Consider the following 108,345-nt stretch of genomic DNA (forward strand, 5'->3'; position numbering starts at 1 on the left):
CTTCAGAGCTCTTATAATACATAGTAACAAATGATCTGGGTCAAAGGATAATCTGGAGATTTTTAATCTGCAAGGACCCAAACATCAGGTCCACTACAGCCAGAGTCTGAGTCTTGGCAACAGACTCTGGTACAAAGTCAAGTGTTACTAGAACTCCATCCCCTCACTGGGATATGTCTTACAAGAGACTACGTCCTTCGCAAGCATTTATCATGGAGGCCAAATCTAGAAGAAAAGAATCTTCTAAGGAATCAAGTCATGGTCTGAGAACTGACCAGCAGCAAGCACTCCTTTCCAAGAACATGGTACAAGAACTACTCTCAAAAGAGGTGGTCTAACTTCTGATTGGGGACCAGTAAGCTCGACCCCCCGAATGAGGAGAGTTCCATCAAGGAAAAAAATAGACTTCCTTCATAATGAAAGACAAGGCTCAAAGCCAAGCGGAATTCTGTCGCAATCAATACTGAGCAGGTCTTACCTCCCTGAGGTAAAGGAACCTTTGCTGTCCCAGGGAGAGATACCAAGCAGCACGAGGACTCTTTCCACAACCTCAATCTTATTGGATAGACCACTCCGCCAGATGGAAGGCGAATGCCAGCCTACGGTGGTATCCAGCTATCTATTTCGTTATTGCTTGCAAAAAGATTCTTTGAAGGAGGTGATACTGAATACGTGAGGCTGTATGAGCATCTCAGGAAAGGAAAGAACAGTTTTCTCAATATCTCTGTGAGCAGGAATAGAGGATCTAGGTGCTATTCTACTTGCGGCCACTGCGGAGCTATTAGGGTAATCAACCAATTTGTCGACATCCTTCTAGAATGAATCTCCTAATCAGAAAGAAGAGGGGAGAAATGTATGGACATTCTCCACATGTCGGAGACCATCTACAGAAAGAGGTCCATGCTTATCCCGTACTGATTAACAGTACTGTACTTCAGAAACTTCCAGACGGACATCTTGGTTTCATCCACAACTCCCGCCAGGGTCAAGACTTACATGGCTAACTGAGAAAGGTCCCTCAAAGCCAACTATTTGAGTCTTCCTGGTCAGAATGACTGCTAGGAAGTTTCCTTGCCCACACCGAATCGGGTTGAAAAGTGCTATTAAGTAGTCTAACGTCCCACTCCATCTTCTATATTCTAACAGATAGACAGACAATAGTCGTGCAAAAAATATCTTTGTCTGGATGTTCTATGCCAAGCCAAGAATATCCTTGTCTGCATGTACTACCATCATACTTTGATAAATAAAACATTATGGTGTAACAATAAGGGAGTTGTTGGAAGAGATTAAGAGCCAGCAACACTGTGGCACTGCTGATAGATGTTGGAACATAGCTCAGAGACCATGTGTTGCGACAAGTGAGCCCCCTTTCTTTTGATACATCCACTAAGAATTACAAGGATTTTGGATGTCTCAAAGTCTTTCTAGTCCATCTGTGGAGACTCCATTTTTTCTTGGATAGTGCAATTTAGTTTAAACATTTAAGTTTTTATGGTCTTGTCTAACTTAATCTTGAAGCTGCTTACAAATGTTACTGTTCATTACAGCCGCTGGAAATTTGTTTCAAGTATCTACTATTTTGTAGGTATAGAAATCCCCACATCGAGTGGTGTATATTTCTAATTCCAGTTTGTATCCGTTACCTTTGGACTGATTTGAGCTAAGTTTGAAGAGGTTATTGTAGTCTACATTTGTTTCTCCTTTGATAATTTTGAATATCTATATTAGTTGTCCCCTTAGTCATTGATTTTCTAGATCAAATAAATTCAAACGTTTCATTCTCAGTTTATATCCAAATTGTCATAGTGTTGGAACTAGTTTGTTGGCCCTAGCTTGTAATGCTTCCAGTATATCTATATAATTTTTAATAATTGGAGCCAAAAATTGGACTCTGCATTCTAGATAAGGTCTTACTAATAATATGAACAACTGTAGTACAATGTCTGTTTCTGTATTTGAACTGTCTCTTTGTGTAACCCATTAGTTTGGGTGCTTTCTTTTCAATTTGAATAGTTTCCTTATGGAACCTATTAGTTTCTGTGTTTCTTTTTCAACTTTTTTGGAGAGAGAGAGAGAGAGAGAGAGAGAGAGAGAGAGAGAGAGAGGGGGGGTCTCCTTATGGAAGCCATTAGTTTCTGTGTTTTCATTTCAACTTTTACGGAGAGAGAGAGAGAGAGAGAGAGAGAGAGAGAGAGAGAGGTCTCCTTATGGAAGCCATTAGTTTCTGTGTTTTCATTTCAACTTTTATGGAGAGAGAGAGAGAGAGAGAGAGAGAGAGAGAGAGAGGGGTCTCCTTATGGAAGCCATTAGTTTCTGCGTTTTCTTTTCAACTTTTATGGAGAGAGAGAGAGAGAGAGAGAGAGAGAGAGAGAGAAGTCTCCTTATGGAAACTTAGTTTCTGTGTTTTCAACATTTTGGGGAGAGAGAGAGAGAGAGAGAGAGAGAGAGAGAGTGTGTGTGTGTGTATGTATGTGTGTTAGTTACAAGGATTTTTTAAGTCACAAACTTTTTAGTCCATCCGCAAACTCTATTTGATCTCAGATGGAACAAATTAGTTTTAACGTTCCATTCTCAGTCTATATCCAATTTGGCTTAGTGTTGGAAGTAGCTAGGTAGCCCTAGTTTGTACTGAATGTACTACTGCATCTGGGGACTGAAGGAGAGCTACTCTTCTTGGAGGTTCAACAGAAGGTATTTGGGTCGGTCCAGAAACGGCCTGCTAAACTGCCTTCACCCACTGCTAACCAGTGTGTGTCCTTTGTAAAAGAAGGGGGCGCACAGAGAGCTTACGTGTGGGCTTCCTTCCCTTCTCAGGTGTAACAAGGAAGGGGAGAGCACGACCACATGACACGTCATGTTGGTCAAGGATGATCGCTTTCATAGGAAGGCAAGTACGGTCTACATGAGCATAACAAAATCCCCAGTGAGTGCAATTGCTCAACTACAGAATGGCAAGTCCTCAGCCATGTAGGCCTGGGCCTTCCAACTCTTCTAGTCCCTTGTGGGGCCCAGCTGAAGATTTGAACTAATCTCTCTTGGAGAGAGCAAAGAGCATGCCCAAAGCATATCCATCTACCCCTCATCAGGATCTCATCCACATATGGCACTCCAGTAATATCTCTTATAGTTTCATTTCTAATCCTGTCCTGTCATTTAACTCCCTATATCCTTCTGAGGGCTTTGTTCTCAAATCTACTAAATCTATTGGAGATTGTTTCACTTTCATACCATGACTCATGTCCATACAGTATCACCAATCTCACTAACCTGATATATATTCTGATTTTTATATGTAATTTCAAGTGATATGATTTCCAAATTTTACTTAACCTAGCCATTGTCTGATTTGATGATTTCAACCTTTTACTAAACTCTAATTCTAAAGACCATGTATTGGAGATCATAGTTCTTAAATACTTGAATGATTCTACATCATTAATCCTTTCTACTTCCAATGATATTTCATCTTCCACTGCATACTCCGTTCTCATCATCTCTGTCTTTCTTCTATCTATATTCAGCCCAACCTTGTGTGATATTTTATGCATTCTGGTAGGCAAGCATTGCAAATCCTGTGGTCTTCTGCTAACAAGGCCAGCATCATCAGCATACTCTAGGTCTGATAGATTCCTATCACCAATCCATTTCAAACCTTCTCCACCATCTCTGATTACTCTACGCATTATAAAATCCTTGAGGAGGATAAACAAAATAGGTGACAACAAATTCCCTTGGAGTATTCTGTTGTTCACTGAAAATTCATTTGATAAGACTTCATTAACATTAACTTTGCACTTGCTATGCCCATGAACAGACTTAATCAAATATAACAAATTTGTAAATAATTTGTATTTTTCCTAACTATACAAAGCTTAGCTATTTAATAAGGTACTACTTTCGGCGTAACTGAAATGACGAGCCATTAATTTCTAATGAAGGTTTACTACCCACACCGCTAGTTAGCGGGGGTACGGGAGGGTAGCTTGCTAACCCTCCCCCCACTGTCACTTTGCTTGGAGGTAAGACTTCAAGGGGGGATAGGGCTGGTGGGCAAGTTTGGTTAAATAGCTAAGGTTTGTATAGTTAGGAAAAATACAAATTATCTACGAATTTAAAATTTGTTCCGTAACTGGAATACAAACCACGCTATTTATTAGGGGCGACTCACCGACTAGGAAGGGTGGAGGTCCCAGCCAGTCTAGCTTTTGGCTTTTCCCAGGGACTCCTTATTTGAGTGTATAAGCACCCAAGAAATAAGGAGTACCTGCACCTTGCTAAAACCTTGCTACGCAAGGTCTGCGGCCTACGCAAGCTGTATGTGAAGGTATGAAGAAGTGTGACTCATCCTAAAAAGTTGTTCTGAGGTTCTTTATGGAAACTTGTAGACTAGGACTTTCCCAATACCACCTCGTCAGGGTATGGTGACGTAACAGTATTAATCTTAATACTAGGAACACAAGGTAGCATGATTTACCTGCAGTGGTTTGAGGTCAGCTAAGCAGAGAACCCAGGATGCTGATTTCCCCAAGAGATGGGATGATGAAGAAAAGAATAAGGGCCAGTCAAACTTTTTCATTCATGCAGACTAAAACCGGGTAACAATGCCCTTAACCTTCTGCTACATGTCCAATAAGGAGCTTGAGGTTTTAAACCAGCTGTTGTGCTACCACAGGACCGATAAGAGAACTTATAGTCTCTCCTGTGAGTCACGTGTTGAAGGTAGTGGGATGTGAACGTTGTTTGACGTTTCCACACCCCAGCTTGAAGAACCTGCGCCACTGAAAAATTTCTTTTAAAGGCCAGGAACGTAGCTATGCCCCTGACATCATGTGCTCTGGGGCGACGTGACGGAGGAGGGTCTGGATTCAGTGCCAGGTCAACAACCCTGCGAATCCATGCAGAGATGGTGTTCTTGGTGACCCTCCTCTTAGTCCTTCCTGTGCTGACGAATAGTGCTGGCACACGAGGACGGGCTCTGCGGCTCTTGTCTTGAGGTACAGCCTCAAACTCCTTACAGGACATAGTAAGAGATGGTCTGGGTCATCTGTTACAGTACAGACACTAGAAATCCGGAAGGAGTTAAATCGAAGATCCGCTACTCGCGGGTTCCGAGTCTTAGCAATAAACTCAGGGACGAAGCTGAACGTTACCTCCCCCCCATCCCTTTGAATGGCCAATGTCATATGAGAGACCATGAAGTTCGCTGACTTGCTTGGCCGAGGCCAAAGCTAGCAGGAACACCATCTTCCAGGTTAGGTGGCGATCTGATGCCTGGCTTAATGGTTCATAGGGAGGTCTCTTAAGAGACCTGAGAATTTGAACCACGTTCCATGGGGGAGGTATCACTTCCGACTAAGGGCAGGTAAGTTCATAACTACGTATGAGTAGAGAAAGTTCTGGCGATGAGGAAATATCCATTCTTTTCAGCCTAAAGGCGAGATTTAAGGCTGAGCAATAGCCTTTCACTGCCGAGACAAAGACGCATTTCTTCACACAAATACACGATGGACTCCGCTATTGTTGGAATAGTGGCATCCAATAGAGAGATACCCCTTCCATGAAACCAACCATAGAAGACTTTCCACTTTGCCTGGTAGACTGCTGCTGAAGACTTTCGCAGGTGTCCAGACATCCTAATCGCAACTTGTTGCGAAAATCCTCTCTCAGACAGGAGATGCTGGATAGTCTCTAGGCGTGAAGCCGTAGTGACCCTATGGCTTTGTGGAAGATGGTGGCATGTGGTTGATTGAGTAGATTGTGTCATAGAGGGAGTTCTCTTAGTGGCTCCATTAGGAGTTGCAGAAGGTCCAGGAACCATTCTGCGTGATGCCATAGCAAAGCTATGAGGGTCATTAAAAGATTGATCGATATTCTGTCTTGTTGAGTACCCTCCTCATCAGACAGAACAGGGGAAAGGCGTAAACGTCAATGTTGTCCCACCTTTGTTGGAAAGCATCTTGCCAGAGAGCCTTGCGGTCTGGACTGGGGAGCAGTGCAGCAGGAGTCTGAAGTTCACGGCCGTTGCGAAGAGGTCCACAGTCTGAGAACCCGACAAAGTCAGGACTTTGTTGGCTACTAGATGATCCATAGACCACTTGGTACTCACTACCTGAGATGCTCTTCTCAGGTTGTTGGCGAGCACATTCCTCTTGCCCGGAATGAAGCGTGCCGATAGTATCGAGTGGATTTCGCCCATCTCAGTATCGCTACTGCTAGATGGGATAGTTGCTGCAAAAAAGTACCTCCTTGTTTGTTGATGTAGGCAACTACGGTGGTGTTGTCACTCATCACCACCACTGAGTGACTTGCCAGATACTGTTGGAACTACTGAAGGGCTAAAAAGACAGCCTTCATCTCTAGGAGATTTATGTGGATGTACTTTTTGGACTCTGACCAGAGGCCTGAGGTCGTGTGGTGCAGCACGTGGGGCCCCCACCTTTTTTTTTGAAGCGTCCGAAAACAGCATGAAATCCAGGGGGAGGACGAGAAGATCCACTCCTTTTCATAGGGTCTCGTCTGCCACCCACCACTGGAGATCCGTCAGTTCCGCAGGTCCCATGGGGATCTGGAAGTCCGGATCCGTCAGTTCCGCAGGTCCCATGGGGATCTGGAAGTCCGGGGAGTCGTACGCTTGATTCCACTGGGACCTGAGTCGCCACTGGAGGGATCTCATCCTGAGGCGACCATTGGGAACTACTGTAGACGGGCCAGCGATGAAAGGTAACCGAGGAGACGTAACCACATTTGGGCTGGAAGTTGTTCTTGTCTGAGAAAAGGTCTTGCAACCTTCCCCAGCCTTGCTATCCTGTCGTCTGATGGGAAGGCTTTGTGGAGAGTGGTGTCTATAATCATGCCTAGGTATACCAGTCTTTGAGTGGGAAGCAGTGAAGACTTCTCGAGATTTACCATGATCCCCAGATCTTGGCAAAGTCTCAGAAGTTTGTCTCGATGTTGAAGAAGGGTTGACATGGAGTCTGCTAGGATTAACCAGTCGTCCAGATAACGGAGGAGACGGATGCCAATCCTGTGTACCCATGATGATACTAAGGTGAACACTCTGGTGAAGACTTGTGGTGCTGTGGAGAGACCGAAGCACAGCACCTTGAACTGGTACTTTCTGTTGTCAGGGCTGAATCTTAAGTACTTCCTTGAAGATGGATGGACTGGGATCTGGAAGTACGCATCCTTTAGGTCCAGTGTGCACATGAAGTCTAGCGGTCTTACAGCTAGTCTGACCTTGTCCGCCGTCTCCATGCTGAACGGAGTTTGTTTGACAAACTTGTTCAGAGCTGAGAGGTCGAAGACTGGTCTCCAGCCTCCAGACGCCTTCTTTACAAGAAAGAGTCGACTGAAGAAGCCTGGGGAGAGCGCCCTTCTTCAACATGGTCTGGACTTCTGCCCGAAGGGCTTGCCCCCTTGCCGCTTCCATGGCAAGGGAGTTCAATGACACTGGACTCGTCGTCAGGGGAGGTAGAGATGTTATGAACGGGACCCGATATCCTAGACTGATCACGGAGGTTGTCCAGGAATCAGCCTCGAGTTACTTCCACCTGTTTGAGCAACTTTGTAGGCATCCCCCCACTGGTGGAAATGCAGGGGGACTGCCTATCCTAGCGTTTGCAGCCTCGGCTGTCCTCCCTCTAGGATTTTTGCCTCCCCTGGAGGACTTTCTGCTTTTCCTTTCTTTGACAGGAAAGGGCTTAGACACCACGGTCTTCGCTGCTGTTGTCGTAGTAGTGGTCTTGACTGGACGGGACTGCTGTGGTGCTGGAGGCTTATAGGGCTTGGATGTTGAAGCCCTATGAAGGAGGGAGTCTTGATGAGACTTCCTCCACTTCTCAGCGGCATGTTCCACATCCTTAGGCTCGAACAAGACGGATCCCTCTGGGGAGGAATGTCTGAGCCTATTGATCTCGGCACTAGGGACCTTCTGATGGTATCTCTCAGCTACTGCATCCCGACGTTTCAGGATGGTATTTGCCCACAGGTTCGAGACTTGGTGGGCCAGAAACTCGATCGTTCGAGTACCTGAGAGAAGGAAGGTTTCCATAGCTTTCCAGGTACGCTCTTTGGAGAAGTCCTCAGAATGTACCAGGATACCTAAGGCCTCCAACCAGATATAGAGCCACGAAGTGGCTTGCGTAGCACACTTCGCAACTTTCTCCTGGTTGAGGATCTTGGCTGCCGAGAATGAGACCTGCCGGTTGGAGAGTCTCTCAAGAGGGACTTCCCTGGTTAGCTCTTCCAGCGAGTGGTGAAGAGGAAGAGCTAAACAAGGTTCCTCAAGGATCTCGAAGTACCTCCTCTGCTGTACACAAGGAGCAGCTTGTTAGTGGCACTGGAACGGTTGGAGGAGGACATCTAGGAGATCTGTTGTGAGATCTTGTCCCTGGTGCTCTTAACCCCCTGAGACCAGGGCAGGGCTGCACTGGTCTTAGAGGGTTTCTGAGTACCAAAGACACGGTCCAAGACCGTGTCCTTGCCCTCTCGTGGAGGGATCTCTGGGTCGGAAAACCCGTTGAAAGCCCTCATTAGAGTCAGAACTTGACAAAACGCATGTTCTGACTCTTGTTGGTCTCCTCCTGCTGTAGGACTTGCAGCGAAGTCTCCTTCTATCCTCAAAGGCTCTTCTTGGGGAGAGTAGCAGACATTCCCACTAGCTGGCTCCATCTTAGTCCTAGTGGAGGACTTCGGCAATATTTTGGTGCGATGGGGGAAAGTCTCTCTTCGCGTGATTCTATTGGGAACGGGAAATCTTTGTCCGAAAGGGAAGGAGAGGCAGTCTAAGGAAATGAAGTAACCTGCCTCGAAGGTCTGCATGGAGTCGGTTTCGCCCTTGGGGAAGTGACCGCGTCTGGAACTCCTCTCTTCCTCTTCATAGGGGTAGAAGAAGCCATGGTTCTGTGTCCCAATTCAGAGAGGACGGGCTTGAAAGCCTGAGCAATGGCTCTGATCAGGGCACCGAACCAGGGCTGTTGGCGGACAGACGCGCTGTCAGACATACCCTTTTGAAGGGAAAGGGATTGAAGGATGCCTGGGAGGAGTTACTACCATTGGTGGGTTTGCCTCTGGTAGCTTTGGTATCCTAGACCCCTCTGGAAGTTTCCCTTCCCCCACAATGTGCAGTGGCATGCGCTTGCGGGGAGGGGAATGAGTCGATGGCGACCTTGCCGTACGTTGTTCAGTAGTCTCACACGTGGGAAACTGTTGGCGCGCGCAGGATTATCACGTTGAGTTCGCAGGCGAGCGGGAGAGAGTTTGCGCGCACCTGTACCGGCCATAGGGCGCGTGCACACCGGAGAAAGTTCTCTTGTTGGCGCGCATCCCTAGGAGGGGATGGGCGCGAGCGCGTATCCTAGCGGATGCGCGCGGGAGGGCTGGCGTGCAGGTGAGCGCTAGCGCGTTGGTACTGGTTGGCGCGTGGGAGAAGGCAGCATTGCTAGCTTCCCAGAAGTCCTGCTATCCATTGACAGTTGGCGCGCAGGTTTTACCTGGCGCATAAGGTGGTGCGAAGCATGACGCGCAGGAGAGTACTGGCGCGTAGGGGAGCGCTGGTGAGCAAGAGAGCGCCATTGCGCAAGGGTGGTTTGCATGCAGGTGAGTGTTGGCGCGCAGATGGGCATGGGCGCGGGCACATAGGACACTGTGCATGTATGTTGTATGGGGACGGCAGGGCGGGTGGCAAACCCGTAAGCCCCAAGGAGGACCAAAGCTGAAAAAGGGAGGTTAGTGACATATCCTCGCCCGGGGGGATAGCCTATGTGGAGCTGCTTCGCTAGGGGAAGCAACGTCATCTCTCGAGTCCTGAGGTTGGTAAACAATACATCGGTCTACGCTACCACTCGACGGTCTCTCTAAAGAGACCGACCATCTGGGAGCTTCGGAGGAGGTTTGGGCAACGGAAGAAGAGGCCTTGGGTTTTTCTCCTTTCGAAGCAACCTTCGAAGGAGAAATATCCCGTTTGGGCTTCTTCTTCCGTCGTTGCGAAAACCTCTCCCACTGCAAGGTAGACCACTCTCTACACTTGTTGTTGCTATCACACCATTGGCCCCTACAAGAAGGACAAAGGGCGTGAGGATCAGTCTCGACCGCTGACATGAATGTTCCACAGGGACGGTCGAGAAACCCAGAGCAGGTGCGCATGATCACAGAGTCCAACTTCACATACAGTGAACCCTCGTTTATCGCGGTAGATAGGTTCCAGTCGCGGCCGCGATAGGTGAAAATCCGCGAAGTAGTGACACCATATTTACCTATTTATTCAACATGTATATTCAGACTTTTAAAACCTTCCCTTGTACGTAGTTCTGTTAACAAACTACCCTTTAATGTACAGAACACTTAATGCATGCACTACAGTACCCTAAACTAAAACAGGCACAAATATTAAAGGTGATTTTATATCATGCATTTCCTAAACACGCTAAAAAGCACGATAAAAAATGGCAACCAATGTTTTGTTTACATTTATCTCTGATCATAATGAAGAAACAAACTGGAGGTAGAGCTTTGCTTATTACCCAGACATATTTCCCATACTTTTCCCTTAGAACTACATCACATCTTCCTACTTTAGATATATATATATATATATATATATATATATATATATATATATATATATATATATATATATATATATATGTGTGTGTGTGTGTATATATATATATATTTATATGTATACACATATACATACCTACATATATACATAAATACATGCATACATATATATATATATATATATATATATATATATATATATATATATAAATATATATATATATATATATATATATATATATATATATATATATATGGGTTATGGAAAAAATCCGCGAAGTGGTGAATCCGCGATGGTCGAACCGCGAAGTAGCGAGGGTTCACTGTATACAGAACTAGAAAAATAAAAGACAAAAGCAATTAAATGGCTGCCAAATGACAGCGAGGATGAGAGCAGACACGTCCGACCACCATCCGAGCCGAGAGCAAAGTGAGCTCAAGCACAGGTGTGTGAAAGGGGGGGGGGGGTTAGCAAGCTACACTCCCCTACCCCCACTAACTAGCGGTGTGGGTAGTAAACCCTCGTTAAAAATTAATGGCTCGTCATTTCAGCTACTACGAAATTAATACCCTATTAAAAAGCGTGGTTTGTCTTCCAGTTACGGAACAACTATATATTTAAGAGTAATTCCATAATGACACATGACTCTCCACAAAATTGGCCCGTGCACATTATCAAAGGCTTTTTCATAGTCCACAAATACCATCAAAAGTGCATTTCTATACAGGCTATGCATTGCTGTACAACATGTCTCAAAATGAATATTTGGTCAGTGCAGCTTCTACCTCTTCTAAATCCTGCTTGTTCAACTCTCAGCTTTTCATCAATCTTTCCCTCCAGTCTCTTTAGAATAAGCATACTACTGTATATATTTTCATAACTGACGTAAGTGTTATGCCTCTGTAATTATTGCAATCAGTCAGGTCACCTTTTTTTGCTATTTTCACCAACACTCCTAACTCCCATTCATCAGGTTTTCCCTCTTCCTACCACATTCTACAAAATAATCTTGTTAAGTAGTCTAGTCACTTCATTTTTGGCTAGTATTATCTCGGTAGTTATTCCATTGTATATCGGGATGCAATACAATATATATGTGTGTGTATATATATATATATATATATATATATATATATATATATAAATATATATGTGTGTATATATATATATATATATATATATATATATATATATATATATATATATATATGTATATATATAAATATATATATATATATATATATATATAAATATATATATAAATATATATATATATATATATATATATATATATATATATATATATATATAAATATATATATATATATATATATATATATATATATATATATATACATATATATATTATCATCACTTGCAAAGCTACAACCCTAGTATAAGCCCAGGGGCCCCATCACAGAAAATAGACCAGTGAGGAAAAGAAACAAGGAAAAATTAAATATTCTAAGAACAGTACAAACATTAAAATAAATTTTTCCTATATAGAAACTATAAAAACGTAAAAAAACAAGTAGAAGAGAAATTAGATGGAATTGTGTGCCCGAGTGTACCCTCAAGCAAGAGAACTCTAACCCAAGACAGTGGAAGACCATGGTACAGAGGCTATGGCACTACCCAAGACCAAAGAACAATGGTTTGATTTTGGGGTGTCCTTCTCCTAGAAGAGCTGCTTACTATAGCTAAAGAGTCTCTTCTACCCTTACCAAGAGGAAAGTAGCCACTGAACAATTACAGTGCAGTAGTTATCCCTTTGGGTGAAGAAGAATTGTTTGGTAATTTCAATGCTGTGAAGTGAATGATAACAGAGGAGAATCTATGAAGAATATGCCAGACTATTCAATGTATGTGTAGGCAAATGGAAAGTGAACCTTAACCAGACAGAAGAGTCCAATAATTCACTAACAAACAAATGCCAAACCAACCTCAACTATGGAAGGCAAGTAGCATTAAAAATATGCTTTATAATATCTAAAATCAAGAACAGTAATGGAAGTGTTGAAAACAGCGCTGTATAATTAGCATATTGTAAGAAAGGCTATATAAGAATACAAGAAGTAGTCTTGATGTTCAAACTATTTTTAATCAAACTATTTTTAATATGATATTTTGATTATAAAATAAATTTTTTAATATACTTACCCGGTGAATATATAATAGCTGACGTCTCGGACGGCTCGACAGAAACCAAAAACTCGCGAGCGATCGCCATGAAGGTTGCAGGTGTGACCACCAGCGCCGACTATCAGCCAGATACCACATAACTTGTAAACATCTCCAGTTCTTCTCATTCCGCTGGGTCTCTATCGGGGAGGAAGGGAGGGCCTTTAATTTATATATTCACCGGGTAAGTATATTCAAAATTTTATTTTATAATCAAAATATCATTTTTAAATATTAAACTTAGCCGGTGAATATATAATAGCTGATTCACACCCATGGTGGTGGGTAGAGACCAGTATTAATACAATAAAGGCGTATATGCTCATGAGTTTTTGACAATTATATCATAACAAAACCCACTTAAATATAGGTACCTGGTAAGGAAGCTGACTCTGACGATTACTCTGCCTTATTAGTCCGCTTTCCTCACGAAGCCCAGCCATCCTCTCAGGATGCTGAAAGACTCCCAGGAGCTGTTATATCCAGGGCGACCACCCATACAACAGGACCTCATCAAAACCCTTAATCTGGGCGCTCTCAAGAAACGACATTTGACCACCCGCCAAATAAAAAAGGATGCGAAAGACTTCTCAGTCTTCCGTACAACCCAAGACAAGATTAAAAACATTTCAAGAGAAGATTAAAAGGATATTGGGATTAAGGGAATGTAGTGGTAGAACCCTCACCCACTACTCCACTCGCTGCAACGAATGGACCCAGGGTGTAGCAGTCCTCATAAAGAGTCTGGACGTCTTTTAAGTAAAATGAAGCGAACACCGACTTGCTCCTCCAAAAGGTCGCGTCCATAATACTTCGCAGAGACCTGTTTTGCTTAAAAGCCACCGAAGTTGCTATCGCTCTTACTTCGTGCGTCTTGACCTTAAGTAAACAACGATCTTTTTCACTTAAGTGAGAATGTGCCTCTCGGATTAAAAATCTAATAAAATACGATAAAGCATTTTTAGACATAGGCAATGAGGGCTTCTTGACGGAGCACCATAAGGCCTCAGACCCACCTCGTAAAGATCTGGTACGAGCTAAATAAAACTTAAGAGCTCTAACTGGGCACAGTACTCTTTCAACCTCGTTGCCCACGATCTCTGATAGGCAAGGTATATCAAAAGATTTAGGCCAAGGACGAGAAGGCAGTTCATTTTTGGCCAAGAAACCAAGCTGAAGCGAACATGTGGCTTTATCTGTAGAGAAGCCGATGTTTTTACTAAAGGCATGGATCTCACTGACCCTTTTAGCCCAAGCCAAGCACACCAAAAAAAGTGTCTTGAGGGTGAGATCCTTCAGGGAGGCTGAATGCAATGGCTCAAACCTGTCGGACATTAGGAACCTTAGGACCACGTCTAAGTTCCAACCAGAAGTTGACATACGGCGCTCCTTAGAGGTCTCGAAGGAGATCTTGGAGATCTTTATTATTGGACAGATCCAAGCCTCTATGTCTGAACACAGAAGCCAACATGCTCCTGTAGCCCTTAATAGTGGGAGCAGAGAGGGAGCGAACATTTCTCAGATGCAGGAGAAAGTCTGCAATTTGGGCTACAGAGGTACTGGAAGAGGAAATGGATGATGACTTGCACCAATCTCTAAAGACCTCCTACTTCGACTGGTAGACCTTGATGGTAGATGTTCTCCTAGCCCTCGCGATCGCTCTGGCTGCCTTCTTCGAAAATCCTCGAGCTCTTGAGAGTCTTTCGATAGTCTGAAGGCAGTCAGACGAAGCGCGGGGAGGCTTTGATGAAGACTCCTTACGAGGGGCTGCCGTAAGAGATCCATCCTTAAAGGCAGACTCCTTGGAACGTCTACCAGCCATTGAAGTACCTCTGTGAACCACTCTCTCGCGGGCCAGAGGGGAGCAACCAACGTCAACCTTGTCCCTTCGTGAGAGGTGAACTTCTGCAGAACCCTGTTGATGATCTTGAACGGCGGGAATGCGTACGCGTCCAGGTGAGACCAGTCCAGCAGGAAGGCATCTATGTGGGCTGCCTCTGGATCTGGGACTGGAGAGCAATAGGTCGGGAGCCTTTTGGTCAAAGAGGTCGCAAAGAGGTCTACGGTGGGTTGACCCCAAGTCATCCAAAGACTCTTGCACACGTCCTTGTGGAGGGTCCATTCTGTGGGGATCACCTGACCTCTCCAACTGAGACAGTCCGCCTAGACGTTCAATTCCCCCTGGATGAACCTTGTCAACAGTGAGATGCCTCAATCTTTTGACCAGATGAGGAAGTCCCTTGCGATGACGAACAGTGTGTGGGAGTGAGTGCCTCCTTGCTTGGAGATGTACGCCAAGGCCGTGGTGTTGTCCGAATTCACTTCTACCACTTTATTTCGTAGAAGACTCTCGAAACTCGTCAAAGCCAAGTGAACAGCCAACAGCTCCTTGCAGTTGATGTGCAGGCTCCTCTGATCCGACGTCCAAAGACCCGAACATTCCAGACCGTCCACAGTCGCTCCCCAACCCAAATCCGACGCGTCTGAGAATAACACGTGGTTTGGGTTCTTGACCGCCAGGGACAAACCCTCTCGAAGACTTATGTTGCTGTCCCACCAGTTCAGGCACGTCTTTACTGGCTCGGAGATCGGGATTGAAACAGCTTCCAAAGTCTTGCCCTTGTCCCAATGGGAGTCTAGATGGAACTGGAGAGGGCGAAGGTAAAGTCTCCCTAGTGAGATAAATTGTTCCAGGGATGACAGTCCCTAGGAGGCTCATCCAACTTCTCACTGAGCAAAGGTCTTTTCTCAGCATGAGGTGGACTTTGAGCAAGGCTTGATCTATCCTGGTGGCAGACGGAAAAGCCCGAAAAGCTAGACTGCGAATCTCCATCCCCAAATAGAGAATCGTCTGGGAGGGATTCAGTTGAGACTTTTCTAAGTTCACTAACAGTCCCAACTCCTTTGCAAGATACAACGTCCATTGAAGGTCCTGCAGACAGCGATGATGGGACGACGCTCTGAGTAGCCAGTCGTCCAGGTAAAGGGAGGCTCGAATTCCCGATAAATGAAGAAATTTTGCCACATTCCTCATGAGCCTCGTAAAAACAAGAGGAGCAGGGCTGAGGCCGAAACACAGTGCTCGGAACTGGTACACCACATTCCTGTATACAAACCTTAGATACGGTTGAGAATCCGGATGTATAGGAATGTGGAAGTACGCATCCTGCAGGTCGAGAGAGATCATCCAGTCTCCCTCTCTGACCGCTGCTAGGACGGACTTCGTGGTCTCCATCGTAAATTTTGTTTTTACAACAAAAACGTTGAGTGCACTGACATCCAGCACTGGCCTCCAACCTCCTGTATGCTTGGGGACTAGGAAGAGACGGTTGTAAAATCCCGGTGATTGAAGGTCCGAGACTTTCACCACCACTCCCTTCTCTAGCAACTGAGACACCTGCTGATGTAGAGCTTGTCTCCTTACTCCTCTCGATACCTGGGAGAGAGGTCTAAAGGAACTGTTACTAGAGGAGGTCTCCGTACAAACGGTATTTTGTACCCCTCCTTGAGCAACAACACAGACTCTCGGTCTGCACCCCTCTTCTCCCAGGCCTGCCAGAAGTTGATCAGTCTGGCCCCTACCGCTGTCTGAGGACGTGGGCAGTCAGACTCTGCCACGGGAGGACTTGGATCCTCTCCTCTTGCCTCTTTTACTGTCGACACGAGCGCCTCCCCTACTGGGGGCTCTGCCACGAAAGGGCGGGATAAACCTCGTCGCTGGGGTATCGATCTTGGGTCTTACGACATAAGACGATGAAGGAGCAGCCTTGCGCGCCGACGTAGCCATCAGGTCGTGGGTATCCTTCTGCACCAGTGAAGCCGCAATATCCTTGATCAACTGCTGAGGAAACAAGGCAGATGACAACGGGGCAAAGAGAAGCTCCGACCTTTGGCAGGGAGTTACTCCTGCCGAAAGGAACAACAAAGAGTCTCCCTCTTCTTCAGGACTCCTGCCGTAAAGGTAGCGGCGAGCTCATTAGAGCCATCACGGATGGCTTTGTCCATGCAGGACATAATAAGCACGGAAACATCACGGTCGGCCGAAGAGATCTTCCTGCTTAAGGCCCCTAGCGACCAATCTAAGAAGTTAAAAACTTCGAAGGCCCTGTAAACCCCTTTGAGGAGATGGTCAAGGTCCGAGGAGGACCAGTAAACTTTAGAGCGTCTCATGGCCAGGCGACAGGGAGAGTCTACGAGGCTTGAGAAGTCTCCCTGGGCAGAGGCAGGAACTCCCAAGCCGAGAACTTCTCCCGTGTCATACCAAACGCTCGCTCTAGAACCCAGTTTAAAAGGAGGGAAAGCAAAGGCTGTCTTCCCCAAACTCCTCCTGGTGATCAACCAGTCGCCTAGCAAACGTAAAGCTTTCTTACAAGAGCGAGAGAGCACTAGCTTAGTAAACGAAGGCTTCGAAGTAGCTAGGCCTAGCGTAAACTCTGACGGAGGCGAACGAGGAGCAGCAGTTACAAAATGGTCCGGAAAAAGATCCTTAAAAATCAGCATGATTTTTTTTAAAGTCCATAGAGGGCTGAGCAGCTTTAGGCTCCTCTCCGTCTGACAAAGTCCCCAAAGGAATATCAGTAGGAGGAGGATCAGCAACTTCCTCATCTGAAGGAACCTCGTCCGACAATTGCCGAGTCTCATGAAAAGGAGAGACCTGCCGCGGCGGCAACGCTTGACAGGCAATGTCAACAAGCAAAGGAGCAGCAGTAGCAGTAGAGGAAGCGACGTCACGCCGCTGCTGAAAGGACTGAAATCCTTGTGACTGACCAACAACAACAACTGAAGTTGATTGACGCTCGACGTCACGTCGGAACTGCCTTGACTGCATAGACTGAGCAGGCAAAACAACCTTCGACTGCGGTGATTGACGCTCAACGTCAAGTCGAGGCAACTGAGCCGGTCGGCGAACGTCAGGTCGGGGCTGCGGCGGCAGCGGCTGAACGTCAACACGAGACTGCGGCAGCGGCTGAACGTCAACACGAGACTGCGGCAGCGGCTGAACGTCAACACGAGACTGCGGCAGCGGCTGAACGTCAACACGAGACTGCGGCAGCGGCTGAAAGTCAACACGAGACTGCAGCGAGGGAGGATCCATGTCACGTGACTGACGTGAAAAACTTCTGACATCACGTTTCAAAGTACAAGAAACGTCAGCACTAACGTCAAACGGACGAGTAAATGCTCGTTTGGGCGGCTGACGGCCAGAATCTCGTTCAGCGTAACGGCGACTCGAAAGCGAAGGATCATCGTGAACCTGCTCAACGTCATACTCCTTCATAAGGGAGGCAAGCTTAGTCTGCATGTCCTACAGGACAACCCATTTAGGATCAACGGGAGTCGGAACGGGCCGAGACGACGGTAACGTCTGTGTTGGCAAAACATTGCCTTTACCGCGACCCTCGGACCCCGTGTTACGTTTGCGTTTAATAGGCGAACAGTCTTCCGACGACTGCAAAGGGTCAGAGCTGTCCCAATGGCTACAGCCAGGACGCTGGACCTGTCCTGAAGGGACTGACTTTCGCTTCAAGGGTCTAGAAACCTTGCGCCAAGGTTTCTTTTGCGAAAAGCCTTCGGATGACGAGGAGAACACAGTCTCACCCGTCTTATGGTAAGGGCGATCTTGACGAGAAACGTCCGATACCAAAGAGGGAACGTCTGTACGTTGGTTAAAGCCTCTCGTCTCCTTAAGTCCTACGACATTACTTCTCCCTGGTGCAGGGGAGCCTGAAAGAGGTCTCGGACTAGGGGAGCGACAAGCACGAACAGACGAACCCTCGGTCACAACACTAAATACACTTTGCGCACTTATCACTTTATCACTACGATTTTCTGATTTACCACTCTGACACTTCAATAACTTCACATCTGACATGAGTTGGTTACGGTCCGATGCTAAGGACTCAACTTTTTCGCCTAAAGCTTGAATTGCAAGAAACATATCCCGCATGGACGGTTCATGAGGGCTAGTAGGGGGTTCAGGAACAACTACTACAGGGGAAGGATTAGGTTCAGGGGCATGGGAGGAGGAAAATTCCAACGACCTAGAGGAGCTTCTCCTCACCCTATCTCTCTCCAGCTTACGAGAATATTTATCATATTCAAGCCAGTCGAATTCCGACAAGACCACGCACTCATCACACCGATCTCCTAATTGGCAGGATTTACCCCGGCAATTAGAACAAACGGTATGTGGGTCGAGAGAGGCCTTGGGAAGACGTTTGTTACAATCCCTAGCATTACACTTGCGAAATTTAGGTCCAGGGATAGGAGAAGGGTCAGCCATATTGAACAATCAGAGAAAATCCAAAACAAATCCAAAGTCATCAACAATAAACACTAGTCAAAAAAGGGTTTCAAGAGTTTTAATTGAAGAAAAAACACCCGTCACAGCGAAAGCTCAAAAACGACCAAAATAAAGTACTTCACCATAAAGGACGAAAACTCAAGGTCATCAGCGAGCGGAATCAACTTGTCAATAAGACCGACAGAGAAGAACTGGAGATGTTTACAAGTATATGTGGTATCTGGCCGATAGTCGGCGCTGGTGGTCACACCCGCAACCTTCATGGCGATCGCTCGCGAGTTTTTGGTTTCTGTCGAGCCGTCCGAGACGTCAGCTATTATATATTCACCGGCTAAGTTTAATATTTAAAAATGATTATCACTCCACAAAAGAGCAGCTGAAGGATCACACGAAAAAATTTATTTGAAATTGAATGTGAAAGTTCCCACTTCTGGGTAGGTAACTTTAAGAACACTATTTAATAGAGTAAATGTTATAATCCATAAAGTATGTTAATTGTCCAAAAACACTGCAGTCAACCTTATTAACTTGTGTAATAATTATCCTATGAAAATGACACTATATGCACCATGTATTTATATTGTGACCCCATTCTACTCTATAATCAAGTCATCTGTTGTTCAAGACAGTCGATAAAGCAAACAGTATTTTTCTTTTTACTACAGTATTGCTCCAACCATAGAACCACACTGAAACCAATAACAAAAGAGCTATAAATTGATACCTACAGCAGTTTACTAAAGAGAGCAAAATCTGTCTTCCTCAAACCAAAACATAAGATATACCATACATTTCAGAATGAAACCACAGTATCCTATGGAAACTAGGTAGTCTTTAAACTAGGAAATATACCATACAAGAGTAAAATGTAGCCAAATGATGTCAGTTAAAAGAGTAGTAAATACAGTATGTTCATGGTACTGTATTCATTAACATTCAAGATTCCTACTAACAAACATATCCCTAGTTTTCATTTTTTCATTATATATGTGCTTAAATAAAAATTACAACTTTGTGAAAATTGTATAAATAAAATCATACAAAATACAAAATAGTTTCTCCAAGACTTCATATTAGATATTAGTCAAGATGTATTTCTAAACTTCTAATTCCTCCCTTTACAAAGCAAACCTGAGACACAAAAAAGCTACAGGCAGAAAATATTTCCTTAACTCCATTATCATCATAAGAAACGGTTGCAATAATACTGTAGTGTACAGTAAAATATATACTGTACTCTCTCATCTGGTTTTCCACAGCTTAACAAGAGACAATTACAAACAGAAGTGAAAATTCTCATCATAAACCAACATTAAGTACAGCATCAGTTAGCCAAAATTAATCAATCTAGTACTTCAAAACTGTAACCTTTTTAGAAAACCACTGAGGTTTAGTAAGCACCAACAGCATAAGAAAATCTATGAACTAAAGGAGTACTCACTTCTCGAGCCTTCTTGGGTAGGGTACATTGGGATGGCCACAGGAGGTGACCACATTGCCTAGGGTGGCGGCTCGTCGTTGCATTCTCTCAGTCCACGTGCTCATATCCCGCCTCTACCACCCACAACACCTTCAACAAAAATAAGTTTCATCTGAAATTCGTTACTGCAAATCATTTCCATTCACAACCAATCAATCATTTAAAGATAACTACATATGAATGTCAATTTTACTGTTGAAGGAATTCAGTAGAGGAAAATAAACCTTTGGACCACCACAAATGTTGTTTCAGGGTTAATGTTTCTTTTAAAAATACCATAGATAAAATTTCAAAGGTAAAATATAAAACTGGATTCTATTAAGAAAATTTCCATCAATTGCACTTCACCAAATATAATGTACTCAGCTATTCAATACTTACAACAAATATTTCAAATTACAAAATTTTCTATACTTAAATAAGTCTACAGTATTACACTAAAAAAATAAATATGGAAATCTAACTTTCATGATAGAAATAAAACTCAATTTTAATTTGATACATACGAATCTTTCATGATGCTATGATAACCTTTTAGTCATTCAACTAGTGATACTAAAACAGTAATTATAACAAATACAAAAACATTAAGTAGCTACTTACTAAACTCCCGAGGCTGGGCCCTCCTCACGCTCTCAGTCTGGTGGCTTCTTCATGAATGTCTTACGTCATACTGGCTCCCCCTTCACGGATTGGTTCACGCCAAAGCATCTGCAATGGAAAATATTTTAATGGTAAAGTAATTCTCAGTTGTGAAAAACTAAACAGGTACATAATATAGGTAAATCTATAAACCGGTAGTGTTGCAATCTTATATGGTGGTGAAATCATGAAATTAGACAGTTAACAAAAGAATGGCTTTCACAATTATCATTATGTTTGATGCAAACAAACTGTACATTTGAATTTCTCAACAGCTAATGGAAACCATTATCATATCTGGCATTATAAAATCTACAGTATAAGGATTTGTATACAGGATAACCATCATCAGGTAGCTTAACCAGAGTAATTTGTAAAACACTTATGACTATTACTAGACTGGCCCTAATGGTTTGCCTTTGATAGTAAAAGTTACACATTCTAATCATCATAGTTCTTTCACTCCTGATAACAGTTATATTTCTTTAAAATCCTGATATCTGGATGCCAAAACTAAAAAACATTCTGATTCAATTTTACCAATCTATTGGTTTACAAAACTTTACATTCAATGATTAATGAAGCTTAAATATTGCAAGTTTTAATAATAATGTAACTTGTATCTTTCCTAACTACTGTATACAAACCAAAGTCCTTTAATGGGAGTATTCCTTTGTAAAACTGGCTGCATAAATTTCCCTTAAATTGTGAGAGCACCTGGTCTTGTACTGGTGCAAAGGTAATGACTCGGCCAAACTCCTAACTATATTCGCCAAAGTTAAGGCGAGCAGAAAAAGTTTTTTGTGTCAGATCTCTACTAAACGTTCTCTCAAAGGCTCATATGGGGAGGAAATGTCAATGCCCTTTAGCCTGAAGACTTTTCTGAAGGCTGAGCGATAGCCTTTCACTGCTGAAGAAAAAGTTGACAAATGACTGTTGAGGCTCCAACTTGGAAAATATCCCTTCTACAACACCCATTGCAGAAGATGGCACACTTTCCCCAATAAATTGCTGCAGCTGACCTTACCAGGTATCTAGACATGTCAAGTGGAGTGTGTTAGGTAAAGCCTTTAGTTTGGACAAGATGCTGGATAGTCTCTGAAAGTGATTGTACCTCTGAAGGGAGAGGCCTGACAGGGAAGAGTGGCAACTGAGATAATTCTCTTGGCAACTCGACAGATATGGATATCATTCAATAAGTGACAAGCTGGGAGCCACCAGGGTCATCCTGAGACCCACTGTTGTCAACTTTCAGTTGATGTTCATACAATCTGGCAGGAGGGAGGAAAGACACATGGATCCAGATTATCCTAGAGGTGGTGTAAAACATCCTAAAATGCCATCCAAGGATCTGGAATTGGGAAAAGAGCACCAGGAGTTTCCTGTTTAGCCATGTGGCAAACAGGCTATTGCCAGTGAACCCAGAAAGCAAGAAACCTTTATTTTGCGGGAGGACATAGGGACTACTCTGAACCTACAACTCACCCCAGCGACTTATCGTGTCTACTAGTACAGCACTTTCCTCTTATTTGGAATAAAGACAGCTCTAAAGCATTATCCACTGACCATAAGTACACTGACTTGTCAACTTGCAAAAACTGTATGAAACAGTCCCTCCTTGCTTAATTTACTACAACAGTAATGTTATTGCTTATCAGCACTACTAAGAGCCCTATGAACTGTTAAAAAGCTTCCAGTGCTAGGAATGCTGCTCCCATTTCCAACAGGTTGATATGCAAGAGCTTTACCTCTAGAAACAACACCCCTGAAGTGACAGACTCCTGCAGGTGTGCACCCCATCCCTTCTAGGATGCATCAAAGAATAGAAGTATCTTTGGTGGCAGGGAGTTCAGTGGAATTTTATCGGTGAGGTCTCCATTGCTCAGAAACCAGGATAGATCATATTGTACCTCCTGATCCACTGGAACAAGTTGGGAGGGGAGATCGCTGGTTGGCGTCCAAGGACACTTCAGATACCATTGAAGAAATCGCTGATGAAGACACTCGTGTGAACCGAGTTTCTCCAACAAGTATGTATGTCCCCTAAGACATTGCAACTGAACCAAGAGTTCTTGCTTGAACAAGAACGGTAACGCTACATCTCTGAGCCTGCTGATGTGATTGTCTGATGGAAGGGTCACTGATGTCATGTCTATTAGCATGTCAAGGTACTTCATCCTCTGCTTGGCTAAGACTACTTTTCTCTATTTACCGTAACCCCAATTCATGACTAATGGAGAGTAGTAATCTCAACCTTAAAGTAACTGCCTTTCGGATGAGGACAGGATCAATCTGTTGGTGACATGAGTATTCCATTCGAGTGGGACCAAGCTGAGAAAACAAAGAACTATTGCATTCACACTTTGGGTACCAGTGCACAGTCCAAAGAACATGGCTTTGAACTGGTACAATTCTCCTTCAAGGACAAACAATGATACTTTCTGTACGACATACAGACATATGCTATAAAATGTGCATCCTTTAGATCCACCAAAAGCATCAAGTCTTTCTCTCTGATGACAGGCCACATGGTACTTGCTATCTCCATGCTGAACAGTTTGATAAATAAATTGTTCAGCAGCGAGAGGTCGATGACTGGTCTCTAGCCTACAGACAACAACTACATCGAGAAGAGCCAAACTATAGAACCCTAGAGAAGCAATTCTCAAAGAAATTTAAGTGCATTCTTCTCCTAATTCACCTCTCCAGCTAAGAGCAGAGGTTACACCAACTTCAAAAGATAGCTCTGAAATGCAATCATAGCAACTTTGCAAGTGAGGGGAGGTAAAAAATCTTCAAAGGGTAGGCTATATCCGCCATGAGGAGCTATCACAGCCCATTACTCAGCTCCGTGTTGCTGCCATATTTCCCAATGGCATGACAAGATTCTTAGCATCCACGGTACGTTAAAGGAGGGGAGGGCAAACTTAAGCATCCCTTTACTCCCTTCTTACCTCTACCATCCCTCCTGAACTGATAAGGTTGGGCATGCTTATCCTATAGGACAAAGTGACTGGAGGTCCTGATCAGGTTTTGGAAGCAACCAGAGCTTTCACCAAAGCCAATCCTGATAGCAAGGCCCCAATGCCAACATCGCCTTCTGTCCAATATGCCCAGAGAATTGGATAACTGCAGTAGCCCTCCTCTTGAAGATTCAATTGGCCCATTGGTCAGCTGACTGGAGTGCCAGAAAGGTGACTGCCTTTACACTGGACAAAACCACCTTGCTGTACTTTACCAACATCTGGGATTTGACAAATACTAAGTAGTAGCAATGTAGGCGACAGTACCATACCACAAATCATGGAGGCTGGCAATGGAAGAGGTTTCCCTGGTAGAAAACCTAAAGGCTGAAAAGACTGCCAGTCCTGAGTCTCCCCACATATAATTCTACCCTCAAAGAAGAAATTGAGGGATCAATGGGAAGAAGAGATGGTCTCACAACTCAAGACGTAGAATCTCATTTTCATGTGTATGCATATGTGTGAGACAGGATCTTACCCAACCAGCTTAGACTGTAGTGCATTGGCTGGCCAGATCTGAGAATTCCCTCTGTTTAAGGCCATGCATAAAAGTTTCGACCATGGAAACTCCAGGGAGGTTCTTGATCCTTGAGAGATGCCAAAAAAGCTATTGGGTCCTTTGACTCACCAAACTACTACAATGGATCCCTCTCTCTGGTTACGGCTCACTTTTTCTTTGCCTACACATACACCATATAGTCTGGCTTATTCTTTCCACATTCTCATCTGTCCTCATACACCTGATAACACTGAGATTACCAAATAAGTCTTCTTTGCTCAAGGGGTCAACTACTGCACTGAAGTTGTTCAGTGGCTGATTTCCTCTTAGGTAGTGCAATAGCCTCTGTACCATGGTCTTCCACTGTCTTTGGGTTGAGTTCTCTTGCTTGAGGGTACACTCGGGCACAGTATTCTATCTTATTTCTCTTAATCGTTATTTTTAAGTTTATATAGTTTATACAAGAAAGATTTAATTTAATGTTGTTGCTGTTCTTAAAATGCTTTCTTCTAATTGTTCATTACGTTTCATGTACTTTATTTATTTCCTTTCCTCACTGGACTACTTTCCCTGTTGGAGCCCTTGGGCTTGCGGCATCCTGATTTTCCAACTAGGGTTGTAACTCAGCAAGTAATAATACTGTAATAATAAAAATGCTTCAGGTTCCAAAGTCACAGGAGTCATGGTAGCCTCTCCAAGTTCATTGGGAATTCTCTAGTATCATGAAATTAATTGTCCCTCAAGTTTAGAGAAATGAACACTCAGTCCCAGTGTATTACACTTCTCATCACTCATGAAAGTGAGAAGACCAATTGCTGGTTCCTTTCATCACTGGTTCTAGGGCGTTATAACCCCATCACGAGGCAATCTCTCTCTGCTCATAAATCAAAGTATTTTTTATCAAGCATCTGCCTCAAGTGTCCAGGAGAGAGGAAAACAAAAAGGTAGTGCCCTTCATCCTGTTCAACAGTGCATGTGTTTGGTCCGGTACAAGACAGAGCACCGGTAAGTCTTGTACCACAATCCAAGAAACCATCTCCATCCAAGCCAGTTCTCGATACCACATCGACTCCCACATGCAAGAGGGGAGAGATCAGTCGAAGTCTCACGTGATTCCTGTTTGGTCATCCTAGACTTCTTCGATTTGTCCGGTTTAGAAGTAGCAGCACCTGAGGCGCAGGAGGAAGAAAAACTAGAAAAAGAAAAGATGAGCACATGTTTCTTCTTACCGGCCTTCATTGGGGTACAGGTCTGATAGTCAACAATACTTCCATAAGTGAAGAGGCTCCAGGGGCACATCCAAGAGCAGCCAAGACTGCAACAGCAGGTACTATATCATTCAACTCCAGGTGTAGCAGGGGATGGAATAGGCATGGCAGAGGAAGCTTTAGAAGTCTAGGCTACAGCCAAGAAGCTTTCCTGCCAATGAAACATTAGTGATTCCCATTTTGTTGTTGAAGATAATGTGGAGTATAGTATTACCATCACTAAAGAAGATAACACTCCTACTTTCCGAAGTGCACTTCAAGAGTGAGTCAAGGTTTCCTCAACCCCACAAATTCCTCCTGAGGACCCAGCCCTAAAAGAAGCTGAGAGGGGCACAGGTAAAAAAAAACAGAAAGAAAAGGAGCTATAAAGTTTCTTCGCCATCCTTTTCAAGCTAGCCATGTAGATTCCGAGTGCCCTTCTCATCCTTTTTCCATGCACTGCAGGAAGCCACTACCGCACATATCACAATGGATTGACTACGAATAATCATGGCCTGTAAAAAGCACACGTGATGGGGATCAACAGCAGCATCATACATAAACTTTTCACACATTTTCCCCCTGTTTGACTTGATAGAACTGTATGTCTACCCACTTATTAGTTTACTCTGGAAAAAATAAAGGATAAAGATTATCTTGACCAAAATTTGAGCTGTAGCAAGAAGACATGTATACTGCTTAAAGCCAATGTCAATAATGTGTGTCTTACACTGACAGGCGTTTAATTATAGCTACCTTGTTTAATTTCAATGACCATTCCAGTTTTGCAGAAATCATACTTGTATTAAAGAATGATGATTTGTATTCGTATAAAAACAATTTAATTTTTTCCAAGAACACAAGTCCTTATTTTTCAAAATGGATAGTCCTACTGCAAAGCTAAATTTATGTAGAACCTTGTTGACTATAAAATCAACTTTCAACTTGTGGTAGATGATAAGGGGAAAGGAGATACCTCCCTCATTTGCGCAAACTCGTATAAGTTCTTTGGTCATATGTACAAGATAAATGTGTTGATAGGAAAGGGAGACATCATAAATTATTTGGATTTATTTCTAGGAAAATACAAATCACTTTCTAGTTATAGAATATTACAATGAGGATATAAACCCTTGTTATGATGAAGACAAATTCCTCGAGTAGGAGCTATTACCCATGAAAAGACTGTTGACCTCAACCAAGACGAGTTACTTTTCTGGTCCAATATATATGAACAAGTAAAGGGTAGGTAACTCCAGCAACCACCTGTCAACCTTGTTATATAGGATGAGAGGCAGACATGAACCTACATTTAGGTATGGTACATATGTGGCTTTACACCTGGAGATTCCAGGAACCTTGGTATTTACATAAATCATGAAAAATTATCTACAGTCCACCTTTCCTCTCTTTATGAGGGAAGATAGAGGTTATTGCAATCCTTTAACAAAGGATGGTCTTAGAAAAAGGTTGCACTTCTGGGCAGCACACCTGTACAGTATCTGGTCTGACCAGCGAGAAAACAGTTCATGTCTATGAAGAGGATGGAGGTAGAAAAGGGAAAAAAGTCATTAGCTGTCACCCAAACTTTCACTACTGTACCGTAATCCTGATCTTCTAACAGGATATTGGGTTATCACCCAAATTATGAGCAACTATTACAGGTACTAGGAAGAATATTTACCAGGAATTGTGGGCAATGGTTCAAGGCAGAACAAGGCCAATCACTTGACCTTAGCACCTGAACAACCGAAGTTCTCCAGAAGGCGAGAGAGGCGAGAGGGTGGGGGGGGGTGGGGGGGGAGTACTTGATTCGAGAATCCTGACCCATGAGTGAGAACTCAGGGAAAATGTAAGAAAACTCCTTTTATCAATTTGTCTGTCTAAAATACTATCACAAGGAAGTGTCACATTCACGCAACTGCTAATCAAGTCATTAAGGAGTAGAGAAGCTTTTCTTCCTTGCTTCTTGAAGCATTTTACCCTTTTGATATTGTCATCAGCATGACTGCATTAATCGTTAAATAATTCTTGAATGACAAATACAGCAATGCTGGTCCCCTCTCAGAAATGTCAATAAGCAGTGTAGTGTAGTCAGAAGTCCTTCTTGTTGAGACAAATGAATCATTCAGGTATGCTACCCAATCATCCTTATACATGTCTGAAAATTAGACTTATCCAAAGAGAGGAAGTTCGTGAATGTCCACAAGGGGATTCCCGTACTGTGACCAAGCCTAACCATTTCTCACTCACTGACATTGGGACCAGGGTGAAGGGGGTTTGACGTATGCTACAATGGGACTCTGCAACTGCTATCAAAGATTTCAAAGACAAAACATTCTGTGTGAGATCAATCAATCAAAGATATTATAGCTGTTCGTGAAACATGAACTGCACTGAACATTACCAGTTGTTAATAGGAAAACTCTTGTCACTATAATGTCAATTAACATAGACAAACTTTGTTTATTGCTTGGGGAAGAGAATGAAGTTCTTATACCTCACAGTTTATCACAATCCCCAGAATGTGACTTCCAAGGAAAAAGACAGTCACTAACCAAAATCAATTGCACCTAGCAAGATGTCACATCGCCGAGACACTGCAGTAGATGGATCTAAATTTTATAGGGCCCTAAGCTAAAAATGGAGCAGCAATCAAACCTCCAAAGTACCAAGCTTTCAACTAGAAGACTGTCCCATTACAAATAAAGCAAATTTACTTTTGATAGTTAAATATTAGGGGTCACTTGAGAATCCTTACCCTTCATAGCAACCAAGAGCATGAAAGATACCTCCCTGATAGAATGTTTACCTGCATTCCTAATTATACAAGGATTGGATAGCGTAGATTATTCATTAAATATTCATTGTTCACATGAATGTGTCTAATTATAGTAGAAGTAATGGGAATAAATGATAGGCTATTAAAGATTCCAATGATAATACGGGATCAGATAGTAAATACAGTTTCAGCATATGCTTCTCCGATGGGTTCCAAAGACCAAGAAAAAGAATTACGTAGACAAAAGCTTGAGGCAGCTATTAGAATAGTGAAAGAGGAGAAACTAATCACAAGAGCAAACATAAATGGTAGAGTGGCCAAAATAAGGGATGGATATGAGGTGGTACATGGAGTCCATGGGTTTGGAATTAGATATGAAGCTGGGGAATAAATATTAGATGGCTCAGCTTTGAATTAGATTTGAAGATGGGGAGTAAATATTAGAGATGGCTCAGTTTTGAATTATCATGCACTGTATGAACACCTGATTTCAGAAGTTGGATAAGTACCTGATAACCTATAAAAGTGGAGGAATGAAAAGCCAAATAGATTACATCCTGGTTAAAGGTGCTGACCAAAATGACAAATTTGGAAGTACAGTAATTTATATTTTTCAAAACTATACAAACCTGAGCTCTTCACTATGGAATTTAGTTGCAGCGTAGCTGAAATCTAGCCATAATCTTTTAATGAGAGGTGTTAATGACCCTCCTCTAGTTAGCAGGGGTAGACTGGCCACCCTACTCACACACTCACCCAGTGTGTTACATCACTTTGGGTTGCAGGCAGGACTTCTAGGGGGACAAGTGATGTTGGGCCCAGTATGAGTAAAGAGCTCAACTTTGTGTAGTTATAAAGAATATAAATTGCTTCCAAATTTGTCATAGAAATATACAAACCATAAGCTCTTTACTATGAAGACTCACCCTTAAGAGGGTGGAAGTCCGAAACTTGACCTGGGATGCAACTCTGAGATTGTTAGCACATGAGAGGCACCTTGATACCTCGTTAACTCTCCATCTAGCAGGCATGACCAATCATGGTGAATGAGTGGAAACTAGCACTGTGACTTGGTCAGGTATGAATAAAATGTGTTGAAAATTACTTTATACTTAAACCTAGCCAATACAAGACTCCCCTTGCAGAGAAAACGGAGACAACAAAATACATATCATACTTCAGACCAAACTAGGGAAATATTTACCATTTATCTTGTGCCCCAAGAGAGGGGAAGAAGGAAGAAAATGCCAGTCATTCTACCCATTCATCCCACACTAACATCAGGTAACGTCTCCCCTCAACCAAAAGCTACTTGTCCTGTAAGGAGCCAAGGTAGCTAAACCACTTATTAAGCAGCCACTACAGGATCTACAGAGAAGGAAATGTGCAGTGAAGGTGCTCTGACGTAACCAGACACCAGGATGCAAGACTTGCACCACAGAGAAGCTTCGTTTGTATGCTAGGGATGTCATTACCCCCCTAACGTCATGAACTCTGGGTCTGCAATCGTGTTATGGAGAGTCAGTATTCAAAGCATCACTCTCCTCTTGACCCTGACCCCACTAACTAACAAACGTTTGATTTCAGGGTGAGCCCCAGATGTGCATTTGAGATATCACCTCTGTGCTCTCACAGGACACAATAACAGTTGATCAGAATCGTCAGTTATATCACACAGACTCAAAATCCGGAAGGGACAAAACCTAGAGTCCGCTACAGCCAGATTCTGAATCTTGGCTACAAATTCAGGGACAAGTCTAAGAGTTACCTGCCCCATCCCCTGAGATGGACGATGTTGCTCACCCTCTTAGCCGAAGGCAAGGGCGAGAAGGAAAACCATCTTCAGAGTTAAGTTACGATCGGAGACTTAACAAAGCAGTTCATAAGGAGCTACTTTCAAGGAATGTAGAACATGCATTACATTTCAAGGTGGTGGTCTAATTTCCTAATGGGGGCAAGTACTGTATGCTCGAAACTCCATATGATGAGAGACAACCACATCAAGGAGGAAATGTTAACTCCATTCAATCTAAAGACAAGGCTCAAAGCTGAGTGATAGCCTTTCACTGTCGAGACTGGACAGTTTTTTTCCTCCCTGAGGTATAAAAATCAGCTATCACTGGGATAGTGGCATCGAAAGGAGAGATACCCTGTCCACTTCACTTGGTAGATGGCAATTGACAACTGATGAAGGTACAGTATCCAGATATTCTTTTCGCCACTGTATGCGAAGCCTCTCTGCGAGAAGAGACGCTGGATAACCTCCGAGTGTGAAGTCGTAGAGATGCAACTTTGTTGTGGTATCTCTGCATAAGGTTGTTTGAGTAGGTCGTGGAAGAGAGGCAGTTCAACCGGTACCCCTGTCAGCAGAAGTAGGTCTGGGAACCATTCTGCTTGTTGCTACATCGGAGTAAATAAGGTAACTTAAAGATCTTGTGATGCCTTCACCTTGTTAAGGAGACTTCTCATTAGACAGAAGGGGGAAGTGATGTTTAGGTTGTCCCACAGATGTTGAAAGCCATCCTGTAGAGATGCCTTACTCTGGTACTGGCAGAGCAGTACACCAAAAGCTTCCGGTTAGGAGACATCGGGAACAGGTCTATTATCGGCAAACCCCACTGTTAGGCTTTCATCGTTTATCCAAGGATGTAAAGACTATCTGAGTCTTCCTGTTCAAATTGTCCACAAGGATGTTTTTCTTGCCCGGATTGAATCGGGCTGACAGGACGATCGAATTGTCTTTTGTACAAAGCAGTATTTCCATGGCTAGTTGAAAGAGTAGCTGTGAAAAAGTATCTCCTTGCTTGTTCAGGTATGCCACTACTGTTGTGTTGTTACTCATCAATACCAAGGAATAACTCAAAAGGAGGCTAGAAAGGCTGCTCTCATCTCTAGATTTGTGTGACCACAGCCTAGAAGCCATGTGCTGCACCAGGAGTCTCCAGCCCTTCTTTTGATATGTCTATGAAGAGCATAAATCCAGAGAGGGAGAGAAAAGGTCGAAACCACTGAGAAAGTTGATATCTGCTACCAACCAACTTAGGGCTCTTTTCTTCTCCAGTCCTATTGGAACCAGGAGAGTAGAAAAAACTCTTTAGCTATGGTAAGCAGCTCTTCTAGGACACTAACATCAAACCAATATTCTCTAGTCTTGGGTAGTGCCATAACCTCTGAACCATTGTCTTCCACTGTCTTGGATTAGAGTTCTCTTGTTTGAGGGTACGCTCGGGCATGCTATTCTATTTTTTTCCTCTTCCTCTTGTTATTTATAGCTTATATACGAAGGATCTAATTTAATGTTATTACTGTTCTTGAAATATTTTATTTTCATTGCTATTACTTCTCTTGTAATTTATTTGTTTTCTTTAATCAATGGGCTATTTTTACCTGTTGGAGCCCTTGGGCTTATAGCATCTTGCTTTTCCAACTAGGGTTATAGCTTGGCTTGTAATGATAATGATAAAAAGAGCCCACTGTAGAAGCCTGGAAACCAGTCAAGGATCTCTTGGAGAGCACCCTTTTCCAACATGGTCTGGACTTCTGCCTGAAGAGCGAAATCCTTAACTGATCACTTTGCGAAGGAACACAACATCACTGGATGTTATGTAAACGGAGGGGGGGGGGGGGGGAGTGTGTGAACAGGATGTGGTTTCCCACTTGGAAGACTGATAAAGTCCAAGGTTTGGCCTAGAAGAAAGCACATCTGTGCCACCTGCGCTTCGGGCATCCTACCACCAGTGGTAAGGCAGGAGGAATACTTCCCCCCGCAGAGCGTCCAGGTCTTCCTCCTTTCCATCCTCTTCCCGTAGGACCCTTGCAAAGAAAATACTACTTGAGGGCTTACCTTCTTGGTGTTGGACTTCCTTGAAGCATTTGATATCTTTCTATGTGTCTGCCTAAACAAAGGAGATGTCCTGAATGAGGCTAGTGCTGAAGAATGAGGGTTAGATATCACCGGCCTATAGTAGAGGGAGTCATGACTCGCCTTCCTCCAGCACTCCGTGACTGTGTCAATGTCTTTAGAGTTAAACATAGATTATGAGCATTTCTCTTTGGCACCTGCCTTGAGAATTATGAAATAACAGTCTCATCTTCACAAACCAGTTCGCAAACTGATTGGCTACATTGTGTGCGATAAACTCGACAGCTCTTACTCCTAAAAGCAATAGTGTTCATTGACTTCTTTCAGTCCGGATCGGCCAAGTTCTCATTGGCGATCAAGTACCCAAAGGAGCTAGACCAGAAGTCGATCCATTTAACAGCTTGCAAGGAGGCCTTTGCAACTCGCTCAATGTTTGCCGCTTCCGCAGCCAAGAAAGTCACCTGTTACCTAACTATCCAGTCTAAGGTGACATTGTGTGCCACTGCCAAGAACAGTGGGTCCAGTGGCAGTGGTGAGGGGTCGCCATCGAGGATTTCATGGCAATTCCTCTCCCGTATAAATAAGGGAGGAATCACCTTGACAAGTTACTAACCCTGAGAAAGTTTGCAGGTCCTGTGTCCTGGGATATGACCTTCCTAGATCCCTTAACCATTTTAGACAAAACTCATTCAATCCTAGTCTTGCCAGTTCGGGGAACCTGGCAGAAGATGTCAAGGACTATATCTTTCCCTTCAGGAGGGGAGTAGGATGGATAGCCCAGTCTGTTGATTTTCTTAATGGTATCTATACTTAAACATAAAGGTGATATCATGGAATATGGTAACTACAGAGGAATCAAACTAATAAAACAAGGATGGTTTGAAAGCTTTTGACATGAAAGATTGTCAAGATTGAGAAACGGCAGTATGGGTTCATGAGGGGGAGAGGGACTTTGGATCCCAACTTTATTATAATGCAGCTCCAGGAAAAAGAGACCAAAGGGAAGCCAAAATCTCTTATGTGGTCTTGTAGATCTAGAAAAGACTTATGATATAATACCATGGGAAGTGATGTTTTGGTTCTGGAGGAAGAATAAAGTCCTGGAAAATTTGGTTCTATGGTAGAGATGATGTACAAAAGAACAAGGATGTAAGTAATAACAGCTGCTGAGGAAACAGAAACCTTTGAAGTAATTGTTAGATTACACCAAGGGTCAACATTAAGCCCGTTTTATGTGTTAAGTGAAGAGATCAGAAATGAAGAGTTCTGGAAGTTGCTATATGCAGATGATTAAGTGATTACCACTGAAAATGAGGAAGACTTACTGAGAAGGGTTGTAGAGTGGTAAGAGATTTTGGAAGGGAGTGGCTTGAGGGTAAATGTGGACAAGACTGAAGCTATGGTGAGCAGCAAGGAAGGTAGGGACAGGATAGTCATGCATGAAAGTAGAGGTCGGTTATAAAAAAGGTGGAACAATTTACATACTTGAGATGTACTACTGTACAAGTCAGTAAGGAGGATGTGAGGGTGAACTTGGGAATAACATAAATGCAGCCTGGGGGAAATAGCAGGAATGGTATGTTATAAGAAAATGCTAATCAAGCTAAAAGTCAAGATCTATAGCACAATGATGAGACCAGTATTAATGTATGGATCGAAAAAGTGGGCTATAAGACGAAAAGAGGAAGCAAAGCTCAAGAGAATAGAGATGAGAATGCTAGGGTGGATTATAGGAATATCACTGTTTGAAAGATAAAAAAATTATGATATAAGATGAATGGCAGGCATAATAAATATTACAAAGGTGATAAGAGTGTCACAACTGAGATGGTGTGGACACGTGTTGAGAATGGATGGTGGGGAGTCAGTGAGGAAAGCTTGGGGGAAAAATTGAGGGGGAGGCAAAGAATTAGCTGTAGATAAGGTGAAAGGTTTGGTAGAAGAGGATGACCTTGATAACAAGCATTAGAGAGGCACACCAGGCAACCAACCGTTTTGTCTACTTAAAGTTAACGGTGGGAAAGAAGGCTGTTAGATTTTGATAAAACCTAAATATACAAACATTATACAACATATCTCATTTTCCAAGCAAGGGTTCAAATTTTAAATACTAAGATCAGGTTCTCATTCATGTGACCCTTATAAACATCAGATAAGTTTCCTGGTAAGAACTCCTTAGGTCAGCTGATTTTATTACCCAAGTAAATGAAATGGGTGGCATGAGGTCCTAAGCAGATTTGGAGGTACAAAAAAAAAAAAAAAAATGGTCAGACTAAAGGAAGTTCAGAATAAAGATAAAACCAATCCACATGTATATTTTAGTTCCCATTTACTGAAGTAATTCAATTTATCATCTTTCTTAATACTGTACTGTACAGGAGCTGCCTAAGGTACAATCTATTTGGAGAGAGAGCCAGCATCCAACATAGCCCAGTAGATTAAGAATTTTCAAATAGGGCCAATTAATAAACAAATATGTCGTCAAGGATTTTAAATATGCCAGTAACGGCTGTACCCACCCTTACCACTGGTATATTATTTATCATCTTGAGTTCTATACTGGTTATCAGAACCTATATCAATTACAAATCCATACTTAACATATTACTACTTGCACAACACATGGCGATACAATACTGGTGTACACAATCCCCTGTATCTTCACTTTAATGAGATATACAGTCAGTCAATTTCATGCTTTAAAAAACTTGAATGGGAAATTTTAATAGACATTTTCTATTAGGTATTCTGAACACAAAGCCACCACAACTAATATATACACTGACCCATCCAAAAACATAAACATTTTTTAACCTAACCTATAAGCAGTATGATTCAGGGATGCTTGCATGCACCAAAATAAGGTACTGCAGCGTACATTAATAGCAGATTTATCCACAGGCAAGAATACACATCTGTAAGTCAATTTCTCACACAGCTAATTCATACAACTTAAATCCAGGGTTGCTGTCAGAATTATTACCCATATATCTGGCATTATTGACCGACAGTGAAATCATATTTATCTACACCTGTTAAAATTAAGTAGTAAATAACATATACTGCCCATCAAAATAAAAGCTTCTTTGTCACAAGAACATCCATCTTTCCCTTTTACTTTAAGACTTTCTACATTCAATGGCCTTTTCTAGATAAGCTCATCACAGTCAACCACCAAAAATAACTGGTTAATTCATCAATAAAATTATATGGCAATAAGTTAATTGGTAAAAAAAAAAAAAATTACAAATTCATAGATAATTTGCATCTTTCCTAACTATACAAACCTTAGCTATTTAATAGGGGTATTACTTTCGGCATAGCTGAAATGACGAGCCATTAATTTTTAACGAGGGTTGACTACCCACATCGCTAGTTAGCGGGGGTAAGAGAGGGTAGCTTGCTACCGCTCGCCCTCACACACCTGTGATTGAGCTCACTTTGCTTTGAGGTAGGACTTCAAGGGGGATAGAGCTGGCGGGTTAGTTTGCTTAAATACCTAAGGTTTGTATAGTTAGGAAAAATACAAATTATCTACGAATTTGTCATTTATTCCGTAACTGGAATACAACCCCCGCTATTTAATAGGGGCGACTCACCCACTAGGTAGGGTGGACGTCCCAGCCAATCTGGCTTTTGGCTTATACCCAGGGGCTCCTTATCTGAGTGTATCAGTACAGTACTAAAAAAATAAGGAGTCCCTGCACCTCGCTGAAACCTTGTTATGCAAGATTCGCGGCCTACAAAAGCTGTGTGTTGAGGTATGTAGAAGTGTGACTGTCCTGGTAAAGTTATTCAGAGTTCTTTAAAAGACAAAACTGTGCAACTAGGACTTTCCCAATACCACCTCGTCAGGGTATGGGGATGGAACAGTATTAGTCTTAATACTAGGTGCACAAGGGAGCATGGTTTACCTGCAGTGGTTTGAGGTCAGCTATGCAGAGAAAATGCTGCTTTGCCCAAGAAAGGGGAGAATGAAGAAAAAAATAAGGGCCAGTCAAACCTTTTCATTCACACAGACTAAAACTGGGTAACAATGCCCTCAACCTTCTGCTACTTGTCCAATAAGAAGCTTGAAGTTTCAAAACAGCTGTTGTGCAGCCAACACAGGACCGATAGAGAACGTATCGAGTCTCCAGGGGGTCACGTCTTGCAGGAAATGGGATGTGAACGTGGTCTGACGCTTCCACACCCAAGCTTGAAGAACCTAGAATGCCAGGGACATAGCTACGCCCCTGACATCATGAGCTCTGGGGTCTGGATTCAGTGCATGGTCTAAGACCTTGCAAATCCACACTCAGATGGGTTTCTTGGTGACCCTCCTCTTGATCCTTCCTGTGCTGACGAATAGTGCAGGAACACGAGGACGGGCTGCGGCTGTTCTCTTAAGATACAGCCTCAAACTCCTTATTGGGCATAGTATGAGATGGTCTGGGTCATCTGTTACAGTACGGAGACTAGAAATCCGGAAGGAGTTGAATCGTGGATCCACTACTCCTGGGTTCTGAGTCTTAGCAATAAACTCAGGGACGAAGCTAAACGCTGCCTCTCCCCATCCCCTTGAATGGGCGATGTCGTATAAGAGACCATGAAGTTCACCGACTCGCTTGGCCGAAGCCAAAGCTAGTCAGGTGGCGATCGGTTGCCTGGTGTAATGGTTCATAGGGAGGTCGCTTAAGAGACCTGAGAACTCGAACCACGTTCCATGGGGGAGGTCTCACTTCTGACTGGGGGCAGCTAAGTTCATAACTCCGTAAGAGTAAAGAAAGTTCTAGCGATGAAGAAATGTCCATTTCTTTCAGTCTGAAGGCGAGGCCTAAGGCTGAGCGAGAGCCTTTGACTGCTGAGACTGATAGGCGCATTTCTTCACGCAAATACACGAGGAACTCCGCTATTGCTGGAATAGTGGCATCGAGTGGAAAGATACCCCTTCCACGACACCAACCAAAGAAGACTTTCCACTTTGCCTGGTAGACTGCTGCTGATGACTTTCGCAGGTATCCAGCCATCCTAATCGCAACTTGTTGCGAAAATCCTCTCTGAGAGAGGAGATGCTGGATAGTCTCCAGGCATGAAGTCGTAGCGAAGCTAGGCTTTGTGGAATATGTTGACAAGTGGTTGTTTGAGTAGATTGTGTCGTAGAGGAAGTTCTCTTGGGGGCTCCGTTAGGAGCTGCAGAAGGTCCGGAAACCATTCTGCGTGATGCCATAGCAGAGCTATGAGGGTCATTGAAAGATTGACTGATGTTCTGGTCTTGTTGAGTACCCTCCTCATCAGACAGAACAGGGGAAAGGCGTAAACGTCGATGTACCACCGTTGTTGGAAAGCATCTTGCCAGAGAGCCTTGGGGTCTGGGACTGGGGAACAATACAGCGGGAGCCTGAAGTTCAGGGCCGTTGCGAAGAGGTCCACAGTCGGCGAACCCCACAAAGTCAGGACTTCGTTGGCTACTAGATGATCTAAAGACCACTCGGTACTCACTATCTGAGATGCTCTTCTCAGGTTGTCGGCAAGCACATTCATTTTGATTGGAATGAAGCATGCCAATAGTGGTATTGAGTGGATTTCGGCCCATCTCAGCATCTCTACTGCTAGATGGGATAGCTGCTGTGAAAAAGTACCTCCTTATTTGTTGATGTAGGCCACTACTGCGGTGTTGTCGCTCATCACCACCACTGAGTGGCCTGCCAGGAACTGTTGAAAGACCAGAAAGACTGCCTTCATCTCTAGGAGATTCATGTGGAGGTACTTTTTGGACTCTGACCACAGGCCTGAGGTCGTGTGGTGCAGCACGTGGGCCTCCCACCCTTTTTTTGAAGCGTCTGAGAACAGCATCAAATCCGGGGGGAGGACGAGAAGGTCCACTCCCTTCGTAGATTCTCGTCTGTCACCCACCACTGGAGGTCTGTCAGTTCCACTGATCTCGTGGGGATCCAGATGTTCGGGGAGTCGTGAGCTTGATTCCACCGGGACTTGAGTTGCCACTGGAGGGCTTTCATCCTGAGATGACCATTGGGAACTAGACAGGCCAGCGATGAAAGGTAACAGAGGAGACGTAACCACATTTGGGCTGGAAGTTCTTCTCGTCTGAGAAAAGGTCTTGCGACCTTTCTCAGCCTTGTTATCCTGTCGTCTGATGGGAAGGCTTTGTGGAGAGTGGTGTCAATGATCATGCCTAAGTATACCAGTCTCTGTGTAGGAAGCAGAGAAGACTTCTCGAGATTTACCATGATCCCCAGATCCTGGCAAAGTCTCGGAAGTTTGCCTCTGTGTTGAAGAAGGGTCGACACCGAGTCTGCTAGGATTAGCCAGTCGTCCAGATAACGGAGGAGACGGACGCCAATCCTGTGTGCCCAACATGACACTAGGGCAAACACTGGTGAAAACTTGGAGTGCTGTGGAAAGACCGAAGCACAGCACCTTGAACTGGTACTTTCTGTTGTCTGGGCTGAATCTTAAGTACTTCCTCGAAGACGGATGGACTGGGATCTGGAAGTACGCGTCCTTTAGGTCCAGTGTACCATGAAGTCTCGAGGTCTTACTGCTAGTCTGACCTCTTGAGGTTTTACTGCTAGTCTGACCATGTCTGCCGTCTCCATGCTGAACGGAGTTTGTTTGACAAACTTGTTCAGGGCTGAGAGGTCGATGACTGGTCTCCAGCCTCCAGACGCCTTTCTTACAAGAAAAAGTTGACTGAAGAAGCCTGGGGACCCGTCGAGGACCTCTTGGAGAGCGACCTTCTTCAACAGGGTTTGGACTTCTGCCCGAAGGGCTTGCACCCTTGCCAATCCCATAGCAAGGGAGTCTAATAACACTGGATTCCTGGTCAGGAGAGGTAGAGATGTTATGAACGGAACGTGATATCCTAGACGGATCAAGGAGATTGTCCAGGAATCGGCCCGGGTTGCTTCCACCTGTGAGCAATTTTGTAGGCATCCCCCCACTGGTGGAAACGCAGGGGGAGTGCCTATCCTAGCATTTGCAGCCTCGGCTGCTGGATTCTTTCCTCCCCTGGACAACTTTTTACCTTCCCTGTCCTTGACAGGAAAGGGCTTTGACACCACTGTCTTTGCTGCTGTTTTCATCATTGCGGTCATCGTTGGACGGGACTGCTAGGGTGTTGGAGGTTTATAGGGCTTAGTTGTTAAAGCCCTATGGGGGAGGGAGTCTTGATGAGACTTCCTCCACCTCTCTGCAGCAAGTTGCACATCCTTAGGCTCAAACAGATGGGCCCCCTCTAGGGAGGAATGTCTGAACCTATTTATCTCGACGCTTGGGACCTGTTGGTGGAACCTCTCAGATACTGCATCTCGACGTTTCAAGATGGTGCCTGCCCACAAGTTCGAGACTTCGTGGGCCAGAAAATCGATCGTGCGAGTGCCTGAGAGTAAGGTAGTCTCCATTGCTTTCCTGGTACGCTCTTTGGAAAAATCCTCAGATCATATCAGGATACCTAAGGTCCCTAACCAGATGTCCAGCCACGAAGTAGCTTGCATCGCATACTTGGTGACCTTTTCCTGGTTAAGGACCTCGGTTGCCGAGAACGAGACCTGCCGGCTGGAGAGTCTCTCAAGAGGGACTGCCCTGGTTAGCTCTTCTAGAGAGTGATGAAGAGGAAGAGCTGAACTGGGTTCCTCCAGGATCTCAAAGTACTTCCTTTGTTGTACGCGAGGAGGTGGGAGGAGCTTGTTTGTAGTGCCGGCACGGTTGGAGGAGGCAAACTCGGAGAGCTGTTGGGAGATCTTGTCCCTGGTACTCTTCAACCCTTGAGACCAGGCCAGGGCTGCACTTGTCTTTGAGGGTTTCTGAGTACCAAAGACGCAGTCTAAGACCGTGTCTTTGCCCTCTCAAGGGTATATCTCCGAGTCAGAAAACCCATTGAGATCCCTCATTAGAGTCAGAACCTGCCAGAATTCATGCTCTGATTCTTGTTGGTCTCCTCCTGATGTAGGACTCGCAGCGAAGTCTCCTTCTATCCCCAAGAGCTCTTCTTGGGGTGAGTCGCGGACATTCCTTGAGTGGCTGGATGTCTCCATTCTAGCCCTAGTGGAGGACTTTGGTAGAGTTTAGGAGTCTTTGGACTCCTTTCGAGGAAGGAAATAAGACTCTCACATCGAAGGCCTGTGTCTCATGTCCCTCCTGGTCTCAGATTGCGGGGAACTCTCTGCGTGACCAGAGGTTTCCTCCATTGGTGCAATGAGTGTCTCCTCGCGCAGTTTCCTTGGTGACGGACAGTCTTCGTCCGACAGGGAGGAAGAGTATCCCTGAGAAACTGGAGGAACTTGCCTTGACAGTCTGCACGGAGTCAGCTTCGCCCTTGGGGAAGTGACCGCATCAGAAACTCCTCTTTTCCTCTTCAAAGGGGTAGAGGAAGCCATGGTTCCGTGTCTTAAGTCCAGAGCTATAGGTTGCTCTGATGAGCGGTCACACAGGACTGGCTTGAAAGCCTGTGTTACGGCTCTGACTAAGGCACTGTACCAAGGCTGCTGACTGACGGATGCACTGTCAGAACAGATCCCCTAAAGGGAAAGGGATCGAAGGTTCCTTACGAGGAGTCACTGTAATAGGTGGGTCCGCCTTAGAAGGCAATTTAGGGATCCTGAACCCCTCTGCTTGTGTTGGTTTCCCTTCTCCCGCAGGACGCGCTGGAATGCGTTTGCGAGGAGGGGAATGAGGCGATGGCGACCTTGCCGGGTGTAGATCCTGCACTCATGCCTGTTGGTGCGCGTGCTCGTGAGAATATTGGCGCTCGCGTGCGGGAGATTACTGGCGCGGGCGCGTCTCTGTGCGTGCGTGCCGGAGATATTTGGCGCACAGGTGAGCGCAACTGTCCGGGAGAGCGCCGGCGAGAGTTGACGCGTAGGTGAGGGCTACAATATGATTGCTGTCTAACCTACAGCGTTCTTGTGCGCCGGAGAGTAATGGCGCGCGCGGGCGATGAATGATGAACAGGCTGGTGCGCAGGAGAGCGCTGGCACGTTGGAGAATATGGGCGCGTAGCAGACTATGGGCGTGCATGAGAGTGCTGGAGCGTAGGAGATCATGGGCTCTGGCGCGCAGGAGAGCACAAGAGCGCTGTAGTACACTGACGCATGGGCGACCCTAGGCGTGTGAGCGCAGGGTGTACAGGGGAACGTGGGCGCGTGGCACGCAGGAGGGCGCTGACGTGCAGGCGAACGTTGTCGCGCAGGCGCACAAGTTTACTGCCTTCTGTGAAGGAGAGCAGGTGAAGCGCTGTAGCGTGACAAGTAGTCTGATGAGCTACTGGCGAGCGCTGAAGGTCTGTCGGATGGCAAGCTGCAGGGTGATGGCGGGCAGCTGCACACTTTGGTAAAGCTGCAGTAGGCTCTACCAGTGACAGGAATGGTGATGGTAGGTCGGCAGGTCTGGAGGATGGATGGTCGGCGTGCCCTTTGTAAGGACGACCATCCACCGAAGGGGATCGCGAATGATCGGCAGAGAGGTCCAGGACCGAAGTCACAAGACTGATTGCATGAGCAGTGATGATTGATGTATGTAGGTCTGAATGCAGCGGAGGCTCCTCTGCAGGGGACTGCAGCGACGACGATGAACCAAAGAGGCGTCTCTTCACCGCTGGTGAAGGGAGACCTTTAAGACAAAGAGAAAGGCATGTCTTCCAACTGATGCGAGCTCTGAGGGCCGTTGGATCAGCAAGCTGACTGTGCGCTGCAGCAGTCCTCCGAAGAGAAGTCTCTATAAGTGAACTCCCCTGAGGGAGAGAAACACTAGCAGGAGAGACAAACATTGAACTTAGTTTCCTCCTCGGGGGATGATCAAGAACGGGGGGAAACTAAGTCGGCAGCAACCGCTGTAGAGTCTGGAGTGGCAGAGGAGATTGATGAAACCGCACGAGACACCTCTGACACAACAACGTCGACAAGGGTCAGGGGATTTACCTATGACGGCGACGATGACTGCTTAACAGAAGCACCCATGCAGATGAACTGCAGCAAGGCTTCCTTGGAGGGCGGACCCGTAAGCCCCAAGGAAGACCAAATCTGTAAGGGGGGAGTTAGTGACAAGGCCTCACCCGGGGGGAGAGGTGGGACTGCTTCGCTATTGGAAGCAACATCATCTCTCAAGAACCGGGGTTGGCCGATAATAACTTGGTCTACGCTACTACTCGACGGTCTCTAGTAAGAGGCCGAACGAATAGGAGCTTCGGAGGAGGGTCAGGAGACGGAAGAAGAGGCCTTGGGTTTTTCTTCCTTCAAAGAAACCTTTGAAGGAGAAATATCCCACTTGGACTTCTTCCACCGTCGCTCAAACCTCCCCCACTGGGAGGAAGACCACTCCCTACTCATTGCACTTATTATCACTATCACACCGTTGACCTCTGCATGAAGGACAAAGGGTGTGAGGATCAGTCTACACCGCCAACATATATGTCCCACAAGGGCGGCCGGAGAGTCCAGGCCAGGTGCGCATGGTCGCAGAAGTCAACTTCACACACACACTAGGAGAAAAAGAAAAACTAACGTCATTAATGGCTGCAAATATTCAGCGAGGATGAAGAGCGGCAACGTACGTTCACCACATGAGCCAAAAGCAAAGTTAGCTCAGTCACAGGTGTGTGAGAGGGAGAGGGAGCGGTAGCAAGCTACCCTCCCCTACCCCCACTAACTAGCGGTGTGGGTAGTTAACACTTGTTAAAAATTAATGGCTCGTCATTTCAGTTATGCCGAAAGAATAACCCTATTAAATAGCGTGGTTTGTATTCCAGTTACCGAACAAATTACACTATATGATGACCCTTAACAGTAATAATAATATATGAAAATGAAGCATAATAGCCAAAACTACTTTATGGTGTAAGAACAAGGGAATCCACCCCACCATCTCCTAAATATTCCTATATTATTTTCAGGACTAAAACCATGCTAACTTTACCCAGGCCATTTCTTTCTTACCTAATCATCGATGAACACAGAAGTCCTACCCCAATTTTTCACTAACCAACTGCTAAGAATATAACTATCAAATGGCAAACTGCACAAACCCATCTTGCAGATTAATATTATTATTACTATTATTATCATTTTTAAATAAGCTACAACCCTAGTTAGAAAAGCAAGATGCTATAAGCTAAATAGCCCAGTGACAAAAGGAAACAAAGAATGAAATAAACTACAGGCAAATTAATGAGCAATTAAAATAAAACACCAAAATAGATCTTTCCTGTATAAACTATAAAGAGGAAGAGAGATAAGATAAAACAAAGTCCCCGAGCACGGATGTAACACTTTACAAGATAAGGAGAACAGGTTGGCAAGAAACAAAACATTACATGACATTACTATCATTATAACCAACCAAGTCACAACTCTATTAGGAAAAGCAGGATGCTGTAACCCCAAGGGTTCCAACAGAGAAAATAGCCCAGTAAAGAAAGGAAATAGGGAAATAAACAAACTACACGAGAAGCAATAAATAATTAATATACAAGGCTTGCAATACACTACACTAAGATACTGTATTCTACAGTGACCAACTGATGGCCTATACTGTACTATCAGCATAATCTACAGTGCATTTATGAAATGTGTTGATTGGTATTGCCTTGATTCTCTAAATACACTATGAAATCAAAATTCAACTAGAATTGGCATCAAAATTCGATCTTATGGCTTAACTTAAACACCAGAAATCATCTTTATTAGCCAGATTAATAGTTTCAGACACCAAAATTCAACAAATCCTGACATCAATATTCAATCTTTTGACTTGAACAACAAAAATCAACTTTATTAACCAGATTAATAGATTTAAACAACAAAATTTAACCAATCCTGCCATCAAAAATTAATCTTTTGGTTTAAACTAACAGCATAAATTAACTCTTTTAGGAACGTGATTATAAAAAACCGATGTTAAACATACGAGGCCAAATTCTTAATATTGGCCAGCAATCTAGTGTTTGTTTAGTCTGCTACCGATAAGATCCCTCACTCAGTTTAAAAGGTGTACCAGACCTACACTAACATACTGCAATATCAGAATGTGGGGTGCAAGGATTTACCAATAAAGTAGGCCTAGCCTACTAGAAGCTTGTCACAGTGATAACCAAGCCATTTGAGAATAATTGAATTAAAATTGAAGCCTATTCTCAAGTAGGGAACAGAATAAATGGTCACTTCACAAGAACACCAGCAACTAGCATTTGCTAAGGTCACAGGTTAACATTTATACCAAATAAATATGCTATTAGCGTAAAACCGAAAGCTTAGATTTAATCACCGTAGATTTCACTGGCCACACATTCATTATTTTAACACACAAGAGCACACAACGTACACACGAAAAATGTTTCTCCTAGATTCCCCTCGGCCCGAACCTTTGCATCCCCTCTTTCTCTCCTCTACCAGTGAAGAGACAATTCCTGCAAAATGGTCAATTAAACCTCTATTTGGACATGTACAAGCAATAAATACCATTGGAAATGTCTCTCCGGCGTTTCCTTGACACAATTCAATATTCCACTCACCATACGGAAGGGGTGGATAGGACGTTTTGACTTTAATTGTCATTCCATTTTCTCAATTTCCTCTGTGCAAGCTCCATCCCCAACCACACCTATCCAAACATTATAATAAAAATCAATATGGCGCCTGTAAATATCCTCCTGGCGGCGGATGACCGAACTACACCAATCGCGATTAACCGCTGTCTTTAAAATTACTTGTATGCATTTTCCTTTACGTTATGATCAAATTACGGAAAATGAAATCGTATGATTAGAGGAATTTCAACAAAAACTTTAATTTATTTTACATGTACCACTTAATAGCAGGAAAACTCTTACAGTGGCAGCCAAAAGTTTAGTTTATGGATGTAAGACAGGTTTCATTTCACACAAAAACGAATGTATTTATCAGAGAAATTATACGAGTCCTTTGCCAATGAATTGCAGCGTGCGTTATGATATTGATTAATGGTAAATTTCTTTACATAACTTTATTTACACCCTTCTCTCTCTCTCTCTCTCTCTCTCTCTCTCTCTCTCTCTCTCTCTCTCTCTCTCTCTCTCTCTCTCTCTCTCTCTCGTCATTATTTTTTCCATTGCCCTCTGCTTAGAAATTTTGTGATTGAATGAGGGCGATATCGACTTCTAATAAACAAAGATTTATGCTTGTATACCTCCTGACTCCAAGTAAGCACCTGACAAGCTGGTTATACTGTTGTTCGATCGGTTTTAAGTTACCTGCTAACCATAATTCTGAGCTATATAATAATGATGACATCACAGCGCCCTCGAATACCAATTTCTTATACTTAAAGGGCATCTGACTATTGAAAGCACAAACTACAGAAAATTTGTTTACTACAACTTGGTTAGGTTTTTCGTGTAATGAAATTACATCTGCCATTTTCCCTGAAACTGAAAACCACGCCCCCTATATACAGATATTGTGGTGAATAACAGATTTGGGTATTGTCTACCTGTAATGGAATTTTGTCCCTATCACTACCATTTATTAAAAAAAAATGTCTATTTAGCATTTATTTTCTTTCCGTAATCTTTACATTACTGGGTAACTACTCTAAATTACTGCTAACACATATCGTTGTCGCTAAAATTACTGTATCGTCCATTAACAACAATGCGTGCAACATTCTTAAGAAACTGTCATTAGCTATAGCACCTTTTATTATTCTTACCATTTCGTCTATATACACAATAAATAACAGACAACTTGAAGGAGAACCCGGGTGCACGCCGACATTAGCATCAATTATAGCAGTTTTAAGTATATTCTGTGTACAAGAGTAGCTTACACACCTTGTATTGCTTTGAGCATAACTTTACCGCATCCGCGTGCCTTCAAAACGGCTATCAGCTTCCGCATGGGCACCCTGTCATATGCCTTACTGTAATCAATAAATAGAACAAAAAGCTTCACTTATTTACATACAGCATAATCACATAACAATCGTTAGAGAAAATATCTGTTCTAAGCAATTCATTCCTTTTTCTGCATCTGCCTGGCATTTATCTATATTTAGGCATAACAGTAATCTATTTAATATTAGAATATAATACATCTTTGCAAATGTATCCATAATACTAATACCTCTATAAATGTTACACAACATTCTATTACCGCTTTTGAATAGGACAAACAGCTTATTGTAGCACCAACTAGCAGGGTAATTGAATTGAGTGAAGATGGCATTAAACAAACTTAGAAGAAATATAAGTCTTTTTTTGTTACCTCCTTGCATTTTTTATTTCGCTATATGGAAAAGGATCGTCCAACACAGGTATATGGGGAGCGGTTTCCAAATTACCCTGAGCCTTGATCACAACATTAAAACTATTAGCAAAAAGTTGTTCAAAATGTATTTTTTTTTTTTTCATTTTCAGATGGTGGGTTCTCAGTAATATTGTCGAACGTTCCTTTCCAATTTATGGATTTCCATACTAATTTTGGATCTTTGCTCTCCATAATTAATTCTTGCGCATGTAGAGTTTGCTTCGTCCCATAAAGCATTAGTCTGGGGTGAGCTACACTGTGAAGCAGCATCCATTATGATGGCGCTTCCTTCTTGAATATTGTTTTGTAAATGTTCATTCCCGGAGATGGCCAGTGGGGTAATCTCGCTGAGCATTGTCGAGAGTCTTTGTAGGTCTAGTTGCTTGTATGGCAGACTTTTACATAACATGGTTGGTTCTTTGGACTGGTAATAGGTAGTTCCGAGCTTGCTAGATCTATGTTGTAGAATACCGGCATTAGTAACAGTTGCAGATGGTACCTCAATTGTGACACATAAGGGAGCGTGGTCAGACCCCATTTTGTCGTGCCGTGTGTTAGTGGTGATAATCTGCTTAACCATATCTCGTTTTACTAAACACAAGTTTATTTCAGATATCCACTGGTTCCGACGTTTGCATCGTAGGCTACCTCCAAGCTGTTTGTTCTCCCATACTAGGTGGTTGGTAATAACCATGTCATTGTTACTGCACATATTCAGTAATGATCTACGTCGTGCATTTACTGAAACGTCTACTATACCTCTATACGTGTAAGCGTTCTTGTCCACATCTGATAGTTCGGGCACCCCAACTGTGCATTGAAGTCTCCTATTACAACTATATCCCAAGCATCAACTGTGTGTGCAGCTAGGGCTTCGGCATCTGCTTGCTGATAATATGGTGAATCGTCTGGTGGTATATACAGTAGACTCCACCAACTTTGTAGGGTACGATGAAATTAAAGTGTTGGCCAGATCTGACCATCTGTGTCCATATTTATGCACTTAGCATATTCCAACAACTTACCTTTTATTAGCAACATTATGCCCCCCTCCTATGTGATCCAGCTCTGTAAGTATTGTAAAATACAGAGAAACCTAGTACCGTGATATTAAAAAACTTTTTAGTCTCTAACAGCTAAACAATGTAAAATCGCAAAACAAAACTCGAAATATTTGGATCTTGAAGTTTATCTTTAATTCCGACTATATCCCACAAACATAACTTGAGTGATTGTATGTTATTTTGCCTATATGTTAAAAAAAAAAAAACTTAAAAGTAAAGCGATCTATAACAATGTTAATAGAGATCTAGCTAAAATTAGTGCATGGTGCAAATTATTGGGTATGGAGTTGAATCCTAACAAAACTCAAAATATGATTGTGGGTAGGTCAAGGACGGCGGCTCCTCAACATCCGGATCTCAGCATTGATAATGTTTCTCTAGCTTTGTATGACTTTTAAAATTTTAGGTGTAATCCTCGACAGCAAATTTACTTTTGAAAAACACATAAGGTCTGTCTTCATTTGCACAAACGATTGGCTTATTGACAAAGTCTTTCAAGATTTTCGGTGATCAATCTATTCTGAAGTGTTTTGATTCTCTCATTCTATCTATTTTCGAGTATTGTTCTCCAGTCTGGTATTCAGCTGTTGATTCTCATCTTAATTTGTTGGACAGGAACTTACGGACAATTACATTTCTTATTCCTGATCTAGATATTAATCTCTGGCACTGTCGTTCAATTAGTTCACTATGCATGTTGCATAAGATTTTTCCTAATTCTGACCATCCTTTACATTCAGATCTTCCTGGACAGTTCCATCCTGATCGTAATACTAGGCCTGCAGTTAATTCTCATAGTCAGGCCTTCTCCATCATGAGGCTCAATACTACATAGTACTCTAGAAGTTTTATTCCATCTGTGACCAAGTTGTGGAATGTTCTTCCTAATCGGGTTGTTGAATCAGTAGAATTTCGAAAGTTTAAAGTTGCAGCAAATGTTTTTATGTTGAACAGGCTGATATAAGTCTTTTAATAGTTATATATGAATTATCCCTTTTAATGTTGTTAATGTTTTTTTAAATATTCTATTTCAATTTTTCATTAGTTCTTATATCGTTTATTTATTTCCTTTCCTTACTGGGCTATTTTTCCCTATTGGAGCCCTCGGGCTTATAGCATGTTGCTTTTCCATCTAGGGTTCTAGCTTGGCTATTAATAATAATAATAATAATAATAATAATAATAATAATAATATTAATAATAATAAAAATAATAATAATAATAATAATAAAAATAATAATAATAATAATAATAATAATAATAATATTAATAATAATAAAAATAATAATAATAATAATAATAAAAATAATAATAATAATAATAATAATAATAATAATAATAATAATAATAATAATAATAATAATAATAATAATATCTTTCTAAAGCACGCGGTTCTTGTGATTATAAAAAACATTTTCCCACAGTTTTCTGCCTTTTCTTTTTTTCTTTTCGCCTTTCTTCAAACTACCGATTTCTTTCCTGACAACTGGATGGATATCTTTCTTAATAAATAAGCTTGAATATAGTTCTCCCGCAATTTTCAGATTCCGTGTTTTAGCAGTGATAGTATCACTAATGTTTTAATTATTACTGCTTTTTCAACGACAATAATTTTCTTTTTGTTTTATAAGTGTTTGCTCTACAAGAATATATAAAAAGCGGGCGTTAAAAGGTGGTGGAAAAAAACTGAAACTGAAAATGTATCATATTAGAGTTTCTTAATATTTTCATAATTTCAATAACCTCCCCACCTTCCATCACCCCTTCTTATAAATTCTATTCCTCATAATACATTCAGTGTTTTCCATAACCAGTACATCATTCACGAAAAAATCTTTAACTCTACTTCTTGCATTTTTCATAACAGCCACGAGGGACAATTCGATAATATATGTACTTGATAATTTTGTTCTTAGACACTGCATTTTGGTATTCTAGACAGAATGTGTGTTTTATATATAAATTTACAGCCTTTTTCTTATAATTAAACTGACGCCTCCAATGCAATTTAAAAGGTCCCTATTCAAGTCCTCCGAAATATCCTTATTTACTCCTCTATCTGGCCGATCACCCCGCGAGATATATCAGAGTTTTACTTCAAAAGCTCTATTAGTGATATAGCTCTGCAGCATTTTAAGAGTTTTTTTTTTTTTTTATTAGGCTCATGCGCTACTACATAAAGATTGTATTACAGTTTAGTGACTAAAGCCTTCCACATTTACCGTTGTCGACGTATATCACGAGGAGAACAATAATATTCATGAGAGAATCTATTATATATTTTTGTGAAAATTATTTAATCTTATATTAAGATGTCATCCCTTCCACGATGCCCGAAGAGCAAAAATAAGCCCCATTCATTGTTTGATAGATTTCACAGGTAAAATTGACCTTATAGACCTTGTGAATTGGTGTGTTTTAGGGAAAAACATAAATCTTCCTGCTATATTACAAAGAGCCATTACCTGGTTCCCTCCGGTCCTATTTTAGGTAGAGAAGAGGCTATGGGACATTGTGTTACTACGAGATGATCTTTCTATTACACCTAACACTCATAAGTGACCTTTACATGGAAACATTAGGCTATGGTAACACGAATCTAAGATTCTGGACCTTTAAAAGCTCTTCTTTATCATTCTGGAGAGAATTCTGTTCCATATACTTTATATAATTCTATAGAGCAACACGAACATTTTGATGCTGTTTAATTTTTTTCTGTCCATGAGAAAAAAAGTCAAAATCAAAATGCCTTTTGGAAGGTTTGTTAAATCTTTTATATGGTTTCTCATATGAACTTTTTGAAGAATATTAGTTTTTCTGCTGTTGGCTGTAGGAAAAAGTATCTACGTCAGTTACGCGTTGTTTCAGGTCTTTATTCTTTTGTTTAAAACTAATTCTAATCTCTTCAAAAATTCTTCTTCATTCTCGTTCTCAAAGGCTGGTAGAGGGAGGGGTTTACAGTATGGCTGTTACAAGGACCTGCGCGCTTGCAATGATCTTCTTCTTAATTTCCTGTATCGTGAAGTTAATTCCAGTTTCACTCCCATATTTGTTGATCATACTTTTGATTGCTTTAATTGCAATGAGGTTCCTTGGCATTACTGATTGATTTCTATCTAGCAGATTGCAAAGAGTAGCCCTAGTTGTTAATGGACGTTATACTGACTAACGAAATGCAATATCGGGTATTGTTCAGAGTTATTTTGTCAATGATGCTGTTCTATTTATAATAGTTCCATTACCTGTGATCATTGATTATTTTACTAGTGATTTGGTTGAAATTATCGCATGGTGCAAACAATGGGGAGTGAACTAAACCCTGGGGAAAGATAAAATATTGATAATAGGCATTAGAAGAATATTAGGAGTTAAATAGCTGGATAGGATTAGAAATGAAACTATGAGAGATTATCCAAGTGTCATATGTGGATGAGATCATGATGAGGGGTAGATGGAGATGGTTTGGACATACTTTTCGCACTCCCCATGAGAGATTAGTTCACCAAATTTATTTATTTCTGTAGATTACCGTCATTGAGACAAGGGCGCTCCAAAATCAAATCATTGTTTTCTAGTCTTGGGCAGTGCCATAGCCACAGTACCATGGTCTTCCACTGTCTTGGGCTACAGTTCTTTTGTTTGAGGGTACACTCGGATACACTATTCTATCTAATTTCTCTTCTTATTTTATTAAAGTTTGTATACTTTATATAGGAAATATTCATTTTAATGTTGTTACTCTTCTTGAAATATATCTTTCCTTGTTTCCATTCCTCACTGGACTATTTTACTTGTTTTGGGCCCTGGGCTTGTAGATCTTGCTTTTCAAACTAGGGTTGTCGCTTAGCAAGTAATAATAATAATAATAATAATAATAATAATAATAATAATAATAATAATAATAATAATAATAATAATAATAATAATAATAATAATAATAATAATAATAATAATGCTTTAACAACGACATTTGTAGCTTAAATAATAATAATAATAATAATAATAATAATAATAATAATAATAATGATAATAATAATAATAATAATAATAATAATACTACTACTACTACTAATAATAATAATAATAATAATAATAATAATAATAATAATGATGATGATGATAATAATAATAATAATAACAATGATGATGATAATAATTATGATAAAAAGAGGAACGAGAATAAGAAGAAAATGAAGATTTGCAGCATTTCTTATTTCATAGGACAGCAAACAGTAACTAGGGATGATTTTCTAAAATCCTGGGGCTTCAGTTTCCTCTTAGAACCTTCCCATTTTCATAATTATTCTCTTTGGGATATTCTGCTTATTTAAAATGCGTCGGTTCTTTTCAATTACAAGTGATGTGGTCTGTGTATGTGATTTTAATTACTATTCTCTGTTGGGTTACCAATTTCTCTTCATATATGTCAAGGCCATCCAAGTTGTTTAGTCTGAGGGCCACTCTTGAAAAAAAACAAAAAAGTCATACGGGCCACCTGTGTGTATGAGTGTACGTGTTTATGTATATAAGTGTGTGAGTATAAATCTATCTGTGTATATATATGTATATATATATATGTATGTGTATATATATATATATATATATATATATATATATAGATAGATATATATATATATATATATATATATATATATATATATATATACAGTATATATATATATACGTATATATATATATATATATATTTATAAATATATATATATATATATATATACATATATATATATATATATATATATATATATATATATATATATATATATATTTAAATATATACATGTGTATATATATATATGTATTTGAAAGTGATAATTTCTTATTCCAGTGGAATTCTAAGAAATACATTCTAAAGAGGACAAACAAGAGTTTATCTAATACAAACAATGGTAAATTTAGTGGGAATGGTAATAATAGCTTGACTTTATCATTTCAAAAAATTCAGGGTGAAGATCAGTGACAGCACCTATCAATTGGGGCTCAAGATTTACGTCACCAATTGAAGATCGTAATGTTGACTAATTACTTCATGAATGAAAATGTGCTCTCACAGAGCCAAGTTGAACAAAACATTGACAATAGTTTTGATACATAATCAGAAATGTATGGGTAATCCTATAAGTAGTATATTTTTGTCCAAAAATATAATATTACGTCTTGGTGGGCATAATTAGTTCTCATTTTAATTAATTGTTAAACTGAATTCTAACCTCTAAATGACTATGCAATTCAGCAAAATCAATAAATTCATGAGGCTCAATGCGCTTTAATGTTGGAAAGGGATTTAAATCCCTCTCTTGTATTTGCTCATTCCAAATATCCAGTTTTGACTTAAATATTTGTATTTCTCTGAACAAATCTTCTATCATTTTTGCCTTACCTTGCAACTTGAGACTCAGTGAGTTCATGTGGCTTGTACGGGTCAAGCAATACACTTCAATCTACACTAAAAATCTACCGCACGGATACAATTACCCTCCTCCTCCTTCTCCTTCTCCTTTTCCTCCTCCTCCCCCACCTCCTCCTCCTCACTTGCATACATTGTGGCATTATGGTTTTCAATTTTCATTTTCATCTCAAATACCCTTTACATTCGTATTAGCGTTCACATTCCCAGATACTTCAGTGACACACTTGTATGAAGACCCGCATATAATTAATACATTCTAATTACGATGGGGAAAAAAAGAAGGAAACTATAATCTTGGCACTCTATATCTATTGGAATAAGGATAAATGCAGAATAAGAGTGTTAAAACGAGGTTATGATGGAGCCTAGTTACTAGTACAGCGTTCTATGTGAAGAGCTTTGTTGATTTAGATAAATTATCGTTGGAAAATGTGACGTAACACACAGCAGACGCCAGTGAATCTTTTCTTTGTAGCTATTTATTTTGCAAAGAATACTTCTTTAATTCAGGATAACCGGTAAATGTAATTTTTATGATATGAAAAATTAATATAATTTTACTTATTTTTCTCTCGCGGGCCACTTTCAAAAACAGACGGCCCACTTTTGGTCCACGGTTGGACGACTCTGATCTATATAGGTGTTCTTAACTTCTCCATCCACTTTTCTTATCAGTCCATAATGAATTATTGTCAGATTTGCATTTTCACTTGTTAATCTTCCTATATATTTTCTACAATTTGTAATATAATCTTCCCAACTATTGAGTCTTCTACTTTATTTCCCAGTATTTCCTATGCTATTTAAAAAAAAAAAAAATCTCCCATTATAAGTAATCTTTTTCTTTCATATCTATCTTCTTCCTATATAATTGTAAACACTGTACCCCTTTCCTTTTTAACTTTCTTACCCTCTTGTGGAACATACACTACACCATCTCTAATTTGAATACGACCATCGTCTATTTCTAACCAGAATTGGTCTTTGACTCTTTTTACCTGATAGCTACGTTCTCAAGTTCGTATTTAACTTTTAATTGTAATCTTTCCCTTATTTTACTCTATTTCAAGGGTTGTTTTCTTCGTCCTATTACACGTGGGAACCCAACGCACTACAGGACCTACAAGATCAGTTTACCGAAGGCCTATGATAAAATTTCCCCTCTTTATTCATCTGCTTATATTTCATACTATATTTACCTTCTTTCTTATTCTTTAAACCCAACCTGACTGGTATTGTCTCTACTCACGGAATTAGGTCTCGGCTGCTCCTGTACTATATTGTACTTGTGTGCGCGACCCCTTAAAGATGACGGCTAAACATTTAGATAGATATGCACACACACATGGACCACTTCAAACCCTTGCCCCCTTTCGTAACTACTACCTCTTTTACCATGGTATGACTACTCCTCTCCCCCTCTAATGGAGGGACGGGGAGAAACCGAGCGCTGAGCATAACTGATATATATATATATATATATATATATATATATATATATATATATATATATATATATATATCATCTCCTACGCCTATTGGTGCAAAGGGCCTCATATATATAAATTTATATATATATATAATATATATATATAATATATATATATATATATATAATATATATATATATATATATATATATATATATATAGGCCTATATATATTTATATATATATATATATATATATATATATATATATATATATGTATATATATATATATACACACATACATGAATATATATCACAAGCACATGTATACATATATAGGCTATATATTTTATATATATATATATATATATATATATATCTTTTATATAATTATATATATATATACATATATAAGATATATATATATATATATATATATATATACATATATATATATATATATATATATATATATATATATATATATATATATATATATATATATATATATATATATACGTTCTTCATTATATAGGGGAGACGGCCTAATACTGGCCTATAAGTGCCATTCCCACCTCTTGATTTACCACTTCTCCCGTTTGGCATCATCGTGCCAATGTTAATTGACTTCTGTCCCTGAGTTCGGACAATATTTATCCCTTTTACCTTCAGTTTCCTTGATATCGTATTTCTGTTTTTACTACCATTAGTGTTCATCTATTATTATTATTATTATTATTATTACTATCCAAGCTACAACCCTAGTTGGAAAAGCAAGATGCTATAAGCCCAGGGGGCTCCAACAGGGAAAAATAGCCCAGTGAGGAAAGGAAATAAATAAATGAAGAGAACAAATTAACAATAAATCATTCTAAAATAAGAAACAACGTCAAAACAGACATGTCATATAATAAACTATCAACAACATCAAAAACAAATATGTCATAAATAAACTATAAAAAGACTATGTCCGCCTGGTCAACAAAAAAGCATTTGCTCCAACTTTGAACTTTTGAAGTTCTACTGATTCAACCACCCAATTAGGAAGATCATTCCACAACTTGGTCACAGCTGGAATAAAACTTCTAGAGTACTGCGTAGTATTGAGCCTCGTGATGGAGAAGGCCTGGCTATTAGAATTAACTGCCTGCCTAGTATTACGAACAGGATAGAATTGTCCAGGGAGATCTGAATGTAAAGGATGGCCAGAGTTGTGAAAAATCTTATGCAACATGCATAATGAACTAATTGAACGACGGTGCCAGAGATTAATATCTAGATCAGGAATAAGAAATTTAATAGACCGTAAGTTTCTGTCCAACAAATTAAGATGAGAATCAACAGCTGAAGACCAGACAGGAGAACAATACTCAAAACAAGGTAGAATGAAAGAATTAAAACACTTCTTCAGAATAGGTTGATCACCGAAAATCTTGAAAGACTTTCTCAATAAGCCTATTTTTTGTGAAATTGAAGAAGACACAGACCTTATATGTTTCTCAAAAGTAAATTTACTGTCGAGAATCACACCTAAAATTTTGAAAGATTCATACATATTTAAAGAAACATTATCAATACTGAGATCCGGATGTTGAGGAACCACCGTCCTTGACCTACTAACAATCATAATTTGAGTTTTGTTAGGATTCAACTTCATACCCCATAATTTGCACCATGCACTAATTCTAGCTAAATCTCTATTAAGGGATTCACCAACCCTAGATCTACATTTAGGGGATGGAATTGATGCAAAGAGAGTAGCATCATCTGCATATGCAACAAGATTGTTTTCTAGGCCAAACCACATGTCATGTGTATATAGTATAAAAAGTAATGGGCCAAGAACACTACCCTGTGGAACACCAGATATCACATTCCTATAATCACTATGGTGCCCATCAACAACAACTCTTTGAGATCTATTACTTAAAAAATCAATAATAATGCTAAGAAACGACCCACCCACTCCCAACTGTTTCAGTTTGAAAACAAGGGCCTCATGATTAACACAGTCAAAGGCAGCACTAAAATCAAGGCCAATCATACGAACTTCCCGACCACAATCAAGGGATTTCTGTACAGCATTGGAGATTGTAAGAAGGGCATCACATGCTCCAAGGCCTTTACGAAAACCAAATTGCAAACTAGGGAGTAGATGATTACCTTCAGCAAAGCTATTAAGACGTTTTGCCAGAAGACGTTCAAAAACTTTAGATAATATGGGAGTTATGGAAATTGGGCGGTAATCAGTGGGACTTGAGCTACCACAAACTCATTTACATTGGTAGAGTAACATTACCAATTCTCCAACAAGTGCTAAAAGCTCCTCTTCTTGCTAACTTGCGCAAAATAACAGATAACTTTGGAGCTAAGAAATCTGCTGTCTTTATAAAAAACAAAGGAAAAATACCATTTGGGTCTACACCTCCATAAGCATCAAGGTCTATCAAGAGAGCTTTAATCTCACGAGATCGAAAATCTAAACTAGTTAGTTTAGCCTCAGGAAAACAGGAATGAGGAAGTTCAAGTTTTTCATTACTCTGTTTACTGTCAAAAACATCAGCCAAAAGGGTTGCCTTTTCCTTTGGACAGTGAGTGACTGAGCCATCTGGTTTAAGTAAAGGAGGAACTGTTGCATCTACACCAAAGAGTGCAGATTTAAGGGTAAACCACCATTTATGTTCCTGAGTTGTACCAGAAAGTGTTTCTTTTATGGTTAAATTGTACTCCTTTTCAGTTGAGGCATAAACTCTCTGAGCAAACGCTCGAAGCTGAGTATAGTTGTTCCAGGTCAAATCTGATCTGTTACCCTTCCAAAGTTGATAGGCCTCCTGCTTCTCCAAAAAAGCACGTCTACAATCATCATTGAACCACGGTTTGTCCTTCACACGGTACCTTAGCACACGAGAAGGGATACGCCTATCAATTATGTTGACTAGATTCTCATTCAAAGGGACAACAGGATCTACACTATTATATAATTGTGACCAATTCAAGCACAAAAGATCATGTAAAATCCCATTCCAGTCTGCTTGGGATTTCATATAAATTTTACAAGAATATGATATATCAGGGACAGGCTGCCCAGTCTTCACTAATAATGAAATCAAGGCATGATCAGATGTCCCGACTGGAGAACCAACCTTACCAGTTATAACGCCAGGGGAGTCAGTGTATACGAGGTCCAAGCAATTACCAGACCTGTGAGTAGCTTCATTATTATTATTATTATTATTATTATTATTATTATTATTATTATTATTATTATTATTATTATTATTAAAATGTAAGCTATAACCCCAGTTGGCAAAGCAAGATGCTATAAGCCCAAAGGCTCCAACAAGGAAAAATAGCCCAAATGAGGAAAGGAAACAAAGTACTAAACTACATGAGAAGTAATAAACAATCAAAATAAAATATACTAAGAAGAGTAACAATATCAAATTGGATCTTTCATATATAAACTATAAAAACTTAAAAAAAAAACAGGAGGAAGAGAAATAAGATAGAGTGTACCCGCAAGCAAGAGAACTCTAATCCAAGACAGTCAATGGTCATGGAACAGAGGCTATGGCGCTACCCAAGAGTAGAAAACAATATTTTGATTCTGGAGTGTCCCTCTTCAAGAAGAGCTGCTTACCATAGCTAAAGAGTCTCTTCTACCCTTACCAAGAGGAAAGTAGCCACTGAACAATTACAGTGCAGTAGTTAACCCCTTGAGCGAATAAGAATTGTTTGGTTATCTTAGTGTTATCATGTGTATGAGAACAGATGAAAATTTGGAAAGAATAGGCCAAACTATTCAGTGTATGTGTAATCAAAGACAAAATGAACCGTAACAAGATAGAGGGATCCAATATAGTACTGTGTGGCCAGTTAAAGGACCCAATAACTCTCTAGCGGTAGTACCTCGACGGGTGGCTGGTGCCCTGACCAACCCATAATCTACAACACTCAAGTCTACAGTCTCCTTTATTATACGGCCAATATTTTTGGACATTGTATTTGATCTCTGTCAACATTTACATGTTTCTTTCTACTGATACCTCATATTCAGAAAGAATTCCCATATGTATTCCGTTTCCCTTTCTTCTGATAAAATATTTTCTTTGAGCATATGAAACAATTAATTGCAGAAAATTACTTGTCCTTGTTATGGATTTTAATTAATTTTATTTACTTATGTTCGTTTCGCAACCTATTTGTTTATTTTTAAAAATTCTTTCTTCTCACTTGTTCTTCACCATCTCCATTTATTTGTTTATCGTCCTTTTATAAGTTTCTTTCAATCTAATCTTGCTTGAGGGTACACTCATGGCCACGCACACCATTCTAACTCGCCTTTCTTCCTCTTGCTTTTTAAATTTTTATAGTTTATATATGTGAACTATCTAACGTGATGTTGTTACTGTTCTTAAAATATTTATCTTGATTGTTCATTATTTCTCTTGTACTTTCTTTATTTCCTCATTTCTTTCCCCACTGGGCTATTTTTTCCTGATGGAGCTTTTGGGCTTATAGAGGTTGTAGCTTAGATTGTAATAATAATAATAATAATAATAATAATAATAATAATAATAATAATAATAATAATAATAATAATAATAATAATAACATATTCCCACCTGTTTTGGAAACCGAAACGAGTGTGGGAGCCGGGCCATAGACACGATTCCACTTTTAGTGATACAGAACGTTCAAGATAGATACGTCATATTCAGTGACAAGCTTAATATTAACACCGTAGTCACGTTAATACCAACGAAAGTTACTGTGGTAATTGCATATTATGTAAGTATTAAATGCTATGTATGTTGAAGGTATAGGTAATTTATTATTTTAACATATTAATGCAGTAATAAACGATCGTGAACCTGCTCGAAGTTTCTTTAGCTTGTTGCTACCTCCATGCTCGTTTACAGCTGTAGTCTGAACCTAAAGAAATTCAGAAATCCAATCCAATGACCTGGCTCTTCACTGTTTTCTACGGAACCTGACCTAGATCTACCAGGACGCTCTCTAACCTAACTTAAGGGGTTACGCCAACCTCTGAATTGCTGATATAATTTCAAAATATTTAGATCTAAGATTTTTGCTAATTTACATTTCATAAAAATCCAACTTTAGCTAAGGAAGTATATTTGGGGTGTACGTATGATGACGGCCATGTCCCATAACCGGTAATTTTGTATATTATTCCACGGTAATGTAACCTAGGAAAAAAACTACTGTTTCTTACAGAAAAAATTACGATCTCTTCAAAAATGACACTCGTTTCCGTCGCAAATGAATATATTCAGAAATATATATACATCTATATCCTACGATAATGGGGGAACCCCAGTGGGAACTTGGGGTTTTGGGTGGGGAAAACATACTGGGGAAACGATATATAATTGTTTTCCTATAGTAAATAACGTGAATTAAGGGAATTTGATGTTCATTTCAATCGGAAACAAACAGATCAACCAATTCGGATAACTTTAAGATGCACGGTGTCACTTCTCTTACGAACGAACGATAACATTAGCAACGTTACCAATAATACACAGTGTTACCAACGTTGACGTATGGTACACAGAGTTACCAACGGCACGTTGACATTACTAAAGATAGTAATGATAGATATTTCCATATATTAAATAATTTCTCCATATAAGTTTTACTCAATATATAAAATGTACAAAAAGGGCACAGAACCTAACAAACCCACCTAGGCTAACTTAGCCTAGTAGTATGACAGGTCACAAAATAACATTTGATCTACATCGGACGTTGGCAGCACTGGTTACTGTATTTTTTCATGACACAATCTTTGCAACGGCGCCTCCAAAGTTTATTCATATATACTGTTTTGTATTTTCCTCCAGTTATTATAATTTCAAGAAGGTAATGTATAGAGAAGAAAAGGCTTGTTTTACGTTTATATATCGATTCCCCAGTATGTTTTCCCCACCCAAAACCCCGAGTTCCCACTGGGGGTCCCCCATTATTGGATGATATAGATGTATATTTATTTCTGAAACTATTAATTTGCGACGGGAACGAGTGTCATTTTCGAAGAGAGCGTAATTTTTTCTATAAGAAACAGTAGTTTTTTTCCTAGGTTACATTACCATGGAATAATATACAATGAAACCCCATAACCCCTATTTTCTATAATATCGCCAAGAATACGGCAGTAGAATGGGGAGGGCCTTTCAAAGCGAGTCGTTAACCCTCCGTTAGGTAAGTAGGGAAGGACTCGGGTTGTTGGTTAGGTTAGGTGAGGAACTTTAGGTTAGATGGTGTTCTATGCATGTGTTACTGTCTGTCATTATGCAAGGGGTCCGCATATTTAAGCCAGCAGTGGACCGTAGACCCACACAGGATGGTTTAAGAGGAAAACAAATGTAACCTATAAAATGGATATACGTGAGTACGTGCCTTGCACTTCTAGATACACGGCTTATTTTTTTGCGTATTCTTTGCAATATTTTGTGTGATTATCAGGGGATTTTGGGCATTGCTTGTGAAAGCTCAAAACAACACGTGATTAACACATCCACAATCGAATAACAATCTGCAACAACTAGGAGAAAATTAATAACCCTATGGTATTATCAATTTTGTCTGTTTAGCACTTATTGTCTGACATTGATATTTAGCATAGTAAATGACACCCCAACAGTGAGGCACAAAATTGCTGTTAAAGTAAAAAAAAATTGGGAGTGAAAAAGAGAGAGGGATGCCAACGATGAGTTGGTAGCAATAATCTGTTGTAGATATTAGAAATACAAGAATTCTAAGCCTGGTACTGAAAATTTTAGAGCTCTATACCTCGAAAGACTACTTTTTTGGATTTGAATATTTTCCAAAATTCAAAAAGGGATGGTGGCTTCAAGAAACTGCTTATGTGAGTGCATTTTATATGAGCCTTTTTCCAGTGAGTTTGCTTTATTTGATGATGTGAAGAATTATTTTGCTAGAAGAAATTTCATTGAAAAAGATGTACCTTTATCTCTATGTGATATTAGTGTCTCCTTACTAAATTAGTTTAGGATAAATAATAAGACCATAAGTTTGAGAAGTAGACATAACGTATTCTTATGCTCGAATGATGTTGGAAATGATATTATGATTGTACAGTACCTTGAAATATTAAGTTGAAATATTCATAAATATTTTTGTCTGACCATGAGCACCCCCTCAGAAAAAATAACAATGTTTCTTGGTCCTACTTTCCAAGGAGGCCAAAAGCTTAGACCCAAGAACATCTATACACAACCCGACTGAAGGTGCCATAAATAATGCATAGATAAATGGGTAGGGTAGCATTCATCATCATTATCATCGCCTACGTCTATTGATACAAAGGGCCTCGGTTACATTTCCCAGTTGTCTCTATTGTGAGCTTTTAAATCATTACTTCTCCATTCATTATCTCTGACTTCATGCTTCATAGTTCTCAGCCATGTAGGCCTGGGCCTTCCAACTCTTCTAGTACTTTGGGGAGCCCAGTTGAAAGTTTGGTAAACTAATTTCTCTTGGGGAGTGCAAAGAGGATCCCCAAACCATCTCCATCTACCCCTCACATGTGGTACTCAAGTAATCTCTCATAGTTTAATTTATAATCCTGTCCAGCCATCTAACTCCCAATATTCTTCTGAGGGCTTTGTTCTTAAATCTACAAAATCTGTTGGATATTGTTTCATTTTCATACCACGACTCATATCTATACAGTAACACTGATCTCACTAAACTGATATATATAGCCTGATTTTTATTTGTAATTTGAGGCAATTTAATTTCCAAATTTTACTTAACCTAGCTATTGTTGGATTTGTTTTTTCAATCTTTCATTAAACTCAAATTTTAAGGATCCTTTGTTAGAGGTCATAGTTCCTAAATATTTAAATGATTCCACCTCATTAATCCTTTCTTCTTCCAATGATATTTGATCTTCCATTGCATATTTCGTTCCCATCATCACAGTCTTACTATTATTTACCTTGAGTCCAACCTCATGTGATATTTCATGCATTCTGGTAAGCAAGCTTTGCAAGTCCTGTGGGGTTCTGCTAATAAGGAGAGCGTCATCAGCATACTCTAGGTCAGCTAATTTAATGTTACTATTCCAGTCCAATCCTTCTCCACCATCCCCAACTGTTCTATGCATTACAAAATCCATGAGGAGGACAAACAACATAGGCTAGTTGGTAACATATTCCCTTGGAGTACTCCACTGTTCACCGGAAATTTATTTGATAGGACTCCGCTAACATTAACTTTGCATTTTCATGGTAGTAGGTTGGCCAGTGCACCAGCCACCCATTGGGATACTACCGCTAGGGAGTTATGGGGTCCTTTGACTGGCCAGATAGTAATACATTGGATCCTTCTCTCTGGTTATGGCTCACTTTCTCTTTGCCTACACATAAGCGAATAGTCTGACATATTCTTTACAGATTTTCCCCTGTCTTCATACATCTGACAACACTGAGATTACCAAACAATTCTTCTTCACCCAAGGGGTTAACTACTGCACTGTAATTGTTCAATGGCTACTTTCCTCTTGGTAAGGGTAGAAGAGACTTTATCTATGGTAAGCAGCTCTTCTAGGAGAAGGATACTCCAAAGTCAAACCATTGTTCTCTAGTCTTGGGTAGTGCCATAGCCTCTGCACCATGGTCTTCCAATGTCTTGGGTTAAAGTTTTTTTTTTGCTTGATGGTACACTTGGGCATATTGGTTTTGTTAAAATTTTTATAGTTTATATAGGAAATATTTGTTTAAGTGTTGTTGCTGTTCTTAAAATATTTTATTTTTCCTTGTTTCCTTTCCTCACTGTGCTTGGGCTTAAAGCATCCTGCTTTTCCAACTAGGGTTGAAGCTTGGCAAGTAATGATAATAATAATAATCTTCTCATTACATTTTACTAAAAGGAGGATACAGTGTTTAATTTGTTTTTCCTTATTAAACTTCTTAATCTTAATAAAGTACAGCAATACCAAAGTGCATTATAATTTATAAAAAAATTAACAATTACCAAATATTTGCTGACAATGATTTTTTGGTAGAAATTATAGTATACTGTAGTATAATACTCTACTCATAATGAAGAAAATAAGATTTGTTCGTACACAAAATACAAACCCTACCTTCATTCTTTACATAGGGAGAAGAAATCAGCGTAAGCTAGCGTATGGCTTTAAGACTATTAAGGAAATGTCAACAACCGTCTGGGTTGTTACCAATGGTAGCAGGGTGAAACACTGCCCTCACCTCACTCATTCACCTTCTTCACTTTAATCTCACCCATCTTTGAAGACAGACTTCTTCAACGTTCCTAACTGGCTGTGGCAAGGAAACTTTTTACTATTGGTATTATTCCAGGTGTGACACATTATTGTCTTGGGAATATTGTCTTTGAGTGGGAAACTTGATTATATCAAGACTCTTGTAACTGCTTGGAGTTAGACTTCCCTGAATTCTTAGGATCAGAGAACCTCTAGAGAGGAAGTCTGTTCTGTCTGTGTGCGCTGACATGTTGGCTGGCACTCGCGAGCAACAAATGTTGTAACAAGTGCGCTTGATTCAATATTTTCGACTTTGCTTATTGGATTGCTTCGCGATCCAATTGTCTGACTTGGTCAGCGATCAAATTGATTTTAGTGTGTGGTTTTTTTAAACCCGCTCACAGGATGTTCTTCACCATCATCAAGCTCCTCTTTCTGAAGCACTTTTCCTGGTCTCCCAAACCTAGAAGTGCGGCTTCTCAGCATGCTCCTGTCCAAGCAGTAGCTACATATACAGCAGTCTTGTCCTTTCAGACAAGTTTTTCTAATCGCACTCCTGTCCTAAAAATACCTTCAGCATTATACCCTTTCCAGACAGGGGCCACCCAGTCGCGCTCATCTCAGTTCTCTATCAAGCCTCACTAGAAGACCCTCATTAGCAGAACGTGTTGCACAGACAGCGCCAAATGCGACTTTGTCTGCACTCGCATCTCTGAGAGATACATAGTTTTCTAGACTCGCGACTCCAGACTTGCTATTTTTAGAGGCGCTTTCTACTTTCTTGTGCAAGGGCACATTTCCAAACATGTCCTTTAGGCGCACCTCTTCTAGATGCTCCTCATAGGATGCTCAGCACGCTTCGCAGACGGGACAATAAAGTATGAACAGTTGCATCTCCCGCCATAGTAACTTCTCTGCCTGGATTGCGTCGTCTTTCTCCTATGGTCATAGGACCATCCGAAGAGCTCTCGTCAGATTATAAGAGGCAATGGAGCCTCCAGTCGATCAGAGAACAGTTCACCTAGGTCCCGAACCTCGATCCTCTCACCCCACTCAGAGAACTCAAATTACAAGAATTCTTCCAGCATGTGTTGGGTGTCCCACTGCTGCTTTGCCTCCTGCTGAAGTTTTGCCTGTTAGCTAGAAAAAGATGATGATCCCAAAGCACAGGACAACTGACCCGGAGAGATCTGTTAGGAACTCTTCGGGTACCTCTGCACTGTATTGTCAGTTTACTTGTGAAATTACCCCAATGGTAATACTTTTCATGTGAATTTCCCACAACATTGCTACTTTCCATTTGAATTTCCCACAACATTGCTGCTTTCCATTTGAATTTCCTACTGCATTGTCAATTTACATATGAAATTCCCCCAATGTTTCTACTTTTCATGTGAATTTCCCACAATATTGCTACTTTCCATATGAACTTCCAACAACATTGTTACTTTCCATATGATTTTCCCATATCATTATGACTTTACCTATGAGTTTCCCACAACGTTGCTACTTTCCCTATGAATTTCACACAACACTCACTTTCCATATGGATTTCTCACAGCATATTGACTTTCCATATGAATTTCCAACACCATTGCTACTATCCTTAAGATCCCATAGTATTGCTACTTTCCTTAAGATCACACAGCATAGCTACTTTTCATGTGAATTTCCCACAGCATTATCCCTTTCCATATGAATATCCCACAGCATTTCTGCTTTCCATTTGAACTTCACACAGCACTGTCACTTTCCATATGATTTTCCCCAAAGAATCGTGACTTTCCATATGAATTTCCCACAGCATTGCTACTTTCCATATGAATTTCCCACAGCACTGTCACTTTCCATATGTTTTCCAACAGCATTGCGACTTTCCAAATGAATTTCCCATAGCATTGTCACTACACATGAATTTCCCACAGCATTGCTACTTTCCTTAAGATCCCAAAGCATTGTTAGTTTTCATGTGAATTTCCCACAGGATTGTCCCTTTCCATATGATTTCCCACAACATTGCTACTTTCCATATGAATTTCCCACAGCACTCAATTTCCATATAATTTTCCCCACAGCATTGTGACTTTATATATGAATTTCCCACAGTATTGGCACTTTACACATAAATTTCCCACAGCATTGTTACTTTCCTTATGAATTTTCCACATAACCATAACTTTACATGTGAATTTCCCACAGCATTTTCAGTTTACGTATAAATTTCCCACAGCATTTTCAGTTTACGTATAAATTTCCCACAGCATTTTCAGTTTACGTATAAATTTCCCACAGCATTTTCAGTTTACGTATAAATTTCCCACAGCATTTTCAGTTTACGTATAAATTTCCCACAGCATTTTCAGTTTACGTATAAATTTCCCACAGCATTTTCAGTTTACGTATAAATTTCCCACAGCATTTTCAGTTTACGTATAAATTTCCCACAGCATTTTCAGTTTACGTATAAATTTCCCACAGCATTTTCAGTTTACGTATAAATTTCCCACAGCATTTTCAGTTTACGTATAAATTTCCCACAGCATTTTCAGTTTACGTATAAATTTCCCACAGCATTTTCAGTTTACGTATAAATTTCCCACAGCATTTTCAGTTTACGTATAAATTTCCCACAGCATTGATACTTTATATATGAATTTCTCAAAGCATTGTCACTTTCCATATGAATTTCTCACAGCATATTGACTTTACATATGAAATTTCCACAGCATTGCTACTTTCCATATGAATTTCCCACAGCACTGTCACTTTCCATATGTTTTCCAACAGCATTGCGACTTTCCAAATGAATTTCCCATAGCATTGTCACTACACATGAATTTCCCACAGCATTGCTACTTTCCTTAAGATCCCAAAGCATTGTTAGTTTTCATGTGAATTTCCCACAGGATTGTCCCTTTCCATATGATTTCCCACAACATTGCTACTTTCCATATGAATTTCCCACAGCACTGTCAATTTCCATATAATTTTCCCCACAGCATTGTGACTTTATATATGAATTTCCCACAGTATTGGCACTTTACACATAAATTTCCCACAGCATTGTTACTTTCCTTATGAATTTTCCACATAACCATAACTTTACATGTGAATTTCCCACAGCATTTTCAGTTTCCGTATAAATTTCCCACAGCATTTTCAGTTTACGTATAAATTTCCCACAGCATTTTCAGTTTACGTATAAATTTCCCACAGCATTTTCAGTTTACGTATAAATTTCCCACAGCATTTTCAGTTTACGTATAAATTTCCCACAGCATTTTCAGTTTACGTATAAATTTCCCACAGCATTTTCAGTTTACGTATAAATTTCCCACAGCATTTTCAGTTTACGTATAAATTTCCCACAGCATTTTCAGTTTACGTATAAATTTCCCACAGCATTGATACTTTATATATGAATTTCTCAAAGCATTGTCACTTTCCATATGAATTTCTCACAGCATATTGACTTTACATATGAAATTTCCACAGCATTGCTACTTTCCATAAGAATTTCCAACTGTATAGCCACTTTCAATAAGAATTACCCACAGTATTACCACTTTCCATGAGAATTTTCCACAATATTGTCACTTTCCATATAATTTTCACACTATTACTTTTTTCCATATGAATTTCTCACAGTATTGCCACTTTCCATAAGATTTTCCCACAATATTGTCTCTCCATATAATTTTCCCACAGTATTACTTTTTCCATATAATTTTCTCACAGTATTGCCACTTTCCATAGGAATTTTCCACAGTATTACTTTTTTCCATATGAATTTATCACAGTATTGCCACTTTCCATAAAAATTTCCTACAATATTGTCTCCATATAATTTTCTCACAGTATTGCTATTTTCCATAGGAATTTCCCACAGTATTACCACTTTCCATTAGAATTTCCCACAATATTGTCACTCTCCATATAATTTTCCCACAGTATTACTTTTTTCCATATGAATTTCTCAGTATTGCTACTTTCCATAGGAATTTCCCACAGTATTGCCACTTTCCATGAGAATTTCCCACAATATTGTCACTCTCCATATAATTTTCCCACAGTATTACTTTTTTCCATATGAATTTCTCAGTATTGCTACTTTCCATAGGAATTTCCCACAGTATTGCCACTTTCCATGAGAATTTCCCACAATATTGTCACTTTCCATGAGAATTTCCCACAATATTGTCACTTTCCATATAATTTTCCCACAGTATTCCTTTTTTACACATGAATTTCTCTTAGTTTGCCACTTTCCATAAGAATTTCCCACAGTATTGCCATTCTCCATAAGAATTCTCCTCAGCATTGCCACTGTCCACAAGAATTTCCCACAGTATTACCATTTTCCATGAGAATTTCCCACAATATTGTCACTTTCCTTATAATTTTCCCACAGTATTACCACTATCCATATGAATTTCCCACATTAGTATCACTTTCCATAAGAATTTTCCACAATATTGTCACTTTCCATATAATTTTTCCATGGTATTAGCACTTTCCATATGAATTTCCCACAGTATTGTCATAATTCAAACATGTTAAAAAACAAGATGTCTGGATTTTCAAAGAATACATTATTTGATTCAGTTGCTGTTTTTTATATAAAGTGAATGCATTTTTGAGGTCAAGAAATACTAATTTTATTAATTTACAGCTATTGCATGTGAAATCTGTGGAACATTTTCGTAATGTCTGTAACTACAAAGAAAAAGCATGTGGAACGGGAGCTTTATGAAGACTTTTCATTGCCTGAAGAAAACCAGTCCATCGTTAGAGTTGTAAGAGCAAGAGGAAACAACTTGCATCAAGTAAGTTGAGAAGTTTTAGTATCACTTTGACCTTTTGAAGAAGATTAATGTATTTGAATGTATCTGTGTCTATGATGTTTCATTCATAAACTACAAACTCATTGTCTTGCTTATGTGTTAATTTTTATCAGTCAGTCCAAAGAGTTTTGCACAGTTGCAACTTGAATATGAAATAAATTGGTTTCTTGCATCAGTAGTTACACTTCATATACTCAACTTTATTCAAATACTTTTGTGTATAGTTACAGTATAACTGTATAGGAATTAAAGTTGTATGTCTAAGGTACAGATTTGTTATAGTAAATAATGAAATGGCCAGATTATATATGAAATTAAAACTGAATGCACGCAACAAAAATGTAGATAGAATACATAGGTTTGATACAATTAAGCTTCTAGAAAATGAGCACAGAGAAACCTTTGCAATTGAATGTAAAAAGGGATTTTGACGAAGGAAAAATCTATTTCTGGGGAGAGACCTGTGACGCCCGGCGAAAAAGTCCTTCTTTGTACTTTTTCTGATATAAATCTTCCAAATATACCAGAGAAAATTAAAAGCATGGAATGCAGAGGTTACAACCCTCGCGCGAGCACCTTGTTGGTGTCGTATATCTAACAAGGGCGTTTGTAAAACACTATTCACAGGCTGTCTTCCATTTAGATAATCCCTTCATCAAAGGGGGAGGGCCGTGACAGGCCCTAGAGAATACAGTTGGGTTACCCTACCGACACCTACCACTCGCGCTCACCAGGTCATCCTTCTGATTTGGAACTTGCATACAAGTTGAGTTTTTTGGGCACAGTGTTTTTTCGAAGAGTTTCTCGTTATTTCAACATGACTGACGTTGCTACTTCACCCTTACCTATGTTAAGTACCATAGTTTGTTTTGGCAGCTTTTGACAGTACCGGGCATTTGTTCTGTTTCCAATATGGTGGTTTTTAGTTTTGGAAGCGATTGTCCTGCCGAGGTATCGGCAGCCATTTTGGGTTATGTTCGCTTCGGTAAATATTCTAGTTATTTTTGCCCATCTGGTACTCTGTCATCTAGGTTATATCACTTACGTTTTATGGCCTTTTTGTGTAAATGGATTTTCAGTCTTAGAGACTGAAGAATGGTGTGAAATTAAGAATATATATCAGTCAATTGGTAGTGAAGTTTTGGGACATGCAGTTACAAAGAGAAAACCATGGATATCAAATGATACGTGGGATGTTATAAAAAGGAGACCAATACAGAAATTAATTGGTGAAAGTTTTCGAGGAAGTAATGAAAATCACTGGGTAGAGCATGCTAAGTATTGATAGTGAAGTCAAAAGAAAAGCCAGGAATGACTGAGAGAGTATTTAAACAGGAAAGCAAATGAGGCTGACAAAGGTATGAATTCAGGGAGTGGCAATGATGTAAGAATTGTTCAGAAAATTATTAATGAAATCTCTACGGGGCAAAGAAGATGAAGCAAATTGTATACCCATCAAAAAGAAGGATGGATCTGTTATAACAACAGCAGATGAAGAAAGGCAGTGTTGGATGGAACACCTTATAGTCCATGAGCCAGACACTCAAATTTTGGATTTGACTACCACTAAGGGGGACTAATGGCCATTGTGTTTTTTACTTAGCTTAGTGTCTGAGGTACATGAAAACATGTGATGGACATTTCAGAAGTCCAGCTTAATACCCTTATGGCGGCCATCTTTAAAGATGGCCGCCGTTTTTACCAAAATTGACCAATGTCAGAAATTTGCCTCCTGCCTTCCATAATTTTGTTTCAGACCAAATCTAATTGTTTGATATTAAAGTATACAAGATTATCAAGGAGAAATACGTACTTTTGGGTGAATTTATAACATAATTTATTTTCAAATCATAAAGAATATGAGAAAAAATCACAAATTTTTGCATTTTTTCAACTTTTTTTTTTCATTTTCCTCGTATTTGTCCATAAGTTTAGTTCTTACTTAAGTATTACCTGACTCTTAGCCTAATTAAGTACCTCCTTGTAAAAATATATGCTAATCCACATGAAATATTTACATACAAATGACATGTGCAATCTCATTCAGATATTCCCCTCCATCTACGACATTGAATTATATACATACTTGTATATATTATGGCAAACATACTGTCCCTAGTAAATTGTTTTATGCTTTGAGTAAAATTCAACATATTATAAACTTATTATGGCATATTAAAAACACACATTACATATAATGAAATGGGTGTTCTCTTTTTGTACCTGATCCACAATTTGATATTCAGTCCTCATCACTTTCGGAATCCTCAGAATCTAGTTCTATTTCTTCTTCTTCATCAACCATGTTGGAACATGCTGTAAGCTTACAGGCTGCTGTGCATTTAAGTCCATTTATAATGCATGAGCAGTTTGCTGGTTGACACTGTCTGGAACATTTGCAGGACATTAAACGGAGGACAACTTCTGGGGCTGGCATACTCGTCATCCACTGAATCAGCAGATTCCCTTCACTCATTGTCCATCCATGGCCATCTTTTGGATTTGGAATACAAGGGAAGTTTTCAAGGCTATTCCTCCAAATGGCTGACTGGTAATTAGCACGAAGTGTGTGCTGGTACAAAGTGTTCTGGCAAGGTGGTAACTGGCCTGATTCAACATCCCCTTGGCGGCTCTGAAACATTTCGTACCTTAGTTGATTAACTCTCAGACACTTTGTGTTGCGCGAATACAATTTACATGTGAATTCTTCAATGAGTTCAAATATTGCACCAGAAAGCTGCCAACTTGAACCAAGTTCAGAGAAAGCCAGTTGATATTTCTGGTTTTGAATGATTAGTTTTAAAGCCTTCAGCTTGCCTTGTCCAGCCAATGCACTAATAGTGTCGCATCCAGTCCATGCATGAAGGCCCAATAACGCATGTCTCACACCATCCCTATAGCACTACTCAATTTGCTGGTGTCGACCAGTCTGATGCGCAGTTTAGTGCCCCTTCTTATGAATATTTGACTCTTTATCAGATGGCTCAGAGCAAGACAAATGATTAAAACATCTGTGTCATCTGATATTAATAGCAGTGAGTTGAATTCTTCTCCTGCATGCTTAGCATGTAGAAGCAAACGAGTATCAGCTTCTTCTTGACTTGATGCCAGTTCTTCAACTATTTGACAGTCATTCTGGGTGAGTTTCAGACATTTGTTTCCAAATGTTACAAACATGACTTTCTCTCCAAGTTTCACTCTCTTCTCTGGATCTTTCCAGCTTTCAGCCAGGAATGCAGTCAGGTTGTTCTTGCTTTCTGTACAAGTGAGCAGCCTCCTCCAATTCTTTATCTTATGGCCTGGTCTAATCTGCTTAAATGCTATACCCATCTGTGAACCATGTCCACGGCTTTCCCGTTCAGCAGTCTTGATTGATTGGTCTGAATAGATATCAAACACTATATCAATTCTTTTACTTTTTTGGCTTGCATAAAGAATCTGGCTAAGCACTTTATCTGATAACTCATCAAAAGTATGATTCTCTCCTTGGGTCTTTTGAATGAGAGCCATGGCATCAATAATTGTAGCATGAGGCTCACTTATTTCTTCTGCTGGATGTACTTTTCCTTCCAAATGCTTCCCCAAAACATCCTTATTGGTTTTCTTCATAGTGCCATCAGCATTAGCTAGTGCCCAAGGTAGAGGACCAAGAGGGTGACTGAAAACATCTAACATGTCCAACTTACGGTTCTGTGCTATCAGAAGCATGTTACCAAAAACCCGGCGATCTGCCTTGAGCATTACTTCAGTCTTTGTTCCTTTGATAGTTATTCCTTTCTTCATGTTGTGGAAGGTTTTCAGGTTCAGTCTGTTTATGGTATCATAGAATCCCTCCCCCTGCTGTAGACGCTGTACTTGAAACTTTAGGTACGCTTCCTCTCCCTTTTGTTTTGCTGACAATAAATCCTGGGAGACCTCTGGGGGCGCAACTGATCCAGTGGAAAGGCTGACTACATCTAAGGGGTCTTGCTGGAAAGGATTGATCCAGTTATTTTCAAGCAGATCTACTAGTGATGATACGTCAGCTTCATCTCTCATAATGCGAGTTACTTCAAGGTCTGGATGACTTAGACTTGAACAATGGATGGATATTCTTTCCCGTAACTGCCTCACAGCAGCAGCTCGGTGTTCTGCTGTTAAATAATAGCGAGACACAGTACCAGGTTTAAGACTAAATCCACGTGTACCACCAGCAGTTTGGGTGTCCTTGTTGACAGTTTCTTCAGTAGTTTGGTCTACTGCAATGCGTGCAAATGGATTAGTTGAACTGAGTTGTACTGAAAATCCACCATTAAGAAAATGAGCATACAACTGTGGAAAATTCTCCTTCAAATGAGTCATCTGTGCATAGTACACAGGGAGATATCTGGCATAGTTGGTTTTGTCCATTGCAAAACACCAAGGAATTACCTCACGAATGCATGCTATATGAAGCAGCCAGTCACCTTCCCTGTCAGCTCGCAAGAGCCCAAGAAGTGTCTCAACCATTTCTATGTATGTCATCCAGTATGATGCAACGGACCCTTGTTTTTCATGTCACACATATATTCATGGAACAGCTGCAAGACTCTTTTGCAAGAGTTGTTTTCCAATACATCATGAAAAATTGAAGCACAAATGTTCTGATGCAGTTCATTTAGTACACCTTTAGCTTCAGATAAACATGGTAGAGCATCAGGGTGTTTATCTTCTAGCCATTCCTGAAATGCATGCCAGGCAAGCCTCATTAAGGCTTCATACATGAGCTTATGAAAACGTACTGCTCTGTTGTATTGTTTTCCTTCTAGCACTTTGTTAATAGATCCCTCAGCAATAACTCCAGATTCCACAGCTAAATCCCGTAGTCCTGCATCACCATACATTTTTCCAATTGTAGACATAAAATTGCATATTGTGTGGAAATTCCCCATCATTAATACAATCTTTCCATATTTTTCTGGATACTTCCATGCAATTTCTGTTGCCTTAGCAAACAAAGCTTGATCCAGGACAACTGCTATGCTGTCTAGGTGGAGTGATGACTGAATAGTGATGGATTGATGGAGGATTTCCTGTACAGTTGTCATTTCTGTTGCAGGAGCATTTATTGTTGGTAGGTACCCAACTGTGTCTGATGCAACTGGAATATTGTCTCTGGTTAAAATGTTGAAGCCTGTCCACGAACTTACTGTTTGATTTGTTGGGTCCTGTGCTCGCTCTATTATAAATAGAATATTTCTCTGCTGTGCCCTCCAAGCAGCATCCTTTAATACTTCAGAAAGGTCAGCTGGTGTTACTGGTGTTGGATCATTCCTTTTGCCTGCAGTATACACTGGAAGTGGTATGTTAGAGGATCTGATTGTTCTCTTCTTGTCTTTTTTTCTGATGGATAATTGTGGTTTAGGTGGGGCACATGTCATCGATTTGGCCTGTAAAATTATTCCATTCACACGATGTGAAGTTCCTGCTCCACTGAGTACCTCCTCTTGTCTGTCAATGTTATCAAATGCTAGCACTGTAGGAACACCAGGATGGATATCTGAAGGTAATGGGAGCCTATTGTTATCTGTGTTCTCTAGCTTTTCAAGACAGAGTGCAGTGTCAATTTCTTCTAAAACTGAATATGAACATGAATGTCCCAATCGATTCAATGTTTTAATCAGCTCAACATTTCCTGTAAGCGTTTTTACAACCAAAGGAAGCAGGACATGCTTGGGTGTAAGCACCTTACATACAGTCACGCCAGAGATAATGTCTTGAGCAATAGACCATGACAACCTATTAACACGCAAGGTGGGTGTCTGTTCTTTTCCACAAAGTAAGATGCAGAGAAACTTCATGAGATTGTCTGGTGTAGGCAAATATCCTTCACTAAGTTCTTGAGGGTGTGGAGGCCACGTTTGTTCTGGGATTTCACATTTTATTTCATGGCGTAAAAACTGGGCAATCTTGACTATTAAACAATCAAAGTCATCATTTTGGGTATATGCCTGAAGTTTGTTCTTTAACAGTACATTTTCATTAATGACTGATTCGTACGACAAATTGTCAGGTCTCAGATAGACCAGGCGAGATATGGTGAAGAAATGTAATGCCTCTCCAAACTCAGCCTCAAGTTTACGGCGTAAATGGTTCTTTGTGGCATCTGTAACTTCATATATTCCTTTCTGTTTCATGAAGGTTATAACCTTTGATGTGAGCTCAGTTAAGGGAAGAATTCGTGGTTTATTGAAAAGATCATTACGAATAAATTCACTCAACATTTTCATAGCTGCTTTCTCCACTTTTTGGTATGGATCCTCTTCCTGCTGGTTGTCAGGTTTAGTACGAGTGTAGCCTTTGTAACAGGATTTATGATAGTGTGCCTCTGCTGCAACAATGTCTCTTGATGTGATAGCAAGGATTCTTTCATCCATACGTTGAGTGGCAATGTCCCTAATCCTTTTATCAGCTCTTAGTTCAACTGCTGGTTTTAATGGCTCCCTGGTACTTGTATGTTTCACATATTTTGATGTTTTCAAACAGAATATGCACACCTTATCATACACTGTAGATTGAGGGGCAGGGCCTTGTCGGGATGATTGCCTAGGCATAAAGGCATCATCTTCTTTGAGTTCCAAACTTTCTTGGTTTCTTAGCTTATCCAGTGCCTTTTTATGAGTGAAATTAGATCTGCATTTTCTATGATATAGTACACTTGATAAAGCTTTTGGGAATTCTTGTGCCAAGCTAAGTATTGGTTCAAAGTTTCTTATTTCTGCAGCTTCACGTAGGGTAATCCAGGAGGCTTCATCTTGAGGACTACTTAGTTCATTCAGTGTGGACACTTTCCCACATATAACACAGCTCTTAGGGTCCATTCTTGGTCGCTTTGTTGTTACTTCTTCATCAGCCATTTTGGTAGCCAAATAAGTCAAGCCTGAAAAAAATATTTAGGGGCCGTTCAAATATTATATCGCCATCATATTAAATGTGTCAATAATTATAAATATTTATTAATTCTTTTCTGAATTCTCTCAAAACACAAAAAAAGACAAAGCATTGAATAAGTGAGCAAATATGAACAAAATGAATTACTTAAATATATAGGTAATGGCATATATACATATATATACATATATACATATATATATATATATATATATATATATATATATATATATATATATATATGACACTAGTTTTTAATTTGACAAAGCTGTGAACAGAGAAATACATGGTGACCATTTGATATTTCAACAAATAACAATATTCAGAGGGTGAATATGAGCAAAACATGAAAAAAAAATTTAATGAAAATGCGACTATTCACACAAAATAATGAAAAAAATGAGAGAAAAATAAAATTTTTCACAATATTTTACTGGATATAAACAAATGAGTAACAGATAACCACTCCAAAAGTATGCCATTTGATGCATTATGTTATATACAACAAATTTATAACATTTAGGCATTGTTTCTACTGAATTAAAAGTGAACAAGAAGCATTCTTTGGAGATACATAATAATTTTTTGGTTAGGGCAGCCATCTTTAAAGATGGCCGCCAAAATGCTATTAAGCTGGGCTTCTGCAATGTCCATCACATATTTTCATACAACCTATATACCAAGCTTACTGAAAAACATAGTGGTTATTAGTCCCCCAATATGGTAGTCAAATCTTGCCTGGCTCATGGACTATTAGTGAGGTCATGAGGAGATATGAAGGGAATAATTTGATTGATATATCTGAAGCTGATGAAGACCTTGATATACCCATGAATGAATTTAGTATGTTCAAGTCGAAGCTATCATTAAAAAACTCAGGAGAGGGAAAGCCCCTGGTTATGATGGAATAACTGCTAATGATACTGGCTAAAATTGAAGTGACCCCCTGAATACTTGCAAGATTATTTTGTAGAATGTGGCATGAAGAAGGAAAACCTGATGAATGGGAATTAGGAGTGTTGGTGAAAATGGCTAGAAAAGGAGACCCGACTGATTGCAGTAATTACAGAGGCATCACACTTGCATCAGTTGTTATGGAAATGTATAGTATGCTTATTCTAAAGAAACTAGAGAGAAAGATCGATGAAATGCTGAGATGGACAAGCAGAATTTAGAAACAGCAGAAGTTTTTCTGACTCAAATTTTCACTTTAAGACATGTACAACAATGCATAGACAGTAGAAATCCACTTTTGATGGCATTTGTGGACTATGAAAAAACCTTTGATAGTGTGCACTGACCAATTTTGTGGATAGTCCTGCGTTATTATGAAATTCCTATTAAATATGAGCATGGCAAGTGCAAAGTTAATGTTAGTGGATTCCTATCAAATGAATTTAGATAAAACACCGGAGCACTCCAAGGGAATGTGTTGCCACCTATGTTGTTTATCCTCCTCATGGATTTTGTAATGCATAGAGCAGTTGGAGTAGTGGAGAAGGATTGGACTGGGTAATAGGAAAAAGCTGATTTAGAGTATGCGGATGACGCTGTCCTTATTAGCAGAACGCCACAGGATTTGCAATGCTTGCTTATCAGAATGCATGCATGAAATATCAAAGGAGGTTGGGCTCAAGATAAATAGAAGAAAGGCAGATGATGAGAATGGAATATGCAATGGAGGATGAAATATCATTTGAAGGAGGAAGGATTAGAGTTAGAATCATTTGAATATTTAGGCAACTATGATCTAATACAGGGTCTTTAGAATTGGAGTTTAATGAAAGATTGTAAAAAGCAAATCAGACAATGGCTAGGAAAAAATTGGAAATCATATCGCCTGAAATTACATATAAAACTCAGGCTATATATCAGTTCAATGAGATCAGTTTTAATGTATGGACATGAGTCATGGTATGGCAATGAAACAATCTCCAACAGATTTAGTAGATTTGAGAATAATGCCCTCAGAAGTATATTGGGAGTTGAATGACAGGACAGGATTATAATTGAAACTATAAAAGATTACTGGAGTACCATATGTGGATGAGATCATGGTGAGGGGTAGATGGAGATGGTTTGGGCATGCTCTTCGCACTCCCAATGAGAGATTAGTTCACCGAACATTTAACTGGGCTCCACAAGGTACTAGAAGAGTTGGAAGACCCAGGCCTACATGGCTGAGGACTATGAAGCATGAAGTCAGAGATAATGAATGGAGAAGTATTGAAATAAAAGCTCAAGATAGAGTCGACAGGCGAAATCTAACCAAGGCCCTTTGCGTCAATAGGCGTAGGCGGAGCTGATGATGATATGTGAATATATAACATATTTGCCATACAAGTCTTGTTTGGGTTCTACGAGTATGTAACTTTCATAGCTAATCTCATCTTTGGAACACTTTAGCTAATTTTCTACTTTACTATGTATTTACAGCATTTGTGGTTTCTTTCGTGATTAGATTTTTCAGATTTTTTTCATAAATGTTACTTATCTTGTTCCTTGTGACAAGGTACTACCTTTAGATGAACGGTTAGTGTGGTCTTTGTATCATAATTGTCTTTTGAGTTTGTCCTAAGTGGAAATGAAATAGGTTTCAGTAAATATCCATGTTTTTTTTCTTTAAATCTATGCCTTACAGTATGGCAGGATCAGAATATCTGTATAGCAGTGTATGACCTTATTGTATGGTTCTTAGGCTTAGGTAGATGCTGTAGTAATGGTTTGATCTTGTCCTGGAGTTTGAGGGCACACACATGCTGAGATTTTGGTTGCTCCATCTGTAATGGGAGCAAGTTGATTAAAGAGCATTTGCTAGAACTACTTTATCAGGATTTGAGATGTAGAAAGCTGCAGAGTTGAGAAAGTTGGGAGAACATCTTGGTTCTTCTTGGAACAGTGGGAATTTTGACCTACCCAGATAAAATTAGATTGCTTATCGGCTCTCTGTCCCTTTAATTGGAATTACTCTAAGGAGGAAATCTTAGATTTTAAATTCTGGTTGCACCAGATAGGGAATCTCTGAAATATATTAAAGAAATTTTGGTAATGCCAGAAATTGAGGCCTACTTTTTTGGGCTCAAGCCATGTCGTCCTGATGGAAGGTTCCTATTAGTAGCTTCCTAAGGGATATTTGACTACAGTGATATTCCCAGAGAAATTACCTTTAGGTCTCCAGAATTCTACTTCTGGTGCGAATATCCTTAAAATTTCTCTTAAGGATATCACATAAATCAGGGGACGTATATCTTGACACATAGCAATCTTCACCCCGAATAGCGTTTTCGCCTCGAGGGGGAAGAGTGGCAAAAATAGAAGGGGAGCCGTTATCAAGGTTAGCCTTTCTCCCATACTACTATTGAGTATCTAGATGTCGCCATATCCAAGATGGCGGTTATTCCTATTTTTGTAGCGAATTCGCACGGTGGTATTCCCTGTTGATCCAACATTTTGATTGAATTTGTGAGGATTTATTATGCAATCTCCAGCTTCTTTCACCTCTGGAAAGTTGACTATTTATTCTTTACAGTGTATAGTTTTTAGCTCCTGCTCCACAGTGAAATTAGAGTAATTTATTGTGTTTAGGAGCTAGGCCTGTCACCGGAGGCACCATGGGCGCTATCCTTCATTATGCTTGTGTTATTTAGTTAGCAGAATGATTCCCTGTTGTAATAGCATTAATAATTTATGAAAGCTATTTAGGCACAATTATACTAGTAAAGATATTTATTTTATGCATAATTTCCTCTTCCTTTTGTCGATCGTATACGTTAGAGTTTCAGCGATTTACAATAGGTAACCGAGATCTCGCATTGCCTAGGCTACCTAGCCTAGGCAATGTAGTATACTTTCAGACATTTTCCCCGGTTACCCTCTTGTATCGTTTTATTGATTCAATGGGAGATAATACATCTCTTAGAATTATATAACTCGATACTTGTCTCCTGTGGAGATTTAAGGGTAATCCCTCCTTCCCTCTGAGTGCCGCCATAGGCGGCAACCCTTTCTGGTCTTGCCATAGAGTAGTTCACTCCAGCTTGAGTAGGGTTTTTCTGTCTCCCACCTTTGCCGGTGAGAGCCCGGCTTTGGTTTTCGACAGAATCTCAGAGTATTCAATCTTTTTCCTGGCGGCAGTGCTACAGGGTGAGTAGTCACTCCCCTGCCGGCTTAGCTGCCAGCATAGGAGGCTAAGCCTCCCTAGGCTGCACCTGAAGTGGTAGTATGATGCCACCACCTTTTCCCCTGTGGTCTAGAAGACTAGTCCTGTGTTGGCAGACCCTAGGCTGAAGAATAGACATTCTTCTGCCGCCTAGGATGGCGCCGACACTTAAACGATGTTTCTCCTGTGTTGAGAGGCAGTGGCAATCCTGCTGCCGCCTCTTAACACCATTTCGGCAGACCCTAGGCTGAAGAATAGATATTCTTCTGCTGCCTAGGATGGCGCCGATATCGAAACAGAGTTTCTTCCTTGTGTGGTAGTGGCAGAAACCTTGCTGACTTCTTCCACACTTTATACAGGACCCTTTTCTCTGCCCCTCTGTCCTTTAGCGATGACTTAGACATTGCATTCCTTGTGGCCGTCGTCGTGCAATCTCACCGCTTGCCGGTGGGTTGCGGGGCTGGCCGGGCTCCTACATAAGCAGCTGTTTAGCCACTCAGTCTTTCCCTTACGGACATAAGGACCTGGGAAGGTTGTGCCGGCTATGGCGGCTGCCGATGGGAGACCCCTCTGCCGCTGAAGGTTCTTCAGTCCTCCCTTGCACTGCCATCCAAAGTCCTGTAACCGGCAATGCCGGCTACGGTCTTTGCGGCTGGATGGAAGCCTGAATGATGCATTCTCCCCTTCCATTTGAACATTCTTTCTGGAGGAAGGCATTAAGTTTATATACTTACATCCTTATTTAGTGTAAACATACATTGTAATAAGGCAGTCCTTCACTCCATGCTTTCTCTCTCTCTCTATCAGCTAGTGCCGCTAGGTACTAAGCTAACCGGAAGCATGCCGGCCGGGCCGGTGCCGTCAGGTACCTACGCGGTCGACGGCATGCCGACTGTACCAGTGCCGCCGGGTACTAACCAGCCGGCTATATGCCGGCCGGACTGTGCCGCCAGGGATTAGCTCTGCCGGCGATATGCCGGCTGAACTACAGTATATGATTATACAGTAGCCAGTATATTTGCAGTAGAGTATATACTGTATATATTGTATATATTATACAGTGGTTATTTTCCAACATACTTGTGTATCCTTGCCCAGTCTTTTGCTGAGACCAATCCTATATTGAAAGAATAGAATTCCTTCAATACTCTGATTAGAAATCAGTTTACAACTTACCCTATAATATTAAATATTTTAGAAGGATCAGTGGTAGTACATTTTTTTATCCCTAAAGGTTAGAACCCTTCTCTTTGAGTTTCCCTGATCAGGAAACTCTATAGTCTTAATATTGGAGGGGAAGGTCACAGCAATTGGCTGGGTGGGATATATAAGTATGAGTCTTTTCTATTTTCTAGTTCAGTCCGCGACATGCCGGCCGGACTGTGCCGCCAGGTGCTAGCCATGCTAGCAACACACCGGCTGAACTACAGGATATGATTATACAGTAGCCATTATATTTGCAATATTGTATATACTGCAAACAGAAAACTATAGTATTATTATACTGTTGTTAATTTCTAACATACCTTGTGTACCCTTGTACAGCCTTTTGCTGAGACTGAACCTATATTGAGAGAATAGAATTCCTTCAATACTCTGATTGGAAATCAGTTAATACTTACCCCACAATATTAAATAATTGGAAGGGTCAGTGGCAGTGTACACTTTTCTATCCCTAGGGGTTAGAACCCTTCTCTTTCGAGTTGCCGTGATAGAGGAAACTCTATCTTTAATATTGGGGGGAGGTTACAGCAATTGGCTGGGAAGGATACACAAGTATGTGTCTTTCCATATTTCTTTCTAGCTTACTATCCTAAGCTATAATGATTAAAATATGAATAATTGCATATTTGTTTATCATGTGAGATAAACAATCGTATACTCATTTTATTTTCCTTTCTTAACAGGAGGAACCCCAGATTAAATGCGATGTGATCTTCTGCAATCGTAGGAGTAAGTACTTCTACGGTCATAAAGCATGCAGGTCTCATGCCCCCTGCACCATTATTACCGAATCCCTGCAATATTGGGACCCCCAAGTCTGCAATATCTGCCGGACCCTGTCAATGGAATTTAGGGATACGGCACGTAAAAAGCTATGCAAGTGGGTAAGATAGTTCCAGAAGAACTCTCCGGGACCATACCTACCTAACGATAGGATGCGTAGCCTACTGTTCCCGAAAGTGGGTAGTGAAATGGTTGTGCCCCAAGCACGACTTGCACCTCCCTGCGTCCAGATTGCTATCGAGACGGATGTCAGGGAGGCGTTGCAGAGTATGGACATCCACCAGAAGGTAAGGATGTCGGAAGTGTCTATGGACACTGAAAAGGATCTATTGGAAGATCATCCCGAGGAGGAGTCTACCCTACCTCTGGAAGAAGTTGATGATGTCGTGTCGGAATTTCTTCCATCTGTGCCGGCCCCGGAGCCGTTACCCTCGACGTCTTCACCTTCTACCCCTCCATTGGACAACATGAGCTAGGCGCTGGCCCATCTTACGGATTTAATGGAGAACATTCGCAAACAAGGCGAAAGAAGGGAAGCGAAATTCAAGAGAGAGCTTCGTGAAGCTCCACTTATCACCTCCCGAGGGTCATTCAAGTGACCCAGAGGCCAAGACCTCCTGACCTGCTCCAAAACCAATCCCTGGAGGTATGCGGAGCTTATGCAGATTTCGAACGGCAAACTCTACATCTCAGAAAAGATGGGAGCTGTCCCCTTAGACGACATCCAGTTTTGGCCAAGCTTTAACGCTTTTCCTGATTGCTTCATTCGATTGAAGCATGAACCAATGTCAAAAGAGGAGACAGAACCGAAGGAGATCATGGTTTTCGACCACAATAAGGTACAGGCTCTCTTGACAAGTAGCCTGAGAAAGGCGGGCTATTCGATGTCGAAAGTGTCTGCCTTGAGCAAGAAACACCCTACCTTTCTTGCTCCTGCTTCAATAACATTCCCCTTTACGTGGAAGGCATTTAAATCTGTTGCCAAGGCAGTGGAGGCAGGCAAACCATGCCCTGCACTTGAGGAGTGCAGGCCTCTGTTGCTAGCCTTGCCCATGCAGGAGAAGGAAAGGAAGGAAGCCCACCTAACCTTCTCAGTAGGGAAACTGGACGCGGACATCGCTGGACGACAGTTTAGCGAGAATCTCCCTTAACTCTCTGATTTTCTCTTGTGCAAGGAACAAGAGACGAAGGAGAGACTTGCGGCCTCTTTATCCTTACAAAAGTGCATAGAGATGTGTGCAGGCCAACAAAGTATCCCAGACATGCTCATGGTCCTGGCCAAAATGCATATGGCCACCTTAGTAAAAGTCCTGTATGCTTTCATGAAGGCTAGGAGAGCCTGTAGAGAGTTCGTGTTCGCTGCTGCAACAGTGAAACATGAACCCAGGAAGCTGATATCTTCGAACATCTGGGGTAAAGACCTCTTTCAGAACGAAGTAGTTAGAGAGGTAGTCGAGAAAGCCATCACGGAGAATAGGAATCTTCTCCAGAAGTGGGGCATCTCATTGAAGAGGAAGTCTTCCCCGGATGTGGGTCCCCAACCTAAAAGGAAGACGAAGAAGTCTAGACTTTTCCCTCGGCCTGCTCAACAACATCCCACAGTTACTACGACCGCGGTGCCCCAGGTAGGCGGTCGAGGAGGTAAACCCTCCGATCAATTGAAGCAAGGAGACGCTTCCGGTAGGAGGGAGGCTCTAACAATTTCAGGATCGTTGGACCTTCGATCCTTGGGCCCAAGGCCTAATCAAATTCCAGGGAAGGCTGTTTTGTGGTCCCAAGAAGGACTCAAGAAAACTCAGAGTCATTCTGGACTTGTCGCCACTCAACAAGCACGTAAGAAACAGCAAGTTCAGGATGTTAATCCTTCTACACATAAGGACCCTATTACAAAAAGGGGCGTTCACAGTCTCAATTGACCTGACAGATGCCTATTGGCACCTTCTAGTCAGAAGCCCCCTCTCCTCCTACCTAGGATTCAAGTTAAAGAAGATAAAGTATGTTCTAAGAGCCATACTCTTCGGACTAAACATAGTCCCAAGTATCTTCATGAAACGGCTAGGCGCAGTCATGTAACAACTATGCCCAGAAACTATTCAGGTACCAGAGTACCTGGACAACTGGTTGGTGCGGGCAGCATCCGAAACGGCTGGTCTGCAAGCATCCAAAGCAGTAACCAAGTTCCTGGAACATCTTGGATGCAAAATCAACTTCAAGAAGTCTCGACTATCTCCAGCTCAAGGGTTTCAATGACCGGAAAATCATTGAGACCTGAGGTCACATTGTCCCTCCATTCTCTCAAGGGAGAGGAAGAAAATCGCAGGGTCTGTCAAAAGACTAATGTAATCCGAAAAGATTTTAAGACGCCAACAGCAAAGAGTATTGGGCTGTCTTCAGTTCGCAGCAGTAACAGACCCAGTGCTAAGAGCACAGCTGAAAGATGCGTCAGGAGTCTGGAGAAGAAACGCATCAAACGCTCGAAGAGATCTAAAATGACTGAAATCGGCCTTATTTTAATCACTTCTCAACCCATGGTCAAAGACCAAGAGCCTAAGGAGGACTGTGCCCTGACAACCACCTCTGCCGTCGAGGACCATCCACATGGATGCCTTGACGGAAGAATGGTGAGTTCACTCCCATCACAGGAAAGTACAAGGGTCTCGGTCATCCCTGTTCAAGGCCTTCCTTATCAACATTTTGGAAGCCATGGCAGTCCTTCTTATGTCGGGAAAACTCTCCCCTCGCAAACCAGCCCTCATCAGGCTGATCTTGGACAGTGAAGTGATAGTGAGACGTCTGAACCGACAAGGCTCAAGATCGTCCCATATAATCCATGTGATATTAGCCATCCTTCGTCTAGAGAGATGGCATCTATCAGCAGTTCACTTACAAAGGATCCGCAATGTGACAGCGGATGCTCTACTCAGGCTCAAGCCGATAGAGTCAGAATAGTCTACAGACGCACTCAGTCTCCTCCATATTGGAACAAGTCCTGGAACTGAAAATCCACCTCTTCGTGATGAGCGTCATCAAGAAACTACCTCGATATGTAACCCCATACGAGGACCCTCTAGAGGCCCTGTCTCTTCCATCCAATCTCCTGCAGAAGGCCCTCAACATGCTGAGATCCTTCCAAGGAACGGCAGCTCTAGTGGCTCCCAAGTGACCCAAGAGGAACTGGTTCCCTCTACCGATGGAACTGAGGCTGAGGCTGGTCCTTGTACCGAACCCAGCTCAACGGGTTCTGAAGTCGACTGTCTTCGCTTCATCACAGAGACCCCAAAACCTTCGTTTCATGATTTTCTCGCCCTAGCGGTTAAGAAAAGATTTGGGATCTCAAAAGGCAGTATAGACTTCCTAGAAGAATACAAGTCTTAAGTCAATTAGAAGACAATATGAATCGTCTTGGAAAAAGTGGGTTGCTTTTGTTAAAGCAAAAGGACCGAAAGGTCCTTTATCCACCTTCATAGTCAAGGTCTGGCTGGCAACACGATAACTACGTGCAAGTCAGCCCTGACTAGACCTATTCTATACGCCTTTCAAGTTGATCTGATGAACGAAATCTTTAACAAGATCCTGAAGGCATGCGCTAGACTTAGGCCTGCAGCTCCTCCGAAACCTATTTCATGGTCTTTGGACAAGGTCCTACATTATGCTTCATCTGTGAACAATGAAGATTGTTCTCTCAAGGATCTAATCCAGAAGGTTATTTTCCTGTTTGCTATAGCCTCAGGGGCTAGAGTTAGTGAAATAGTAGCCCTATCAAGAAATGAGGGCCACATTCAGTTCACAGAAGTGGGAGAACTGAATCTCTTTCCTGTTCCAGCTTTTCTCGTCAAAAACGAGCTACCCACTAAAAGATGGGGTCCCTGGAGAATCTGCCCTCTGAAGGAAGATGTCTCTCTATGTCCAGTAGTGTCTAAAGGTCTATCTTCGTAGAACTTCTGACTTCTGGGGAGGACAGCTCTTCAAAGGAGAAACTTCAGGATCAAACTTATCGCTAAAACAACTGAGGCCGAAGCTCACCTACTTCATTCGCAGAGCGGATCCTGACAGTACACCCGCAGGTCGTGATCCGAGAAAAATTGCTTCATCACTGAACTTTTTTCAGTATATGGAATTCGAGCATCTTCGTTCATATACTGGATGGAAATCATCCAGTGTTCTACGAACATTACGCAAAGCAAGTCCACGAACTGAAGCAATATGTGGTGGCGGCAGGTAGTGTATTAAAACCTGTCGTCTAGTGCTGCGATGAACAGTTAATTGATTGGGACTATCAATTAGGGTGAAAAGGTATTGACACTTCCAGTGCGATACCTTTTAAGTGGGTGTCACTATGGTGACACTAAGACTGTTCAAAATCTCAGGTGTGGAATTACACAGATAACACTTGTGCCATGTGTACATACTGTAGTACACAGTGTTGATAGTATACAATATTTACAGAAATTATATTGGGAAAATTTATAAAAATTTTCTATTTTAGAGTGGCACTCATCATTTCTTCCCTTTCAGGGAGGGTTATATTTTCTGTATACGTTGCATGTATAATTCCCTTAACATGTTACATTCGTTACACTCATTATTCCATTTGGTCATTTATTAGAAATAAATGTCTATTAGAGTGTAATTGCATCCTATTTCGCCCTGCAATTAGCATATTAAAAATGCCAGAGTTCTCTTACTTATTTATTTAAATAAACCTCATATTATTGTATGCTTACAAACAATGAATATAGTTGACACTTAATTGTTCCGACAATATATACAAACCGTGAGACCCTTTGTATATCTAGTGGATACTTATGTTTGTTCATACAATATATGCTAACCTTGAGGCCCCTTTTCTACCGTCGAGTATGACTCTTCCCTGTAGGGGGCAGGAAGCACTAACATTGTCTATGATTAGTGGTAATGACGGACAACGTTAACGTCATTTGTCTCAATGGTCCAGATGACCATAGAAAAATTGTCCCAAGGTTAAGGCATCGATGAAAATCCACAGATACAGTACTTTCTAGTAATTCTCTGGTAAACTTCCATCAGGACGACATGGCTTAAGCCCAAAAAACGTATTTTGAGCGAAGCAAAAAATCTATTTTTGGGTGAGATAGCCATGTCGTCCTGATGGACCCGCCCTCCTTTTCTACAGTAAAGGCCTTGGCAGGATCCCTCCCGAAGCTACTATATCTGTAGCACCATGCTCAATGCTACAAGGAATAACTGCCATCTAGGATATGTCGCCATCTAGATACTCAATAGTAGTACGGGAGGAAGGGTAACCTTGATAACGGCTCCCCTTCTATTTTTGCCACTCTTCCCCCTCGAGGCGAAAACGCTATTCGGGGTGAAGATTGCTATGTGTCGTATCAAGATATACGTCCCCTGATTTATGCGATATCCTTAAGAGAACTTTTAAGGATATTTGGGCCAGGAGTTAGAATTCTGGAGACCTGAAGGTAATTTCTCTGGGAATATAACTGTAGTCAAATATCAAGGATATTCGCGCCAGGAGTTAGAGTTCTGGAGACCTAAAGGTAATTTCTCTGGGAATATCACTGTAGTGTAATATCCCTTAGGAAGCTACTAATAGGAACCTTCCATCAGGACGACATGGCTATCTCACCCAAAAATAGATTTTTCGATTCGCTCAAAATCCGTTTTGCAAGCCAGGAATAGGAAAGGAACCTCAAATGAATAGGAGACTTGGTTTGCAAACACAACTGAAATAGTTGAACCCGAAAAAACTTTTAAGCAACAACTTGAATAGTTGAACCCAAGAGAACTTTTAAAGGTAATAAAGATATTTGGGCTTAATATACAATTACATTTCTGGGCTCGAACCTGTGCCGCCCAGTGAATAAGCTCCATTTAGCACTTATTCTTAGGTAATTTACTGCTAAATATACCAGAGAAAAAATGTAAAGGAGTGCTAGGTTAACTAGCTCGCTCACCTATTGGTGTCGGTATAAAATTGGGCGTATATTCCAGAGGTCCCGCACTATTTAGATTAATCCACGACAGAGAACCCCAATAGAGGAGAGCCGTTCAACCTCACTCGGTACTACTACAATGCATCCGCTCAGAACCCAACTCCTTTTAGCACAACGAGCAAAGTAACCCGCATTTTTCTTGTGCTCTCGAATTTTGGATATTTTCCAGTGAATTATGGCTTCTTCGTCGGTTTCCCAGGAGACACCGTCTAAGTTAAGTACCAAGCTGGATTTTACTGTGTTTTGAGCAACCTAGATCGTTTAATATTTATATTATAGGAGTTTATTCTCTTCGTTCATACCGATCTTGCTTGATTTCACTACAGTTGGTACTCCTGTTTTTGAGAGCTTTTAATTTTCACTTGCGGTGTTACTATGTGTATTATTTTTATTATCAAATATTATTTGTTATTGTGAATATTCATTATTTAGCGTTTAGAATCCTCGTGGTTCAATTTTTGGGCCGATATCATTTACGTATCGCTATGGCTGCCGACCGTGCTAAGGCGGCAATGTTATTTTTAGCCATCAGGTGTGTCTTTTGTGATTTAATTATTATGTTGCATGCCTTGCCCAAAAATTTTCTATGTGTTTATTCATATATTTAACGCTATTATTATTATTATAATGAATATTTGTGCCATTACTCCGTTTGATCTGTCTGGTTGGGGATCGTCAGTTGGTAGACCTGCTGCCTCGTATCACGTGATCCTCCCCCACGCTCCCCCTCTAGCTAGGTGGGAGGCTAGGCTTCTCCCCCCTCCACTAAGGGACCGTTGCCTTCCCTCCTTTTAGAGGGGGTAGTTAAGTGTTTATGGACTTTGTCCTCCGGGTGGCCCGGCGGTTTAGTCTCTGTCTAGTCTGGTTGGCCACCGGTCTACAGAGTTGGATCCCGGTGCACCCTATTTTATATTCACTTTTCATTCTGGCTTATGTTATACGAAACCCTCCGGGTTCGATTGGCAGTTCTTAGTTACAGTTCCGCCCCCCTATTATTTTATAACATTTCCTATGATGATTATATATGACAGTTCACTACCCCGGAGTCACTAAAGGAATTGGTATTGAATATACCTTTATTTCCCGGCCCGGGGTCTACCCCACCCCGGGAAATCAGACACTATGTGTCTTAATTCCTGTTATTGCATCCTTTTTTATGCTCCCGGCTTGACCGGAATGGATGGCTATACTTTAGTTTCAAGTTAGACTTATGTTTAGGCCCGGGACCTCCGGTCCCGCCCCTATGTAAGAATATTACAGTTAAGCTCTAACCTTGCGTTAGACCTATGTTAGGCCCGGGTCCTCCGGACCCGCCCCTATTTAAAAAAAAAAAAAAATAAAAAAAAAATAATAATAATAATAAGTACAGTTAAGCTCTAATCTTGTGTTAGACCTATGTTAGGCCCGGGTCCTCCGGACCCGCCCCTACTTAAAGAATAGTACAGTTAAGCTCTAATCTTGTGTTAGACCTATTTTAGGCCCGGGTCCTCCGGACCCGCCCCTACTTAAAAGAATAGTACAGTTAAGCTCTATTCTTGTGTTAGACCTATGTTAGGCCCTACTTAAAGAATAGTACAGTTAAGCTCTAATCTTGTGTTAGACCTATGTTAGGCCCGGGTCCTCCAGACCCGCCCCTACTTAAGAGAATTACAGTTTCTCATATACTATTCTTTTTACAGATGGTGCATTGTCTGACGCCGGCCTGTGCAGCTGTTCTGCACCAGCCTTGTGGCCACTCCGTCTGCCGATCTCACGCCCCTTGTGGGGTTCAACTGGAAGACGTTGTGGTATGGCACCCGGATAACTGTGTGATTTGCTTCGACCTCATCACTACCCTCGGATCTGACTCGGTAAGTCCCGTTGGCTATATTGCCTTCTTATTTTATTTACTATTAGTAAGATATCTATGGTCTTGAAGGACCATTGGGAGTCTCCCTTTTATAATTCCCACTATTATTTCAGGCATCCCCGGAGCAAAAGTCTGCGGCTCGGGCCACACTGAAGGTGTGGGTTGGTGGGTTTGCCCGGAATGTGAAGTCTAAGCGGCCGTACGTCCTATCTGAGGACTACTGCACCATGGTTTACCCCAACGCCAAGTCTTCAGCTGCTGTGGCTAGGCATGTGGCAGCTCCCATCATTGCCCACATTGATGCCACTATAACGGGTCTCATCGACCCAGAGCAAGATCCATCGGACGCCCCCGGAGGTCTGGAGGACAATGTTGCCTCCATGAACCTGGACGTCGAACCAATGTTGCTAGACGAGCCGGATACCGGTAGGTTGGTAAGTGAGGCAGGTGTGTCCGGCGCTGAGATTCCTATCCTCAGCCCCGCTCTTTCTTCTTCTTCTGATCGCTCTTCCTTTCTTGGATTTTCTGGGGACCGTGATTCGTCTCAACGTTCATACCCGGTTCCCCCTAAGGATAAGTCTACTTCAAGGACCTTACCCAAAGCTCGCAAGCCTCACAAGACTTCTCATGGCTCTAAACATGGTAACATGGTACGAACCCGTCTTCAAAGACCTCTGGTTCCTCCTCTAAGTCTCACGACCCGGGAGTTCCTTCCGCCCCTCCTGCTGCTAGCCCGGGCCTTTCCGAATCAGCTATGCTTCGCATCGTGTCGGAGATGCAGGCAAAGTTGGTTTCGGAGATGCAGTCGAGGATGGACACGATGTTCTCTAACTTCGGTCAGAGAATTGGGGCTTTAGAGCAAGGAGCTCCGGAGAGAGTCCAAAGCTCTCTCATACCGGATGCCTCTAAGCTCCCGCCGTTTGCCAAGAACAACCCCTGGCGGATGGCTCTTCATTCCCCGTTCTCAGACGGAATGTTGACTCTGGAGGGCCTTGGCACTCGTCCTCTAGAGGACTTTGAATTCTTTCCTCCGGGTCTGGCATTTCCATTTCATGGTTATGCCAGACTTACCGAGGAAGCTTTAGTCCGATTAGACAAGGTCCCCAAAGAGACGGTCATCTTCCCGAAGGAGCAAGCCCAATCTGTTTGGGCCAGATTTTTGAATGACATCGGCTGCACTAACACCATGCTGACGCCTTATAAAAGCTCCTTTACGATGTTCTTAATGGACAAGAACACCTTGACTCCATGCGTCAATAAGGTAGCAGAGCTTGCCTTTCAATATGCTCTAGAGGAGAAGCCCTTGCCTCCCATCCGAGAGGTGGATCCAATCTCCCTCCTTCTTCCCTCAGGTATTGAGTGTTGGGACAACGTCCATACCACCTTTACCTCCGGCAAGCTTGCAGCAGACTGTGCCTCAGTCTTGTTTAGTGAGAAGCTTCCCCGTCTCCTGGAATCCCTCATTAAACAGGAATATGATTCCCGCCTACGTGTGGGCCGTACTCTAAACCTGGCCACATCCACGGAGTCGATAGCCTTGACTTACGATACGGAGAGTATTTTTAAGTCTCTCAACAAGGCTACGTTACAGTCTTTATATTATGACTTGTATGACTTCGCTACTGCTAAACGCAGATGTCGCAAGCATGTTCTAGCTGAGGCGACGATTAGGCATGAACCTAATAAACTCATCCGGTCCTCCTGTTGGGGTTCAAATCTCTTCCCCGAGGATCTCGTAGAGGAAGTCTTGGCGGAGGCCACTAGGGTTAATCAGAGCCTTAAAGCCCGTTGGGGTTTGACCCCTAAACGCAAGTATGACCCCGCAAATTATCAAGCCCGGGGTAGGAAGAAGCTTAGACCATATACCTCCACCCAGTTTAGGCAACAACAGAGTGCTTCATCCAACTTCCGGCTGCCTCTTCCTCCATCTTCTGTTGTCCCTGCACAGCCTTCCACCTCTCGAGCTCCTTCGGATGACTATGTCACCGTTCTGCTACCTAAGAGCCAGCTTTCTGGTGCCTCCGCCACTTCCCCTGCCTTTAACCAGTCCTACGAGGCTCATAGCTCTTCCCAGAGTTATGGTAGAGGTAGAGGCTACCACCGTGGCTCTAACCAGAACAAAGGCAGGGGAAGAGCCTTTCGCAGAGGAAAGAACTTCCGAGGCGGACGTGGAGGCAACTCCTCAAACCAATACTGAGGTGCAGCAGGTAGGGGGGAGGCTCTATGCCTTCCGCAACAAATGGAGGTTCAGTCCCTGGGCGTTCAGTATCATCTCCAAGGGACTAGGGTGGAGTTGGATTCAAGGACCTCCTCCTCCGAACAAATTTCGTCAACATTCCACTCCGGACCTGGTCGAATTTGTCCAGGATCTTTTACAAAAGAACGCCATACAAGAAACGAAACATCTGAAGTTTCAAGGTCGGCTGTTCAGTGTCCCGAAGAAGGATTCAGACAAGAGAAGAGTGATTCTAGATCTATCCCTTCTCAACTTGTCCATTCAATGCGACAAGTTTCGAATGCTTACCGTCTCGCAGGTGCGGACCTTACTTCCCCGTGGGGCCGTCACCACCTCTATCGATCTTACAGACGCCTACTATCACGTCCCGATAGCGAGACACTTCCGTCCGTACCTAGGCTTTCGCTTAGGGGACAAAAGTTACTCCTTCAAGGTGATGCCTTTCGGGCTCAACATTGCCCCAAGGATCTTCACAAAGCTAGCAGAAGTCGCTGTTCAGGAACTCAGGAATCAAGGGATTCAAGTAGTAGCCTATCTGGACGACTGGCTCATTTGGTCAGACACCTCCCAAAATTGCCTAAAAGCCACTCACAAAGTCATCCATTATCTTCAATCTCTAGGCTTCCAGATCAACTTCAAGAAGTCCCGTCTTCTTCCAAAATCGAAGTTCCAATGGCTCGGCCTGCAATGGGATCTTATATCTCATACTCTGTGTCTTCCCAGACCCAAGAGGTTAGAGATTGCAAGGAACACCAAACGCTTTCTCAAAGACAAAGTAAGTTCCAGACGACTCCAAGAGAAGATTCTGGGGTCCCTTCAGTTTGCCTCAGTGACGGATCTTCTTCTGAAGGCAAAATTGAAAGATATCAATCGTGTCTGGCGTTCGAGGGCGAACCGGAAGCTCCGGGACAGGAAAGTCCGCCTTCCTCCCATTCTACGGGAAAGACTTCTTCCTTGGACAAGAGCAAACAGTCTGTCAAAGTCAGTTCCCCTTCGATTTCCGCCTCCGGAATTAATCATTCACACAGACGCATCCTTATCAGGTTGGGGCGGCTATTCTCAGCTCAAGAAAGTTCAAGGTCTTTGGACTCCCTTGTTCCGCCATTTTCACATCAATGTGCTAGAGGCCATGGCAGTTCTTCTAACCCTGAAACGTCTCGCTCTTCCCAAGAAACAACACCTTCGTCTGGTCCTCGACAGCGAAGTGGTGGTCCGCTGCCTCAACAGAGGCAGGTCAAAGTCAGGGCCTCTGAACCATGTTCTAGTAGCCATATTCTCCCTAGCAGCCTCGAACCGTTGGCATCTTTCAGCTGTCCACCTGGCGGGAGTCCGGAATGTAGTGGCAGACGCCCTGTCCCGGACCTCCCCTCTAGAATTGGAATGGTCACTCGATCTAAAGTCATTTCGGTAGATTCTCTCTCAGGTTCCCGGTCTCCAAGTGGACCTCTTCGCCACGGAATCCAACCACAAATTGAGAGTATATGTGGCTCCCAATCTAGACCCTCAGGCTTACGCCACAGACGCCATGTCACAGAATTGGGACAACTGGGAAAAGATTTATCTTTTTCCCCCGGTGAATCTTTTGCTGAAAGTTCTAGACAAACTGAGATCCTTCAAGGGACAAGTAGCCTTGGTCGCACCCAACTGGCCCAAGAGCAACTGGTATCCTCTCCTGCGGGAGTTGAGATTATACCCTCACCCGATACCCAATCCGGTTCTGTCTCAGATAGTACAAACACGCGTTGTGTACGCTTTCTCAAACATTCAGAGCGCCCTAACTTTATGGACTTTATGAAGTTTGCGGCTATGCATGGTGCCAATATTGATCCTCAAAACACCTTGTTCCTAGAATCTGATAAACGGGATTCCACCATCCGTCAGTATGACTCTGCAGTTAAAAAGTTGGCAAAATTTTTAATAGACTCAGACGTGAACTGTATGAACTTGAACCTTACAGTCACTTTCTTTAGATCTTTATTAGAATCAGGTCTGGCAGCCAATACTATCACCACTATTAAATCGGCTCTGAAAAAGATCTTCCTAGTGGGTTTTAACATAGACTTAACCGACTCTTTGTTAGCTTCAATTCCGAAAGCTTGTGCCAGACTGAAACCGGTTACTCGTCCTACCCCGGTGACCTGGTTCCTTAATGACGTACTCAAATTGGCTTCTGATACCATTAACAGTTCTTGTGATTACATGCCCCTTCTCAGGAAAACACTTTTCCTAGTGAGCTTGGCTTCCGGGGCAAGAATTTCTGAATTGGCAGCCTTGTCGAGAGACCCGGGTCATATTGACTTTCTGCCTTCAGGAGAGGTCCTTCTTTCTCCTAACAAATTCTTTTTGGCTAAGAATGAAGACCCTCAAAACAGATGGACCTCCTGGAAAATTGTTCCCCTCACGCAAGATCCGTCGCTGTGCCCTGTCACTACTCTTAGGTCTTATCTATCCCGGACCTCCTCTAACTCCTCGGGGCCTCTATTCGTTAGAGAACAAGGCGGTACCATTACTATTAAAGGGATCAGGCAACAAATTTTGTATTTTATTAAACAAGCTAACCCTGACTCTTTTCCTCTTGCACATGATATCAGGGCGGTTGCCACCTCGGTGAACTTCTTTCACCACATGAATTTTACAGACCTTTCCAGGTATACATGGTGGAAATCACCGTCAGTGTTCAAGAAACACTACCTTAAACATTTGGAAGCCCTAAAATTTTCTACAGTAGCCGCAGGGAGCGTAGTTACTCACGAGTAACTCACAGGTTAATGCCTTGACTCTTTATCTCTCCCTCTTACCTGCCTCATTTATACCCTATTGTATTCGTTGGTCTCGCACCTGAATACTCTTATTATATTTGTAAATTTTATGCTCCTGAGTATCTGTATATATTATCACTCACGGCATTATTATACCTACCTTATTGGATTTATGTTCATATTTAAGATACCCTTATAATTGTTTTTTGGTACTCATCTCTGATTAAAGCATCCTGTATTTCTCTTACGCTTATGTTTTTTCCTTTATTTTGCAAGTTTGGTGACATTTTTCTCTTGTATAGATTCACTGGGCGGCACAGGTTCGAGCCCAGAAAAGGGATTTTGACGTAGGAAAAATCTATTTCTGGGCGAAGGACCTGTGCCGCCCAGTGAACCCTCCCAGCTCCTCTCCCTTGGAGTCCCCAAACTTTGGGTGCTAAGGAGTTGGGTTCTGAGCGGATGCATTGTAGTAGTACCGAGTGAGGTTGAACGGCTCTCCTCTATTGGGGTTCTCTGTCGTGGATTAATCTAAATAGTGCGGGACCTCTGGAATATACGCCCAATTTTATACCGACACCAATAGGTGAGCGAGCTAGTTAACCTAGCACTCCTTTACATTTTTTCTCTGGTATATTTAGCAGTAAATTACCTAAGAATAAGTGCTAAATGGAGCTTATTCACTGGGCGGCACAGGTCCTTCGCCCAGAAATAGATTTTTCCTACGTCAAAATCCCTTTATAAGACTCTTTACATAACACTATCAGTGGCATCACTGTTTAAAGGGCAGTTGTGAGTATAAATACACAGAGGATTGATTGTAATTATTTTTATGTGAATACAAAATCTGTGTGGAAAGATTATTGACTATAGTATGTGCTCCAAGTAGAATAGCATAATTTTTCTTACCATGAGAAATTTAGAATTTAGCAGTTTTGTTGATAAATATTTTAATTTGACATATAAATGTAAAATACTTTTTATTAAGACCAGAGATGATATGGAATTACTTTTATGTGTAGGATTCCTATGAGATTAATTTATTCTATAATGTTTTTTTTTTTTTTTTTTTACTAAACAGACTTTGTTACTTATAAGATCAGACCTCCAAACTCTTGGAAAAGATTGTTTGTACTGTTTTATTGCTCTATTACTGCACTGCTTTGCTAATCCTATCTCTTCCTTTAAATTCTGTAATAATGGTTGCTTTTCCCTTGAAGTACAGTGGGGAGACTGTATTTCCACTGAGGAATGGGTTGGATGTTATTTCTAGGAAATGGGCAAAAAGGTTTAAATAGTTTGGATATTTGATGAGAAGGGATGGGAATAGTTGATTACAAAAGCTTAGGTATGGAAGTAGTAAGGCAAAACACTTCTATAAAGGAAGACCCAGGGAATCATGGTGAAGGGTATAGATTAAGGTCTAGACTACAGTATATAGGAGTTTTCAATATTAATCTTACCCGATAATCATGTAGCTGTCAACTCTGTTGCCGACAGAAATCTACGGTCGGGATACGCCAGCGATCGCTATACAGGTGGGGGTGTACACAACAGCGCCATCTGTGGTCAGGTACTCCAGTACTTCTTGTCAACACCACCTCAATTTTTCCTCTGTCGTGCCTCCGGCTAGACCTACATGGATACGCTGTTGATTCTGGAGTTATTGTTCACGATTTGGTGATGTATTTGCTCTAGAATTTAGCCTTCGCTATTCAGGAAGCTTTATCATTAGCTTAGCAAGTTTTTTGGAATTAATTTGATTTAATTTTGGTGACGAAGAGAGTATGAACTCTCTTTCACTTTTTAATGGCCGACCCTTCCCTTAGTCGGAAGTGTTGGTGTCGAAGAGAGTATAGACTCTCTTTCTTAATTTTGCTTAACAAAGTTATAGATTTATTTTATATCTCTCCGCCTTTTATAGGCCTCTTCGATTAACAAATGCGACCTTTCCTAATAGTAGGCGGTCTTTTTTTGTAACCGAAGTTAATTAACATTGAGCCCGTCTTTTCGTTTTTACCTGTTAACATTTTATGCTATTTTACTGTTTTTGAAAGAATTTCTTTGATAGTCTCGTACTGTTTTCAAGGTTGAACTAACGTTTTGTTTTGTCTCTGCAGTTGTTGACGTTCAGAACGTTCAACTTGCGCTCTATCGTTATGATAGAGAGAGAGATTCACGGTTTCACGTTGCAGTAAGAGTAAACCGATTCTAGCGTTTTGTTCATTCTTTCTTAGCTTAAATGGTTTTAATTCTAATAAAGGTACTTTTTATTTGGGAAATCTTTCAGTTTTTTTCCTTTAACAATAATATGTTTTAACGATATATAATTGGGCTCATCTCTCAGGTTCTAAGTCAAAAGAGAGAGAGAGAGAGATAGAGACGGAGGGAGAGAGAGGAGGGTAAACGTTTCGTTCAAGCGGGTAACGTTGTTATCGTTTTTGCTCTTCTCCCTAGTCTCTTTAGGGGAAGAAGGTAAACGTTTCTAGAGTTTTATTCTTGTTCCCAGGCTTTTTGCGGTGAGAGATTTTAAACGTAGTTTATTTGATCTAGTGTTTAGTCTCTTTTCCAGCCACTGAATTATTTATCTTTCATTATGTTTTTCTGTTACATTGTAATACTGTTTTCGCGATTACTAACTTTTAATGAAGGATAGAATTGCGTGTTTCAGGTACAAACCACTTAAAGTTTCGAGTTCAGTGAAATAAGTGCAAACAGAAAATCAAAAGTGATAAAGTGATAAGCGCAAAGTGTTACAGTGTTGCGTTCGAGGGTTCGTCTGTTCGTGCCAGTTGTTCGCCTAGTCTGGGACCTCTTACAAGCTCCCAAGCCCAGGGGAGAAGTAACGTCGAAGGACTTATGGGTTCATCAGGCCTTGATCGACGAACAGACGTTTCCCTCCGTGGTTTCGGGTGTAACCAACTCACGTAGCCGACGTGATCACCCCACCCACACAAAGACGAGAGAGCCCATTTATTCCTCGTCTGCGGAAGAGGTTTCTCGCAGAAACCATGGACCAAATCTTGCAGCTTTTAAGTGCAAGTCGGTCCCTTCCGCGCAAGTCCAACTCCTAGGTGTAGCCATTAACACTGGGTCAGTTCGGACTTGCTGCAGTACGACAACTGCACACCTCCCAGAGAGGCAAGGTGGTATCGCAACAGGCAGTAACTCCGTCTGTTGCCGCACCAGCTGTTTTAGACAATCAGTCTCAACGGACAGTAGCTCCGTTTGTTGTTGTCTTTCATAGACCCTAGTGGTCTATGCTGCAGACAATGCAGTCTCAGCTTGCGGTTTTGATGCAGGAGTTTCAGGCAGAGAAGGTTAGCACACCTCCTCCTGCGAGCGCTCCTCCACCTCTGCGCAGTCCACCCTGCCAGACGTATGATGTTGAGGCTCCTCCTGCCTCCATGCGTGAGCTGCCGCATTGGGAGTTGCCAGGTACCAGCGCTATGCAGCAACCTCCACTTTCCTTGAGGCAGGAGCCTCTTGCTATGCGGCAACCTCCTCAACCCTTGAGGCAGGAGCCTCATGCTTTGCAGCAACCTCCTCTACCCATGAGGCAGGAGCCTCATGCGTTGCGGCAACCTCCTCCATCCTTGAGGCAGCAGCCTCATGCGTTGAGGCAACCTCCACCATCCTTGAGGCAGCAGCCTCATGCTATGCGGCAACCGCCTCAACTCTTGAGGCAAGAGCCTCTCTCTGCGCAGCTACCTCCTCAACCCTTGAGGCAGACGCAACTCTTGAGGCAGGAACCTCATGCTATGAGGCAGCCGCCTCAACTCATGAGGCAGGAGCCTCATGCTATGAGGAGCCTCATGCTATGCGGCATCCTCCTCAACCCATGAGGCAGGGACCTCATGCTATGAGGAGCCTCATGCTATGCGGCATCCTCCTCAACCCATGAGGCAGGAGCCTCATGCTATGCGGCAACCTCCTCTACCCATGAGGCAGGAGCCTCATGCTATGCGGCATCCTCCTCAACCCATGAGGCAGGAGCCTCATGCTATGCGGCATCCTCCTCAATCCATGAGGCAGGAGCCTCATGCTATGAGGAGCCTCATGCTATGCGGCATCCTCCTCAAACCATGAGGCAGGAGCCTCATGCTATGCGGCAACCGCCTCAACCCATGAGGCAGGAGCCTCATACTATGCGGCATCCTCCTCAACGCATGCGGCATGAGCCTCATCCCTTGCAGCATGAGCCTCATCCCATGCAGCATGAGCCTCATACCATGCAGCATGAGCCTCATCCCATGCAGCATGAGCCTCATCCCATGCAGCATAAGCCGCACGCCATGCAACATGCTCTGCTTTCCTTACAGCATGCTCTACATACAGCATGCTCTGCATACCTTACCGCATGCTCCTCAGTCACACATCTTTGGTTGTTGCCAACTCACAAGACTGTCAAGCAGTTTCATAACGTTGCCTTCTGGTCTGCTGCTTTTGCGCCAGTGAAACCCTCACTGAGAGAACTTAGCTTTTCTCGGATATGGTTCCTGTAGATGAGAAAGTGCTATTCTCCCTCCTTCTGATATTCCCTTGAGGACTCTGTCATTTGGAGAGGAGCCTTTAGCTGCTTAGCCTCCTATGGACTTTTATTTAAGCATAACATGCTTCCAGGGAGGGTAATGGTTCCACTTCAGTCGCTAACCCCGTCTGTTACCACACCTGCTCCCATAGACCTTGAGCTTTGTTGCAAGACATGCAGTCCAAGCTTAGTCCTTGTTAGAGGATTTTTTGTTTACGGAGTCAGTGTGTCACTGGGAAGACGTTCAAGAACCAGCAGAAGTGACTTGTTGTGACGCAGTGCGGCAACCTCAGCAACCCGATAAGAAGTTGTCTGTACGACCCAGACAGTCTAGACAGCTTCGGGTTGTCGCTGTACTTCCTCGCTTCCCCATGGTTGACAGTTCACAGACTGTGCAGCAGTACCATGATCTTGTGTCCGGCTCCGTCAGACGACTGGCTTTTAAGAGCTCCCACAAGTCGTCGCTGTCTGGAGATTCTCAGATGGACTATGGATCTGACCAAGGAACTGGGCCTCCTGGTCAATTTTGAGGAGTCCCAGCTCGTCCCATCCCAGACCATTGTCTACCTGGGTATGGATCTTCAGAGTCGAGCTTTTCGGGCTTTTCCGTCGGCCCCAAGGATCTACCAAGCCCTAGAATGCATCCAGAGCATGCTGAGAAGGAACCGATGCTCAGTCAGGTAGTGGATGAGTCTAACAGGGACACTTTCATCGCTGGCCCTGTTCATCGAGTTAGGGAGACGCCACCTCCGCCCCCTTCAGTATCATCTAGCTGCTCACTAGATAAAGGACATGACGCTAGAGACGGTCTCAGTTCCTGTTTCCGAAGAGAGGAGGTCTACTCTCACGTGGTGAAAGAACAGCTTTCTTCTCAAGGAAGTCTACCTTTGGCTGTTCAGAAGCCCGACCGCCGTCTCTTCTCTGACGCATCAGACACGGGCTGGGGTGCGACTTTGGACGGACAGGAATGCTCGGGAACATGGAATCAGGAGCAAAGGACACTTCACATCAATTGCAAGGAGCTGTTGGCGGTTCATCTGGCCTTGATAAACTTCAAGTCCCTCCAGCTTAACAAGGTGGTGGAGGTGGACTCTGACAACACCACAGCCTTGGCTTACATCTCCAAGCAGGGAGGGACTCATTCGTGGAAGTTGTTCTAGATCGCAAGGGACCTCCTCATCTGGTCAAAAGATCGAAAGCTCACGCTGGTAACGAGGTTCATTCAGGGCGATATGAATGTCATGGCAGATCGCCTTAGCCGGAAGGGTCAGGTCATCCCCACAGAGTGGACCCTTCACAAGAATGTTTGCAGCAGACTTTGGGCCCTGTGGGGTCAGCCAACCATAGATCTGTTCGCTACCTCGATAACCTAGAGGCTCCCGTTGTATTGTTCTCCGATTCCAGACCCAGCAGCAGTTCACGTGGATGCTTTTCTGCTGGATTGGTCCCATCTCGACCTGTATGCATTCCCGCCGTTCAAGATTGTCAACAGGGTACTTCAGAAGTTCACCTCTCGCAAAGGGACACGGCTGACGTTGGTTGGCTCCGCTCTGGCCCGCGAGAGAATGGTCCATAGAGGTACTGCAATGGCTGGTCGACATTCCCAGGACTCTTCCTCTAGGAGTGGTCCTTCTACGTCTACCTCACGTAAAGAAGGTACACCCTAACCTCCACGCTCTTCGTCTGACTGCCTTCAGACTTTCGAAAGACTCTCAAGAGCTAGGGGCTTTTCGAAGGAGGCAGCCAGAGCGATTGCCAGAGCAAGGAGGACATCCACTCTCAGAGTCTATCAGTCTAAAGGGGAAGTCTTCCGAAGCTGGTACAAGGCCAATGCAGTTTCCTCAACCAGTACCACTGTAACCCAGATTGCTGACTTCCTGTTACATCTAAGGAACGTAAGATCCCTTTCAGCTCCTACGATCAAGGGTTACAGAAGTATGTTGGCAGCGGTTTTCCGCCACAGAGGCTTGGATCTTTCCACCAACAAAGATCTACAGGACCTCCTTAGGTCTTTTGAGACCTCAAAGGAACGTCGGTTGTCCACTCCAGGCTGGAATCTAGACGTGGTCCTAAGGTTCCTTATGTCATCAAGATTTGAACCTCTCCAATCAGCCTCTTTTAAGGACCTCACATTAAAACTTTTTTCCTCGTGTGCTTGACAACAGCTAAAAGAGTAAGTGAGATCCACGCCTTCAGCAGGAACATAGTTTTCACATCTGAAACGGCTACATGTTCCTTGCAGCTCGGTTTTTTGCTAAATCGAGCTTCCTTCACGTCCTTGGCCTAAGTCGTTCGAGATCCCAAGCCTGTCCAACTTGGTGGGGAACGAACTGGAGAGAGTACTTTGTCCAGTTAGAGCTCTTAGGTACTATCTAAAAAGGTCATAACCTTTACGAGGACAATCAGAAGCCTTATGGTGTGCTATCAAGAAGCCTTCTCTTCCAAGGTCTAAAACTCAGTTTATTACTCATTCAGGCTCCTGATTAGGGAAGCACATTCTCATCTGAAGGAAGAAGACCTTGCTTTGCTGAAGGTAAGGACACATGAAGTGAGAGCTGTGGCTACTTCAGTGGCCTTCAAACAGAACCGTTCTCTGCAGAGTGTTATGGATGCAACCTATTGGAGAAGCAAGTCAGTGTTCGCATCATTCTATCTCAAAGATGTCCAGTCTCTTTACGAGAACTGCTACACCCTGGGACCATTCGTAGCAACGAATGCAGTAGTAGGCGGGGGCTCAGCCACTACATTCCCATAATCCCATAACCTTTTTAACCTTTCTCTTGAATACTTTTTATGGGTTGTACGGTCGGCTAAGAAGCCTTCCACATCCTTGTTGATTTGGCGGGTGGTCAATTCTTTCTTGAGAAGCGCCGAGGTTAAAGGTTGTGATGAGGTCCTTTAGTATGGGTTGCAGCCCTTTATACTTCAGCACCTAAGAGTCGTTCATCCTAAGAGGACCGCTACGCTCAGTAAGGAAGACGTACTTAATAAAGGCAGAGTAATGGTTCAAGTCGTCTTCCTTACCAGGTACTTATTTATTTTATGTTATTTTTGAATAACTAATAAAATAAAATACGGGATACTTAGCTTCTTTGTTAACATGTATGCTGGTCTCCACCCACCACCCTGGGTGTGAATCAGCTACATGATTATCGGGTAAGATTAATATTGAAAAATGTTATTTTCATTAGTAAAATAAATTTTTGAATATACTTACCCGATAATCATGATTTAATTGACCCACCCTTCCTCCCCATAGAGAACCAGTGGACCGAGGAAAAAATTGAGGTGGTGTTGACAAGAAGTACTGGAGTACCTGACCACAGATGGCGCTGTTGTGTACACCCCCACCTGTATAGCGATCGCTGGCGTATCCCGACCGTAGATTTCTGTCGGCAACAGAGTTGACAGCTACATGATTATCGGGTAAGTATATTCAAAAATTTATTTTACTAATGAAAATAACATTTCACACAGAAAGAGTAGAACAAAATGAGTTGGGAGAACTTATTTCATATCTAATCGTATAAAACAAAAAACAAAAAATAAATAAATCTCAATAATGATGAATTTGCTTTTTCTGTAACTGATTTACTTAATTCTTTATTTACATAAGATGTTTATAAAATTGTAGGGCTAATTAATGAATTCTAAAGTACAATGTCATTTAATTTTGATCTTTGTAAAGTTAATGACTTTTTTTCTTTTAACTTTTTCAGGTTGCAACACCCACTGGAGAAGAATTCCTTGTGTCTATGCCTCCAAAGTTTCGCAAGCATGTATGGATCAAGAGAGGAAATTATGTTGTGACAGAGCCCATACCCGAAGGAAATAAAGTACGTGCAGAGATCGTTCGAATCTTGATGAAAGATCACATTAGATTTTTAGAGCAAAATGGTAAGTGGCCATCAGAATTTGCTCTGCAGGATTGTGAGAGCAAAGATGAACTTGAGGTCAGTAGTAGACTAAATGATATGAAAGTCAGTAATGAAGATGCGGATGAAATCAGCTCAGAAGAGAGTGAACACGATGATGATTTCTTGATTGAAAATCCAAACAGACCAAAAGTTTATTTTGACGAGACTGAATCTAGTGACTCTGAAGAAGAGAGTGATAGAGAAACTGAATCTGACAAAGAACCAGACAGTGATGATGAAAGTGTCAGTAATAGAAAAGTTACCCTTTAAGGCGCTGCACTAGCTAAATTGGTAGACTTGGTGATTTTATTTCAATAATTTGAGGTGTGAGTGACTATGCAAAATACTTTTTACAAATATGTGGTAATAAAAAAGGTGTTTAGGTGTTAACAGTGAAGGTAAAGCTTATTGCTAAGCAAAGGAAAACGATAAGGTACATACTAGTTGGTAAATATTATTTATAAATTTATATGTATACATTTTTCAAGAAAATGTGTTTTCTTCTTAAGTGGAATTCTTTTGAATAAAACATGCATAAATTCTTGCTAACGTTCTCAAAGAATTCTTAACCTTTTCTTCTTGTTTTCTCAATCTTATATAATTTGTGTGACATACTTTTCGTATGTATTGAATATGCTTTTCACAGCTGACTTAGGTGTCCTATTTTCACCCAGTTACTTCCTCCGGACGTTTTCATGTATCTTAGCTCTTTGAAACCGGAGAATGTCACAGAAGCAAGATATTAGTACAGTAGAAAAATAGTGCCATCAGTGTGCCTCGTGTAGTGTTTTTTAGACATTAGTGTATCAAAGCCTATTAGCAGTCTCCCTTTGGCCCCCAGCTACACTCAAGTCTTTAGCCTTCTACAATACCTCTGTACCTGTTTCCTTTTTTCCATCTTGCTGTCTAACATTTTGACTTTTACTTCGTAGTACAATACACTACTGCAAACAGTTGTGGTGGATGGCTTTGTTTCCAAATGTGCTCTACTGTTTGCCCAACCACATCTTTATGGTAGGAGCAAAGGGTTTGCATACGTCTCAGGAGGTTTTATTTTATTTTGGCCGAGCTTTTCATATGAAGTATGAATAACACAGGGATTTTAGGTAAGTATTGAAATTGTTATTTTTTGTTTAAAAATTAAGTTCTCATATATTTAGACCCTACCACAAACCCGTTTAGACACTAGCTTGACATAGTTTTCATAACTGCAGATTTTGAACATCAATGTTTTAAATCACATTATTGTACTCGATAAATGGAAGAAATGGAAAGAGGATGCTTTTCTTCCAATAATAACTTAGTGAATGAGAATTTAGCCCATATATGAATCTTAATACCAGCATGTTTTAACCATCTAACACAAAAAAGTATAAAATGAAACCTTAAAGATGGCAATACGTTGTAGCAAATGACACGAGCATTCAGTCAGCAGCAAATGGATGCAAAATATGAAGTGTACTGACATCAAGTTTGTTTACCATAGAACAGCTCAGTTGGCATGCACAACTACAATATCCGAGCTGGTTGAGGCAATTGACGTTAAGGGAGGATGGATTCTTTGATTTTTTAATGATTGACATTGACAGGATCCTTATCAAAGAACAACCACATGTTCCCAGGTTTTAATGGAAAAAGTATCATTCTAAATAACTTTTACAGAGAATTATTATCATTATTACTTGCTAAGCTACAACTCTAGTTGTAAAAGCAGAATGCTATAAGCCCTAGGGCCACAACAGGGAAAATAGCCCAGTGAGGAAAGTAAATAAGGAAACTACTAGAGAAATCATTTAAAATATCTTGAGAACAGTAAAGATATTATAATAAATCTTTCATATATAAACTGTAAAAACTTTAAAAAAAAGAGGAAGAGAAATAAGATAGAATAGTGGGCCTGAGTGCACCCCAAGCAAGAGAACTCTACTCCAAGACAGTTAAAGACCATGATATGGAGACTATGGCACTATCCAAGACCAGAGAACAATGGTTTGATTTTGGAGTTTCCTCCTAGAAGAACTGCTTGCCATAGCTTAAGTCTCTTCTATCCTTACCAAGAGGAAAGTAGCCACATAGCAGTAGTTAACCCCTTGAGCGAATAAAAATTGTTTGGTAATCTCAGTGTTGTTAGGTGTATGAGGACAGAGGAGAATATGCAAAGAATAGGCCAAACTATTCAGTGTATGTGTAAGAAAAGGAAAATGAGGAGTAACCAGAGAGAAGGATCCAATGCAGTACAGTACTGTCTGGCCAGTCAAATGCCCCTATAATTCTCTAGCGGTAGTATCTCAACGGGTGGCTGGCCACTCTCTGAAAATCAAAGAGTGGCTCAAATTTGGATAAACTCTATCATCCTTGCTTGACATGGGTTAAGAAGAATGATTTCATTTTACAGAAGGTAACTGTAAGTAATCTATTATTCACGAATTGCAAAGTACTGTATTTGTTGTTAGGAAGAAATATTCTTTTAGGGCATGTAAATTAACTGTTCCTGTACGTTTTACATTTGTTCTTATATGTAATACAAACTGACCTTTAATAGGAGTATAACATCAGCAAAGCTGAAGTCAGCTGTTAAACTTTTAACAAGGTAAACATAGTTGGTTGCCGGGTGGTGGGTAAGCCCCGCCCACTCGACAGGCAGAGCAATCCTCACTTTGACTTCGGCTGCAGACGAGTACATTAGTACACTGCTGCTCTTGCTGATTTGGTTGTTTAGACTTATTGCTTTCTCTTATCTATTATATGTGTACTTGATTTGCAACATCTGGCCCTTATCCAGATTTACGGCTTTACCTTGGCAAAGAAGGATGTCGGTGTGGCTGCTACTTGAGTAAGCTGAAGGTGGCCCCTTTTTACTGTGGTTTTTGTAAAGGGCATGACTGCACTCTTCCGCCTGTGAGGAGTGTATGGAGTGGTCTCCTTTATAGTGGTGGAGCTTGCTGAGAAGTAAAAGAAGGCAAAGAGGGATTCATTGGTATCAGAATGCATTCCAAAGCTGATGCCAAAGAAGCTCTTTAGCTTCTTTTTCCTTTCTTTAGAGAAGAAGCTGGCTGTTTCCCTTGCAGTTTCTTCCAAGGCTACGTTCTATGGGGAAAACTGATAAGGAAAAGGAAGACTGGAAGTGTGCCCTCAACCCTCCAGGAGTCGTTCTGAGAAGGCAGTTGTATAGTCCTCCCTTAATGGGGCAATACACTCCTTCCTCTCTCTCAACCATCTTCCCCCACTGTAAATACTGTTGAAAACCATGGCAAGAATTTGGACCTGTCTAGGTTGTGGTCTTTGCTTTGTATTGAGGGCGCCCTGACTGCAGAAAACCTTCTAGAGGCACTTACATCTGCAAGAGCCTAGAAGTCTCATGCTGATTCTCCTGCATAGGTGGCGTCTGATGAAGCCCATGGTGACGACCCTGTTCTTGCTAATGTATCCCCTGTGAAGGGGAGATCTTCAATGATGAAATCCTCGACTGCTGGGAAGAAGGATGTGAATCGTCCCTGATCCCCGTTGGCTCTGTCTTCCCCTGATGAGTTTTCATTTGCTACTTCGGAGATGCCATCACATGTATGATCATCACTTGCCATCCTGAAGAAGGTGAGGTCCCTAAAGCACAGGACTAGTCGATTGGAGTCTCACTAGACACCGAAGAATTCCCCTGAAATGGTTTGGTAGGGGGAGTAACACTACACTGAGCCCTGACCTCCAGGACAGAAGCTCATGGTCAGGTTCCAGGTCTGATGCTCAGATTCTTAAGGATTGGAATTGTAAGAGACTGATCTCCAGAGCGCAACTAGTCCGGACTCCGGTCCCTCTCATGCCTCTGGACGCTCCCCTTTTGGTGGCTGGCCATCCGATGACTAAAGCTGCAAGGAAGAAGGTCTGACTCCTTTGACTGCCTGGAATCACCTGTCCAGAGGAAGGCGAAGGAGAAGCTCCTCTTTGCAAGAAACAGTCATCACTCACACGATCACCATCGTCTATGTAGTACTAGGTATGCAAGTAATTCTAACATTTATTCCTTCTTGATCATGAAGCTCAACACTACAAAGTATTTTAGAAGTTTTTACTCCAAGGGAGGAGACAGAGAGAAAGGCGGATCACCTGTAAACTGCTTTCACACTGCCAAACATACCATAAAATCAAGACAAGAGACTTCCCAGTCCCGGAGGAACTGGAGAGGTCAGACAATAGCTTGAGCTGCTACCACAGGGCCAAGAACAAAGATGTCCAAGGACTTGTGCGTAAACTCCCTCAAGTATAAGGCCGTAAAGGTGGTCTGGCGTTTCCCAACCCCAGCCTTCAGCACTTGGCCCACTGCAAGATTTCTCTTGAAAGCGAGTGTGGGGGCAATGCCCTTGATCTACGTGAGCTTAACCCTCGCTGGTGCTTGAACTCTTGAGGAAGTCTCATACGCCTTGCGGATGGTTTCACGGATCCAGAAGGATATCGTGTTCCTCGACACCTCCCTCTTGGTTCTGCGGGTGCTAACTTAGTCGTCGACATTCAGGTCTGAAATGCCGAGTTCGCTTAAGATAGCGCCGGAGACACCTGACGGGGCAGAGAAGCCTCTCACTTGAACCGCCACATCCGGTAAGGAAGGAATAGTGAAGGCCTCGAACCTGGGATCGTGGATTGCTGTTTTCTGAGTCTTGGCCACAAACTCTGGCACAAAATTCAAGGAGATCTCCTTCCAACCATCTGCGTGAGTGACATTACAGGAGAGGCTGTGTAACTCCCCGAGTCTCTCCGCTGATGCTAGAGCTAGCAGAAAAAAAACAGTCTTAAAGGTCAAGTGCCTGTTTGAGGAACGGCTCAAGGGTTCATACGGAGCACGAGTAAGAGACCCAAGAACTAAGGTGACATCCCAGTGGGGAGCTCGAAGTTTCCTCGGGGGACACGACTGTTCGAAGCTCTTAATGAGCATAGAAATCCCCAGGGCGTTGGAGATATCTATGCCCTTCAGACAGAACACCATTGCAAGGGCAGGCATGTACCCTTTAACGGCAAAAACCGAAAGGAGCTTATCTCTGCGAAGAAAGACTAGGTAGTTTGCGATCTGAGTCAGAGGCTCTGACTGGAGAGATACCC

General features: G+C 41.6%; 1 protein-coding gene and 1 long non-coding RNA gene across 2 annotated transcripts; one reads left to right on the forward strand and one right to left on the reverse strand.

The window, feature by feature from the left end:
• Positions 1–20,558: 20,558 nt before the first annotated feature.
• Positions 20,559–45,227, reverse strand: LOC137637868 (uncharacterized). The gene is made up of 3 exons (XR_011043816.1): positions 45,090–45,227; positions 21,133–21,240; positions 20,559–20,619 (listed from the first exon to the last, which is right to left on the reverse strand). It is a non-coding gene; the product is annotated as an uncharacterized lncRNA (long non-coding RNA).
• Positions 45,228–59,436: 14,209 nt separating this feature from the next.
• LOC137638477 (probable RNA-binding protein EIF1AD) lies at positions 59,437–103,810 on the forward strand. The gene is made up of 3 exons (XM_068370562.1): positions 59,437–59,573; positions 68,732–68,885; positions 103,063–103,810. Exons 2-3 carry the CDS (start codon positions 68,766–68,768, stop codon positions 103,528–103,530), a joined length of 588 nt encoding a protein of 195 aa, XP_068226663.1. The 5' UTR covers positions 59,437–59,573; positions 68,732–68,765; the 3' UTR covers positions 103,531–103,810.
• The last annotated feature ends 4,535 nt before the right edge of the window (positions 103,811–108,345 follow it).

The sequence above is a fragment of the Palaemon carinicauda genome, chromosome 3, assembly GCF_036898095.1.
Source record: "Palaemon carinicauda isolate YSFRI2023 chromosome 3, ASM3689809v2, whole genome shotgun sequence".
Lineage (NCBI taxonomy): Eukaryota > Metazoa > Arthropoda > Malacostraca > Decapoda > Palaemonidae > Palaemon > Palaemon carinicauda.

Excerpts from the sequence above, each read along its gene's own strand:
- LOC137638477 (XM_068370562.1), top strand. The coding sequence starts at position 68,766 with ATGTCTGTAACTACAAAGAAAAAGCATGTGGAACGGGAGCTTTATGAA. Across the intron at positions 68,886-103,062 it reads GAGGAAACAACTTGCATCAA|GTTGCAACACCCACTGGAGA; the intron begins GTAAGTTGAGAA and ends TAACTTTTTCAG.